Source organism: Rhamphochromis sp. 'chilingali' (assembly GCF_963969265.1).
Source record: "Rhamphochromis sp. 'chilingali' genome assembly, chromosome: 9".
Taxonomy (NCBI): Eukaryota; Metazoa; Chordata; class Actinopteri; order Cichliformes; family Cichlidae; genus Rhamphochromis; species Rhamphochromis sp. 'chilingali'.
In genome coordinates this window covers 27,217,355-27,361,533 of record NC_137936.1, presented here as the reverse complement: position 1 = coordinate 27,361,533, position 144,179 = coordinate 27,217,355, and the positions used below count along the sequence as shown (strand labels likewise).

The 144,179-nt window shown below is 39.4% G+C and overlaps 4 protein-coding genes and 2 long non-coding RNA genes across 6 annotated transcripts; 3 read left to right on the top strand and 3 right to left on the bottom strand.

Moving 5' to 3' along the window:
• Positions 1 to 6,767: 6,767 nt before the first annotated feature.
• On the bottom strand, positions 6,768 to 10,909 carry lsm3 (LSM3 homolog, U6 small nuclear RNA and mRNA degradation associated). Its single transcript, XM_080891841.1, has 4 exons — positions 10,794 to 10,909; positions 8,185 to 8,295; positions 7,917 to 8,012; positions 6,768 to 7,522 (listed from the first exon to the last, which is right to left on the bottom strand). Exons 1-4 carry the CDS (start codon positions 10,812 to 10,814, stop codon positions 7,442 to 7,444), a joined length of 309 nt encoding a protein of 102 aa, XP_080747967.1. The 5' UTR covers positions 10,815 to 10,909; the 3' UTR covers positions 6,768 to 7,441.
• Positions 10,910 to 11,964: 1,055 nt separating this feature from the next.
• LOC308403100 lies at positions 11,965 to 13,884 on the top strand. The gene is made up of 3 exons (XR_013972858.1): positions 11,965 to 12,015; positions 12,142 to 12,169; positions 13,390 to 13,884. It is a non-coding gene; the product is annotated as an uncharacterized lncRNA (long non-coding RNA).
• Positions 13,885 to 49,116: 35,232 nt separating this feature from the next.
• Positions 49,117 to 54,302, top strand: abraa (actin binding Rho activating protein a). The gene is made up of 2 exons (XM_080890446.1): positions 49,117 to 50,156; positions 52,619 to 54,302. Exons 1-2 carry the CDS (start codon positions 49,524 to 49,526, stop codon positions 53,054 to 53,056), a joined length of 1,071 nt encoding a protein of 356 aa, XP_080746572.1. The 5' UTR covers positions 49,117 to 49,523; the 3' UTR covers positions 53,057 to 54,302.
• Positions 54,303 to 63,859: 9,557 nt separating this feature from the next.
• On the bottom strand, positions 63,860 to 135,191 carry rims4 (regulating synaptic membrane exocytosis 4). The gene is made up of 10 exons (XM_080890366.1): positions 133,015 to 135,191; positions 125,173 to 125,237; positions 124,949 to 125,101; positions 121,759 to 121,956; positions 115,854 to 117,028; positions 86,541 to 86,685; positions 79,395 to 79,507; positions 77,625 to 77,726; positions 75,166 to 75,305; positions 63,860 to 71,187 (listed from the first exon to the last, which is right to left on the bottom strand). The coding sequence occupies exons 5-10, from the start codon at positions 115,948 to 115,950 to the stop codon at positions 70,969 to 70,971; spliced, it is 816 nt and encodes a 271-aa protein (XP_080746492.1). The 5' UTR covers positions 115,951 to 117,028; positions 121,759 to 121,956; positions 124,949 to 125,101; positions 125,173 to 125,237; positions 133,015 to 135,191; the 3' UTR covers positions 63,860 to 70,968.
• Positions 135,192 to 135,933: 742 nt separating this feature from the next.
• LOC308402754 lies at positions 135,934 to 137,674 on the top strand. Its single transcript, XR_013972804.1, has 3 exons — positions 135,934 to 136,028; positions 136,392 to 136,499; positions 137,065 to 137,674. It is a non-coding gene; the product is annotated as an uncharacterized lncRNA (long non-coding RNA).
• A 1-nt stretch (position 137,675) lies between these two features.
• On the bottom strand, positions 137,676 to 142,310 carry LOC308402753 (uncharacterized protein). The gene is made up of 13 exons (XM_080891844.1): positions 142,114 to 142,310; positions 141,721 to 141,758; positions 141,330 to 141,414; positions 141,140 to 141,230; positions 140,913 to 141,001; positions 140,705 to 140,832; positions 140,559 to 140,610; positions 139,664 to 139,761; positions 139,426 to 139,562; positions 139,277 to 139,342; positions 139,043 to 139,089; positions 138,729 to 138,877; positions 137,676 to 138,010 (listed from the first exon to the last, which is right to left on the bottom strand). The coding sequence occupies exons 2-13, from the start codon at positions 141,743 to 141,745 to the stop codon at positions 137,688 to 137,690; spliced, it is 1,290 nt and encodes a 429-aa protein (XP_080747970.1). The 5' UTR covers positions 141,746 to 141,758; positions 142,114 to 142,310; the 3' UTR covers positions 137,676 to 137,687.
• Between the last annotated feature and the right edge of the window lie 1,869 nt (positions 142,311 to 144,179).

Sequence of the window (144,179 nt, the reverse complement as noted above, 5' to 3'; positions counted from 1 at the left end):
GTAATTAATTAGTAGTGGAAATAATTTCTGGTAGCATCACAGAAATGTAGCAGTGACAATAATATTGTATGCTGTAATCGTACTGGGCAATTAGTGATACAAAAAACCTGTTTTATCCTGTGAATAAAAGTATATGTTTTTGTCAATGTACCATAATAACAGAAGCGAAACGCAATATTGTGTCAGGATAATTTACTATTTATGCACAATAAATAAAGGAGCATAGCGCGACAATTTCTGTTCAGCGCCAGACTTGCTTGTAACCTATATCACCAATTATGTTAAGAAAAATGACGCATTAACTACAACAGCAGACTGACCTTCGTGTAAATGCTTGGAGCAGACTAACCTGTGAGCTGGAGTGTTCTAGGACGTTATATTTGATCTTTGAATGGCTGCAATCCAGTCGCCTCTTTGTTACTTCGGAAACATGGCTCGAACAATTTCTCTTCCACGACGTAATCCGATAACAACCGATCTCTTTACCCGTCGGCTTCCCGTGGCTGTCATGCGACCGGCTATTGCAGTTAATAATACAACAGCTTCTTGACATTTTTGTGTTTCTTTTTATCGCTGTATAACTGATTTTAATTGAAAGCCTGCGTGCGCTAGTACCGCTTGCCACGAGTTCCCAGAATCCTTTGCGGTTCTACCCGTGAATGACGTCACATTTTCAATCTCTATATAATATGCATGTTAAGTTTTATATTTGGGGTGAAATATCAAGTCTTTTCAAGTAAACCGGTTCAAGTCCAATTCAAGTCCCAAGTCATTGGTGTAAAAGTCCAAGTCAAGTCACAAGTCTTAGAACATTTTTTCAAGTCAAGTCTAAAGTCATAAAATTAATGACTCGAGTCTGACTCGAGTCCAAGTCATGTGACTCGAGTCCACACCTCTGTTTTATACTTTATATTGATCGTAATGAAAGGAACACATTTTTTCCCTGGAATTAGATCAGAAGATTGCACCAGGTTGTGACTCCATAATTAACACTCTGAACTTTGAATCCAGCAATCTTTGGCACATTCAAAGCCAAAATAGTTCGTTAGTTGTGCCTTTATTACATGTGATAACTGTACAATTACATCATATTGCAGGCCAAGACAAATTATCACACATTTAATATGTCCTGAACAGTTTAGCAAGTTTCTGTATTTGTTTATAGACGTATTTATAGACTTGGCTTTGCTCATTAGATCCCAGTTAGGACATCTAAAAGGTGATAAAAGCACGGATAGTTCACAGGCATGTACTGTAATAATGTGCAGAGCAAGCAATAACCACCTTTCAGTTTACAGTGGAGCATAGAAAATGGTTTTATGGTCACCATTATTGTTTCTGGTTTGAGCTGGAACCTTTTAAATATGCTCTATTTCAATTCCAAATGTGTGAGGCATGGTGGAGCACAGGGAGTGACACTTTAAACCTGATTAAAGCAGTACTGGTAAGTTACCTATTGGGCAAAGTGCACCTCAGCTCACATGAAGCTGAAACAGTAGATTATTTGGAGGGGAGGGGAGTGAACACACTATGATCTTAAAAATGCTATGAATGTAATATTTGTCTTTTAAAACATAATAATATTTGTGCAAAAATGAATGCTAATTTGTCTGATAGTTGCTGAAATATTTTATTATGGAAGAAAGTGGCTGTTCAAGCATTAGACCTGTTAGTGATATGCATACAGGTCTAAACTTAAGCATCTCTAAAGCCAAAGTGTTGTGCATAAATGCCAAGCCAGAGGCACCCATGACAGTGTACGGTGATCCCCTTGACAGCCTTGTCAAAAAGACATCACTGCAAGTCTTGGGAAGGAAAGGGGACAGGGAACATTTGCAACACTCCAGTCCATCTGAAAGTCAGAGCAATACTGTCTGAAAACAAATGCCAGACTCCATAAGAGTAGAGTCAAAACTTTTCTCCTTTACGGATTGGAATGCTGGCAGGGAGTAACAAACAAGATCAGAGTTTTTATAATCAGTGAAAATGATGCAACATCTTTTTGCTAGAAAAAAAAAATTCTCAAATAAAAAACTCTAGAAAAACATCACTACAATAACATCAAAAAGCCAGAATGGACAGGTACCACATAACAAAGATCACTCACAAACAAAGTGGCATTAAACTGTGATGACCAAGGTGAAGGACGAGAGTCCAGGAAAGCCCCAGACAGGCTGCCAGTGCCTCTCAACAGATGATGAGGACTAACTAGCATGTACCGTAAGGTGCTCCAGGTCGACAGTTTGACCTGAACAGCAGGCCAGACATCTCTAAATTGTTCAAAATTGTCGAAATTCAAAATTATCATTGCTTGGACATAGTTTCTCTCAGGTCCTGAAGTGCTGTTCAGCAATTGATCCCGACCTCAAAGTAGTCAAGAAAATGCATGGACAAATACTGTTTTCAACATTTTCTATCTCATAACTTCTGAGGAAATATGAAAGTTCTGGACTTTCCTTTAGTATAAAAACTTTCACTATTGTATTTAATTTATAATTAATAAATTATTATCATTATAGAAATGTGGGAGAATGGGAAGCTCTTGGGGAAGCATTTTAAAAAAGGCTATTTTTGGTATTGCACTTATTGTTTCATAGTTCCAAGATGCTGAAATCCCCATTAAACTGCCTGTATCCACTGGAAATTAAATTGTCGAATTATTTATTTGGAGCTAGTTTTTATAAAGGGCAGTGTTTATGATGCAGCCAGGCCAGCAAGACAGCTACTTATTCCCACTTAATCCACTGTGGATTTTTTTTTTATGTTTTTGGCAGTCTGGCTGAAGTGACCATGAATATTTCACAGCTGTATTACTGATACGTGGATGAAGAGAAGATTTCATTTCAATTCAGCATCCTGTGCATTGAGTAATAGTTGGAAATATTTTTATGTTTCCATGTCAGTGATAGCCATGGTCAGAGGCATTATGGTTTGTTTGTCTTGTTTTTCCTTCAGATCTGGCAAAAACATTCATTTGGGTTCAACATGATTAGATTTTAGTGGTCAGGGTTGCTGTGACCCACACAACACATTTTGGGCCGTAACTACATAATGTATGTTATTTTCAGCAAAAGATTTACGTTATATGGGTAACTTATATCAACAATGTCAGCTTCAATTTGTTAAAGCTGTTATACAATATTTTTTCATCCAGCCATCTGCCTGACCACCTCTATTGAGTTCTAAAGTTTGTGATCTGAAAGTCTGAGTCCACAGTTCAGTAATATAAAGTGGTAAAGTATTCACTATATCTATAGGTTTAGGAAGAAAGGGAGCTAAAATATAACTTTAGTTGTTTTTACTTGTCAGTAGTGTTAAAACCTCCCAACAACTGGTTCTCACTATATATGGTATTAGTACTGCTGCAACCCAGTAAACGTGTGCAGGGATATTGGATTGGATTGTTTTGGATATGCCTGCTTCTTGCAACAAAGTGTTGCAAGAGGCAGGAATTGTGCTCAGTCATAAAGAATTCTGCACTGTTCTTCCGTGTGTACTTTCATTAGTATGTCCTGTACTGAGGCCATCTGAACAAACCACACATTCCTTGAACAGTACAGAATGATAAAAGCTGATTATTGTAAGAGTGATGATGAAAGTTCAGTCTTGGCTTTGGAGAACATTGGTTGGGAAAGGGAATTAAATACAAACGCAGCACTTGAGGCTGCTCTTTTAAAGTCAAATGGAAAAAATCAGCATTCCAACTTTCCCCCACAAACACACATGCTGATGTTTAGCAACTATAATGTTTACCACCTTATTGTGCTAGCTTGTTTACGCTGTATAAAGTGCACTAAGCAGAGGACTCCAGCTAAGGGGGATGGACAATGGGATTTTTTAAGCTGATGGTGGCAATAAATAAATCATCACGAGATGGATTTATCCTCTGTGGGCCATCAGTGCCTATATAAAAATAATGGAAATGCATCCAACAATAATTCTGTAATTCTCAGTAGGCAACAATTAACCTGAACCAAGGTGGTAAACCCACTGACTAACCAACAGTGCCTCATGGAGAGACTCACCAATAACATCCTTCCTATTTTTCTGCTGTTTTCAAAAACAAGATATGACTTTTTTTTAAACAAGTTATATGATACCAACAGTTTTCTCTGTTTGCATACTTCCCATACAGATTACTGCTTACCTGGGACCTCTTTCACAAAGCAGGTTCAACAGATTCTGATTTGATTGACCCCCCCGAGATGAACAAGAATGGGTTTTTAGCTCAAGGATTCATCATGGCAACAAGTAAATAAAGAGTCAGAATAAGAATACTTTATTAATCACTAAGGAAATTATGTGGTCAGTTTCTCCAAGAGAGTAAGCACAGTAACTGACTAAATTAAATAATATAAAATGTGAAAATATTGCAAAGTTGCAAAATATAACAAAAAAGTTAATATTTACAAATAGCTCAATTATAAATATCCCAGTATAAAACCCAAATTAAATATATATGGTTGAAATTGATGTGCCCCCTTTTTTTAAACCTTTATTTCTCTGTAGACAATGTGCAAATATTAACGGTGTGCAACTGCTGCACTGTGTACTGTGCATTAGTTGTACAGAGAGTAGATTTTCTGTGTCATCTCTCAGAAAATCATTTGGGTAATCTCAGTCTCTCACTGAACGTGCTCCTGTGACTGGCCAGCACATGATGGGAGTATATGGGAGGTCTACTCCACCTTAAGAGAGTCCAGCTCCATCCTCACGTCATTACTGGCCTTGCAGATCAGTTTATTGAGTTTGTTGGCATCTGTGACCCTCAGCCTGCTGCCCCAGCATGCAACAGCACAGAGGATGGCGCTGGCCACAGAATCATAAAAAATCCTGAACATTTACCAACAGATGTTAAAAGATGTCAGCCACCTCAGAAAATAGAGACGACTCTGGCCCTTCCCGACTCCGGTGTTTTTCACACAGTCCAGTTTGTTGTCAGTGTGTACTTTAGGGTATTTATAGTCCTCCACAATGTCCACATCAACCCCCTGGATTGATACAAGGGTCAGCGGTTTCCTAGTCCTCCGAAAGTCATTTCCTTGGTCTTTGTCACATTGAGCTGCAGATGATTCTGCTCACACCATGTGACAAAGGAGTCAACCACAGCCTGGTACTCATTACCCTCACTGATGCATCCAACCACCGCAGAGTCATCAGAAAACTTCTGAAGATGGCAGGTCTCTGTGAAGTGGCTGAAGTCTGTGGTATAGAGGGTGAAGAGGAAAGGGGAGAGGACAGTCCCTTGTGGTGCCCCTGTGTTTCTGATCACCTTGTCAGACACAATGTTAAAGACACACGTATTGTGGTCTTCCTGTCAGGTAATCAACAATCCAAGACACGAGAGAGGCATCAACCTGCATCGCTGTCAGCTTATCACCCAGGAGGGTCGGCCTGATGGTACTGAATGAAAAGTCAAACAACATGACCCTCATTGTGCTCACCAGTTTATCCAGATGGGCGTAACTATGGTGATTTGAAGATTCAAACTTGACAATTTTAGATTTCAACATGTGGATCAGCAGAGTTACACCATAAAATGTTGTTAAGAGTACATTCAGACTTTTTGAACTGAAGTGAAAATTATTCTAGTGGTTGTCATCTCTGATAGATGACAGACTTCACTGTGTACTGTAGCACTGCACATGGTTGATATGACAATAAAGCCGCTAGACTTGACTGAATCTAAATATCTGATTATATTTAAAAAGGATTTTATATGTGCAAAGCCATTATGTTCTTTGCACATATAGTGTGTTCTTTGACGTCGACTGCATGAACGGGGAAATTCAGTCAGTCAGCTGGATCAGGTGCAGCAGGAGGGGAGAAACAGTTTTTGTGGATGTTAGGTTCTCAGTCTGTTACCCTGGTAACTGTTTTATGTTAGCTCTTTTAATGGAACATAAATTCCAGATTTTTCTCAGTCTTAATAAGCTCCTGCTTTTGAGAACACAGCCCTGGACTTATTCTGCATCCAGACATTTGTAGAAAAAATGATTAGACAAATTATTTCCATTGTATCACAAGTGAAATGTTCTAAACTTGCTAATGTTGTTAATGTAATCCTAAGCACTACAGTAATCTAGTTGTGAGTGTGATCAAATGTAAGGATTTCAGTTACACTTTTTTAAACCAACTAAAATGTCAGTCTGTGGTAAAAAAAAACAACAGCCCATTTAGTTTTCATGCAGAGATCACCTTCATCCTTGCTAGCCTGTTAAACTGAAGGTTCTTTTTTTTTTTTTTTTAGATGTACACTGACATCTAGTGGTTACAATGCAACAATACAACAATCCTGACAGCATGCAATAGACCCTGAAAGTTCTGCTCCGATGTTACATTAGAATGTTGCTAATGCAGTGGTGCATTTGCAATTTAAAATGTTATATAACTGCATAATGACACAAATAACACCTACAGTAACAAACTGGACTGTATCAACAACATATTGTAGTATAAAAATTGTATACAGTCTGCTAAATTGAGTTTTACTTGCAAACAGCTTTTCTACTCTGTACTTAAAAGCATTTCAAACTACAAGCCATATTCACTCATTCACACACGTTCCCTTAGCACTTAGTTACATACCTTCAGTCACTTTTTACCACCCACTCTAACCAACGAACCTGGGCCAATTTGGGGTTTAGTATCTTGCCCAAGAATAGTTTGATGTGCTGGCTGATTCAAACCACCAACCAGTTAACAACCCACTCTACCTCCTGAGTCACAGCTGCCAACAAATTTCAGCTTATTTACACGACAATCAATAAATTTTCCAATTACTTTTATTTTTTTATTTAACTTTACAAGACCAAACTGAAAAATCTTTGCACACATTGACACATCTGTGTGTGATTTACTCCCACATCCTCCACAGTACTACAAAAATATAAAATATTCAACTAAAATGTTATGATAGAAACCAAAAAACACCCCAACATATTCACAGATCTTCTGTTTGGAGTAAACTGACAGACTTTTGCTCGGAACAAACCAAAGTTACAGTTGACAAAATTTAAAACTTAAGAATCATACATATCGCTCAGCGGTACGTTTGGTGAGCCTTTTTAAACAAAGAGCACATACAGTCACAGATAACTAAAATGATGCGATTATGTTTAAACATAATGAGTATTCTTAGCTTTGGAACTTAAAATGGACTTTTTACCTGATCTAATGTTCTGAAATAGCCTAAATATCCTGTTAAATGAAAATGTGGCTTGAAAAATGGCAACTTGCCAAAATAACACCTATTAAACACTGACTTACAAAAGTTCTCTCTTCTTTCCATCGACATGTTTTACATCTGACAACAAAACAAAAATTAATCATTTGTCTCATGTGAGTGGATGATGTTGACAAAAAAAAAGAGATTTTATCTCTTCTGTGGGCTGAAATTGTACTTGAGCAAACCCTGCTTCACACCGGGATGTAATCGAAGTTAGCCCACCCTGAGAGGTGGAGCTACAAGGACAACGCCGTCACCTCTCACAAACAGCATGGGGATGTTTCTCTTGGTAGACTGAAACGAAACAAAGATTCACACTTAAAATATTTCACTACTTAAAATATTGTATACACATAGCTTCCAATAAATGTGTTTAACAACAAAGACTAAATATATTTTACTTAAAAATTAAAACATGCATTTGCTTTAATTACATTTTTGTTGTTAAGATGATCCCTGTGATTTTCTCAGTAATGTTAACCCTTGTTAAAACAGAGCAGCGTTTTTTTGAGGCCATGATATAACAAATAGTCAGTGAAATATTATCCATTAAGTACTGTCTGTTATCTGAATGACACATTAACAGTTTTAAAAGATGAAACAGGTTCAACTCAGATCAATGCCACAATAGACCACCAGCACCTTAAACCAAAAGGGCAACGGGACTGGAGAGAAAATGATGTGGCACCTTGTAGAGTTCTTCATAAGTCTCCTCATCGATCTCCACTGTCGTCACAGTCTCCTCCACATCACCAAGGATCATGTTCAAGTGCTGATCGTAAGCCTGGGACAAACAAGAACAAATAAGAGTGCAAAGTAAAAGAGGACAAAAACACTCCAAAAGAAATTGAAGTGCTTGTTTTTAAAAAGTCTTCCGAGCAGCCAGGGTCACACCTGCAGCACTCAAACAACAAAAAAACAGCAACAACAACAACAAAACCCAGCACAAGACTCACATGAAGTCGGCCTCTGAGCTCGCGGTCATTCCTCATCTTGACGTAGATTCGCTCATCTAGACTGAGCCTGATCAGATCAAGTGGCTCCTCAACTGTGTTTGTAGTTGGTTGCTGCAGCACACAGAAAAAAATGACACATGTATTAGGACTGGGCGATATATCGATATATTTTTATACAAGATAAGAGATGTGACAATATCCTTTATATCGATATAGTCTATGTTACGTTATAATTATACTTGTGGAACCGCAAGTTTGCCTCTCTTTCGTCCACTTTTGTCTCTATGCTGTGTTACTCTGCCTCGCCTCTCTCCTTCACTGAACACAACTCCCCCTCCCCCATCGCTTCACCTGCAGGTAACGACAAGATAGACACGGCAGCTATCAAAGAGGAGCTGGTCGGTAAAAAGAAAACATTTGGAGATTACTATTTTAGTGCGGCAGTGTTACTCTCGTTAAAATGACATTAACGCCATAACTGTATTAACGCGGCAAATCTCCATTAACGAGTTACCGCAGGTCGCCCCGTGCGTGGGGCGTGTTGAGGCCGTGCAGCTAGCACTACTAGTATTTTCACCATTTACAACAGCACCATAAAGTGCAAAATGAAGAGTGTGTGAGAAACTGTGTGCTGTATCCCAGACCGCGAAGTCTCCCAGCCTCCTGCCCCGAAACAAACTACCTTACAAAACTCGTATACCGTATTTTTCGGACTATAACCTATAAAGAAATCGACAGCGCGCCTTATGTATGAATTCTGGTTGTGCTTATTGACCGCAAACTGCTTTTATGTGGTACACGGCGCTCAGCAATCTGCCAAAAATGTTTTAGTACGACTTTGGTAAGCTACGAAGCCGCACTGCTTGATGGATTGTTGGAACATTACGGCTACCGTAGTCTGGAGCCTCGCGGAGTAACGCATACTGTGCTTCAACGTAAAATTACCGTATTGTGTGCATATAAGGACCACAAATGGCACCTGTAAGAGACATGGTTACGAAGCGGATTTCAAACTGAAGGTTGTCAGTCACGTAGTAGAAGTTGGGAACAGAGCAGCTGCGAAATCTGTCTGTCTTTGTTATTATGCTAAGCGTCTTTTAATTTACATTTTGACTGCACAATTGTGAGCGTTTTGTTATCCACAAAAACAACATTGTTTTATTTTATTTATGGAGAATTATAATTTAATAAATGCTGATAATTTATTTCTGAGTAATTTTTTCATGTACATCTACGCTGTATGTTAATAAAGATGTGAGATCTGGGACACAGCGTGACTAAGAACTCTTTTTGTTCTTTCTTTATGGCTTTAAAAAAAATATCGAGATATATATCGTATATCGCCATCCAGCTAAAGAATATCGAGATATGAGTTTTAGGCCATATCGCCCAACCCTAACATGTATGCTTGACATATCAACAGGATATTAACATTCAACTGCCTTAGAACATTTTCTGTGGGATCATCCCTGATTTGCTTAAAAATGTTACGGTCTAAAGTTTGGACATTTAATGATTGCTGTGTAATTTTAGCTACATGTATTTAAAACTTTAACTACATGTAAGTTACTTTTTTTTTTTAATGTTCTGTCCATCCACTTTTTTTTCTTCCGGACTTCAAAATCGGAGGCAATACTTGTACATGAATATCCAAAAATAAAACAATGTATAAAAATAAAAGCTGGAAACTTTCACTAGTCTTCCCTACCATATCTGTAATTTGGCCCAGGTCATCAAACATCAAAAAATGCCTGAGCACTGGCTAAATAGATATGAAAAAATGTAAGCAGTCCTATATTGGAGCACACACTAATAAAAAACAAACCAAAAAAATAAACTATATAACATTCGGAAACTGTCGCACTTCATAATAATGTAAAATGAAACGTGAAATATTTTCTAATATGGTCGAGCAGCAGGCACAGCTGAGATGCAATGACCTATTGCTTGTTCTGCCCACTCGCTTTCTTTGCAAACTCCTTATGCCCGAACCAAAAATAATGAATTTACTTTAATACAGATTAAAAACACAACAAATACCCCCATGTACAAGTCTCTTCTCAAGTTAGCATTTTCTGTGACAAGAATAATCGAGTGATTATCATTTCTAAATGACATAGACCAGAATTAAATGCAGACCTTTCGAGCAGTTTTGGTGTAAACACCCAAAATATTTAAGGCAAAGTGAAGAAACGTCGTGTTCCATGAGTTAACTGAGTTTTCAGTGAGTTGTTTAATGTTTAGCCCAAATAGCTGTGAACTGCAACCCAGACGCTACAGACCTAACTAACCCAACTTTAGACTAAAAACAGATAAAGAAAATTAAACGTGGACATACATTAGCGGTAATCCTGCGCTAACACGCTCTGCTCTGCCTAAAGAACAGTGGTGCAAATCCTACTGGCGGTAGCATTTACACGCTAGACATGCTAAATCAGCTAGCTTTTGACAGGCCCTTCCGCGCTTTTACCACATCAGTTATGAACAAAGTTACACAATAAGCTCGTTACATCAAGTACACGGGTAAACCTGTCTCCTCTTCACCCATGGGATAATTACATGCACGCTGTTAAAAGAACAACAGCAGAATTGAAGGCAGTTACACCAACCTGCTCAACTTCGTCCGCCATGATGTTTGAGTCTGCGTCGAATGACCGAACCAGTGCGGAGGTTGCCAGGTCTGCAAAAAACCGCGTTTTCACATAACACAAAGCACGCCTCCTGGATGAGACTATAAACATAACGATGGAAGAGGGATAGGGTTACATTACTTAATTGCATTTTAATTATTTATGTTGTTACAGCTATAGGCAAGGTGGGGGTGAGATTACATCAGGGATCTGCTTGTTTTCAGTGGCGATGGACAGGTTTACAGTGGAGGTCAGGCAGGAAACCCTATTAACTACGATCTTTGCAGATAACTGTGATCTGTAGTGAGAGTAGGAAGCAGGAAGAGAGCCTGGAGAGGTGGAAGTATGCTCTTGAGATAAGTGGAAGGAAAGTTAGAATATGTAAATATGTAAATGAGAGGGCAAAGCTGCAAGGAGTTGCAAGGAGCAGAGATAAAGGTAGATGAGTTTGCATACCTGGGGTTGACCAAGGAAAACATTGGATCAAGAGGTGAAGAATATAGTGCAAGCCAGGTTGAGCAGCATTTGTGACAGAAAGATATCAAGCAAGAGTGAAAGGGAAGTCTACAAGATGGTCGTGAGATTTGTTGCGATCGATGGTTTGGAGCTGGTGACAGAGCTGAAGATGGGAATGGATGGACAGGATTAGAAATGAGTATGTCAGAGGCTGAGGTGATGCAGTTTGGAAAGTTGGAGAGGTAAGACTGAGACGGTCTGGACATGTGATGAAGAGGGATAGTGGAAATGAAGTCAGTATGGAGCTGCCAGGAAGGAGATAAAGAGGGAGAACGCAGAGAAGCTTCATGGATGCAGTGGAGGAGGATATGCAGAGGGTTGATGCGAAAGGGTAGGATGGTAGAGATAGGGAGAGATGAAGGCAGATGATCTGCTGTAGCAACCTCTAAAGTGAGTAAATAAAAGAAGGAGAAGAAGCAATATTTATTGTCTAACTTATTTTAAAATCCATGGTACACATTCAAAAATTAAATATTTTTTATTGTCATTGTCCTTGTAATTATAACTGTAAATTTGATTTATCCAAATAAATACAAATAAGCACTCATACGTGCAGAAGAGTGAAGTGCAAACCTGGCAACCCGAATGAGGACGCTAGCAGTTCCTCTGTCCTTTATATTGCCCGTCTGCTTTTCCAGACTTTTCCATCCCCCGCATCTCCGTACAGTGCAACGGCAGATCAGAGGTAGGTTATTAAACATAAACTATATATATATATTTGCATCATTTTTTTCCGTTTCTAATGGCTCATGTCTTTACGAAATTTCAACCTTACTGATGCGGCGTATTCTGTCTTGTTTTTCTGTTTTAGTAAATGCAACGCAACAAAAGTTTAAATGGTAAATGGACTGGTTCTTATATAGCGCTTTTCCACTCTTCTGAGCACTCAAAGCGCTTTACACAACTTGTGCATTTACCCATTCACACAACTGACATTCACACACATTCATACTCCGATGAATGCATCGAAGAGCAATTTCGGGTTAGTATCTTGCCCAAGGATATTTGGCATGCAGACTAGGGGAAGCCGGGAATCGAACCACCAACCTTCCGATCAGTAGATGACCTGCTCTACCACCTGAGCTACAGCCACAGCCACCCGACCTTATTGTTACTGTTGTTGTCATCGTCGTCATTGTTATTCTCTGTCCCACATGTTGAGATAATCTCCCAAATTTTGCTGTAGTTTGCAAAGGTCAGAAGTGCAGAACAGACACTTTTCTAATGCAAATGAAGAAAGTAAGGCTGAGATCATGACTGAAGTTTAGGCGAACAATGCTGCCTATGCTATACCCAACAAGGAAAGCTGTATATAGATATTGTTATATTCCCTCTGTGTGGCTCCAAAAGAAGTGTTCTATGTATATCTCTGACTGTAACCCCAGTAAAATACAGTAAAATCAAATGTATTTATATTTGCAACATATCCTTCACAAATTCCAGTGTCTTTGTTCCACATTAAGTTTGTTTGGATTTGGTCACACTTGCCACATGTGATTACAATTAACAGCATTTTTCTTATACAGAAAATCTTTTTGTTTTACAAATAGTTAACTTTATTCACTCTTTCTCTTGTCTTGTTTTTCTTCTCTGGCTTTCCTCTTTTTTTTTCCTTTCTGTAAATCTGTGTGTGTGATTGACTGCGTGTGCACCTCCTCTCCCAGTTCAGTCCAGTGTTCCATACTGGGTTTGTGTGCAGGCTGAGGAGGCAGATCAAAGCAGTGCTGTTACCCATTCCACCCTCAGCTTCAGCGCGGCTGTGTGGTGGAAGAAGTCCCTGCTACAGATAAGCCAAACAACCTGTGTGGCCCAGTGCTAGGACCACTGACTGCACACAGTTTCATATTTGTAAATTTGTTAAAGTTTTGTGAGAAAGCAGGCAATATGTCTGCGCTTGTGTGGGTGAGGGTTTTTTTGCATGCTTGTTTTTTTGATCTGTCATGTCAAAACCAGATAAGGGTGTGTTTGCCATTAAACAGTTGGCAGCTGGTGGCCTAGAAACTGAAACTGGTGCCTAAACTCACAGTTGTTTTGTTTTGCTCACTTTCTGCTCGTCAAGGTCCTCTGTGTGTGTTACCTGCCAAAAGATGGCGCTAAACGATAGGAAGACAGAAGCTGACGTCATCAGTCGTTGAAGGTCAACAGATAAGCTGTGGGAAACTGTCACTGCAAATCAGTCCTGTTAACAGCTATAATAAACACGACAGTCAAAAAGGGTGATTTTAAGACATTTTCTCAGGTGAAACACTACAATAAGCTGCACCTGCTTTTACTGCATTGAAGTTTTTACTGATTTCAGTGGAGCACAGCTGAAATTAGCATAAAAAGTCAAAAGATTATGCAAGTGTCCTAAACTGTGTAATGATTTATCAGGTGTTTTAACTTTGTACAGATTTTTTGTTTGTAAATAGAAAGAAAATTATTTTTGTATTACATTTCAAATAATAAGAAGCACAGATCAAATGTTTTATACACTTTGAACAATGTTTACTGTTCGGCTTTAAGCAAGGAAAATACAGAGTTGTTGTCTGAATGTGATACACACTGAATTAAAGTTATCATTTTTTCCACTTTAACATATTGTCATAAGTGTTTGTACTGTGAAGATTAACAGTGTTACAAGGTCATCTGCTGCAGACCTACTTTACTATATGTAGTCCAAAGAGTCTGCGTCTCAAGAGTGTTCCAGCAGACACAGAACCAGGGTCCAGTTTCGCAAAGCTATTTTTACCCAGTCTTAATTTTGTTATTGCACAAGTGTAGCTTACTCAAAGGTACATGATTTTAAGGCTAAACGAAATTAGTCATCTTCACGCCAGTTGAACTGAGCTGTATTTCCATGTAAACAACCAGTGTCACCTAGCCACCAGCTTTTCATGTTCCCATCAGTGACCGCTTCATCAAATGACTAAACATGCAACATATGATTGAGCCTCATTCTATACAGATCAGTTAAGCCCTGTCTACACTTAAGTCCATAAAACGGTGCTGAGTCTACAGTAGTAAGTGCTCTAATTGGTAGTTGCTTCAATCAAAGTTAAGACGTTTCATGGGAGTCCTGTCTGTCATCGCTTGCAGTTACCGGATCTTACTGACTTTCTATTAGCTATCAAAAAAATCACATTTTACATTTAAGCCAGAAGATTTGTATTGTAGGCTGATTATTTCATATTCATGCTTTTCCTGTTGTGTAACAATGGCATTGTGTGCGTGTGTGTGTGTGTGTGTGTGTGTGTGTGTGTGTGTGTGTGTGTGTGTGTGTGTGTGTGTGTGTGTGTGTGTGTGTGTATGTGGACAGTGAGAGTTCCTCTACTGGCCTGAAATGAGGTCAGTGATATCATATGTATTGTAGATTGATACAAAGGATGATATAATACAAAAATCGAAAGCAACAACCTGCAGCTGATATAAAAAGGTCTGCATAGATCACACAGCATAAACACAAATACAACAAAAGGCTAAAAGCTCATAGTTGAAATAATTGTTTATAAAACACCTGTAATTTATTTTATGGTGGAGCTTAATTATAACTGAAATCAGTGAAAAACGAATCCTTTCATTTATAAGATGCCTCTCAAATCTGATTTGGATCGTCCATCTCCATCTTACCCTGTTCTTAGCATCCTCCTCTTACCGACCCTCTGTATGTCACTACATCTGTGGAATAAGCTCCAGCGCCCACCCCACCTCCACCCCAATAAGAAAAAAAAAACTGAATTGGATAAGCGGTTAAGAAAATAGATGAATGGATAAAAGGTTGGCTGTATGAATAAGGCCTATTTTCTTCTCAAAATAAAGTGAATGCAGTGTCATTCGTAGCCACAGCAGGCCAGTGTTGGATCACAAAAATACTCTTTCTATTCAGTCTGAGCTTCCAATATAATATGTGAAAATAAAGTTGAGGAGAATAAAATCAGGAAAGACAGTGTCATATATGACATTGACCATTTTTTTTATATTGCATATGTGCATAACAAAGGGATTTTGTTTTTTTTTAAATTGGCCTAAGGAAGTAAAATCAGCCTTAAGTCACTTATATGTTATAAATGCGTACTAATGGGCCAGTGAAAATTTTAAAAGTAATGATAAAGAGTGAAATGCAACTCATTTGAGTGTTTAAACACTTAGAGTACGTGAGCCAGGGGAAAGCAGCACTATAGTTTAATTATCCTGGTTTATTCTTGATAAAACTCCAAGCTCTGGGCAGGCTAGTCAGTTGTCCATACCAGTTAGTTATTATGCATTTTTGGCTATAATATCTTTGTATTTTTCATTATTACATTTGTAAGTTCTGATTTCAATTCAGGTTAGTTTCATCTGATTTGTAGTGGTTTTTTTTCTCCTGTCAGTTTTGTAATGTTTGGCTTTTGTTTGTATTTGTTTTCAGTAATTTTATGATGCTCAAATGGTCATACAAGCGTTACAATAAACATATTCACCAAAGCTTGTCTGTAGTGACAAATTTGACCTATTTTTCATGTCTCCTTGTTTTTGAAAGGGCGCCAAATAATTTTCGGGTTTTTTTTTCTTTATAACAAACTCCACAAGAACTATGAAAACACACATCTAAATATCTGTCTAATTTTGTACATGGGAGCATTGTTGCTGCAGAGTGTTTGTTTTCTGATCGTGTAACATGTTTTGCACTGATTGTTTGAATAGAAAAGGAGACAAAGGCAGGGAGCTGGTATGAACCAAATGCAGCTGTCCAGTTTCATCATCCTGCAGTCATGTGCACACACACACACACACACACACACACACACACACACACACACACACACACACACACACACACACACACACACACACACACACACACACACACAGACAAAAAGCCTTAAACACTCACAGCAGATTCACACCTTGTCACCACCACTGCTCACTTCATTGTTTCATGAAGATTACTCACATTGACGCATTTACATGAACAACACCTCCATCTGGATGAGGACGTGCAGCTAAAGAAATATGACACCGGCTCTACTGCTTGCTGAGACTCGTATCTGTGTGTGTGGCTATATTCATATAGACTGTGATATTCTGACACTGACCCAATTAAGACAAATGTCAGCCGTGAAAACAACATTTTATGATTACTAAAGGATGGAGTAAGGCCTTTCTCCAATTATTTGGAGTAATTCTGATTAAAGTGCTGCCTGAATTTGTATCACGCAGTCAAATTTGCATCAGATTTAACATTTGATGTTTTTTAACATTGCGGGTTAATGAATCAAACATATGAATATGACAGGAGGTTAAAGGAATTTTTTTTTTTTACATTAGACCTTATCTGACAAAAATGACTGATAGGAAATTATTACACATTCTGTGTCCTTTATTAAAGGACATCCAGTAACTTTGCAGCTGCACTAAACAACTTCTCATTCTTGCAACTCTAAGGTGGAAAAATGTTAATATGTCAATGAAAGGCACACGTTGCACTGATGTCAAGCCTTCCAAAAAAGAAAGACGAAATAAGAAAACATGCCATTGTTTACTTTTTTATTTGCAAAGAGCTCATTACATGTGATTCTGTATGTTCTGTGTGTGTGACCACCACCATCACTTCATTTTGCTCAGGCTCGCTAAATCTAAAGCATTACAGTACACTTTGTTTTTGTGTATTTGGAGTGTAGTTGAATTTAGCTCAGATAATGCCACAACAACTGTGTTTAGCGGTTAGAAAAGTGTGCTTGTGTCTGAAAGAACTCCAATTTAAGACTAAAGATGTGCTCACAATCACCCATAACGTTTCCAAGCTTGTTTGAGCTCCAAGTCCAGTTTGTTGTCTGGTGTGATCCCTGTGTTCTTTGCCCAGTTCCAGTTAAGAGAACCACACTACTTAAAGAGGTGGCCCTGTGTACTGTATGCTTGTAGTGATACCAAATGACTCATCAGTTGTGCAATTAACATTTATAAAAGGACAACATGTCAGTGTTTCCCTATTTAAGCCACCAAAAACCATCAAATCATGAACTCTGTTGTGCTCTGCTGAAAGAGTGTAATAGCAAGCACAAGAGAGAGAAGTTGAGATCCTGAGCCAAACGGAAGCTCTTAGCTTTCTCAAGGTGCAGGGCATGCGCAGCCAGTGGGGAGTAGGGAAGGTGTACAGTCTTGCTTGTACAAGGTAGCCAATACCCTTGAAGTCCTGCTTCAAAGCTTTGACATCAACATTTTGGCAGTTGGTGTAAAGGCAAAGTGTCTGAGAATCTCAGGGCACTTGCATGATTTTTTGGTAGCATGATGTCAATCACAAAGTAGTCCCAGCCTTTACATAATTTACATAACTAACTTCAATATGTGTTCCGGGATGGGCGTGAGGTTTTGGGGGCGCTCCGTCTCTGGGCTGGGGCCCGGGCCGGGCCTCGGGGGCTCGGGTCCTGGTTGGTGTGTTGCCGGGGTTGTGGGCGGGTGGGTGCATGGGGGCCCGGCCCTGGAGCAGGGTGCCGCCGGTGCATCGAGCCGCCTGGGGGGCTCTTCAACTGGTGGGGGGGATGGTCACATCTTGCAGGAGCTTTCTTCTCTCAGGAACTCTCTGCAGGAGGGGGAGATACAGGAGAGGTGGAGGAAGATCTCAGCCTGGGCGTTTACCGTCTTATGTAGTCTGGAAGATGTGTGGTTGGTGGGGTGGGTGCAGTTTTCTCTGTGGTGGGGTTGGGTGGACTGTCCAGGGCTCTGTGGAGCCGGGGGGCGCTACTGCACTGGGCCCCGGTCTGATGGGCCTGGGCCCCCCTTCCCTGGCGGGTCGCGGAGGGTGGGAGTGCCTACTGGGGTCAGCGGGGGAGCTGGCCCCAGGGAGGGGTTACCTGCCCCTCCCTTCCTTCCCTCCCCATCTCCAGCTGCCTCCCTCTTCCCGCTCCTCCACAACCACCCACACATGCAGGGCCTTGGAGTGGGGGTATGTCACCAGGGTGCAGAGGAGGCTACCCCCCCCCCCCCCCCCCCCCCCCCCATCCCCTTCTGGCTGCCTCTGCCTCAATTTTATCCCACAACTTAGACATTCACATTATTCACACTCTCATTACACATACATATAGGATCTTGGGGGTGGGCACAATCACGGAGTCCAAATCACCATCAGGGTGTATACCTCACCCCTGACGTCGTTGCCCACCTCTCAATTTTAAATACACTTAGTCATTGAGGGTTAGCAGGAGGGACTATGCGCTTACCTGCTGCTCCTTGGCAGGTAGCGCCATGCCCTCCTGGGTTTTAATTGCACCTTAGAACACATATGCATCAACACTACAATGAGCGGGTGGAGGGAGGTTTGGAGTCTTCTCCCACCCCCATTCTCTGCGGCCTGCTGGAGCGGGAGGGCTAGTAGGAGGAGTTGGCCGTCCGACTGCGGTCTGGGGTGTGGGGCCTCCCTGCTGCTGCGGAGTCGGGGTGGTCTGCCTCTCCCCACCGCAGGGAAAAGGGTAACACCACCTGGGTCTGGGTGCAACTCCCCCCTCCAGGGGCAAGGGTACCTAGACCCGGTTTGTAGAGTACGCTTGGGGAGTGTGATTGTGTGTACAGTGTCTCTTTATGTCTGTCTCCACGTTGGTTGAGTGTGGAGTGAGTGCATATGAGAGCATGAGGGTGGGAATGGATGTTTGTGTCTGTGTGTGCCTGTATGTCTGTGTCTATATGTCAGGTTGGGTATCAGACGCCACCTCTCTGGGGACACCTCAGGCCCTCCAAGGTTTGGAGGCCTATCTCCACCCACCACCACTTCCCCTGCCGGTGGCGGACTCCCTCAGGTGTCGGTGTGTTGGTGGTTCTTTGTGTCTGGGGGTGGGCGTCCGGGTGCACACTGGCTCACTCCTTGGCGGCCGCTTGTCGGGGCCTGGGGCCTGGGGCTCGCTCGGGCCCCTTTGGAGGTGGGGTGCCCCCGGCCTCTCGGCCTAGGGCTCGGTCACTCAGGCGCAGCTGGGGGCCGGCGGAGCTCACGGGCGCGTCACTGCAACTCCCCCTGACTTCTGCTCCGCGGCTGCTGGGCGAGCCCTCATCTGGGACTCTCCTCAGCTCTTACTGGGACAGTGGCGCGGCTGCCCCTCTGTTGGTCTTCCATGGTCTCTTGTGTTCTGGGGGCCTCTGGATGTCTGGAGTTTTGATCTCCTCCATACCCGCTTCACACCCTGGAGGACGGGGCTGTGGCCCCCCCACACTCCCTAGCAGATCATTACATGGAGAAACCTTTGGAATGCAAGCATGCTGATCCACACAGGTATGCACACATGGGTATTCACAGACGCGGACTAAAGCTTTCTTGGCTGCTGCCTCAAAGCACACTGTGCGCTGTCTATCTTGCGTGCTGCACAATATCGTTTATTACTTAGTAAATACTGATATCTATGACTAGCTAGTTTATTGTGATGGTGCTTTGTTTTCTCTATTATTATGTTGCTCTTTGTTGTTTGCTGTCTCCTCTGTTTGTTTTTGTTTGTTTGTTTTTTTTTTTTTTTCTCCATACAGGTGACCCAGGAGTTTTTTTTTTTTTCTCTCTCTTCCCCCCCCTTCTCACCGTCTCTTCTCCCCTTTGGTTTTCTTTCTTTCTCTCCCCCTCTCTCTCTCATTCATTCCCCCTGTCCTATTTATTAAAAAAAAAAAAAAAAAAATGACAAAGGATGAACTGAAGCTCTGCCATCACGTAATGTCGCATACTGCTGTTTCTGATGTCATTTAGAAAAAAAAAAAAAAAAAAAAAAAAAAAAAATATGTGTTCAATAACACCTGAAACCAACAACTGGGACTTTAAACACATCAGGAAAATTTAAGTGACTTGCAGGCACATTTTTCTATAGACTTCTTTATAACTGTATTTCTTTTTGCAACAAAAAGCCATACTGGCTGTTAGAAAGATTGCAGCTTGAAGGCACTTCCATGTTGGCATCACATTTCAGGCCCAACGACTAAAGTTTATGTAAGTCTGGACTCCACCAGTGGAGTTGCCCAGTGATGAACAGCTGATTTTTATTTTAGAACTTCCTGCGACCTCCGACCTCCGTGTTTGTTGATTACTGCCAAATTTACTTCACATCCTGATATCCTGGATGACGTTACATACCAGCTCATCTTTGCTCTAATTTAGAGCCAAGCCTTATGGTGGAAGGTTTGAGTCCAGACAAATGACATAATAAACATGGTGCTTAAAACATGGTGGTTTCAAACTACAGCATCCTATCAACAGGCTGCTCTCAATCTAAAAATAAGCACCAGCCAGGGCGATGTACACCAACATTTGTCCCTTGACTGGTGTTATTGTTTTGGTCATTCTGTCACAGTCTGTCGTCGTGCGTCATCTTCTTTTGGAAACCTCCAAATGTGACTGTGGCCTGGCCAAACATGAAGTCACTGTTTCACCATCTAAACATAAATGATTTCAGTTATATTTCTGCTGTATTTCAAGGTTCAAGTGATTATATAATCCTAAACAAATGAATCTCCCTGGAATATTGGGCATATGGCTTGGTAAAATCTCTTTAGGTGTTTTTCAGAGTGATCAAAGCAGTTTAGAAGTTATTTTTGTAAGTGGTTTTACAACAATTAGAATAAAAGGAGTGATGTTATTCACTGCTGTTGGCATCTTTTGCGATATTTTTCTGACTTTGAGGAAAATTAATTAAAAGGACTTTTGTTTTCCATCTTGGGGAACAGCTCAGTCAGCACGGCACCGACTTTTAAACAAAAATATTAATACTTTGCCAACTGGGAGAAGATTCCCTATATAATGTTTAGTTCATCTATTAATTGATTCCTCCCTTTATGAGTTCTTCTGTACTAACCTTGAGCCAAATGCTGAGTGGCCTAAAAGAGTAATTAGTTATTTATTACTGATTACTATAGCAATAGTTACTCTTTTGAACAGGAGCCATTGTATTATTCAGCAGCCATTTCATTATTTGAAGCTTCTGGCCTGTACGTGTCAAAGTGATTTGTCATTTAAAAAACTCTGTATTATTATTTGCATCTTTATTCTTTTAGCCACTACAGAAGAAATCTGCCCATTTTATGTTTATTTGATCTTTGATACTTTCAGAGGACTTGTAGAGCAAAACTGAACGAGTGCACCAGCTATTGGCTGGTCACTATGTTCCGGTGCTTTATTAAATAATGTCTGTCCTTTAAAAAAAATACATTTATATTCCATGCAAGTATCTAAAAATACACTGTGTCAAGAAAAGGAAAGACCAAGAGATGAAAGTCGAAAAATGGAAGGAAGGAAGGGTATAGTAGAAGAATAATGAAATACTAAATATGAGTGATGAAAGTGCCTACCTGTTAGGTCAGCCTGACCCTAGAATAGCCCTGCAGTCATTAAAATGTCATTCAGAGCTTCACATTACAGCTGTGACTGACAGGCTGATTTATATAAACTTAATTATGGATGAAGACAAAGCCAATGGGGGAGACTGAAACACATGAATTTACTCGTGCACATGTATGCACTGGTGAAAAGAAATGCAAACACAGGCACACACACATGCACACACATTCAGCTTTGTCAGAGCAGTTTATCTTTTCTGTAGCTATTTCTAAGGGATCTATTTTAAACACAGGCTGAGAAGGAGCTGAGGACGGCAGGGCCTGCTGAGGACATTAACATCTAGTCTTCATTATTCATTCCATAATAGAAAAAAACCAGCAATGAATAACACTGCCTCTTGATGAGGGGCATCCTATCAGCAGCAGCAAATCATGCAGAAACAGTGTGAAAAGTAATTCAGGATGCTGTACATTTCCATGAATTTTTATTTAAACTAAATGTACTGCATATATTAACACATAAAGGAGGTTACTGCTTCCACGCTTTTGTGAAATGAGCCACATTAGAACATGGCTTACGGTAAATCCTGTGAACACTGTTGATATGTTCTTTATAAAAATGGCCAAAATACAATAAAATCAAGGTAAAGGTACAGCTGTGGTTCAGTTTAAGTTTCTTGGATTCTGGATTGATTGTTTTAGTCAACAAATTTTGATGTTAAATGTAGATAATTTTAGATTTATTATAAAATGGACTTCTGCGTATGAATGCTGCAATCATTCTCATTTAGCATTTACATATAGACAAGATAGGCAAAGGCTATAAATGTATCCAAAAGCATTAGAAATTTTGCAGAAACACTCTTAATTACTTGATCAGAAAAACAAACCAACTAGCTTGTGTTGCTTTCAAAGAAGAAGTGTCAGGACTTCTGGCATTTGTTTATTCCAAGAAGTTAAATTTAAATCTCAATTAGACTTTTCACCTGGATAAAAAAAAAGGATAATAAATAAATAATAAATGTGTGGCAAAGCAGAAGACACTGAAGACAGTGCCCTTTCAGCACATCAGACACTTTACAAGTGCTAAAAGGAAATCTGAAAAACCGGAAATTTGATATTTTATTATATCTAAAAATTTGATCCAACCTAAAATGTGAAACTGAAACAGCTTGTTTCATATTTATCCTTTAGAAAAATTAATCATATCTTTAAAAAATACCCCCAACCCCACAGTCTTTAGTAGTCTTTATGACGGCATTCATCAAGTTTCAACAAAATTTGCATAACTGGTGACATTGTGGTGACTTTTAATAATTTTGGGGAGTAACATTGGCAGCAGAGATGCTGACAGGTTAACCAGCACAGCACAAGCTGTTCCTTACTTGTGCATAGCCAGTGGATAAAGGCCGGGCTAGGGCTGGGCTATATCATACCGTTCACGGTAACGGGCAACGATAGGAAAATGAAATATCGCGATAGAATATGGGTAAAACGCGCATGCGCAGTGCCTATGTTTACATACGCACATGGCGGCGACGCAGAATGAGAAGGGCGAAAGTGGATCGTTGAATGAAACAGATGAACCAGAATTGGTTTGTAAAAATGCTGCAACTTGAGTGGTGTGGAACTGGTTTAGCTTTCGTCCATCAGATACACAACAAAGCACTATTTTTGGTAGAGCATGCTAGCGGGCCGTCGTTATTACCGTGTTGTTTGGAAAATACGGCACACTTAAAATCAATCCTTTGATTTTTCTGAAAATCGACAGTGCCCCTTATAATCCCGTGTGCTTTATGTATAAATTCTGGTTGTGTTTACTGACCTCGAAATGATTTTATGTCGTACACGGTGCTCGGAAATCTTTCAAAATGTTTTAGTACGACTTTGCTAAGCTATGAACCCGCACAGCTTGATGGATTGTCGGAGCATTACGGCTATCGTAGGCAGGAGCCTCGCGGAGTGATACGTACTGTGCTTCAACATAATATTACCGTATTGTGTGTGTATAACCTCTTTTTAAGTTTTGTGGATATTATACATGGTTATGCTGAGGACATGTTGGTCAATTAGCACTGGAAATGCCTTTTGGTTAAACTGTCAGCAAGGAATTTGCACTGTTACATTTTTATATAACTTTAATGCACATAAAAAACAGCTGCTTGTTTAAGTGAAAATACATTGATGGGGTTTTTTGCACTAATAAAGTTGTGGAGTTGTAAAGAATTTTGTCTAGTGTCAATTATATTGTCAGTTATATCATTATCGCAAATTTTCAAATGTATATCGTGATAAATATTTTTGGTCATATCGCCCTGCTCTAGGCCAGGCTACAGAAAAATGTCTGTCATGCAGAATGAAACAAGAAAAACACTGAATGAAAATGTGAGACATTGTATTAATATGTGGGATAGGAAATTAAAATGCAGTCCAGTCACATATTAACCTGGAAAGCACGATTAAAAAAACCCTCTATATTGACTTTGCATCTTCTTCTCAGACCAACTTTTTAGCAGAGGACACTGAGACCTCTCCGGAGTACTTCTTACATTGCACAGTGCTAACACAGAGTTCTTATCTTTATTACTTATTTAAGTCCTTGACATGACACAGTGATTTAACTAACACAGATTGTGTGCTTCTTCCACACAGGGGAGAGCTGTTTCACAGGCTCCAAATATAAAAGAAAAAAGAAATCCACCTGTGCATTTTTTAAATGTTTGTGCTACCTGTTGTTGTACCAACATTATTTGCTGATTTACAGTCAATCGTATTTTCTGCGCATGCAAATGTTAAACTTCACAACATGTATAAAGATATAATTATTACTTCTGCCACAGATACTGGGATGGATCCTGCGATCAGATCTTGAACCTGACTATAATCCAGCTACTTTCCAGGTACCTCTCCAGGCAAGATGCATAAAAGTAACATCTGTCTAAGTAAAATATAGTAAGTAAGTAAGATGTATATGTAAATATAGCCCAGATGTAGTCATGTTTGTTGTGAATGCTTTCCTTTTTTTCTTGTTGGTTTCAGGTTTTCTTGTACAGTTTCCTGCACTAGAATACATTCTAGTTTCTTTGGTGAAACTCTACATGTCCAGTTGCTTTCCATGACACTAACTCATTATGGAGAAGGGAATTACAGCAATCTGGGCTGCGACCCACTGCCGGCTATTTGGAGCAGCGTGAATTAGAACAGGCAGAAACGATAGCTATCTAGCATGAGGGAAGGCTGCTCTCATCTCCTATATGCTACTAAGGACGAATAAAAGGAAATCAAAGTAAAGCTGAGAAGATGGGAAAGGAAAATGGTGCATGTGTCAGAGAAAGGCTATGTCAGGCAGCTTATATTAAAGGCCTTTCGCCAGAGGGATATTATTTACATTTGAGAGAAAAACGAAAAATTGCTCTATGAACAATACCTTGAAATCACCTTTTGTAAGTATTTCTGCATGTACTGATGTGATAAAATATTAGCATAAAAACAAATAAAGGAACCTTTCTTTCTGTTTAAGGTTAGAGGTTTTCATTATTTTTTATTTATTTATTTATTTATTGTGTCCCGTTTGGATCTTTAGCCATCAGAATTGTTGTCTTAAGGCCAAGAAAGGTTTTCATTATTAACATGTAAGTTTTTTTAAGTGGTAGAAGACTGGACACACACACATGTGTATCCAGTGGACTACTGTGAGAGAGAAAGTGATCTGGATCTACAGCAAGGTTTAATGGTTTCTTTCTTCGCCCATCCTTTACTCCTTCTGGGAATGAAAACAAATCATTAGTTTTCACTTCTACAAATGTTGAGGAGTTACTTATATATATATATATATATATATATATATATATATATATATATATATATATATATATATATATACACACACACATACAATGAAAAAAAGGGATTGGCCAGCTCTTGGATTTATGTAAGCATCTTGTGTGTATTTAACACAATTGCCTCTTGGTTTAAAGTTAAGTGTAACTATATAGTGTAGAAACTGCATAATTTGCAGAGTGGGTAGATTAAATTGTTCATATAATGTTCGAGTGAAGTAAGTCAATAATATAGCAATGTTAAAGCTTGCGACACTGCAAGGGATTTCCGTCTTGCACGCTTTGGATCGTGGTTTGAGGAAGGCATCCATCTCAGTCAAGTCGAACAGCCACCTCTGCTTTTTTTGGTAAACCGAAAGAAGTAAATTGGGTGGTTGTTACATTAAAAAAGTCTACCTTGTAATTTGAACACAAAATTTTCATGTTTCTATCTTGAACGTAATTAAATCATGTAGGATCTGTACAAAATTCAACAACTTAATTTGTTCTTGTTGAGATGACCTGCTACAATCTAGTAAGAGTGGTTAGTTGCTGGACTCATGAAATTAACAAGATCACATGAGATTTCAAATTCAAATTTTATTTGTCACGTACACAGTCATACACAGTACGATATGTAGTGAAATGCTTGGACAACTGCTCGTGACCTAAAGAGAACAAAAAAGGAAAAGGCTATGAATAAGATAGGAAATAAATATGAAAAATTAAAAAGGGTAAATTTAACTAGGAAGGAATAAAATATAAATTAAGGTTAAAAATGAAATAACTGTACAACACAAATTAGAATGAAGGGTAAATTTAACTGGGAAGAATAAGATAAAGATAAATATATAAATTAAAGTTGAAAATAAAATAACTGTACAACAAAATACACAATACACAATATAGAACTATATAAGAATGTATGAAGAAATCTAAATATAAATAAATATATACACAATAACAGCAGCTGTACAAGTATTAACCGGAAATGAAGAATATAGTGACCAGTGTTGTGCAAAACCAAAGTCCAGAAAGTCCAGTGTGTGTGTAAGAACTGTATGTGTGGGTCAGTACTGTGTGGTGGTGTGATTGAGAGACCGTATCGCCTGCGGGAAGAAGCTCCTCCTCAGTCTCTCTGTGTTGGTCTTCAGGGAGCGGAATCGCTTTCCTGACCTCAGCAGAGAGAACAGTCTGTTGTTGGGATGGCTGAGGTCTTTCACGATCTTCCTGGCCTTGGTCCAGCACCGCCTGCTGTAGATTGAGTGCAGGTCAGGGAGCTCGGAGCGGATGGTGCGCTCAGCTGACCGCACAACCCTCTGTAGAGCTCGTCTGTCCTGCATGGTGCTGTTCCCGAACCAGGTTAAGATGTTTCCCGCCAGGATGCTCTCTATGGTGCACGAGTAAAAGTTCCTGAGCACCTTGGAGGGCAGTTGGAAGTCTCTCAAGCGTCTGAGGTGGTAGAGACGCTGTCGGGCCTTTTTCACCACGGTGTTGATGTGACAGGACCATGACAGGTCCTGCGTGATGTGAACTCCGAGGTATTTGAAGCTGTCCACTCTCTCCACTGGGCACTCGTTGATGACGGGGGTCTGGTAGTTCCTCTCCTGCTTAGTGCTGAAGTCCACTATCAGCTCCTTTGTCTTACTGACGTTTAGAAGGAGGTTGTTCCTCTGGCACCAGTTCTCCAGATTCCTAATCTCCTTCAGGTAGGCCGTCTCGTTGTTATCAGAGATCAGGCCCACCACGACGGTGTCGTCAGCAAACTTGATGATGGTGGTGGAGCTGGTAGTGGCCACACAGTCATATGTGTACAAAGAGTACAGCAGGGGGCTCAGAACACACCCCTGGGGGGCTCCAGTGCTGAGAGTGGTGGAGGCTGAGACATGTCCGCCCATCCTTACTGCCTGTGGTCTGCCAGTTAGGAAGTTGGAGATCCACTGACACATAGATGAGCTGAGTCCCAGATGCTCCAGCTTGGTGGTGAGTGTGGAGGGAATTATGGTGTTAAATGCAGAGCTGTAGTCTATGAAGAGCATTTTAACATAATTCCCCCTTCTAGTGTCCAAGTGAGTGAGTGATGTGTGGAGGAGATGAGAGATGGCATCGTCTGTGGAACGATTTGGACGGTAAGCGAACTGTAGTGGGTCCAGTGTGTCTGGTAGTGAAGAAATGATGAAGTCTCTGACCAGGCGTTCAAAGCACTTCATCACTACTGAGGTGAGGGCTACAGGGCGATAGTCATTGAGAGAAGCAGGGTGGGGTTTCTTCGGGACAGGAACAATGATGGACTCTTTGAAGCATGTGGGGATCACCGACTGAGATAAAGAGATGTTGAATATCTCAGTGAACACAGGAGCTAGCTGGTATGCGCAGTCTCTTAGGATATGACCTGGGATGCCGTCTGGTCCTGCTGCTTTCCTGGTGTTCACTCTCTTGAAGGCTCTCCTTACTTCATGCTCGGAGATGACGAGCACGTTTCCGGTGCTGGCAGTATCTTCCTGTCTGCAGCCGTTAGCGCCGCTAACACTAACATTGTTGGAGACCTTAGCTGCAGCCTCGAAGCGAGCATAGAAAGTGTTCAGCTCGTCTGCCAGAGTCACGGCCGCGTTCGTCATACCGGTTGTTGGTGCTTTATAGTCCGTTATTGTCCTTAGTCCCCGCCACAGGCTCCTAGAGTCACTCTGTTGGAGTTGTGACTCTAGTTTCCTCCCGTAGCGCTGCTTCGCCTCTTTCACCGCCCTCCGCACGTTATATGACGCGGCTTTGTACGGGTCCATGTCCCCCGTCATGAGTCCCGTGTTGTAGGCAGCGGTGCGGGATCTCAGAGCGTCGCGGATGGTTTTATTCACCCACGGCTTCTGGTTGGGAAACGTTGTGATAGTCTTTGTCTCCACGGTATCATCCGCTAGTTTCCCGATGAATCCCACAACCGCTTCCGTAAACACGTTGACGTCATCGTCGGAGCTGTTTCTGAACATGCCCCAGTCTGCGTCATCGAGTGCGTCCTGTAACGCGGCCACCGATTGATCCGTCCAGCGCGCGACCTTCCTCTGAACCGGAACTTCCTGTTTCAGCCTTTGTTTGTATTTTGGCATGAGGAAGATGGCGGCGTGATCAGATTTGCCAAACGGGGGGCGGGATTGTGCCTTGTAGCCGTCCTTGACCGTAGTGTAGCAGTGGTCCAGTGTCCTTTCACCCCTGGTGGGGCAGGTGATGTGTTGATAAAAGTTCGGCGCTGCGCGTTTGAGGTTGGCGCTATTAAAGTCCCCCGCAGTCCCGAATGTCTCTCTGGAACTTTATCCTGGCCCTGAGGTCGTCAAGCTTGTTCTCCAGTGACTGGACGTTGGCGAGCAGGATGCTAGGCAGAGGTGTGCGGTGTGCACGAGCTCTCAGCCTGTTCCTGACGCCGGCTCGCTTCCCTCTAGGCCGCCGCCGATTTCAAACTGCAGGAAAATCACTAGAACGTCTTGATGCATTCTCAGTCATCCAGGAAAGTAAATCTCCAAAAGTTGATTCTGTTCATCTGGGCGTAGAATTTTGTGGGATGAGTGACGAAACGTTTCTCCCACAAAACGCTACGTCCGGATGAACAGAATCAACTTTTGGAGAAAATCACTAGAGTTATAAGAGGCAGACAACTACACACACACAACGTGTATGCTATTGCTTTTTATTGTGGTTTAACCTGTCAAGGACAAAAACGTACAGAAAATTCTGCATCAAGACTTGAAATCATAGCTTTCGTACTTTTGTCATCCCTGGATTGGTGACATAGTGGTTAGTGCTGTTGCCTCACAGTAGGACGGTCCTGGGTTCAAATCCACAATGATTTCTCTCTGGGTATTCTGGTGTCCTCCCACAGTTAAAAGTCATGCAGTTACTAGAGTTAGCTTAGGTTGATTGGTGATTCTAAATTCACCATAAATGTTAATGCAAATGGTTGTTTGTCTCTATGTGATTAACTGGTGAGCTGTCCAGTGTGTACCATGCCTCGTAACCTAGCCCCCTGCAACCAGGATAAAGATAGGAGGATGTTAGTTGTTGTAGACCCATTCAACTTTCATGTTAACCAGACTCTAGACTTTGTTGAACATTATGTAATATGAAGTCAACATGTAGTATTTAAGTGATCAAGTAGTACTGTGGTAAAGGTTATTGAATAGTGTTGAAATAAAATGACAAAATTGTGAAGGATTAAAGTATTCCAAGAGCTCAACTTAGCTATATATCTACACATATATACATACAGTATATACATACATATACACACACACACACACACACACATATATATATATTAGGGGTGCAACGATACACAAAATTCACGGTTCGGTTCGGTTCGATACTTTGGTGTCACGGTTCGATATTTTTTCGATACAAAAAAATGTTCATGCATTTTTAATTTGTCATTTATTAAAATTATAAATATATATTTTAACTCAAAAGTACAGTTTTTAAATTTAACCCTAACCCTTGTGCGTGTTTTTTATTTTGACAGCGAATGCGCACCTGCGGACCACTTATGTGCAGCCCTGGTTATTTAGCTCATCATATTGCAGCCACAGAAATTCTTTTGTCCATGAAACCATAAAGCTGCACTTTCTTTTTGCCTTATAGTCTGATTTGTCATAACTTCTCCGTTTTGTGGTAAGCTTTTCTTTGGCTGTCACTTCTTCACCCTGACCTGTCTTATTTGGCTCAGCAGAACTGAAATGCTTTTACACACGCACTCACATAAGCTCAGCGATTCTCTGCGCGACCAACCTCTCACATGTTTAAGCTTGCTGCGGGAGATTTCACTTGTCATGTTTGCATAGTAAGCTAACGATTGATAAGACGATGTCAGAGGAATTGGTGCACAAATTATCATCACTCACAGATCAGTGCTGTCGCTCTCCATACACAGTTCGCACGATTGCAAAGTGAAAGCAAAAAAACAAGCGCAAATTCAAACGCGACTTCAATATGTCACATATTGACAGTGGCTCACCGATGCCAATGACATAATTACCCAGCTACATTTCTGAAAGAATGCAAAAGCATTGACATATATTTTTCGTACAATAGCCCGACGGGCAGGGAAGAGATAGATTTTGGTAGCCCGACTGAAAAAATCGCTAGCTCCGGGACGTCGGGCTAGCGATATTGCAAGCCCTGTATCTGATTGAGGAATCACTCATCTTTGGAAAAGAGAGTTTATTACAGAGAAATGTCTCTTTCCAAAATAAAAGCTATACTATCCGCTTCTTCTGGGCTATATTCTCAGCAGCATAAGGAGAATCATGTGCTAACAGCTGTCTAAATGACTCGGCTAAAGTTAGTAGCATGCTTGTTGTTTTTGTCTTTGCACTAGGATGATGTCGGCGTAAACGTGCAGTCATATTCGTTGTGTTCCCACTAGTGCTTTCAGGTTAATCTCGTTGAAATGACCTTAACGCCACAACACGGCAAATCTCCGTTAACGAGCTACCGCCGATCGCTCCGTGCATGGGGCTAGACGGCCAACACGTTAACGAGCTAACTGCGCTAACACACTAGTTCACACCAATGTAATTGAGCATTGCATGGCACATCCAACATACTGTTTTACTTTAGTCCATGACTCGCTTACCTTCAGGGTCATACGTCACATGAAAACCAAAATAATTCCAAACGCCAGATCTGAATGAGGTTCAATTTGCCTGTTGCAAGTAGAGCTTAACTTCTGTCTCGCTAGCTTGCCCTGCGCTCTTCCTTCTGACTATGCTGTCTGTGTTGAGCGCTCAGTGGATCTGCGCTGGACAGTGCAGCCTAGGCGGAGTAGTCGAACACAGATTCACTGAGCGCTCAACACAGACAGCATCGTCGGAAGGAAAATTGATAAAATAAATTACAAATGTTGTATTGTTCGATACATATGTGTACCGAACCGAAAGCACTGTATCGAACGGTTCAATATCGATACGAATATCGTTGCACCCCTAATATATATATATATATATCTACACATATATACATACATATATACACACACACACACACACACACACACACACACACACACACACACACACACACACATACATATATATATATATATATGTATGTGTGTGTGTGTGTGTGTATATATATATATTTAAATTTGGGTCTACACAAGTCACTTTCCATCACGTTATAGCAGTAAGTTAATTATGTTTGTTAGTAAGTCACTAGCTCCTCCTCCTCCAACAATGTCAACACCAAGCACTAAGAGGAGTGCACCAAAACACCACAAATAAGTAAGTCAGAGGGTGAAAATTATTTTATTCCACCGGACACACACACACACACACACACACACACACACACACACACACACACACACACACACACACACACACACACACACACACACATATAGAAAGCTCCAGGAGGGTCAGAAACAATGAGGAGATTGTCCGTAATAACAAATGGTTCATTAATTCATAAATCAGAGTGTCAGCCTTGGTGGACCAACTCCTCACAGCAGAGAGCAGGAGCTGTGTGTTATTAGCCAGGAGGATGGCACAATGAAAACTAATGGGCACAAGCGCTATGTCTCCTTGGAGCACTGACTCTGCTAACACATTCATTCATCACCGAGCTTCAACCAGACAAACAATGGAGAAATAATAGAGAAAAACCTTATTTATAAATCACTTACATCTTTAGATACATAGATATTTATCTTTGTATATTTCCTGAACAGCATATGTTAATTTCTCTGTAGCTTATTGAATCAAATAATTTGGACGAGCTGCCCATTAATACCAAGTATTTAATAGTAAAAAACACATATTTCTTTTAATAATAGGAACCTTACTGATACAAAAAATAAAGTAGAGCTCTGACCTCAAGTAATTTTCAGCAATGCTGCTCCAGCTTTAACCTCAGCAGTGGTGTATTTAGACAAAATAACTAAAAACCTTTTATTCCTCAAGAAAAGTAACAAATAAAAACAAATTACAAATCACTGGTACACTGAGATGTAGGGACAATCTCTACTTCTACTATAGTGAAGTTATTGTGTTTGGCCAAGGGTTTTTGTGTGGGATGATTTACACATAAAGTCAAGACACACATAGAGTCAACTTCTCAAAATCCATCGGATGATCATGATTCCCATGATGCCTAGAAGATAAACTTTTTCAACCTTCTCTTTAGAGGAGAGGGCTTGAAAAAAGCGAGTGAGATGGAAGGACTTAACTGTTAGTTCTGAAGTTATGTAACTGTAATTAGATTTCAGCAGTTGCATTGTTTCATTAGTTACTAAGGGTAAATAACAATATTAATGCATGAAAACAGTTTCCAGTGCAACTGTGCTCACGTGCATAACACAAAGTGAGAAAGTAGGGCTGGATCATTTCACCTTGAACCATCCCTTAGTCATGTTGCTATAGTCTCCAACTGCTGTGGACCTTCCCATGATGCACTGAGTAATTTTCCTCCACTCTTTCCTCCTTTCACTAAACTTTGCAGAAGTGCTTGCTCACTGAAAATCATCTGATAGTTTTCCTACTCTCGCTGTCTTTGTGAGGTCTTTACCTTACAATATACAGCACCTTGAGACGACTGTTGTTGTGAACTGGTGATATATAAGCAATATGGAATTGCACAGTGTTTGTTTGTATTTGATTTTCATCTGACAGCATCGATATATCAAATTACTCATGACAGCAGCAATATCTATGAAGTCATCTGTGTATAAACTGACACATCATTTATCTCACAGCCTGTTAGCTAGTGCACACTTTTTTTGCAAACAAACAACGCAGACAAACACTGATCCAGAGTACGCATTCATCAATTTCTTTCACAGGTCCCTAATTACAACTGAGACGGTGACTGCTAAGCACCAAAGAAGCTGCACATGACTGTGCTAGATGCACGTGATGAATATATTAAAAACACGTTTGACAGCAGCAGCAATAGTTTTTTGTGCACTGGAGTCTGGTGAGAGACAGTGAGAGGATCATTTATAATGCAGCTTGTTATTTGGCATGCATGTAATCTTCATATATCATGTATAATGGAAGTTAGTGTAGACATCCTCCTTTATGTATTTGCCCTTTGCCTGTCCTGCCAAAAAAAATTCTCATTACATTTTAAGCAGAACAGACCTGTGTAAAGAAGAAGAGCTGGCACTCTTTTATGCTTTTTACTCATTTCTGTCTATTGAAAATTTGCTAAGAATGTGCAACGATAGGGGCTATTAAATAGGTGTAGCAACACTGAAATATTATTCAAGCTTTTTGGACAATTACAACTGAGTGCTGTTATCCAAAAACCTTTCATTTTTATGCCTTGAGTAAAGAAAATTGAGCTGAGGATGGCATTATCTGCTCCATCACAATATTAGCTCAATCATCTAATGGGTTTGGATACAAATGCACTGCTGCACTTTGAGGAAGTCTGCTAAATTGTAATGAATAGAGCAGTGAATTTACACCATGCAGCAATACATGTTATTGAATATTTTCCACATTTAAAGACTCCCTTAATTGATTGATTATTGCAAAGGAGGGATTAAACAAGAAAGAGGAGCTCAAATAATATTTTTTTCTTTATTAATCTTCATAATACAAATGCATACTCACTGTATTGTTATCACAGAGGTGACAGAAAGAGCGTTTGAGTGATGACAAAAGAGGAAATCGAAGAGAAAATGGATGACTCTACTGTTGTAAACTTGCAAAAGCAGCACAATTTTCATTAAGTGTGTTCATAGATTCACAGTTTCCACAGTGTGAATAATAATGAGTTCACGTCCAACACCACTAAAAGGTTTCCTCTCATCTAAAATATCTGAAGTTTCACCAGAGAAATTAACACAAATGACTATGGTGACTTTTTGACCTTCCCTCCTCTTTAGCCTCCTGACCCAGAAGTCATTTTGAAGTTTCTTTTCCAAGGCTTCAATGGCTTTTGGAGATTTCAAAAGTATCTTTCCTTATGTGGATTTGTAGACAATGCGTTTCTACCTTCTCTGTAATTTTGCAGAATAAATAATTATAATAATAACCAGACTTCCCTTTTTTGCCTCCAGAACTCATTCTTCAAGGTGTAGATTTAAAAACTCAGATTTTTATTTTCATTCATACTGAGATGATAGCATGTTGCTGCAGATTTGCTGACTCCACATCCATAATGCAAACCTCCCATTCCACCACATCCCAAAGATGTTCTATTGGATTGAGATCTGATGACTGTGAGGGTCATTTAAGTACAGTGAATTAATTGTCATGTTCAAGAAACGAGTCTGAGATGATTTTGAGCTTTGTGACAGGGTGCATTATACTGCTGGAAGAAGCAATAAGCAAATGGGCACACTCTGACCAAAGTGGATGGGCATGGTCAGGAACAATACTCAGATGTCTTTAAATGATGCTCAGCTGGCACTAGAGGACCCAAAGTGTGCCAGGAAAATGTTCCCTTCACCATTTCACCACCAGCAGCTTGAACTGTTGATACAAGACAGGATGGTTTCATGCTTTCATTCTGATTCTACCGTCCAAATGTTGCAGCAGAAATGGAGACGCATCAGACCATGTAACATCCTTCCCAGTCTTCTCTTATCCAGTTTCGGTGACCCTCTGTGAATTACAGACTCAGTTTCCTGTTCTTAGCTGAAAGGAGTAGCAGCCAGCGTGGTCTTCTGTTGCTGTACTCATGTGCAAGGTTTAGTGTGTTTAACAGGTCAAAGATGTTCTTCTCTACTTTGTTGTATAGTGTTACTTGAGTTTGGCTCCTAATTAGCTCAACGAGTCTGGCTGTTCTCTGACCTCTGGCATCAACATATACTTTTTCTTTTTTTCAGCCAACTCTATGCAAACCCTAGAAATTGTTGTGCAGCGAAATCTTAGAAAATTAACAATTTCTGAAATACTCAGCCCATCCATCCACCCTGTTTAAAGTGGTTAAAGAGTTCTCAATTTGTCCTCATACAGTGGTTATGAAGAGGAGCATGGGATATACATTAGATTTGTTCCAGGCTGTACTGTTAGGGCATTTTAAAATCGGAAGTGGCCAACAAAGGAACTGAAGATATTACTCTTAATGTGTTGGTTTCTTTTTCAAAAGTTCTCAGTGAAAACTGACACATTTGACTTCAATTTTTAACCTTTTGCCTCCTCAGAGAGTTGCTTTGCCTCCCTCTTGACTCAAATAAATGTGAAGTAGCAGATAATTAAGTACATATTGGACTATTTACAAATGTTGTCTCTCAATAAATACACACCTTATAATCAGGCTTTCACTGATTCTGTTCTGAGATTTTTTTTTCTTAAAATTCTTTGTAAATATATCTGTGACATTTAACACTCCACAAATATGCATCCTACTTTTAAAAAATATTTATTGCCCGACTGATATCGGATCTTTGAGGCTGACGCTGATATTTACAATTGACAGTTTAAAATGTCAGGTAATGATAAATTGCCACTTACTGATACGTTTTGCTGTGCTTCATGCACAGGAATGAGAAGAGAAATGGACAGAGGAGGAAAGAGGACAGAAATAAGTGGAATGAGTGCTAGAAATGTAGCGCTGTGCTACAACAGGGAAGTTTTATAGCTGCATCACAAATCAGCTACATCGCTGAAGTCCACTGGAGAGCAAGCTATGCAAAAATAATGGCCAGTGTATAAAGAGAAGAAAAAGCACTGATTGCTTAGTGTGGCACAAAAAATGAGTTATGCAGCAGTTTATTGTTGCATGTTGATAAGAAAAATGTTTAATAAGACTTTAATAAGTCTAAAAGAAGAAAATGATGGGGAGAGGAAAAATGGAAGGAAGAGAAAGAGAGGGTTGGGAACCTAAAACAAAATTGTTAACACACTATTCGAGTAGTTTAAATGTGACTGAAGAATTTAATGACAGTTGTATGAGTGGGTCACGCAAATCGCTGGTTATATTGTCTCTTCAATCATCAGTGGTGTGATTATATTAGAGATGACAATGGCGAGATGATAAACCACTTTAATCTGTTTTACTTAGCCTTTAGCAGGGAATAAGAACAAGCTGCAGGGTTTTAGATTTACATGCACACAGACACACACACACACGCACTTCAAAGAGGAGCTGTGCATAGGTGCGTTGGTGTATTGTCAAGGCAGAAGATTGAAGTTGACTGATCCTATTAGGTTTTACTGTTGATGCACACACGCTTCAACAGACATCTGAAAAAGCTGCATACACATGCACACAGAGACGCGCACATACAACTGAGCAGCACATTAACAAATTGTCTTGCACACACTCAGACACACACACACCATTCGCAATGTGACTCAGCTGTGTCATATTCACAGTTGAGAGGGAACAGAGCGAGGAGTGCAGAACTAAAGAACGCCTGTCAGGTTTATTTCTGTCTCCGGCTGGCTCTTGCCTGTGTTACCAACGGAGCTTCATGCTCTGATCTGCTGCTGCCCCACTTCCTGGTCCCCTTGTCTACTCTTGAGTACAATGGCAAAAATAAAAACATAAACAACCTTCAAGTGTTGCAGCATGCATATCGTCCTTCACAGGAACTGTGCACAAATTCAAAACCTGCAACAACAGTGAACACCAACTATTTGTCCTGCTTCGACTGAGAACTGGCGCTGCATATCATTATGGCTAATGATTATTTTAGGACTCCTTTCAAGATGGGAGAAGCACTTTGAACAAATAAACCAACTATCTGTGCTGCTTAGAATACTTTTATTACTTTTATGGATCAAGTCAGAAAGCTGGTTCGAACAAGTAAATTAAAACTTACGCACAAAAATATTAGGTTTACTAACGCACTGTTAGAAAATAATATAAAAACTGATTAACATGTTGATTTATTTTGCCTTAACCCTTTCAAGACCAGCGTATTTTATTTGATACAGGTGTTTTGTGAGTTTTTGAGACTTCTACATCATCAGCGTGACGTTTTTTAACCTCAAAAAATGATATAAATTGCATGACACATGACTAAATAATAAAAAAGGCTTATGTAGCAAATGTGATACAAATTAAAACTCATATATATATGCAGATTAAAATGTGATGTGATTAATATATTTATTTAAAGATTTCTGGCAGTTATTTCATGCTTGAGGTTTTAAAGGGTTAAAGAGACCTGGTTACATGTAAAAGTAGAATAGGAGGCAGTTCCCAGCTTGGATTTTGGAGGCTTAAAACATTCCTTATTGATAAACCATATAGTAAGTTTTAGAAAGTATTTAGTGCTCAGTGTTAGAAGTACTTGGTTGTTCGAGGCAAAATAAAAATGAGTGGCTTCAGGGATTTTTTTGTTTGTTTTCTTGTTCGTTTGTTTTTTGTTGAGCTTCCAGTGAGCACTGTTGGGGCCATAACTCCATTTCACCAGATTACTTCACAGATTTCCGATGGAGAAATGAGAAGTATGATCAGAAGAGTTGTCCAAGAGCTAAGACCCACTTGTGGAGAGCTACAAAAAGACCTGGTAACAATTGACAATTGAACTACTATGACCTGTATGCACACTCACCATTAAAGACTCCATTGCTGAAGAGTTAAGTTATAGATCACCACCCCATTCATTTAAATAAGGGGCTTCAAAATAACTTCACAGTTAACCTCGTGGAGGCATTTCCAGGACGGCAGGTTATACAAGGTTATTATAACATCAAAACGAAACAGAACTAAAACTGTGTGTTTAAAACACATAGTTAAAATTAAAGTAGAATTTGACTCAAAAAAACAAAATAAAAATGTAATATTTTTTGTTTGTACAAATCGATGTTTGTTGCAAAGTCAATAACGAACTAAAGACCAAATAAGACACAAATCCTCTAAATTATTATTATTTCTTTTTATTTTTTTGCCATCTACTTCTGAAAATATTAAAGAGTCCAAAGGATAAATTGGAGAAACAAGTGACAGAAATCCTTGCCCTGTATGGAAATGAGCCTCCACAAACTAAAATTAACATCTTCATCCTCTAATCTGTTATCAAACTGTTCTCCCACTAGGAGCTCAGTCTGAGTGGAGTTTTTTTTCTCCTCCTCTTACCTCATGTTATGTATTTTCGTTGTTTTTTTTCCTATCAGCCTACCTTTCTGACATGTCTCCCCAATGTGATGTTTGTGTAAAGTTGGTCAGAAGATTCCTTTGTAAGTGCGCATGCGCCATTAGCGTGCTGCCTGCTGTAACCCGAATTTCCTTCGGGATTAATAAAGTATTCTGATTCTGATTCTGAATTATCACCGTCTTCCCTACCTTAAGTGAGCCAATCAGCCACCAACCAATGTGCTTTTAATTTCAGTGCTCTTTTGTCAGTCTGTCTCTCATTCTTCCATCCTGCCTCCTCCCCCATTTCCACCTCACTCTGGTCACTCAGAGCCCATCCAATTCTCCATCTCCATCTTCATCACCACCGGGGATTCTTTTCTGCAACGATGAGTCATTGGAGACTAATTGCCAAATAGATCAATGAATTTTTGTATCACAATAAAGCGTGTTCAGTTCTTCCAAATAATCTCTCCTTTTTGAAATGCTTGGGCACCATCATTATTTAATAAAATAATAATAATAAAAAAAAAACAGAAGACATGCATGAATTTAACTCTGAAAGCAAGGGTTTGCTGGAATGTGGCAGTACAGTGATTTTCCAATCACTCATTACAAAAGGCAAATGGTGTGTGTGAGTTGTTTGCTGTTACACAGAAAAACCGTTAGAGTGTGACAGTTGCCAGTCTGAAAGGGAAACAGAGCCAGGGACAGTTGCACTTTTCACCAGAGTTGGCTCAGAACACATTGTTCATCACCAAGTCTGTGCAATGATGTCATCCCCACAATGGGCAGCCAGAAAAACGTTCTTTACACTCTTCTCACACTGACTCCAATCTGTCTTTCTGCTGTGAGACTTGGACAGGATATCCGTTTGTGTGTGTGTGTGTGTGTGTGTGTGTGTGTGTGTGTGTGTGTGTGTGTGTGTGTGTGTGTGTGTGTGTGTGTGTGTGTGTGTGTCTGTGTGTTGACCTGTAAAATCTGTATGTATTTAAGGGTTTTTCTACTTTCTCTACTGCTTTTGAATCTTGGACAATGTGGATCGCGTCAGAAAGTCTGGTCATTTTGTCCTCAAGGTTTTCAAATGAGCTTTGTTATTAGGATCATGGTTAAAGTTAAAAATGTGACTGTGGTGGATTACGTGTTAGGGACTGTATTATATCACAGAGGGACCCTACAAGTATAGAAGTGTGTGTGTGTCACAGTCTGTGCAGTCATTGTGTGTGTGTGTGTGTGTGTGTGTGTGTGTGTGTGTGTGTGTGTGTGTGTGTGTGTGTGTGTGTGTGTGTGTGTGTGTGTGTGTCACTTTGCCAGGATTGGCACTCAAATTGGCCAGAGGAACCAACTAGTAATGAGATCTCACTTTTGGCATTCCTTTCTGCTGCAATGTCGTCAGCAGACACAAAAAAGACACCCAGTTAGAAAAAATATGACCATTGCACCAAAAGCAAAGTTCGTGTGGGCCAAAAAAAATATTGTGTGTATCTGTGTGTGTCTCTGTTTGTGTATAATAATGGTCTTTTCTTGATATTAAAGATAAAGCATCAAGTGAGTTAAACTTCGGGAACACTGGAACATATTGTTAATAATCTGTTTCAGCTGCTTGGTATTACTGAAATTAACTAGAGGTGCACTAGAGGGAACATCTCTTTCACAGAAGGCATATTTTTTCCACCACATCTTTTATGTATTTATTTATTTACTTAAAAAATTGGTGGCATGAGAGGACACCAGGAAGCTACATTGTCAACTCACTCAGGATGGCACATCAGTATGTACCATTTCCACATGGTTTCTTGTGTCTCAAGAGCAGGGAGGACATTCCAGTTACTCTGGGAGAGCTGGACAGGGTGGTAGAGGGTCCTTAACCCATTAACAGGACTCTTATCTGCTCCTTTGTGCAAGGATGAGTGGGATGAGCACTCCCAGAGCACCACAAAATGACCTCCAGCAAGCTACTTGTGTGAATGTCTCTGATCAAACAATCAGAAAGTGACCAGCAGTGATTTGCATTTACTATAGAATACCAGAATTGGCAGGTCCATCACTGGTGCCCTCTGCTTTACACAGATCAGAGCAGGTTTGCTCTAAGCACATGTGAAAGATGTGAAAGTGTCTGGAGAAGTTGTAGAGATATCGAGATTTTGCTGCTCTTCTGTTCAGCTTCACCAGTTTAAACGGTGGGTCTGGGGAGGCATATTGATAGAGGGATCCACAGATCTCTACAGACTTGGCAATGACACCCTGACTCATATTAGTGATTGGTATAAATCCTTGGACCTAATGTCAGGCTCTACAGGGTAGTGCAGTGGGTCCTAGGTTCCTCCTGGACCACCACAATGCCCAGTCTCATGTGACCAGAGTATGCAGGCAGTTCCTAGAGGATGAAGGAATAAATACCATTGACTGGCCCTCACTTGACGTATCCACTAGAACACCTCTAGAAAATTATTTTGCGATCCATCCAGTGCTGTTGTGCAGGAGTTCAGGGTTGCCCTGGTCTGGATCTGGGAATCCCCAAGAAAACCATCCATTGTCTTATTAGGAGCATGCCCCAATGTTGTCAGACATGCATACAAGCATGTGGGTGTCATCCAAACTACTGAGTACCATTGTGAGTCGCTATAATAACATTTTGCCAAATTGGACTAGCCTGCCACATCATTAAACATATTAAATGTAAATCAAATATTATAAAAATGTTATTCTAAATTAAATACAATGTAAAACATCAGAAAATAGTTCACACAACAAAACTGAGAGATGGTATTTCTTCATAAAATAATGAGGGGAATGGCTACAAAAGATGACCTCAGTTTATTGAGGTTATCTTATTGTTTTTGTAATAAAACAATTGACATGTGTCCTGCAGTTATAGTTGAAGCTGAAGAATTTCACAATTGAGTTAAGAAGTCTAGAATACATCTGGCAGATGTTGAATGAAACAAAACACAGTACTCTGAAACAGCAGCTGCTTAGTATGTGCTTTATTATCTGAGACGAGACGGTGCTGAGAGTAAGTTTCAACAAAACTAGTTGAAAGTCATTAAGTTGGCATTAGTAATAATTTGGATCTCATTTCCAACAGTGAAAGCAATGAAATGACATCCTGAAATGCAGTGTGACTGCAGGTTGTTGAGCGCTTTTATGTTACTGCTGCTGACTGTAACCAGTGAACCAGCTGAAGGGTCTCCAGGGCTTTTTATTTTTTTATTTTTTTTCAGACTGTTAATGACTTAAAAAGCAGAATTACTATTTATGCTTTGGTTTGGTTTGGCCAGCCATTTGGCTGGTTAGATGAAGAAAAAAAGCACAACATCACACTTAAAGCACTCCAGTTATCACTGATAAACTGCTTATATGAATTAATATGATGAAATGATATCACAAGGAAAGGCTGTGCACTGAGAGATTGCTGAGAGATCACAAACGTATGTGCCTTTCAACATGGAGACTTTGAATGTGCCTCTTAAAACCTCTCTCTTTGTAACTCTTTTAACCTTTTCAGAACATTTTGCCAAATAATTCAGTTCACTTAGTATCTAAAGACTTTAATTTATGCAAATTCCAAAGAGTTACACCTTTAATGTTTGTGTTGCTTTTTTCCATGCATTCCACAGCTTGTTATTCACTCCTGTAAAATGATAGCTTATCACAATGTGTATGAACAGGGAGGCCTGACAATGTGAGATAAGGGGAGATATGGGTCAAAATACAAAACTTTTAGGACCAAAACCTTTGCTATGTTTTATAATCAAAAACAGCTCAGTCAAAATGTTTAAATCAAATGTGAACCTCTTCAGTAAAGAAGTTCCAGACAAATCTCTCTCTCTCTCTCTCTCTCTCTCTCTCTCTCTCTCTCTCTCTCTATATATATATATATATATATATATATATATATATATATATATATATATATATATATATATATATATATTAGGGGTGCAACGATACACAAAATTCACGGTTCGGTTCGGTTCGATACTTTGGTGTCACGGTTCGATATTTTTTCGATACAAAAAAAATGTTCATGCCTTTTTAATTTGTCATTTATTAAAATTATAAATATATATTTTAACTCAAAAGTACAGTTTTTAAATTTAACCCTAACCCTTGTGCGTGTTTTTTATTTTGACAGCGAATGCGCACCTGCGGACCACTTATGTGCACCCCTGGTTATTTAGCTCGTCATATTGCAGCCACAGAAATTATTTTGTCCATGAAACCATAAAGCTGCACTTTCTTTTTGCCTTATAGTCTGATTTGTCATAACTTCTCCGTTTTGTGGTAAGGGTTAGGGTCACCCTGACCTGTCTTATTTGGCTCAGCAGAACTAAAATATATATCTGTCTGTGAAGGTCATCGTAGTCAAATATAAATCCTGCTACTTTTACACACGCACTCACATAAGCTCAGCGATTCTCTGCGCAATCAACCTCTCACATGTTTAAGCTTGCTGCGCGAGATTTCACTTGTCATGTTTGCATAGTAAGCTAACGATTAATAAGACGATGTCAGAGGAATTGGTGCACAAATTATCATCACTCACAGATCAGTGCTGTCGCTCTCTATACACAGTTCGCACGATTGCAAAGTGAAAGCAAAAAAACAAGCGCAAATTCAAACGCGATTTCAATATGTCACATATTGACAGTGGCTCACAGATGCCAATGACATAATTACCCAGCTACATTTCTGAAAGAATGCAAAAGCATTGACATATATTTTTCCTTCCTACAATAGCCCGACGGGCAGGGCAGAGATAGATTTTGGTAGCCCGACTGAAAAAAATCGCTAGCTCCAGGACGTCGGGCTAGCGATATTGCAAGCCCTGTATCTGATTGAGGAATCACTCATCTTTGGAAAAGAGAGTTTATTACAGAGAAATGTCTCTTTCCAAAATAAAAGCTATACTATCCGCTTCTTCTGGGCTATATTCTCAGCAGCATAAGGAGAATCATGTGCTAACAGCTGTCTAAATGACTCGGCTAAAGTTAGTAGCATGCTTGTTGTTTTGGTCTTTGCACTAGGATGATGTCGGCGTAAATGTGCAGTCATATTCGTTGTGTTCCCACTAGTGCTTTCAGGTTAATCTCGTTGAAATGACCTTAAAGCCACAACACGGCAAATCTCCGTTAACGAGCTACCGCCGATCGCCCCGTGTGTGGGGCTAGACGGCCAACACGTTAACGAGCTAACTGCGCTAACACACTAGCTCCCACCCATGTAATTGAGCATTGCATGGCACATCCAACATACTGTTTTACTTTAGTCCATGACTCGCTTACCTTCAGGGTCATACGTCACATGAAAACCAAAATAATTCCAAACGCCAGATCTGAATGAGGGTGGGGGAGGTCCATGTGTCTTGCTAGCTTGCCCTGCGGTCTTCCTTCTGACTATGCTGTCTGTGTTGAGCGCTCAGTGGATCTGCGCTCGACAGTGCAGCCTAGGCGGAGTAGTCGAACGCAGATTCACTGGGCGCTCAACACAGACAGCATCGTCGGAAGGAAAGTTGATAAAATAAATTACAAATGTTGTATTGTTCGATACATATGCGTACCGAACCGAAAGCACTGTATCGAACGGTTCAATATCGATACGAATATCGTTGCACCCCTAATATATATATATATATATATATATATATATATATATATATATATATATATATATATATATATATATATGGAGACGGAGCAATACTGGAAGAGCATATGGGAGAAGGACGCAACCCATAACGGCAATGCTCAGTGGCTAGTGGATCTGAGGGCAGACCACAGCGACCTCCCTGAACAGGGTCCAGTAACCATCACAGTGGCAGATATCCAAGAAAGGGTCTCCAGTATGAAGAGTTGGACAGCACCATGGTTCACGCCTACTGGCTGAAGACGCCTACTGGCTGCCAGACGCTCCACGAGCGTCTGGCAGCACAAATGAACCAGCTGCTAGTTAACGAGAGACACCCGGAATGGCTAACTGAAGGCCGGACGGTCCTGATCCCCAAGGACCCCAAGAAGGGACCGGTCCCCTCCAACTACCGACCAATAACCTGCCTCAGTACTACATGGAAGCTCCTGTCAGGCATCATATCGGCTAAGATGAACAGGCACATGGGTCAATACATGAGCGGGACACAGAAAGGAATTGGCAAGAATACCAGAGGCGCAAAACACCAGCTACTGGTAGACAGAACAGTCAGCCGAGACTGCAAGACCAGACTGACCAACCTGTGCACTGCCTGGATTGATTACAAGAAGGCCTATGACTCAATGCCCCACAGCTGGATACTGGAATGCCTAGAATTGTACAAGATCAATGGGACCCTAAGAGCCTTCATCAGGAACTCAATGGGGATGTGGCGTACAACACTAGAGGCCAACTCCAAGCCCATAGCACAAGTCACCATCAAGTGCGGGATCTACCAAGGAGATGCTCTGTCCCCACTGCTGTTCTGCATAGGCCTGAACCCCCTCAGTGAGATCATTAACAAGACTGGCTACGGATACCGACTACGAACGGAGCAGTTGTCAGCCACCTCCTGTACATGGATGACATCAAGCTGTATGCCAAGAGTGAACGAGACATCGATTCACTGATCCACACTACCAGGCTATACGGCAATGACATTGGAATGTCGTTCGGACTGGAGAAGTGTAGTCGGATGGTAACAAAGAGAGGGAAGGTAGTCAGAACTGAGGGGATTGAACTACCAGAAGGCAACATTGCAGACATAGAGGACAGTTACAAGTACCTGGGGATCCCGCAGGCGAATGGGAACCATGAAGAGGCCGCTAGAAAAGCTGCAACCACCAAGTACCTGCAGAGGGTCAGGCAAGTCCTGAGGAGTCAGCTGAATGGTAAGAACAAGATCCGGGCCATCAACACGTACGCCCTGCCCGTGATCAGGTACCCTGCTGGGGTAATAGGCTGGCCAAAGGAGGAGATAGAAGCCACTGACATAAAGACAAGAAAGCTCCTTACCATGCATGGAGGGTTTCACCCCAAGTCCAGCACCCTGAGGCTATACGCTAAGCGGAAGGAAGGGGGCCGGGGACTGGTGAGTGTCAGCACCACAGTCCAGGATGAGACAACGAACATCCAAGAATACATTGGGAAGATGGCCCCAACTGACCGAGTGCTCAGTGAATACCTCAGGCAGCAGAAACCCAAGAAAGAGGAGGTAGACGAGGAACCATCATGGAAGGACAGGGCCCTGCACGGTATGTACCACCGGCAGATAGAGGAGGTGGCTGATATCCAGAAATCCTACCAGTGGCTGGACAAAGCTGGACTGAGAGACAGCACAGAGGCACTAATCATGGCAGCACAAGAACAAGCTCTGAGTACAAGATCCATAGAGGCTGGGGTCTATCACACCAGGCAAGACCCCAGGTGCAGGCTGTGTAAAGATGCCCCAGAGACAATCCAGCACATAACAGCAGGGTGCAAGATGCTAGCAGGCAAGGCATACATGGAACGCCATAACCAAGTGGCCGGCATAGTGTACAGGAACATCTGTGCCGAGTATAACCTGGAAGTCCCGAGGTCAAAATGGGAGATGCCCCCAAGGGTGGTGGAGAATGACCGAGCTAAGATCCTGTGGGACTTCCAGATACAGACGGACAAAATGGTGGTGGCTAACCAACCGGACATAGTGGTGGTAGACAAACAGAAGAAGACGGCCGTAGTGATCGATGTAGCGGTTCCGAATGACAGCAATATCAGGAAGAAGGAACACGAGAAGCTGGAGAAATACCAAGGGCTCAGAGAAGAGCTCGAGAGGATGTGGAGGGTGAAGGTAACGGTGGTCCCCGTGGTAATCGGAGCACTAGGTGCGGTGACTCCCAAGCTAGGCGAGTGGCTCCCGGGAATAACATCGGAGATCTCTGTCCAGAAGAGCGCAGTCCTGGGAACAGCTAAGATACTGCGCAGGACCCTCAAGCTCCCAGGCCTCTGGTAGAGGACCCGAGCTTGAAGGATAAACCGCCCGCAGGGGCGTGCTGGGTGTTTATTATATATATATATATATATATATATATTTACACACACATATATATATATATATATATAAAGTGTGCTCATCCACTGAACCTGTTCTGAGTCTCACATTCAGAAACACAAAAAGTTTTTCCCACAGTGATCAACAAAGTACATCACATTATAATTCTGTGACTCATGGTTCACAAACAGCATAAAAATCTTTTCCTCTGATACAGTCATGTATAAATATGTGACTCATTACACCCAGCTCTCAAACCTTTTTCATTGCTTTCTAGTGCCAGGCACGTCTATTTCTGTGCAAGCCTGCCGTATACAACATACGGTGGGAGTGTGCACAGGAAGCAGCTGTTAGAATGAGGATGAGAACCTTAAATGCCTGCACGCACGCACGCACGCACGCACGCACGCACGCACACACACACACACACACACACACACACACACAGAAACAAACATGCACACCAGTAACCGGAGCTGGTGACAGCTTGGCCCCTCATTTGGCTATTTTAGTCGACAGACACTCAGAAGCTTTGTTTGGCTGTGTATCAGATACAGAAATATTTTTGCAGGACTGAATTAATTTTGATTTTCATAAACGCATTATGAACATCATATGCAAAATTTTTATTCTTTATTTGGTTTATCAATTAAATTGAAGAGTCAATTTACTTGTTCATTTTTTTTAAAGAAAATTTATTTTGAAGTCATGTAAATTTTAAAGCAAGGTAACAGAAGTTCATGCATAAATATTTCTTTTAGGGCCCTCAGTAGATTACAGGCACATATATCAAAGCAGAAAGAATTACTGTTAGATAGATAGAAAAGAAATATTTTCTACTACAACTTTTAATTTCTATTTTGCACATAATTCTCAGTTTTACATTTTCCTTTACAATGCACTTCAATAGTTACTGTTTATTTGCGGCATGTGCACGATAGTTAAGGATCTGCATTTCTATTACTACTGTTTTGAATGTACCAAATATTTAAAAATGATATACTTAGTTTTATTTATTGTAGATTCTGCAATTTCTCTACTTATTATGACTGTGTGACACCTGTTTCCTTAACTAGGACCGACAAAATCATTCTTATTACATGTATACATATAAAAATACAAATACATAAATAATAAATTAATTAATAAAAAAAATGTTGCTGGACGCTTAAAGTCATTCTGGTGCATCATATGGAATTTAACACATACTCAACAACAGGCATTAGATAAATAAATTGAAAAAGTGAAAGACTGCAAGCTTGCACTTGTGCAAATCATTTCAATGATTTTTTTAATCATAAAAGGTATCTGATATTGTACAACAGATCAATGGGACAGCAGTGCAGAGGCTTCAGAACTTGTCTTTGAATGCTCTAATTTTAAAGATTTCTTCAACTTCTACATAGCAAACAATGATGGTGGATAGACTTTTTTTTTCAAAATGATAAACAAATATGATTTAAAACAGCATTTACACTGCTTCTTGGGTGTAACTGTCCATTTAAAGTGACAAATCACATTAGAACCCCTCTTCCTGTTGAATTTATGTGCAAGGAATTTAATTCCACAAGTGGCAATGCATTCCTGCACCTGTAAAATGAAATTATTTGCTCAGATTTTTCTTTTTTCTTGTGACACTCTTGACATAAGTGTATTTCCATATGTCTACATTAATTCTATGCTGTGTAAATACAATATAGGTATTGCGTTGCTAATAAACGTAAAAACTCAACTTTTGGTGAATTTACATTTTCTTGGGAAACACTAACTTTGCCAGGTACAATCAGACACAGATTTTGGACAATTCCCTCACTTACTGAAATTGTTTACAGTAGTATGCGCATTTAAGGCACTTCAAATTTCTATCATGTAACATTTAAATCTGAACTCAGGACACCCAGCAAGATTACTCCAATAAACTATCCTGAGCAACAGGGACAGTTGTGAGAACAAGGAGTCCTGTTGATGATGTGGCTTTGGAAGAGTCTTGGTCTGAACATCACGGTGCCACTCTGGGATTACATGAACAGACAGAAAACACTGAATCAGATTTAACAGCCACAGACCTTAATTAAAATGTAAGCAAGTATACAGAAGATAAAATGGACTGAAGTGTCTTCTCTTTTTAATTTACAAATAGATATGTTTAAAATTTTCACAGAATCCTCACTTCAGTGTCCAAAGTGCTTGTGCCTTATTAGAATCATAACACATCCACTCACATATTCACAGACTCAGAGACTGAAATAGTTACCCACACATGCACAGACACGCAGGCGATCACGCCTATTGCTTCGTATGTACGTGAGCCACCACAAGTGATCTAAGCACATGTTGTCATCTAATAAATTTAGGTAGCATTTGAATGAAAACATGCCTATATATAAACAATAAACTCAGGCACATATATGTGGGGTCACCTATGTATTACTGGCTGACTCAGACCAAAGGCCTGTTTGTGTTGTGCAAGTATGTGTGTGTGATGACAGAAACCACAGAGACACTAAAAAAGAAGTGGACACCTGTTCTCTGGATAGCACTGGGAGAAATTCCACTCCACAGTCACAGCGCATGTTTGTGTGTGTGTGTGTGTGTGTTAGAAACAAGTATGGTGACACCGTACTTTTCCTGTCTCACGTGGACTAGATGCCCATCACTTCGTTTATGACCCTTCCCTTTTTAAAGGCCAGTATGGAGCCAGAGGGGCTTCAGCAGGGGATTAAAGTCAAAGTCCTTGCACTCTTCACACCAGCAGCTCACCCACTGACCAACTTATCTGGAAGGGTGTGGATATTTCCGTAAAGATCCATCGTGGCTATAAAGGCTGAGGAACACTGATGATCATTTGGAAAGATTCACTTTACAAGTTTGAAGTCTTTAAGATTTGAGCTGAAACCTTAGGAAGCTGAATCCATTAAGATTCACTTCAGCCTTTTTTAAGCGTTAAGTTAACTCGCTAGAATTTTCACGTGACGAAATTTTTTTTCAAGACTTTTTGGCATCTTAAGCCAATTGACCAAAACTGAAGCTAGAAATAACGACATCACCTGCAAGAGTAGATTATTATACGGGCAATAAAAGTGAATACGTTGGAAATTCACCATGAGTAGCAGTGGGATCGCTACAGTTTCATCCCGGGATCCACAGGCTTTCAAACGGACTGTAAAGAAGATAAAATGTGCTGCTATGGTGGCCAATTTGGCTAAAAGTTGGCAGGGATGGGCTAAAGAACATGCTGGCAAGCAAGAAGCCATGCCAAGTGGCTGGATGCCTTCATCTGTGGAGGAGGAAGATAAAAAAGAACGCAACCATGTTGTTAAACTTACAGTTACCCCACGTGTAATCTTAGCAGATCCCAGTGACAATAGTGAGAATAAGATCAGAACCTGTTCTGTAAACAAGACCGTTCAGCCAAAACGCAGCGAGTGCAGCAGCAGCGATGTAGTTAATGCCATTCGTGGCAAGATGGAGTCAGGTCCTGAGGAGACCAAGCCATTCATGGGCAACGAATCACCAACACGGCGGCGGCAGATGAGGGCACTACAAAGTGGAGAAGGAGGCGGGAGGATACAGAACAGGAAACTAAAGCTCCAGGAGAAGAAGTTGGGGTCAAGAAGCAGCAGCGTGGACACAGATGACAGCGGGTTGGGAGAGGAAAATGGGCTCAGCGACAACAATGAATCTAAAACCGAAAATGGCGAGCTCCAGTCTAAAAAGCAGACCAACAGGCCAAAGGTAGAGTGGCTAATAACAAAGATCTTTAACGATACGTCTAAACAATATCAATATAGTTTTAAAAAAACTGTTAGAAATGTATTCAGGTTTAAAGGTAGATCAATCAACATTTTGATCACATTGACAAATCCATAGAGATTTATCCAAAATTTTAGGTTTTTCTTTAACCCTTAAAACATTCTTCTTCTTACTATTTTGGTTTTATAAAGTGTTGTTTCATCTTTCAATCATTTTAAAAAATATATTTATAGCATGGTTTACGGGAGGAGGAATAAGTGCAAAATAAGTGCAAAATACTAAAATAAAAGAAAAGTAATTGTTGGACTAGCATGACGTGAAACACATTAACATGAATGATAACATAAGTCAGAGACAATTGGATATTTACATAATATCTAACCACAACATCTTTATAAGAGGTTTCTTCAAAATATCTTTAGATACACTTGCATTAGATTTAACTGTCACGTTTCCCTGTACCCAACATTGATATTGTTATTTAAAAAATTTCAAATAATAAGTCAAATAAAAGAGAAGAAAAGCTATTCAGGGATACTTTTTCTTAGTTATTATTATAAAGTGTAGAAAGACACGTGAAAGCACACTGATAGCAGAAAAGCTCCACAACTCTTTATTTTAGAGGTTATTTGTAACTGTCACTGAATGTTTTGGTAATGACAGCCTTACAAAAGAGGCGGAGTATTTTGCAGAGTTTTTGACAAGTCGGCTTTTTACAACTATATTAAATGTCCCCCAGTCAAAGACACAAAGGAGAATAAATTCCCCTAAAATAGAACAAGTCACACAGTGTGAATAAACAAGATTAAGCAGAAGTGCCTTTGATGTCACCTGAAGAAATCCAACTCCCTCATGGACACCAAACATCATAACAGTTACATAACTGCAATACTGAAATCTCTCCCATAAAAGGCAAAGGCTTTTTTAGTGGCCCTCTAGACATGTTAAAGGGGTTGCCAGAGAGCAAGTCCAGATCATAAAACACATGCTGGAATGCAGTGCAGTGGAATATATGTAAATAAATATAGTTACACCCTGACCTTCAGGTGGAACAGTCAGCGAGAGGAAAACAGGGTGAAGGGAGAGAGGTCAATGAAGGACATGAATTCGAGGTAATATGAGACACTGAGAGAGACAGTGCAATTATAATCAAAATATGAAGAAAAATGGTTTCTGAAATTATTTTTGTTTTATTGCTGTGTATTTTTGCTTTGTGTTGTTCAAAAATCCTGTTAAAGCATCAAAGGTGTGCATTATCAAGTTAAACGAGACTTAAGGAATACAGAGAAAAAAGTGATGGGCATACCAAAAAGGTAACACTGCTATTCATAAATCTTTTATCTGCTAGTAAAAAGGCAAAAGAGAAGCTAAAAGAATGTAGAACTGTTGAAAATGGCTGTGTGTGCCGACAGCAAACAACACCTATCAAATTAAACCAGTTTACATGACCCATGATTTATCTGCAAACATATATTAGCATAAAAAGTAACAATAGTAGTAGCACTTTAGTAATAAATGCTAACTAACTTCAGCATATCAGGCGTTAAATGAAAATGAAGTAACCTATCAAAGAAACTAAATTCAGAAAATATTATATGCATGCGTTATTGAATTTCACCGACGCTGCAATTTAAAAGCTCATGGTTAAATATTTCCCTCTAAAATAAACGCGAGTTAAAGTATGCCATTTGCAGTTAATGAAAAAAAAATTGTAAATAAGTGTTTACCACTGCTCAAATCCATGCCAACACTGTTTTATTAGCATAGAGTAAAAACAAATGTTACAAATTCAGATCAGTTCAATTCACAACACGTTAAAGTCTAAGGTGAGACATTAATAGAAAGAAAAATAAGGAATAGCAGCATTATCATCTTGAAAGTTCACAGAGTTTTGTGGAAGGTCCCTCCGTGACACATCTCAAGATTTCATAGATCAAATACCAAAGAGATCTGATGACACTCTTCCGAAGCTCTGGAAAGCTAAGACACATACCAGGGGAATCGGGGTGGAGTGGGGAACTGTGGGGGTGGAAAAAGTTTTTCTGAAAAAAATATACTAAAGAAAGATTAGGACACCCTCTCCTTTGGTTTATATAAGGTTCTCATTTCCAAGTACTCATTTATTTACATCCATGCTTCTTTATTTGCACATGTGCAGTCTCACTGTATTTATCGACAGACTAGGGATCAATTTCACCAACTAAAACATAGTTTTTAAAAGGACTAAGGGTTAATAACTCTACAGATTCCTATAGTGATGAAATACACTGCAGGTTTTTCTTTTGCTTTAAGCTCACCCAGTGCTAAATGAACAATACACAAATGTTTTGACGACCTATGTACTCCTCTTTAATAAATTTCAAAAGACATGTGTTGCTTTGCGCTTTTGTTTCCTTGAAAAGGTTTCAATGGATTTTTCAGTTTTGATTTTAACCTTTCTACAGATTAAAATTGCCACCACGGGTGACATCAGAAGTCGCTGGCAACAGTGGTCCGAACAGCACATTGAAGGCCAGAAGCTCAATCCCTTCAGTGAGGAATTTGACTATGAGTATGCTATGGCCCAGCGCCTCCACAAGGGTGACTCTGGCTATGGACGACCCAAAGAAGGCTCCAAGACAGCAGAGAGGGGAGACAGGGCCCAGAAACACATCTACAGGGAGATGGAGGAGATGGTCTGGATTATAAGAGACATGGGCTTCAAGGATAAAGAGGGTAAAACAATCATAACTTTTGGCCGTCTCTTTGACCGCTACGTGAAAATCTCGGACAAAGTGGTGGGCATTCTGCTTCGCTGCCGCAAACACAAGATGCTGGACTTTGAGGGGGAGATGGTGTGGAAGGGGCAGGATGATGATGTCATTATTACGCTAAAGGATTGAAAAAATATTATGCGTATGCAAACGTACCTATAAATCTCATACATCAGAGCTCCAGTAGAAACAACTACTCATTCTGAGCATGCAATGTCATGTACGTAAGGAAAATGTAGTATCTTTATAATGTTTAAAAATTAAACATGCATACATATCTAATGTTTCATACACACACACACAGACACACACGCTAGAGTCATTAGTTCTTCTCATATACCTGACAGATTATGGGGTGAAGGGAAGCTATCTTTAGCTTGCAAACCATGCTCAACTTGCTAACTATGCTACATGCTAGAAGCCTTAAGAATCCATCGCAATGTCAGTCATGGTAGAAGGCTTTACTGAGTCTCCAACTAAACAAACAAGGACTTTGAGTTAATTTCATCTAATAATTCATGACAGAATTGACAAGGGAAGTTTATGTTCGTTTAGCTAATTTTGCTAAAAACATGCAAGCAGTGGTAGCAACTTACTAGTCTTGTTTATTGTTTGTTTGTTTTCTTAAATAGTTAAAAAGTACTTTAATGAGACCAATGTCTGCGTTTCCTTAGTTTGTTTTTATTTGTTTTGTTTTTCGTCTTCTTTGGAATGACAGTTTAAGACTAAATAGTTAAATTAAGCTAAGCTAACATTTATTTTTATGTAGGAATATGTGACATCTTTAGAAATAGAAATAATGGATATAAATGTACCTTAAACCTCAGTTTTCAACTAAAGTACTTAAAAGCACACTACACCAGTCTTTCTTACAGGACTACAACCATGTTTACTCTGGACCATGCTCACTTTCAAAGATTTAATCTCCAGTAAAATGTTTGGTCAAAATGGCTTTCTTATTTGGTTGACATACACAACAAAAATTAATTGCAAAATAATGTAATTATATTTAAACAAGGGAAAATGACAATAAAAAGAAGCTTACATGCAGTAATGTGAATAATGTGAATGAGTTTGAAAAACTTCTGCATGTTAAGTTTGTGTAAGGCGAGATTTTTTTGAAATAAATCATTTTAGGGCAAACATTTAAATGTTAAAATGGGATCATCTCATATTAAAATTAAATGAAAGAGGTGCTTTAAATGTCAAATGTTTGCTTCTTTCAAAGTGAAAGCGTGGATGTTCTTTATATATGTATTACAAAAACTGTAAGCATTTGTATAATGTGTACAGTTTTTTAGTTAGTTTTTAGTTAATTAGTTTATTTTCAGTATTGTTGTGGTCAGAGTGGTGACACATGCTATGTGGAAGCAAACAAAGAATAAAAATTAAATGCTGCTTTTGTTTTTCTATATATATACTCAAACTGTGTTGCATACTAAGCTTATTTCAGTTTGTTTACTGACTGTGGTGTTGCATTAGGTCACTCTAGCTGACAAGGCTAGTATGTCATTGTTGAGTTGTGTGTTGTATGTTTCTGACAAAAACCTTTTTGCTTGCGTGAAAACAACAGTCTGCAGAGCATAAGCTTTAAGATAAAAGATATATGTTTTACATCAAACTAAAATAATATTTAAAAAATAAATAAACCCAGGCAAACTGGTTAACTGCACTTGAACATCAAATATCCTACATGATCACCTTAACCCAAGGAGAGAAATTAAATGTTGCATTTAAAGTGGTTATGTTGCGCACAACGGCGCTTTTACAGGGAGTGCAGAATTATTAGGCAAGTTGTATTTTTGAGGAATAATTTTATTATTGAACAACAACCATGTTCTCAATGAACCCAAAAAACTCATTAATATCAAAGCTGAATGTTTTTGGAAGTAGTTTTTAGTTTGTTTTTAGTTTTAGCTATTTTAGGGGGATATCTGTGTGTGCAGGTGACTATTGCTGTGCATAATTATTAGGCAACTTAACAAAAAACAAATATATACCCATTTCAATTATTTATTTTTACCAGTGAAACCAATATAACATCTCCACATTCACAAATATACATTTCTGACATTCAAAAACAAAACAAGAACAAATCAGCGACCAATATAGCCACCTTTCTTTGCAAGGACACTCAAAAGCCTGCCATCCATGGATTCTGTCAGTGTTTTGATCTGTTCACCATCAACATTGCGTGCAGCAGCAACCACAGCCTCCCAGACACTGTTCAGAGAGGTGTACTGTTTTCCCTCCTTGTAAATCTCACATTTGATGATGGACCACAGGTTCTCAATGGGGTTCAGATCAGGTCAACAAGGTGGCCATGTCATTAGTTTTTCTTCTTTTATACCCTTTCTTGCCAGCCACGCTGTGGAGTACTTGGACGCGTGTGATGGAGCATTGTCCTGCATGAAAATCATGTTTTTCTTGAAGGATGCAGACTTCTTCCTGTACCACTGCTTGAATGGTAAATGGCCTGTATTTATATAGAACTTTACTACTCCCTAAGGACCCCAAAGCGCTTTACATATCCAGTCATCCACCCATTCACACACACATTCACACAGTGGTGATGGCAAGTTACATTGTAGCCACAGCCACCCTGGGGCGCACTGACAGAGGCGAGGCTGCCGGACACTGGCGCCACCGGGCCCTCTGACCACCACCAGTAGGCTACGGGTGAAGTGTCTTGCCCAAGGACACAACGACCGAGACTGTCCGAGCCGGGGCTCGAACCAGCAACCTTTCGATTACAAGGCGAACTCCTAACTCTTGAGCCACAATCGCCCTAGAAGAAGGTGTCTTCCAGAAACTGGCAGTAGGACTGGGAGTTGAGCTTGACTCCATCCTCAACCCGAAAAGGCCCCACAAGCTCATCTTTGATGATACCAGCCCAAACCAGTACTCCACCTCCACCTTGCTGGCGTCTGAGTCGGACTGGAGCTCTCTGCCCTTTACCAATCCAGCCACGGGCCCATCCATCTGGCCCATCAAGACTCACTCTCATTTCATCAGTCCATAAAACCTTAGAAAAACCAGTCTTGAGATATTTCTTGGCCCAGTCTTGACGTTTCAGCTTGTGTGTCTTGTTCAGTGGTGGTCGTCTTTCAGCCTTTCTTACCTTGGCCATGTCTCTGAGTATTGCACACCTTGTGCTTTTGGGCACTCCAGTGATGTTGCAGCTCTGAAATATGGCCAAACTGGTGGCAAGTGGCATCTTGGCAGCTGCACGCTTGACTTTTCTCAGTTCATGGGCAGTTATTTGGTGCCTTGGTTTTTCCACACACTTCTTGCGACCCTGTTGACTATTTTGAATGAAACGCTTGATTGTTCGATGATCACGCTTCAGAAGCTTTGCAATTTTGAGACTGCTGCATCCCTCTGCAAGACATCTCACTATTTTTGACTTTTCTGAGCCTGTCAAGTCCTTCTTTTGACCCATTTTGCCAAAGGAAAGGACGTTGCCTAATAATTATGCACACCTGATATAGGGTGTTGATGTCATTAGACCACACCCCTTCTCATTACAGCGATGCACATCACCTAATATGCTTAATTGGTAGTAGGCTTTCGAGCCTATACAGCTTGGAGTAAGACAACATGCATGGAGAGAAGGAAGTGGACAAAATACTCATTTGCCTAATAATTCTGCACTCCCTGTATATGTGCATTTACCTTCTATAATTTCATCAGGAACTGAACAATTATTTAACATTTAGAAGTTATTTATACAAAATTTTGTTCTTGTAAGTAAGAACTTGAATGTCTACGTGTTGAAGAGTTATCTAAGGTATCTAAATGAACTTTTATTACCACTTAGTCAGACATACACATTGCATGCACAATCACCTGTCAAAACTGATAATAACTTATCAAAAAGGTTCCTTACTTTCTCTGCAATACAAAACAGACACATTCTCTTGCATCGGACTTTCAGAGTGAAATAAAATGACACACGCTTTTTGGTACCGAACCAAACAGGCTAGTCACCACAGCAGCCTTAATACTGAATACAAGCTGGAGGCCAGATGATATTTTCTTTTTAGGATGTTTTTGATATATAGAAAGTTGTATGGCATCAAATGCTACAGATATAGTTATACTATAGACTACCACTGTTACACAGGAAAATAAATTAATAAAACATGACAATACTTGGCAGGCTTATAAGCTTGTGTCAGTATTGACATTTATAACATGTGTGAGTTTATAACTGCTACAAAAGTTACAAAAGTTCCTTTTGTAGAAGTTCATGGCAAAGCCCACACTTGCTGATTTTGTAGTGAGACAATTTTAAGCCCCTCTGGACTTTGGTTTTGAAGTGCTCACTTTATAATTGTTTTTTCATAGCCTTGTCTTGATTGAAAAATACTTATCCAGTCTTTAAGTCTAACATCATTAGCTGTGTCTGGGCCCAAACTCCGCTGCAGGTCCATAAGCCAAACGATCACAGCGGCATCACTGAGAGTTAAGTGTCTAAATTCTTTCATCTGTAATAAAATGATCAGTGTGGCTGCTCTACCAGGTGTAACAATTAAGTTAAACATCCAGGCATCCATGAAAACGGAATTTATTAAACTGAACGCAGTTAGAAGTTAGCAAGGAGTTAGCTCGCTAGTTTCCATCTAAATATAATATAGCCTGTCCTGACAGAGAGGTTTCTGAAACAAATTAAGACGTACAGCTCTGCTATCACTTCCGACATAAATGAAGACAGGAAAGTAAATAGCAGTGGCGTTTGTAGGGTTACTTTAGTTTGGCTAGCTGATATATAATGATGTGCTACGTGATCGCTAGTGACACAGCTATGTTAGCATAATATAAACAGTGAAGGTGGAGGATGAACGCTAATTTCTTTCCACTCAATAAAAGTTGCTGTGAGGAATCTCGATGGTCAGGGACAAATGTAATCGCATGGCACGATGCTGTAAACGGACCGAACTTAAGTCAGGAGAACAACTGAGATAATTCATCCACAATCCGAGGTTATTCATTAATATACTGCTGCATGAGCTGGGCTGTAGTTGCGTCGTAAGGTTTTAAAAACCGAGCTTTAAAATAAATAGCGGTAATAAAAACCGAGAGAGGGCGACAGTGATCACTGACTGTTTTTAGGGGCTTTTTGAGAATAAACAGAACCAGATACATTCAGAACCAGAGAGACATTCGGGACTGCAATCTCCTCTGCTTCACCGAGACATGGCTGAACCCAGCGGTGCCGGACCACGCCATTCAGCCGGCCGAGTTCTTCTCGGTTCACCGCATGGACAGGACACGGGACTCGGGGAAGTCAAGGGGAGGCGGCGTGTGTTTAATGGTGAACAACAACTGGTGCAACAGTGCGAACGTTGTTCCTCTCACACGCTCCTGCACACCAAATCTGGAACTACTGTCCATCATGTGTCGTCCTTTTTATCTACCTCGGGAATTTACATCGGTCATTGTAAGTGCCGTTTATATTCCACCACAAGCGGACACGGTCACCGCCTTATGCGAGCTGCATGAGGCACTCACACAGCACCAGACACAACACCGGGACGCTGCGCTTATTGTGACGGGGGACTTTAATAGCGCCAACCTCAAACGCGCAGCGCCGAACTTTTATCAACACATCACCTGCCACACCAGGGGTGAAAGGACACTGGACCACTGCTACACTACGGTCAAGGACGGCTACAAGGCACAATCCCGCCCCCCGTTTGGCAAATCTGATCACGCCGCCATCTTCCTCATGCCAAAATACAAACAAAGGCTGAAACAGGAAGTTCCGGTTCAGAGGAAGGTCGCGCGCTGGACGGATCAATCGGTGGCCGCGTTACAGGACGCACTCGATGACGCAGACTGGGGCATGTTCAGAAACAGCTCCGACGATGACGTCAACGTGTTTACGGAAGCGGTTGTGGGATTCATCGGGAAACTAGCGGATGATACCGTGGAGACAAAGACTATCACAACGTTTCCCAACCAGAAGCCGTGGGTGGATAAAACCATCTGCGACGCTCTGAGATCCCGCACCGCTGCCTACAACACGGGACTCATGACGGGGGACATGGACCCGTACAAAGCCGCGTCATATAATGTGCGGAGGGCGGTGAAAGAGGCGAAGCAGCGCTACGGGAGGAAACTAGAGTCACAACTCCAACAGAGTGACTCTAGGAGCCTGTGGCGGGGACTAAGGACAATAACGGACTATAAAGCACCAACAACCGGTATGACGAACGCGGCCGTGACTCTGGCAGACGAGCTGAACACTTTCTATGCTCGCTTCGAGGCTGCAGCTAAGGTCTCCAACAATGCTAGTGCTAGCGGCGCTAACGGCTGCAGACAGGAAGATACTGCCAGCACCGGAAACGTGCTCGTCATCTCCGAGCATGAAGTAAGGAGAGCCTTCAAAAGAGTGAACACCAGGAAAGCAGCAGGACCAGACGGCATCCCAGGTCGTATCCTAAGAGACTGCGCATACCAGCTAGCTCCTGTGTTCACTGAGATATTCAACATCTCTTTATCTCAGTCGGTGATCCCCACATGCTTCAAAGAGTCCATCATTGTTCCTGTCCCGAAGAAACCCCACCCTGCTTCTCTCAATGACTATCGCCCTGTAGCCCTCACCTCAGTAGTGATGAAGTGCTTTGAACGCCTGGTCAGAGACTTCATCATTTCTTCACTACCAGACACACTGGACCCACTACAGTTCGCTTACCGTCCAAATCGTTCCACAGACGATGCCATCTCTCATCTCCTCCACACATCACTCACTCACTTGGACACTAGAAGGGGGAATTATGTTAAAATGCTCTTCATAGACTACAGCTCTGCATTTAACACCATAATTCCCTCCACACTCACCACCAAGCTGGAGCATCTGGGACTCAGCTCATCTATGTGTCAGTGGATCTCCAACTTCCTAACTGGCAGACCACAGGCAGTAAGGATGGGCGGACATGTCTCAGCCTCCACCACTCTCAGCACTGGAGCCCCCCAGGGGTGTGTTCTGAGCCCCCTGCTGTACTCTTTGTACACATATGACTGCGTGGCCACTACCAGCTCCACCACCATCATCAAGTTTGCTGACGACACCGTCGTGGTGGGCCTGATCTCTGATAACAACGAGACGGCCTACCTGAAGGAGATTAGGAATCTGGAGAACTGGTGCCAGAGGAACAACCTCCTTCTAAACGTCAGTAAGACAAAGGAGCTGATAGTGGACTTCAGCACTAAGCAGGAGAGGAACTACCAGACCCCCGTCATCAACGAGTGCCCAGTGGAGAGAGTGGACAGCTTCAAATACCTCGGAGTTCACATCACGCAGGACCTGTCATGGTCCTGTCACATCAACACCGTGGTGAAAAAGGCCCGACAGCGTCTCTACCACCTCAGACGCTTGAGAGACTTCCAACTGCCCTCCAAGGTGCTCAGGAACTTTTACTCGTGCACCATAGAGAGCATCCTGGCGGGAAACATCTTAACCTGGTTCGGGAACAGCACCATGCAGGACAGACGAGCTCTACAGAGGGTTGTGCGGTCAGCTGAGCGCACCATCCGCTCCGAGCTCCCTGACCTGCACTCAATCTACAGCAGGCGGTGCTGGACTAAGGCCAGGAAGATCGTGAAGGACCTCAGCCATCCCAACAACAGACTGTTCTCTCTGTTGAGGTCAGGAAAGCGATTCCTCTCCCTGAAGACCAACACAGAGAGACTGAGGAGGAGCTTCTTCCCGCAGGCGATACGGTCTCTCAATCACACCACCACACAGTACTGACCCACACATACAGTTCTTACACACACACTGGACTTTCTGGACTTTGGTTTTGCACAACACTGGTCACTATATTCTTCATTTCCGGTTAATGCTTGTACAGCTGCTGTTATTGTGTATATATTTATTTATATTTAGATTTCTTCATACATTCTTATATAGTTCTATATTGTGTATTGTGTATTTTGTTGTACAGTTATTTAATTTTCAACTTTAATTTATATATTTATCTTTATCTTATTCTTCCCAGTTAAATTTACCCTTCATTCTAATTTGTGTTGTACAGTTATTTCATTTTTAACCTTAATTTATATTTTATTCCTTCCTAGTTAAATTTACCCTTTTTAATTTTTCATATTTATTTCCTATCTTATTCATAGCCTTTTCCTTTTTTGTTTTCTTTAGGTCACGAGCAGTTGTCCAAGCATTTCACTACATATCGTACTGTGTATGACTGTGTACGTGACAAATAAAATTTGAATTTATTTATTTATTTATTTATTTATTCATACAAAGCATTAAAACATGTTAAAAACACAAAGATTGGGCCCAGAAGCAGGATTCATCACGTCATCACTTAAAGACCAGATAGTCTGTGATGTTACATGACTGTTTGGTCATCCTACTTAGGCTTTCTAACAAGTTTGTGTTTTTTGATATTATTTTGTTATTAATTGAAACAAAATGAAACAAAATTCACTTTTAGTAAGAGTACGAAATGGTCAGTTCCCCATGAGGAAGTTACCAATCTTACCAGTGAATACACTCATTTAACTTATATCCATTAAATAGGTTTTATAAGTCTGTGCACATAGACTGAACTTTATATTACTTCCAAATCACAACTATTTAATAACAAAGGTTGATAAAAAAAACAACAACACAGATATTTACTGTAAAAATATAGTCTATATTATTTGCTCTGAAAGAGAGAGCCTTAGATTACCATTTGCAAAGCAATCTCTATTTGCTTACTTTATTTATAGTTCACAGTCTTTTCCTAACATAACTTTGTCAATATGAGGCAGGAAAGGATATCCCATGGAAGACAGAAAAGCAGAAATGAGGTAGTAAAAAAGAGAATTGGGGGCATTTAAACCAAAATTACTTACAAAAACCAAAAAGTTAATGGAAGCAAAAAGTAACACAAGGAGACAAGTCGAAATTAATTTTTTTGTAATTTTGATCAAGAAGCAGTCCCTGAATCTGTTACATTACACAACAGTGATGTGAGAGGAGGTGCCAGAGTAAGTCGAAGGAGCGTCTTGTTCAACGGCCAGTTCCTTCCTGTACAGAATCAATGTTTTACTCATATGAAACATGTTGTTTTTGTTTGGATCTGTAATTTCCCGCATGGACAGAATGATTTATGTCTCAATTTACATTTGCACCATCAGAGGCCCCCTGCTGGTTCATCCCATTTTAGTGTGTGAGTTTAATTTCCTGTCTTTGCAATGCAAGTCACACTTACTGTACACTTGCATGCACAAACGTGTGTCTGTGTCTTTTTCTTTCTGTCACTCTGCGCATGTGCATGCAAGTCATGCCTTTGCGTGTGTGTGCGAGGGTGCCTGCCTAGAATGACCTGCCTTCCTGTCACGCAACTGCTTTGTGTGTGCATTACAGAGAGAAAGAGACTGCAAGAGAGAGAAAAAAGGAAAGAGAGACATTAATATAAGCTGATCAGTTTGTTCACCAGGGAGTCTGGACATCTGCCAGGGACAGGGAACGACAGGGAAAATAGTGATAGAGGAAATACGAGATTAAAAGACACAATGAAAGAGTAAAAAAGGAAACAAGTTAGAAAATATAGTAGATGTAAGTAAAAGATGAGAACTAGAGAAAAAGAGAATATATATATATGGAGAGACAGACAGACTAAAGCTTCAGACTTGGTCATCCTTAGCGACTCTATCTAGCAAAATGAATCCTTCCTCCCTTCTGTTTTATCTCCAACTCATTCTCATCTCATTCTCTTCGTCTACATTTTACTTATTTTTTTCTTCTCTTGTGTCTTTCTCTGTATTTCTGTTTTCCCTTCTCAAGTCTTCACAGAAAATCTTCCCAGGAGCTTTAGTTGATGATCAGTCTACAGTGATGATAACAGAGCACCAATAATTCCTAACTGCACACACACACCCACACACACATTGCATTTACAGGTAGAGATCTACATAGTCACCACCACCCCCAAAAAATACATAAAATAAATAAATAAATAAATAGATAAATACATTGCATTCCTGATGTAGCACATATGATACAAATTTAAAGTCAAATATGCAAATTCATTTTTTTTTCATCAGATGGGTGACTAAACACTTAATTTTTTAAAGAAATCTGAATTTTCTGGCAATTATTTTATGGTTCAGGCTTTAAGGGAAGTAAAAGCATGGAAACCTACATGAGGCCCTAACCTTCAAAATAAAGTGTTTTCGAAGAGGGACAGGAGCAAAATCACACAGGCAGAGAGGCAGAAAGGAACCAAGAACTTGCAGTTACTAAAAACCTAAGCATTAATGTCACTCAGCACAGAGAAAGATAACTAATAACTAATAATAAAATCATATACATTGACAAGAACCAACACCACCAAGTTCAAGGTCACTGTGGATTTATGTTTTATAAAATAGTTATCAATAAAGTCACGATGAATGGCTAAAAGGGCTCCATAAAGGCACAGAATGTCAAATAGAGTGACATAAACCAACAACAGGTGAAATAATGATTACTGATGTTGAATGATGCAGATTACTTATCAAATGACATATAGGTTACAATTAAGTGCTTAGTCTGTGACCTCGAAGTGTCTTTTGTTGTAAAGCTGTAGTCCTCTGTCCATCCAAACCAGACTCTCACCCTTATGTAGCTTGTCAGTGTTATGTTGCTTATGGGCTAACTGTGCCCCCTTCTGAAAAATAAAAATTCAAGTATAATTCAAAAGTACTTCTTAGCTGGTATGACAAGTATGTGTCTGATTGTCTCCCTTTGAGTGGATGTGACATTCCTTTTCCAGGATTTTGATGTATTTGTTTTTTTCTTTCTAACAGGGATGATGTGCATTAATAAACATTGCAGTAAATGTCCCAGAGTTAACCATAGGCTTGTTTTCTTCTGTAGCGCTTGGCCAGATCTTAAAAAGGCTGTTTAAAAATAAAGCAATATAATATCGACATTGTACAAATAATCAATAAGCAATGTTTTGTAAGCATAGAACGTCTTTCTGCTGCTTTTTATATGACCACCTTAAATTAAACAAATAGATAAAAAAAACAGATAAAGCATTTAATGATGGAGTTAAACTATTTTATTGACAGCTGGAATAGAATAACAATACACCAAATTGTGCATTTACTCAACAATATAACGGTTTCCCAAAGAATCTGCAAATATATGTGTTTTAAATGACAGCGCAGTGACTAAAACTAAAGTTACAACATTTTGTCACTCTTCTGATAACATTCAGGACTTCAAGTCAGTAAAACATGAGCAACAAATGGAAAGCAATGCATATGGACTTTTGCAGCTTTTTTGTACTTTAATGCTAACGATTGTTAATGCTATTCTACTGGAATAAAGTAAATAAAAAAAATGCAATATACTTACAAATCAGTATTTCAAATATTTAAACAGATTGGCAATTCTTAAAATATGGCGTTTAAACAGATACCTGGCAAAATACCTTACTGTTACTGCTGTTAATGTTCTAGTAGCAAAAATTGCAAGTGCAACAATAAAGACAATGAAGAAAGAAAATGGATAGGTTTATTTATCTAATGAAAGTGTAGCTGACAAAAACAATTTTTCCCTGGATAAATGCTCATCACTAAGGAAAACTTTTCCAGTAACATTGCTTCCAGACGTTGCCCATATTACATGTCCTTGAAAACATAAGAAGGCCTGTAAAACTATTTTATACTACGCATCTTAAAACCAAAACATCGCCTTCCCTTATTATGTTAGGGGTCTTGGGAATATGTATGGTTTAGACAATTCTCATATGCCTTTAGAAGACATCACCACATGATTTAAAGAATAGAATTTAAGGCTGTGAATTTTTTAATATGATGGCTTTGTATCACTGAGGAAATAAAACAACCATGTTTGCAAAACAGTGAGTTAAGACTTGTGTAGAACTGAATGACTGAGATATAATCTAGAAAGATGAGAGCTAAATCTACACCAAACAGTCATAAAATAAAAACAGTAACAACAAAATAGAACAAAAAAAAAAGCAAAACAAAACCAAAAGAAAAGAAAAAAACAAAGTTATGATTTCTCATGGCACTTTGATTCTCACTTGGTTCACCGAACTGTGTAATGTATTAAGTCATGGTAATATGAAATGCTTTGAACGCGATAATCTACCAGATGGTGTGTGAGGGAAAACATTTATGAGGGTTAGTTTTGGGCTGTGAGGCAGTTGGGGGCTCTAAGAAGGAAAGAAATAAAGCTTGTGGATCGCTGTCTCTGCAGCACAGCGGACTGGAGGAGATGTGCTGCTTTTGGGATCCACCAGCCACTGTTTCATAATAGCCACAGAGGAGCAGCATCTTCCCTTTCATCCACCCACTCATCCACCTCTTCCCTGTGAGAGAACATAATTTGATATGTCGAGAAACATACACACTGTCACTCTAAAGAAAACGATTCAAGGAGTGCTTGCTTTCTTTCTAATGAGTAAAATCTCATGTACTTCAGAGGGGAAAGATATGGCTGATTTTAGCAGATAACAGAAATTTTTTTCTTTTCTTCTTCAAAGGTAAATCTTTCCAGTGTCACTTTTAGGTTGATCTGCAAAAACAGACACAGACTTAACCCATTGTACACCAAGGTTAGCTCGGTGTTTTATTGACTACTACATGAAAAAGTACTTCTCCAGTTTACACATATTGAAGCTATTTGCTGACATTTAAACACAAACTACATAATCTCTGTCAAAATGGGGCAAAACATTAACTATCTTTTGGCCTATTTTAATTTACAATTTAAGTAAGAGATATTTGTCATTATTAAGGATGTTTTGTTTACCTCAAAATTTTGGAGGATTCCCCTGAGGTCATAAACCCTAGGCATATACGTTTTATCACTACAACTTGGTGTTGGGCCTAAAAGACTTTTGGCATAGTGGTCATTTATCGCTGACACAGCACACTTAACCACACCAGACTAGCATTCTGTGCTGAGTCTTTAGAAAGTATGCATTTTTCTGACAGTCCAAAATATCCCCAAATGAATTGTATTATTGAATGTACTTAATATTCAGTGCCACAAGCTGTGCTTGTACATTATATCATCACTAATCTTATCAGCTGCTTAGCAGCAGAAAGTCTGGCCTGCCAGGAAGCATAATATTCATATTTGACTATTTTATTTTAAAGAATGTGATTTTTTTTAAGAATTTGATTTTCAACTGTCTCGACATATCTGCTCTTCATTGATTTATTTTTAAAGTTAATATAAATAAAGACCGAAGGAGCACATGACTCATCTTAATATACTACTGTTTGCTATAACCAGGTGAATGGCAGTTTATAATGTGTAAAAGCCAGCAGCAGCCAAAGGAGCAGGTATGTAAAAATTACACCCTAAAAAATATGAGCAAAAACACACAAGAAGCTTAATACATGTAACAAAATCGTTCCCCTACAGTTTTCTTCATTTCTTGGGCATTGGTCCCAAATGGCACCATGTATACAATCAAGTACCACTAATATATAAAAAGTAAGGTCTGGTTTTGCAGAATTACAACCTTAACAGTGTAAAAGGACCTCGGCAAGATAGGATTAGTGGGGGCTTTTTGTTTTGTTTAAACACCTCATTTGAAACATAAAAGTAAAACGAGGTGCATCCAAACATCAACAGATAAACAACAGCACAGTTTAGAAAATATGTTTTGATAAGAAATGGGTCAAAATGGTTGAATCTATCCTGTAAAATATGTTTTTATTGTTTTATTATTAGTAGTTTTTTTGCTCAATTTGTTCATTTGTTCAGTATATCAGAAATTCATTAAGAACATATGCACAGATTTCTATTTCCATAGATGACACTAAAGTTGTTTTAAATAATGGATTGAAATGTCTTTTTCTCTCTTTTCTTGCCCTGCGTTGATCACTTAGTGTGCCAATTCTCATTCCTTAGCCCTGGCAAAAATGTGTATTGTGTGTTTAAGGCCTCTACTTACATTACATTTGATAGAAGTACACAATTAACATCCAAGTGGCAGACACAATCAAAACATGGAGGAATGCAAAAACATACATTTTTGGTCCTGAACATGTCAACAATAACATTAACAGACTTCATCAGGTCAATCATTTGCCTTCAAAATTACACAGTGTCACTGACTAACTCAAAGTGATGAAGGCGAATCATTGCATGAGAAAATTTACACAATGATTATTAACAGTTACTCTTAATCCTGGTAAGAAGGCTGGCATATAAACTGTCTCTCAGACACTTACAGAATTATTATTATTATTATTAACAATATTATTATTAATATTAATATTATTCGAATAATAAATCATACCCCAAATTCACACAAATGACTGCATCTGTAGACGTCATAAAAACCCCATTATTTCCTGCATGCATCGCACACTACTGCTGTCATGTTTCTCCACTGGAGAGGGGAAATTTTGGGAAACTTGTTTAAAGTTTAATATGGTACAGTTAACAATTGTCTCTTTGATAAATGCTTTATAAACATCTGTTCCTTTATGTTGCACAGGGAGCGGCTGCAGGTTAGAGATAGAGAGGTGGGAAACTTCAGTGATGTTTTTTTACATCACTCCTGGCTGCCATTAGATAAATCTAAATCATTTGGATGCATGTATCCTGCTTATGGCTTGGTGAACGACTGAATCCCAGTTTTGTGAAACTGGCTTTCATTGAATCAAAACTGGGAAAACAACCCATTACCCATCAAATATCTAATCTAATCTCTGTTTTGGCACAAAAAGCACTAATACAAACACATTCCTTGAGTGAAAGTAAGGGGAGTTCATTATTTTATATCTAATTATATATTAATTTTATATATTTGTATATATGTATGTATGGTACATACAGAGTTCTAACACTTTTTTACAGATATAAGACACTACATGACAGTTTTGTTGAAAAAACATTGAAAAAAATAAAATGACATTTTTATGGAAGTGATTTTCAGTTTCTGCATTCAATGTCATTTGTCTGCACATGCAACAAATGGACACGTTAAGACATTTTTTTTCAAAGTAAAAGTTTGGAATTGCACATTTAAAAAAAAAAAAAGTCCCTTTATGCCTCATGATGAATTCAATTGTTTTGTTTTCAATGATGAATCTTACCACAGCGAAAATCACTACTTACTCATGTCATTTTTCTGTCAAGTAACAGACAAATACAGTGAGTGGATGCTTTCTGATTATTGCTTTACAGAATTTTGTTAAACAGTTTGGAACTAAATGCAGCATTAATATCCCTGCAACACTGCTACTGGCAAAAGAGAGGCAATTTTAGAGGCCCCTTTTTAGAGTAAAATTGCTCCAAATTGGGTGATTTGATTAAATTAAAAGCAGATTTAATAAAAATTTGGTTCTGAAATTTTCATTCAAAGTAAAAAACCCCCAAAAACAATCAATTAATTAATGAAATAAACTGGCTTAAAATCTTCATATTAGAATGTTTTATTAATTTAGAAAAAAAACAATTAGTCACCTTTATCATTATCTAAATACATTTGCTACATATTTTGACCCCCACTATCATTGGGTCTTAACCCAATGTACTGTATTTCACTAGTCTTCCTGCTGTGTAGCATGTAGTTCATGCTTAGTCTTATCAAGTTGTTTGTTAATTAGAAGTTTAAATTAGTCATGCGAATGCTACCAGCTAATGCTACAATCTTACAGTAACTAACAAGAATATCACTTCCCTCTTTCAGAGCTTTGACATTAACCACCTCAGCCATGATAAGTTAACTTTGGCTCACTCCAGAAGACACTAACAATATTTACACATAAAAAGACATTAAGAATCATAAAGTGCCCAAATGAAATACATATGCTTTTGCGTTTCAATAAACTATGAATTTCTCTACAGTGTGCACATTGTGTTTCCTTTAATTCCACCTATTTTTGTGTCCTTTTCTGAAGTCCACAAAACCTGACGCCAGTCCACTCAGATCCTTTGTTTGGATGATGCAAAGTACATTTCATGCTTCCTTCCTCTCTTTCCTTTTTTCCTCTGTACTGAGTGGTAGCATGGCTAATCACCAGGTGCCTTGATGTTCTGTGGATTAGGACTGTAATTTAGAATAAAGGGGGTGATTCTCTGCACAGCCTGAATGTTGCTGTCAGATGTTATAAGTGGTTGTTTTTGTGCCTCCCTCATAATGGCACATGCCGCAAGGTAATTGAAGAAAAGGAAGAAGAAGACACTTGCTGGTAAAAATTGGCACAGTATAAACTGTTATTAGAGAACTGTTAGCCAACGCTTTAAAAATAGCGGGGAGGAATCTATTTCTACAGTATTAGCTAAAAAGAAACTACACTTAAACTGGGATGTACAGCAATGTGTTAAGTCAGTGACGTCAGATTGCTATTGCATTTGCTTGTTGTTTGTCAGTGCTACAGCTCAGATACAAAACTACCTCCTGTATTCCATGTGAATGTGGAATGTGAAAACTATATTAAACTAAATAAGAGTAAAACACCTTCAACATGAGCCCATTAAACCCTGGTTGTTTCTTGCCAGGCGGATGTAGACGGTGTCCTCATAAAGGTTAACATAATTTAATCATGCTAAGATCATGCATTTATGGTTATTTGGTTTGAATTCTAATTCTAATCTAATACGATATAATGCATGCATAAAATCCAATTTAGTGTGGTTGTGAAACTATCAAACTAGCATTTTCATAACGATATTCAAGAGGAAGGAGTCAAATGTTTTCACATATCACACCGCCTGAAGTGATTCAGGTTGGTGGACTTTGATTACATCTGGTGCCATACTCTGGAAATCTCTAATTGAACATAATCGGTGTGCTGTTGATTCAAGAAACACCCAGCTATTTTTTTTAAACCCAAAGGATACATGTTTTTATGTGCTTGATTCCAAACACAACAGTAACTGATGTGATTGAAAAGCACCTTCCAAAAATGGTGACAAAACAATCTGCAAAATCAGCTAATACCAAGATTCATTGCAATTTAAAAAGTACATGCTTTGGGGTTATAATGAGACACGTTTTTTTTTTAAACTCATAATGTGGTAGTTCTTCTTCTAAGCCATATAAATTCACTCTTTGACCACTTTATACCTTGTATTCCAGGTAAATGTAGTTAACAGGAGAGAAAGCCAGGACTAGCCCTGACCCACAAAATCAGTTCCAAATCTTCATCCTTCCAGTAGATGATGGGGGTTTCATTCATATTTCTACCTCTCAGATTCTCTACATTTTACCAAATAAAGTGAACAATGATGGGCCAAACGTGTGACACAAGAAATGTAATACAGGTCAAGTGCTAAAAACCAGGTAATGTCTTGGTCAGTTACAACACTTAACTTTATATATTCTTTGAAAGCCTCTCAAGTTGCTATGCACACATTCATTCGCCATCAATGCTCCCTCAAAATGAGATGGTGGTTTGTCAAACAATTTGAGGACAGTCTCACTTTCTCCTAGGACTCGTGGGTAGACAATAACACTCAGAAGCTGCCCAGCCCCTTAATGAAGACACAGAAAGACAACAAGCAGTCCTGGGATGGGGAATTGAATGTAGGCTGTAAAGAAGGGCTGTAGCTGAAGCGAGCTGAGCCTGGAGTCTATCGTGGTCCCAATAGGATGTAATCAATGTCGGCAACCAAACCCTTCTTTGAAGTATCCTCATTAAGAAGGTTTTTGTTTTTTCTTTATAGAGCTCTGAAGAGAAAAAAAAATTCCTTCAAGTCTGAGGGGCGGTCGGTTGCAACAACAAAAGAAATGTACTTCCCATGAGTCTCGGGAAATAGTCTGATACAATATCAAAGAATTATAACACATTTCCAATGAGAACCAGCATGACCAACTGGTTTGTAAATTGATTTCCAAATTAGGGAAGTGATTCATTCCCCAGTGTAGCTGGGCCTGTCGAAGTAGCCTTGAGTGAGATACTTTACATCTACCTGCTCCAGGGACAGCACTGCCTGGCTGACCCAGGTGCAGCAATGCAGGGTTTACAAAAACTCTGTACTTGGTTGAAGCAATGGAAACTTAGCCGCAACATCAAAACTATACATTTCTGCGTGAGTCTTATGATCGCTCACAACAGGGCCCAATGGTGCTCTCCAATGACATCTGGGATGAATGGCGGATGAGCGGTGCCATTGTTGGATCCACCATGGAGGAGGTAGGGAAAAGCTTGTACCAGCCGATAACCATTGTGCTGAGGTCCAGCTCTTCCAGTAGGATTCGAGCTACACCCATGAAGCATTTGCGGTCCATCCGTCCATAGTTGCCCCAAACAATAACCTGTGGAAGAGAGTCGTAATATAGAGTTAGAAGGTAAGACTCTAAAATATACTAAAATATATTCCTATAATAAAAACCAGAATGTTTATTTCGTGCATTTGTAATTACATATAGACTCAGGAAGGGATAGAATGCATGTTTACAGAGCCTACTTCAAGACTGAAAACAAAATAAAGGAATAAGGTTAATAAGTTGCCTTGCTCATCTGTACTAAACCCATCAGTCTTGATAGTTATTCTCTCTGGTACAGCAGCAGAGAGAAGAGTTAGGTGTCAATAAAACTAAATAAAGAGGTGCTGTGCACGAGAGAGAGGGATGATGGTAGTGTTTGGAATCCTGTGTGTGTTTGTACTTTTGTTGTCCTCTGCCTCCTGACATCCTGATAACATCAGGACTCATCTCAGACCACCCAGCAGCTTGTCAAGGAGTGGACAAAATAATCAATATCCTTCAGCAAATGTGTCCACTCATGTTTTGGTCTTGTGTGTCTGTACATCCCAGCACACTGATTTCCTTGATATATGTTAGTGTGTGTCTGCAAGTGATTTCCACAGAGACTCAATGGTCAAATCTATTTCAACCTAGTCTTCTGCTTTTCAAAGAAGGATAATCTATTTCTTTTTCTGATTTTTCTTCAAAAAAGATCTTAACCTTAACCTCTACAAATTAGGAAAGAGACATTGGTAATGGGAGAAGTGAGAGTTAAAACAGCAGAAACCAGTTGTTTGTTAGCTATGGAGGATGACATCTGCAGTGTCCAAGATCCAAAGTTTGCACTCTCTAGGAATAAGAGAAATGCTCGGAGAACAAGGCAGAATCAGTGCTAGATCTCACTAATGTTTCTGGGCCCGAATGGGAGCAAATCCCTCCAGTGGGAAGCTTTCTTAGGCAGCGTAAACAGAAAGATTAATACCCATTATTTTGGAATAACCACTAAGTTTAATAACTGTTTGAGGGTCGTGTCAGAAGAGATTAGGTTAAGACAGGCTGAATTTGAACACTGATGCCAGGTTGACGTTGATCTATAAGCAATGGCACTGGACAGAATTACCTCACCTTGTTAAGTAAGGGTATGTTACAATAAATATTTACATGTCTGTGGTCTAGCATATAAAAGTCACATATAACCTAGTGAGATTATTCCAAATAGCCAGCATGTCATTTTCTAATCCGCTGACAGTTTGACAGCAGAACCTCCCCCTAGTTTGAAGAGACAGCTTAATAATAAATGATTGAAAAGAGTCAGATAAAAGACACATACTGGAAACATACACAAAGTAAACCCTGGATCTGTTTTTAATAATAATCAAAGAAAGAAGAAAATAACTGTAGTATAAATTTAGGAATTCAGTAACAGCTGCCACTCATTTTTGTTGTTTTGTTGTTTATTGACACCGAGTAAAACATCATCTGCCTTTAACGACTTCATTTCAGATTCCAAAATGCTTGTTGTGTTGCATCCTCTGCTTCCGGTTGTATTCTGTGTTATTTTACTTTGTGCCTTGTTGTGAACATTAGTTCATCGTGGCTTTCTGTGCTGTGCATCACCTCATTGTTTCCCTTTTACATTACTGTCTTGAGTCTATTCCCCCTCAGCCTTCTTCCTTGTAATACCCTCATGTTTCTGAGTCTCCCTGGTTGTTTTCTCCTCCTGACTATATCTTTTCTTGAGCTCATTGCTTTCAATTTTTTTCACCATGTTGGACTCATCTACCTCACTGTGCAGTGTTTTATATTAGTATCACTGTAAATAAATAAAGCACAATTTCATTCTGTCACCCACGCAGGCCCTTGGTGTTCACTTCAAGTTATTTTTGGCAGTGTGACAAATGAAGTCTCATTTTAGTTAATTAACAAATCATTATAAAGTGATCATGCAGGGTGGTACTCTATTTAACAACTTTTATGCCCACCCCCTAACCATGAATTTGGTGAATCATTACACACTTTGTCGTCATGCGCCATATAAAATCTTAATTTACCCCTTATAGCCATGCCTCATTTATAAAATGTTCAGAATGGGGACATGGGAGAATGTTTTTTTATGATGTCAAAATAAAAGTTGACAAACAGCTGTTAGTTAGATTTCGCACTTGATATGTTTTGGAAAGGCTGGAAAAATAGCTGAAAAAGCTGAGAGTTGGTTTTGGGCACAAGTAGTAAGTTTCTCAGTGACTTTTCAGTGTAGACTTAAGCAGCTTTTTGCTTTGCTAGATCAGTAAGTGACAAATTGAAAAGTGCTGCTGATTTCAGCGATTTTCATTATCCAGTGTGAATGAGTTTGATGAAACTCGAAGGACAGCGACATGACAGCAGCTAATTAAGAGGGAGGCGTTTAGTGGCTAATTACACAGTGACGGGAGCAGCAGAGCAGCCAGAGCAAGAGCTGCAAGTCTCTCCACTGAACACTATACTATTTTTACCTGCTGATTACTGATGGGAAAAAAATACATAAAAGGGTAATATTCTGGCAGTTGAGACGCCAGAAAAAATGCTCTAAAATAACAGAAATGTATCATTGCATTAACTCACATCAACTTTCTGTAATTAAAATGTAGTTTTTAGCTTTAAGTTACATGAGCTCTTGTGTATTTTTTGTCTGTTTTATGTTAAATAGCGGTATTTACTTGTTAAAACAGTTACCTAATAATATAGCCAAACACTGCTATAATATAAATACCCAGGCCAAAAATGACAGAATATTATTGTTATTAGTTGGAATTTTTTTCAAAATCGTGTACATTTAATCCCTATTAAATGTTAGGAAAAAGATATACTATGCATAAATAGAATTGAAAACACTTTTGTAAAAACTATTAAGTGGATTTATCATAACAGCAATGGCCTGGTCTTTACATGTAATTTTACATACATGTATAACTCTTGAATATTTAGTAAATCTGTGCTCCCACAAATACTTATAATAGATTTGACTTTTTAAAAAGGTATTGACATTTTTTTTATGCTAGATGCATTTTCTGATGAAATCCCAAAAGGATTTGTGTCTTACCTTTTTTTTAAATTTCAGAAAGTGTTATTACATGTAAATTATACTGTTAATTTCCATTTAATTAACAATCCTATCATGTAAGAAGAGTGTACTGGATATTAATGGATATTATATTACAGAATGATGAAAATGTGAACTCTGAAACACCAATGACATATTTAATTCCTGTTTAATATTCAATTCTGTTTACAAATAGACCTTTACAAAAAAAACCAATTGCTCTTCTTTCAACATTTTTGATGACAAAACTTGAAATTATGTGTTACATTTTAGACAAATGAAAGTGCTCTGTGCCAAATAGCTTTTAGGGAGCCACGCAACCAAAACAAAACAAAAAACAAAAATATCTATCAATTAAACTTAGGGCACCTGAAACTTAGAATCACACATAACAAAACCCTTGTAAAAATAGTGTGAAAAATAAAGTCACAATTTTATGTAAAAAACAAAACAAAACGCATTTTCTTTAAAAAAAAAATCCAAATTTTGGATCTATTCACAGTTACAGGTTTTTCACAATATTGTAGATTAGACACGTAAATTCACAGCTTATTTTTTGTATTCGTCAGGAATCCTTTTGCTGCGCATTAAGCTTTGTTGTTAACTTGTTGACAAATCAAAGTGATCTGTACCAATGATTGTTCCACAGTTGACAGTCATTGGAAGCCATGAGGGTGTTTTAGGTGTAAGGACACTGCAAGCTGATGCTCTCATACAGAATTCATGTTTCTTTAATAGATATATTTTCTTCACAAAGATGACACAAAATGTCTATGGATGCTAACTTTCGAAGCACCTCCAACTTTGGCCCACTGTACTTCTTATTTAGCACTTTCATAAAATATTGAATGGTTCCATGATATGATTAGCCTGCAATAGAATCAGCATTCTCTGTATTTTCTGCTGATGCCCAAATTGAATGTTCTGTGTAACGAACTGCATGGCACGTCAAGTTAGGTGTATCTTACCTGGACCACTTTCCCCTGTGGACTCTCAGAGAAGACCAGGACCTGGTTGTAGAGAGGATCCAGAGATTTTCTCACTGATTTCGTCTTCTTCTTGGCCACACAGATTCCATTCTCCAGAAGATAAACTTTAATGTAGGCTGCTAGAATGACAGCAAACACATAGATTTGACTGATTAATTTCTAGTTTTTCAGTATATGATAAAAAAATATGCTCATCTTGTTGAGACTAAAAGATCTTCCAACACACTGTCTGGGCATTTGTCACATACAGTGTGTTTTGAACAGATGCTATAAAATAATGACTAACAAATAATGGTGTGCAATATGACATAAAGTACAATGCTGTTAAAAGTGCTGTTTTGATATGTAGAACTAAGCAGGATAAACAGCTAAATTTCCCTTTGTTTAAAGTGGCCCAAAAAAAGGTGAACTACCTTGGTCACTTTATTACTGAGCAAATGAATGATGATGATGACATATAGAGACAACGGTGTAAGCTCTATGTGCAGGCAAATACTATTGCACGCAAATTCAGCTTTTGTTCACTTCCAGTTAAAGTGGCTTTGTTAAAGCATATTGTACACTGCTATATACTGCCCCCCTTGTGGTCATCCTACAAACAATGTAGCATGCAGAAGCTGCATGTTGCATATAATGATGCGATGAGAATCCTTTGCAGGATACCTAGAAGGGGTAGTGCCAGCCAGATGTTTGCAGCTGTGGGTGTTTGGACTTTTAAAGCACTTTTAAGAAAGTTAATGTTCAATTTTAGAGAATGACTGGATGGTTCGAGTAACAGTATAATTTTAGCACTCGCAGATCCGACAGTGAGTGGTTCCCGTTACTCATCCAGTCTCAGAAAGCACTGGTTGAAGTGTTTGTGTATTTATTGATTTCTTTTAAGTAATTGTGTTTTAGGTATATTACGGTTTTATATTTTTACAAATGTTTTATATGTTATATATTTATATATATATATATATATATATATATATATATATATATATATATATATATATATATATATATATATATATATATATATATATATATACACATACATATATATATATAAATATATATATATATATATATTTTTTTTAAAGTTTATACCTTGTGTTTTGGGGAGGGGGAGGGCTTGTGTGTGTGTGTCTCTGTCTTGTTTCTATGGACATGAAGTCTGCCAATAAAGATTGAATTGAATTGAATTGAATACTCCTTATAATGTACAAATGGAATTTGGAGGCTGAACTGAGATGAACCAAACAGTTAATCGTGTCAGTACTGAATTGTGAATGAAGCTGTAATGTTGTATAATCACATCAACAAGCCTAAGATGAAAGCACAACACATGAATGTGTAACCCTCGAATGTTCTAAGATACCTGTGGTGATGCTCCCATCTAACCTTGCAAAATACAGGCTAGGGAACAAGCTTATTGTTCAAAATTTTGCTGTTCACAGTGACCAGAAAGTAAGGAGAAAGTTCCAATCATCTGTATATTTTGAAAAGAAAAATGATAAAAACTGAAAACTATGATTTATGATCATTCATGATCACTTGACCAGCTGTCAGAATAAAAGCATCTACTACTGTTTGTACAGGTTTAAAGAAGAAATATTGGCTAATAATAACATATGGTTTCGCTAACAGCATTCTAATGTAAGTTTACAGTACTGGAGCTTACACACAGGTCACAGCTTTCTGTCTAGTGTGCTGATAACAGGATAGAAATAATTCAGACACTGGCTCACTAAAATCTGCAGGCAAAACCTCACTTGTCTTTACACTGTACACGGAGTTCCTTTTATCTCTATACCTCCCTTGTCATGACCATGTTTTTCTTTCAGTTACAATATAGTGGTCTATGCTGATTTGTTTGCTTTCCTCTGTTTATTTTCCTATTCTCTTTTATCTCTCCTTCATAGTTTTTTTCCCAGATACTTTTTGTTCCATTTCGGTGAAGGTGTTTAGCTCTTATCCAGTTGGGATTGATGCCTGCTTTAGTATTGTGCAGCGGCGAGGCGCTACAATCAAAGTCAACAATATGATCATTCTGACCAGAGGAGGCATTTAATACTGGACTGTATCTATGGATTAAAATCTGAAGTCAGAGCATCAAGATGCACATTTCACTACTGCATGAGCAAAGACAAATGCAGTTTTTACTTATTTAGTGCATCGCCTGCTTCTGCTCCATTCCCCCCTTCACTCGTCCATTTTTTATATTGTCAAGCACAAAAAGTATGTTTTTGGAAGCTATATCCCATTAGTATTAAATATGCCCTACAGGCTGTTGTGTATGTGAAACTATTTGCTGGCTTGTAAAGCATTCATGTGGAGTACAAACAGAAGTAAAGCAGCTTTATAAATGTTAAATTTCGACTCAAAACACCTCACGTTATGGTATAAATGGTATTCTCTGAAAAACAGAGCTCAAAGACTGATCACAGACAAACCTGGAGGTCCCTTTGAACCTGGTTTCATGGTGAGGCCTCTGGCCTGGACGACCTCCACCTCCAGTCTCCCATTCCGCTCCATCAGTCCAATCTCTACATCACCTGATTGGGTGAAAAAATGAGATTAAAGGAGGTGAATATTAGCCCAACAATTAGTAAATAGTTTTAGAAGAAGATACTAAAATGGATGTGAGACATAATCGTGTAAGATCACTTGGTAACTTCAAGTCAGTTGCTAGACATGTCCAAACTATCCATCATGTATAAAAATGTACATCCTGCACTGGTTTGTCAAATGCCTTTTACACATTGTGACCATGGCCGTGTCATATTATGAAGGTGATTCTGAATGAGAAGCCAGTCACACTGTATGAGCAATCACAGAAGGATCCTTTGACTTATGTCCTATTTTACTTTGCATGGGACCATATCCTACTAAATTAATATCTGACTGCATCAAATAAGTGAAACTAGAGTACAAGACCGTAGTTTCACTTATTGTTTTCTCAAACACTCTCTAGACCTCAGTTCAGTTTGACTTCTTTGCACAACCAGAGAACCAGAGAAATGGCTCTGGTTGACCATTAGAAAGAATAAAAGTACTTGACACATTAGCATTCCTTTTCAGACCCAGAACCCAAATCCATTTTTTATATACGATCCAACTTCCAAACCAAATCTTGGAGCCAAGGAAAAGACGGTCCCAAAGCAAGTTCAGTTTACTGTAAGAGCAAAATACTGCATCACATAGAGCACACTTCTCTGTCCAAACGTTCTGCATATTATGTTTTCTGTAGCAATAAACCCAACCAACAATAAAAATCATGGTAAGTTACTTATTAATAGAGTAATAATATAAAGGCTTAATATAAAAACTATTTAGAGATTCTGAAATATCTTGTTGGTCTCCCAACATCAAGCTCCTTGAATTATGTTAAGCAAAATGGTGTGAACTTCAATACAAGCATCTCTGAAGCTTTCTTTTTAATAAGTCATGGTTTTGGTTCAGTCTTAACACTATAATTTATCCCAGTCAGCTGGCTCCTCACAGAAAAAAGCCATAAAGACAGTAAAACATGTAAGAGACAAAGCTTTTACTGCTAAATAAGTAAATATATCATTCATATGTACTCTCTAATCATAGCTCTGTCTGCGTTTTCTTCCAATAATGATCTGCATTTTTTATATTAAAATTGCGTGCACATTGCAATAATTTCTCTCATTAGAAGTAACTTTGGAATAAAAGTTTTAACTAAATGTCCCCAAAATGACAAATGTATTCCTTTGAAAGTGACACAGCTCAGATGAAAGCCAAGTTATTCTGGGTTCTCTGACATTATATAATGTTGGACCAGGCAGCAGGTTTGGAGTGGAGCTGGTCCAGTCAGTGTCACTGTTGTTGGGCCAAGGACACTGTCTGGCTGCCAGTGAGGAAACTGACCCACTTACAGTAAATCACTGCTGTAGAGGACAGACTTCATGCAATATATCCAGTATATACAGCCTGGAAATGAATAAGTGAAGTGCTGGAGATGATGAGAAAAACAGTAAGACTGCTGATTTGTGAGGCACTTTCTTTGCCAATGTAAAATGATTTTAAGGAACCATTTGGTTCAGTTTTATGAGTATAAAGCTTTTTTTTTTTCTTTTTAATTTTCTGACCCAGCCTGTATATCAAAAATGGAAAACACATTTTTATTCTACAGAAACAGAAATGTAAGAAATTGAATTGGCTGTAGCAAAATAATTAAAACTCCAGTCTTCTCTTACCCATGGATGTTGTCGCCAGTGTCTGTCGCCCAACAAACTGGGCTGGTCCCATCCCATCCAGGAAGTCACTGAACTGAGCATCGGATGCCAGACACATGCCACTGTAGTTAAGACTGCAGAGGGAACAAAAAAGCAGGCAGACAAAGACACGGATGGTTAAACATGACCAGACAGTGCTTAATGCAGTTCAATTAGCAGAAGAAAGTGAGTGACTGAAAGATAATGAGACAATGGAAGAGAGGAGTAACAGAATAGGGACAAAAGCAATCCAGAGGAATAACGAGATAGGGACTGAAAAAAAGAAAGAAAGAAAGAAAGAAAAGGCTGATAACCGAATACCATTTATCACTCCCCTTTCAGGTTAGTTAAACTCACAAAATTTTAATTGGCTTCCTGAAACTAGGCTCAGATGTTGGCTCTAGAGTTTGACCCCATGTGTCCTTATTTTGTGTGGTTTTTATGTGTATACAAATCAGCTCAAAGTGCTTTGGTGGCAAACAGCCAGGTAGTAAATATGTGTGTGAGTGTGTGGGTTTATTTGTTCTATGAGCAATAGACGACAGCACTTTTCTTCCATTGCTCTACGAGTCTAACATGATGTGTAAATAAAAACATACCAATGCACTCTCAAAAGTAGGAGCATAGTAAAAGTCAATTTTCGTCCCTATAGTTTAAGTCTACACAGATATACCCCTCAAGACTAAAAGCTGGACCTCCACTGTGTACCAAAAACATCCCAGGCAGCAGTGATGTGTCATGATTTATACATTTTAATGGCCTAATCACTGTGACTTTCACCTTGTAGTTAGTTAACACAATAAAAAGGACACCTTTCAGCTATCTTGTATTTTTTAAAAAAACATTAATATAGTTCACTAACAGAATAACTTCTTTAGCTAAATTCAGTGTTGTGGATATATTATTTGAATATCTGAATATATTTGATAAGTAATCAGTCTACTAAAGAAACAACATTATGTAATGCTGAAGAACCAACATGAGTCATGAGTAAATTATTACTTTCAACCCTGTCTGAGCTACCAGCTTATTTTCATAGAGGTTATCCTTGCTTCTATGAAAGGACTGAGACAGTGACCTCTGTCTCTGTGCTGGGGGTCAGGGTCAGGGATTTACTTCCTCCTCTCTTCATTTCTTTTGCTGCTTGTTCCAGGACAAAGCTCTCTTTTCATGGACTTTCGTGTCTTTGTACAAGTTGATGGTTTTGCCACAGTAGAGAATAGCCTGCATGCATCACTGTTTGCAGTGTTTTCATTTACAGCTGTAATGTACTTCTCACTCACTGCAGCATGTCGCTGCTCAGTGGTGAGCCACGTGATCACAGGAAAACTAAACACAGCAGAGAAGGGAGGAGGAGGTGGAGCACAGTGTGCCTGCATGACAGGAGAAGTGTTTATGCTGGTATCGATCCAATACCAATACCAGCGATGGTATCGGTACTATCGATATTTAGATCGCTCTACCCACCTCTACCATGATGACAAACTGCTGTACCTCTAAAGGGCCATTTATGCAGAAAGTGAATAGCAGTAATGTGGCGTCTATACAGGGTACAGTAATTTTAACAAATGACAAGGAGAAAAACACAATGGTGACATTGGAGTAGACAGGTCCCTGGTTAAACTTTTCCAACTTAGAGTTAAGCGACTGAAGAAATTTCCAATGAAAGCAAAGTGACTGGACCACACTGGACCACCTAGAAATGGCATTACACCCTCAGGAACTGGAAGCGCCTTGTGCAGATTTCTGTGTTGATTTTAATTCCAGAGGAAGTTTGGAGCTCTCCAGTTACTGAGTCAGTTGAGTGTTGGTGACTTTTACGCACTATGCCCCTCAACACTTGACAATCCAACTCTGTCGCTTGTAAAACACTGGCCAAAAGTTGGGACACACTGCAAACTTTTGCCTGGCACTATATTTGTAGTAAAATGCATGCATGCATTTTTGAAGAATTCATTTAAATCTGTAGGAACTTGGTATGTTTAAAAAGAGGCCTATGAGGCAGGCAGTGTTTGTATGCCTTTGAATGACACTGTACATGATGTAAAAGGTCACACAGACATACTGTATATATATTGTATCTGTATCTGAGGTGTGAGTGACAATTGTGAGGGTAACACAACCTTGAAGCATGCATAAAATTGAACAATGAACTTTTCGTAACTTGGACGGTGGCAATAATTTAATTTAACGACAAATGTGCAATGTGACTACTGGTTCTGTAGAGAATTTATTCATTACTCAAAAAACATTTAAGAGAGTGGGGAAAGTAGTATATGTCACATAATTCACCATTCTCTAACAGCCACTTGGAGCCAGTGGCAGTCAACCCATTCTGTCGTTTAGTTACGAGGACATGTTGGTTCTAAATAAAGTCATTAGCCATGTTCCCAACCAGAGACTGAGCAAAGAAAGACAGGAAAGATTAACTACACACATCCCTCTCTCACTGTCATTTCTTTTCCTTTCACCTCTCCTCCTTCTCTCCAGAGCTCTCATTAGTCTCTTTCTTTCCTCCTTTTTCTCAGATTATGCAGTTTGCAGCTGTTTCGAGCCCCACGAGATAACATTCTCTCCTTGTCTCTACTTTTATCTCTTTTCCATACCCCTCTCTTCTTCTTCTTCCCCTCTTTAACCTACATGTTTTTCCACCTTGCCTTCACTTTGATATTTTATCATACTTTATGGTTGCTCAATTTTAAATTATCCCCACTCTCACAAGAGTGCTTGGGTGCACATATAAGGAACAAATCATTATATTTTTTTTTAAACTAGACACTCAATGCTGACTTTGTCTTCAGTTATTAGATTGTTCGAGCAAAGTCATACAAAAGCACAAAGTCTAACCTTTAATACTAACTGCAAACCAAGTATGCAAATGCTTCATTACAAAATAATTTAGAAGTCGTTCAGTGTAATAAAGGAAAGCAATTATTTAAATTAGTAATTTACATTCAGGTGGCAGCATATAATAAGTAATGACATGTCAATTTTAGGGGATGAAAGATAATCCCAAACTCTCATTTGCATCTCGTTACTTTATCTTTTCCCCTGTGTTGTTTGTATACATCCCATGGACGCTTGGGATCTGGGAAGTTTGGACACCAGATCAGGATCTTGAGCTTTTTGTTGTGTAACTTCAAGTCATTCTTGGACAGCTTATGTGGTGCATTGTCCTTCTTGGAGAAATTGCATCTGAAAAAAAATATTTAAGTGGGTTTTAAGTAACATGCACAAATACCAGGAGGTTTCCAAACAGAACCTTGCATTATCATGTAATGATCAACATTATTCACTTCGAGTGTCAGTGGTTTTATGTGGTAGCATGCTGGTCTATGTATATCACAGCATGTTTTTTTTTCTTCTTTTGTTTTGTTTCTGTGACCATAATGCATGAATGTAATATGCAAAGTATTAAAGTGCTGCATATATGCAATTAACATAATACATCAATTAATATGTTTGTATACTGAAGAAATTACATTCCTAATGAGGTAAAAACCTTTGTATATGTGTATCATGAGTACGCATGCAAAGATATTAGTCAAACAACATTAGCTGAGTGGGTATTACTGGGTGATAAATTCCTGAGCTTTAGATTATGTTAGTGTGTGGGGCACATCTGGGGATTACACTGCTGTTTCGCAGAAATATGACGTTCAATGCAAACCGCAAGTGGGAAACCGATGGGAACTTTGCATAAATATAAGATCTCATACTACTCAGTTTTTTGTAATGCACTGGAATTTAGAACAACAACAACCTTTCATTAAAGTTAAATAAATATGGAAATATATTTGCAGATTTTACAAATATATTGGTAAAAAAAAATCTGTCTTTCTGTTGTTAAAATATCATTTGAACAGAACTACATTTATGTTTTCTGTCATCATTGTCATAAGCTCCACACATACTGCACTAAAATTTAAAGCGTCACAGTGCAGCTGAAGCACTGCTTTGCACCGCTGACAAAGGATTGGTTGTCAGGAGTACATTATAATTTTACAACATGAACCCAGTAAAATGTCAACATGTTTTTTCCTGGATATTTTTTAAAATGATGTCTCCTTTTAGAAAGAGTCACAGTTGTGTGTCTCTCTTACACAAAGACACGCATTTCCATTTACCTCAGTTTCCACAGTGAATGTGTGCGTGCATTGGATCCTGAATGGCTCCCACCATAAATCAATAAGCTCATAAGTGTGACTGGATGGTGTTAGCTAACAAAGTGCTTATTCATGACTGTGCATAGAGAATGATGGAGCTTTTCAATCAGCAGACTGAGCCAGACAGCTGACGTAAAGACTGAAATACAGACAGGAAGATGAGCAGTGGTTTGCTGCGGATGATTTAAATGATGCAGTGAGTCAACTGTTGCCAGCTTAATGAGTCAACTGTTGTTCCCTTTAATGTTTTGTTGCTTGCAGCATGGTGCATGCACAGATTTTAAAGGCCCCTTCTGTTTCTGGTTTTATATAATTTTTAATGTGCTTTTAATATATAAAAAAAAAAGAACTGAAAGAAAAAACTAAATGAGACAATCATGGAGAATAGAGCTGAACATACTGGAACACCAGTTAGTTACACAATCTATGTGATCTGGTATCTTTTGAACATTGATAGCATTGATTTCCCCAATGTATTTTCCATGTGGGTTATGTTTACAAGAATTATTTTTCATTAACACAAATTTGTACAAATTATGTTCATTTCAGTTTGAAAAAGACAATGATCAGTCACAGGATTTAAGATAGAAATATATCTTCCTTGTTCTTGTGTAGAATTAGGGATGTCAAGCATATTGACATTGTTTTGGAAATCTTAAAATGGGAGATAATATAAAGTAAAAACGTATTACTATGGAGCTTGTCTGTTTATCTATATTAAACCAAATAACAAAATACAGAGAAGGTAAAATTCTTTAGATTTCTGTCACAACATACACCTTTTTATCTTGCACAAAATAATCAATATTGAACATTAAAAAAAACACTTGAACTTACCTCAATATGACGACACTTACACTAAATGGAAAAAAGTCCTGGGCGACCTGAGTTGTTCTGAGCTATTGTGTAAGTTATCTTTTGTTTACATTTGTCATATCAACCATGTATAGTATGAACAAAGATGGTAATGGAGCCTGGTGAGTCTGCAAGGCACAGCACTTTGGGACCATGAAGAACATTCTGGGTGTTTTCATAGGATAACAAATTTTATCTAATATTAACCATGTTTCATGTCACATTTGTCAGGGAACTGGGTCTGTGACCCACTATTTTTGAGGGGTTTTTTTTAATTGTTTTTGCAAAACAATTCAAATACATTTTGGTGGTGCATGTCGACATTTTTATGTCGGACAATCACTTCAATAGAAATACATATCAGCAATGTCTGTGACCCAGGTGGCATTGCTTTTTAAACTATTTTTAAATTAATAGTGTGTGGTATAAGTGGTAAAAGGCAGAGCTCCATTTAGGTAAGCTAGACAACATATGACGTGATGCGATGTGTGCTGTGTTTTCAGCTAAAGTGACTTGGATGTGGAAGAGCAGTAAAGACTGCAGAGTTTGAATAAGCTAAATCAAAGAGCCTCGTGTGAACACAGATTTTCTTGCACTCTTTCTCCTTCTAAAACTCTCTTTGTCATTTTTTTTTTTTATCTGTGCCTGTAATGCCTTCATTAATTTTTTTTTTACCTCACAGTTATTAAGGCTTCACTGTGGACTTCTAGGAAACAATCAATTAGGTTGTCTTCTTCTTCTTTTCATATAGTTGTGTATGTTGGCTCTGACTGACATCTTCTGTTTGATTTATTCATCATTAAAAAAGGATTTGCTTCTGCTACTAAAGAATAAATAAGCTAGCATCATTAAAATCTAGCTAATGAATTCGTTTTTTTTCCCATACTATGCAAAGTAATCCATGTTTTTAAGCAGAAGCTCATAAACAACGTATTTGCATATTCCAAATATAAATGGAATATTAATATGCACACAAACACACTCAATGATGCAATCATCCTCTCGTTATTTTCGTTCCTCCTCTGTTCCTCTGTAAACCCTCCCAGCCTACATCAGTCTGTCTGACTTGTCTTGTTATGTAACAGTAGGAATTCAAGCTGGTAGCCAGGTTGGCAGTTATCTGCATGTGTCCGTGTGTGTGTGTATGAGCGTGTTCAGTAGTACTACACTATTACTGCTGATGTCATAGGTGCTCTGTATGCTCTCTCTCTCTCTCTCTCTCTCTCTCTCTCTCTCTCTCCCTGTGCATCAAAGACATTGCTGATGTTTTTCCTGTATGACAGGTAATAGAAACACAGCAACACGAGGAAGAAAATAACCTGAAAACACAAAGGCGTGACAGCATCTTCTGATTGCAAAACCTCAACCAAAGGAATCAAATCTCTGAAATTCCAATACACTAAAATATATTCCTTTTTTCATTTTAAGTTTGAATGAACTGAATTTGAATCCTTGCAAAAATGTGCTATTTTCAAAATAGTCTCAGTAGTTTTACTGATATAGTTTAAAGTGCAAATAGATTGTCCAACATCCAAAATGAATTCAGAAGAAAGAAGAAGAGAAATAACGAGTTAACATAAACCAGTGACACACTCCAGGGCCTGATCAACCCTGGTAGGGCCTCCTTGGATGCGGGTGTCTAGTGATAATGGCCGAAACACCCGATGAATCCAAGGTCCACTACTGACTATGTGTCCCAAACTGGTAAAGTGTCTGGGCTGCCTTTCCTCATAACAGCCATCCCTCAAGATTTTCTCCATTTAAAGCAATGCATTATCAGGGACTGTAACACCTAGTCCTTTTTACTGAAACAAAAATCCAATCTACAGCCTAAAGTTTACGGGAAATTGTTCCTAAACAACTAAAATAAAGAAAGCCAAGTAACAGCAACAAAAACTACCATCGAAGGAGGGTAAAACAAAAAGAAAAACAGCTGTAAAAACATATTGCAGAGGACCTAATGTAATAAGTTTGTAGCAGGCTTTTTGTAATTTTACCAAAATGTGGATTTTTTGTGTTGGCTTTTGTTTAGTTTAGTTTTTTCAGACTCAGAATGCTGTATTTGTGGTTAAAATGGTATTTAATTAAAGCAGTATTTGTTACTTACTTCCCTTCGGAGCCATAGCTGTTCATGCTGTCTTCTATGGACTCGTGGCTAGCCTGGCGAACAGTTCGACTGGGCATCTCCACAGCCAGCCCCGTCTCTGTGCTCCTCTGGATAGCTCCCTTCAACTTCCTGCCATCTGTATCCACTGCAAGTAAGCAAACACACAAAAATAAAACCTGAATTCAGCTACATGTGAATAGAGTACAGTGTTGTGTATGTCTGCTAGCTTTAAAATTCTTACAGTTGTTTTAGTTTATACAATCCCTTGTTTCGAAATGTCTACAGTGTTGCTAATGCCGTTACTACGTAAGGATGTTCAGTTTTAGTACAGATTGATATTTACCCTTTTCTTGCAGTAAATCAGCTTCTAATTAAAAATTGACAAAAAGTCACTAAAATAAATAACCTTCAACTATTATACATCTCATCACATAAGCTGAGTACAATAAAACACTCAAATCAACTTTAAAGTAAGCGAGTGACTGCATGCGACTGGCATTTGTTGTGGCAGGATTTTCCTCTAGTTTCCGTTTTTAATATTTCATTTGTAGTTTGGAAAATATAAACAGGAGAGGATGTCAGGTTTGTTTGTGTCCCGCTGTGACCTCATCAGTATCACACGAAAGACGACCAGAGAGATGAGAAATTTAACAAGGCCAAGGACAAAAGCACTCGATTACTCCTTAAAGCAGGGACATACATCTTGTTGCAAAGTAGCCCACAAAATCGATGTGTGGAGCACTTTATGGGACCACTCTCTGGCTTCAAGGTGTCCTGTGTGTGTGTTTGTGTGTTGATGGTGTTCATGTTGGTTTAGTTCATAATGAAGTGTTTTAGCAGGAGGTCTTTCGACCTTGTTTTTAGAACAGGACAGGAAAGATGTTTTCCTTTTAATGGTCAGGACACCCGCAAGGAAAACACACTAAGACAACACACATTCACCACAGTCGCTCGAATACATCAGCCTAAAACACATTCTAGACCATGCCACATTAATTTTGTGAAGCTGAGTGTTTTTCAAATAAATGCCAAACGTGATTAAATAACTGAATAAAGGGTAAAATCCCCCAAATGAAATACATGTCAACAAAAAGGCACCCACAGTCACACACTCTCACACACAACTACATGGGCACAGTACTGTGAAAGTTAGTTCTGCAATTATTAAAGAGCGACCTAGAATGGTGCTATTTCTATCGTGTTCAAGTGGGACGGGACGCTGGCAGATTTGGGTTACTTGCTTCTTCTTGCTGTCTGGTTTCGTATGATCAGTTATCTCCTGTGTTGGTCCACAGATGCACTGTCATCCATTAATACCAAAGTCAGTATAGCGTGCAGTCCAGAAAACCAGTGAAGGTAAAAATTCAAGGCAGTGAAAGAAATTTTTAAGAAAAATAAAACATAGTACTGGTAGACAGAAGAAAGCTTTAATACTGTTCCACTTACTTAGCATAATTCATGTTGCTTTTAAGTTTTTGATGTGTAAGATCCCTTTTTTTCCTGCATTCACACAGCACTTCCTAGAATTTTGCTGTTTCCATATAACCATTTTGGATTTGATACTGACATCCAACAACTGTTTAGAGAAAAAGAAACGTAATATGTTCTTTGCATGACTAAACATGGGACATTGATTTTTCCTACTATCTAATTAAGATGTATCTACATGTTAAACAAGCATATTTTCAGAAACTAGACGATGTTACTTGGGAACTTAAACTCTACTCCAGACGACAAACAGGTCACAGACAGTCTTTAAAAGGTTTGACTGAATCAGTCATTGTCACACATCCCTTTCAGAATAATTTCTATCTTAAGTCTATGGCTGATTCCTGGGTTCGTTCCTTGTATAAAAGTTGAAAAAGTCTTGAGTGTGGTATGGTGGCTAAAGGAAAAAGTGTAACTACAGAGAACTGGGTAACACTTTGAAAATGCTGCTCCAAAACCTCACACCTGACATACAGTAAGCCAGGAATTTGATACCAATACCATGCTTTACACAGCACAAACTTCTATTAACCGATGAACCAAATTTCTAGTGCCACCAATTGCCTAAAAGCTACACAAATTGAACACAATTCTCAGTAACTAAAGTTACAGCAACTGAACCTGATTCTTAGCCAAACTGATCAAACTATACCCGAACCAAAGCAAACAAACAGGACAGCCGAGTGTGGACCAAGGCCAGTTCACATATAGCCCTGTGGACTGAGTGCAACAATGTGTAGCAGCAATAATCCTTCAATATCATAAACATATACAGGCACAAGTCAGTAATATGCATCTGCTGCAATTCATATCTCAAGCATTTATGTAATGTTTCCATTCAGAGAGATTTATATTATAATACAAGCTTAAAGCTCCAAGGTTATAAAGATAATGAGCGACAGAAAATTGGGTCAGAATGCAGATGTAATGCGTGTGACATGGTGAGCAACCTGAATATCCACATAAAAACCTTTAGAGTTGTAAAATAAGTTTCCTAATCCTAATCTTACCCGGCATCTGGATTTACGAGCAAACAAATCTGCTTTACTCCCAATCCTCCTGCCAAACTATTGTGGTAACAAGAGTCACAAGTCTTGCCAGTCTTTACTAGTATCTCCTTAACATTAAAAGGCCTTTATGAAGTTTCAGACTTCTAGCAAAATATTGCTGAATAGTTTATGGTTGCAATGCCTTTCAAATGCTGTGTAACACAAACAATTTGTATTATTTGCTGTTCGCACAACTTTGCTAACTGCTAATGTTCAACACAGGTCCTCATTGTGTTTTATAGTAGATAGAGCAATAAGAGTATTTGAATGTTAGTCTGCTAATATTTGCTGGCTGAGCAGTGTTACATTTGCTGACTTTACTTGTATTTGTCACGGTCCTGGGTCTCCTGACCCAGCGTTTTTAGTTCTTTGTGATTTTTGTATTATTGTACTTGTGTGTGATTTATTCTATGGCTTCTAGTTTTGATCCCTTGCCCTTCATGTCTCTCTGTGTCCCCTCTGTTCTGTGTAATTGTGTGTCTTTGCATGTTTGAGTTTCTTGTTTTCTGTCACTCTGCATTGTGCATTATGTTCTCATGGTTGGTTTTTTGTTACTCTCTCTAGTCTAGTCTCTTGTGTTCCCAGCTGAGTATTTCCCTGTGTATTTTGGTTCTTAGACCTCTGCCTTATGGTTTATGTCTCTGTATTTCTTAGTTGCTGTCTCCACTGTGTCAAGTTCGCGTCTCTGTGTGATACTTCCTGTTTTACTTTGATGGTCCGTGTCTCATGTGAATGCGTCCTGCTTTGCTTGTCTCGTCAGTCCTGATTTCTCCCAGCTGTGCCCTCCTTCTGTGTCTCATTCCCCTCGTTACTTCCCAGTGTATTTAAACCCTGTGTTTCTCTGAGTCAGTGTCGCGTCGTCCCTCATGCTGTGTGTGGATCTCCCTGTGTGTCTCTCTGTGAGTTTTCCAAGTTCCCAGTTTAGATTAGTTTGTATGTTTTTTCCCTGCCAGCAAATAAAGCTGAGTTTTGAGTTCACCTCCCTGAGTCTGTGAGTCCTGCACTTTGGGTCCAACTCCTGCCTGCCGCACAGCGATTCATGACAGTATTGCTATGTTTTAGCTAGGCAGCTTTACTCACAACAAGTGCTTTTAACCAAATCTACCTGTCGTTTCTGGAAAATAAGTCCTTTCCATTAGTTCACTTCTGGCTAAATCCTCTTATTGGACAGTGGCACTCTTTGTAAGATATTGACGGCTAAGCAAAGACATTCACTTTGCTTGTGTTTGAATTTGTGTTCTAAAAAGATTCTAACAAAAAAATAGGGCAAGAAGCAACTCCTGCCACTTAGCAGCCATCTTGTAAAATGAAAATGAAAAAAGTAACTCAAAAGTTCTCTTAGTTTGTCGTAGAAAAGGTTTAGGAAGGTTTTTTTGTCTCTTTTTCTGTACAAGTTTGAATTCTGTTTTACATGAGCATATTTATAGAGCTTTATTCATGACAAGTCTCGTGTTAATTCATGTTATAGATCATTAAGCCAAGAAAAACAGTTACAATGAACAAGTTTTCTTTGTCTTTCTCATCTCTTAATTTACTGCTTTACTGCTTATTATTTACATGAACAGTGATGCACAAGTCAATGAGGAAGTGATTTGGGCACAGCTTGTGTCACCAGCAGTGACACGGATATGGTTGCCATGGACACAGATGCCATTACTATGGAGACTGCAGTCAAACCAGAGACAGCGGTGAGGATGTTCTGTGAGCATTTTAACACAGGGGCATATTATTAGCTTGCTTCAGTGTTTGTGTGCATGTTTCCATTATGTTGTTATGTTATGTAGACACAAAACTTGTGGAAAAAACTTCTACTTGAGAACAAAATTCTGTTGGTAGAAATTCTTTGTTTTTAGGATAAAAACTTGGTTAAAGAAAATATTAGCTTTGGTTTGAGGTTAACATTATGGGCTAAATATGGTTATGCTTAAAGTGAGTCTACCGAAAATGCATTTAAGTTCATGTTAGGTCCTCTGAAGTAATGGAAACTAGAGTGTGTGTGTGTGTGTGTGTGTGTGTGTAGCCTCCTGTCACCTCTTGTCACGGGTGGTGTATTGAGGTAGAGTAGAGTTACATAACTAATACAACAGGTGGGTAATGGCCGGAGACACATCTACCACTCTGGTTTGCTGCAACCCTTTTCATGCCACTGATGGGATATTATCTCTGTTCACTTCAATCCAATTGAACATGCTTTATCTGCAGCAGAGTGAAAGGCAATCTTGCCAGGCAATCAAGATAAAAGATTAAAATTTAGAGGACTGACAGTTTTTTTTATTTGCAGCATTTCTCCACTGATTTGTCCCCAACACTTTGCACAAAACATTAGGCCTGCGATGTTTTCTCCTTTCTCCTGCCTGCCCGCATCTTTGCATCTCTTTCAGTGCTTTCAGTGAAGTCACATCAGTTACTGCATGCTAACAAGTCATAAAAATGACAGAAAACCTTGCTACATATATACAGGCAACACCACCAGTCAAGACTAAACATGGCCTGTAACTGAACGACAGGAAACTTTTAGCTGTATGCAGTTTTTCCTATTTTTTGACAATCAGTCCGGCGACCAAAACTCACTCACAGGTCTGCCTTATATGGCCCAGCTGTGCCACAACCATGTGGTCACATTTGACATTTAATAGTTCTGGTACAGAGCCAATAGGATCTGTGTGTGTGTGTGTGTGTGTATGTATGTGTATGTATGTGTATGTATGTATGTATGTACGTATGTACGTACGTACACGGGGTGCAACGGTTCGATATTTTTTCGATACAAAAAAAATGTTCATGCATTTTTAATTTGTCATTTATTAAAATTATAAATATATATTTTAACTCAAAAGTACAGTTTTTAAATTTAACCCTAACCCTTGTGCATGTTTTTTATTTTGACAGCGAATGCGCACCTGCGGACCACTTATGTGCAGCCCTGGTTATTTAGCTCATCATATTGCAGCCACAGAAATTCTTTTGTCCATGAAACCATAAAGCTGCACTTTCTTTTTGCCTTATAGTCTGATTTGTCATAACTTCTCCGTTTTGTGGTAAGCTTTTCTTTGGCTGTCACTTCTTCACCCTGACCTGTCTTATTTGGCTCAGCAGAACTGAAATGCTTTTACACACGCACTCACATAAGCTCAGCGATTCTCTGCGCGATCAACCTCTCACATGTGTAAGCTGCGGGAGATTTCACTTGTCATGTTTGCATAGTAAACTAACGATTAATAAGACGATGTCAGAGGAATTGGTGCACAAATTATCATCACTCACAGATCAGTGCTGTCGCTCTCTATACACAGTTCACACGATTGCAAAGTGAAAGCAAAAAAACAAGCGCAAATTCAAACGCGACTTCAATATGTCACATATTGACAGTGGCTCACCGATGCCAATGACATAATTACCCAGCTACATTTCTGAAAGAATGCAAAAGCATTGACATATATTTTTCCTACAATAGCCCGACGGGCAGGGAAAAGATAGATTTTGGTAGCCCGACTGAAAAAAATCGCTAGCTCCAGGACGTCGGGCTAGCGATATTGCAAGCCCTGTATCTGATTGAGGAATCACTCATCTTTGGAAAAGAGAGTTTATTACAGAGAAATGGCTCTTTCCAAAATAAAAGCTATACGATCCGCTTCTTCTGGGCTATATTCTCAGCAGCATAAGGAGAATCATGTGCTAACAGCTGTCTAAATGACTCGGCTAAAGTTAGTAGCATGCTTGTTGTTTTGGTCTTTGCACTAGGATGATGTCGGCGTAAATGTGCAGTCATATTCGTTGTGTTCCCACTAGTGCTTTCAGGTTAATCTCGTTGAAATGACCTTAACGCCACAACACGGCAAATCTCCTTAACGAGCTACCGCCGATCGCTCCGTGCATGGGGCTAGACGGCCAACACGTTAACGAGCTAACTGCGCTAACACACTAGTTCACACCAATGTAATTGAGCATTGCATGGCACATCCAACATACTGTTTTACTTTAGTCCATGACTCACTTACCTTCAGGGTCATACGTCACATGAAAACCAAAATAATTCCAAACGCCAGATCTGAATGAGGTTCAATTTGCCTGTTGCAAGGAGAGCTTAGCTTCTGTCTTGCTAGCTTGCCCTGCGCTCTTCCTTCTGACTATGCTGTCTGTGTTGAGCGCTCAGTGGATCTGCGACAGTGCAGCCTAGGCGGAGTAGTCGAACACAGATTCACTGAGCGCTCAACACAGACAGCATCGTCAGAAGGAAAATTGATAAAATAAATTACAAATGTTGTATTGTTCGATACATATGCGTACCGAACCGAAAGCACTGTATCGAACGGTTCAATATCGATACGAATATCGTTGCACCCCTAATATACACATATACATATTGTCTAAAAATGTGTTTGTTTTGATTCAATTCAGATATAATCACCCTAAAATACAAATGTTTACTGATATGACGATGACAGATGTTGGTCAGCCAGCATCTGCTTAGAAAGCCAAGCCCGGCCACTTTTCCTTCTGAGACCAGCTGCTGTTGTTTATTTGTTTCCAGATGCCTCGGGTCTTAAGTCTGGTGCAGTCATTTGAAATCTGGAAGCTCACTGCAAAGGTTCCTTCTGTCAACTTGAATTCTCTCCTTTCTTTCACTGCATCCCCAACCCTGGTCCAAGTGCAAGTGACCTGTCCTTCCTTTCACCTTAAAAAGTTTTTAAAGTAATCAAATGTCTGAAAAAAGTAAATCTTTGTAAAAGTGAAGAATTAATATCAGAATTGGGTATTATTCCCCTCAGACATGATAAGGTTTACCTAATGCTCTTGAAAGGTGAATACCATTTCCCCACTATCCTAAATGTCATCTCTATATAAATATCAGCAAGGGCATTTCTCCCAGTCTTTTCTCCTCTCTGTTCTCCACCTCTGAAAGAGGGGGAAAAAAGAATAAAAATAAAATCTCACTCCAATCTAAAATAGCCTCCTGCATTTCTGGTGAATGTAGTTCACAGCGTGTGATGAAGTGTGCCTGCTGTGATGTAGCACAAAAAGTGTCTGAGGTGACGCACAAAAGTTGTGATGTAGCAATCAGTGAGCCAGGACTCATTAGTTTGTCTCCCAGCAGAGAGATATTAATGAAAGCAGAGCAGATACAAAAATAGTCGCTCTCCATTCAGACAACTTATCTGACCAACATACAGACAGGGAGACTTGTAGACAAGGTAGGTCATACCTTGTGGCCTAACTCACTCAATAGGCAGATATTTCTGCAGTGAATTGGGATCTGCCTTAACATAAATCTCCCAAAATTGATTTCAGACTTTTACTGGTAAAATGTCTAAAAATGACAAAATAAGTATTTGCTTGTGTTGTGCAAATATGTGTGAATGTTTATGATAGAGTGTAAGTTAGTTTAAGGCACTTTGACAGCAGTAGCGAGAATCCCATATACAAATAATATTCATGAATATATGTCAAATATGTCCTTAATTAAGACAAATATGACATGAAAGGAGCAGCTGTGTTAGAGGTGGGTTGCAATGTGGCTTGCAGATACTGTAGACAGCAGTCTCAGGCAGCTTAAAGCAGCTTAAATAGCATGCTCTATAGAAGTTTTGCACTTGCAAAGTCACCAGCATTATGAATCATTAATGTATCTAAAGTACTTAAGAAAACTGTTTTTTAAAAATCACTTCATGATTCACAACTTAGGAGACACTGCCAAATATAATCTTGGCAGTGTGGTCAAATTTTCTATGTACAGCTACAGACAACATCTCTCCAACTTTCCAAACAGCATCACAAATACATCCCCTTCTTGCACAGTGGGGTGTTATCATGTCAAAGCCCTGTCAGTGTTACTGCCATAGAGTGAACTGTAGCATCATATAACTTCCCTCTTTTCTCAGGAAGGACCTTTTTTTCTGAGAAACCCTTTATAAAGTTTAAAAACTCAACTTCACACACTTCTGAGGTCCTCCTCCTAAATTGTACTGTACATATTATAGCCAATTTAAAAGCAGACTCCCTGCTTATTTTAGTTCTGCAGATAAATTTTTTTTAGCAATTATCTATATGTAATTTGTCAATCAGGTTATTGTTTCCATTCTTCATAACATGACATATGCAAAAATGTGTTAATGCATACTTTGTTGGAAAAGGGACAGTCATCGCTGCATGTCTGAACCTCTGTGGATGAATCAGTGGTTAAATGAAACTAAATGGATGTACAGCAATATCCAGTGAGTGAAATTACTTTGTCACCAGTAGACTATTCATTACAGAAAGAGATGATTTGGCATAAGGTGCCTGTCAGATTGAAAGGATTCTGGGAGGCGCTGAGAGAGTTGCATTTATTTAAAAAATGACTTTCCTGGTAGCGGTACTACAGACGATGACGAGCGATGACTAAGGCTGGAGATGAAAAAGAAGCTGCCTTTTCAAAGCTTTGGCACCACATATGATGGGCAAAGCAGAACACTGAACGCCGGAAGAAGGAGTCAGCGCTAATTACTTTATTGGTAGATAAGCATTTTTTTAACCTTCCTAGAAATTGAGGGTTTTGCTGAGTGTGCTATACTATTTTTGAACACTGGGGAGTACTGTCACAGTCTTATGTGTTTGGCCAGGAGATACCCCAGTTTGAATGCCTTGCTCAAAGATATTAGGATAGATTAACTGACAAACAATGTTTCAGACTGATTATAGTATCAGGATAGTTTTGCTCAGCTGCAGGAGTTTATTGGCACAGCTGCTGCCCGTGAATTAATCAGTTTCTTCTCATTTAAGCAGCAGTGTGATGGCACCTGGGTCCCTTGTACACATGCCTCTACCACAGTGATTGGTGCTCCCTGTTTACAGGCTATCTAACCTAACACCAAGATACATGACTGTTTGGTAAGATGGTCTTTGTACAGTTAGTGTATGTGCATAAAAAAGTAAAGCTGCCTCACTAACACAAGATCGTGTTTGTAGTTAGAGGACACTCGCAGTAACAGTCTTGTTACACTAGTTTGCACATGAAACGGAACAAGATGGGGTGATAAAGTGGTAGCCACCCCTCATCTCACTTTAAACGAGGATGTGACTGAGGCCAAAGATTATCTGACATCAAACTAGACATCCATCAGATCATGCATGTAGTCACAGCTGAGAGGTATTTAATTAGTATGAGCAGGCACTACTAATTAAGTGTACCATACGTACTTATTTCTGCATTTCCCATATAAAGTTGTATTATTAGCTACAGCATGTAAGTACAGATTCTCACAGTATGTACAGTAGTATGTGCTTGTAAAGTGTGTCTCAGTTTTTCAAAATAAAAATAAAACTTGTACACTCAACAAAGTAGGGAATTTTTTTATATTCATATTAGCAATTTAAGCAGAAGATAGATGTAATGTGGAGGTGCAAGGTGAATTTAAGGGAGTGACTGAGTGAGTATATTCGCAGGCTTTTATGGTGTTCGTTGGGCCTCATTAGCTGACCATCCTCCCAGGTCAGCCCAGTCTATTGATGTTGGCCAGGGGAGCATGTTGATCATGCATCATGCAATCTCTGTTTTAGCATATATACTGTATATTTAAATCAATACTGTATACAACAACAGCTCTCAGAGAGCACTAATTGGTAATATGGAAATCCATATTGACAGAGATTTTAAGATCTAGAGTGGTTTTGTGAAACTTTATGATGTCATTGTGACTTTGTAGGGCATCATATTGGAAACATAAAAAGTGCATTTTGCTGTTCTCACCAAGCCCTCTAATATGACATATTACTTGATACCTTGATTACTTGATTCTTAAAAAAAAATTTCAATGTCATCATTGACCTTGAGTGCTAACAATGTTAGTCAAGGTCAAATGCTTAGCCAAACTAGGTACTCATGTTCCCCGAGGCCTAGTATATTGCTGTGAAGTTTGAAGACGCTCCATGAAAAACTGTGGGTAATATAACATTTTTACAGATTTTCAGATTTGATGTGATCTTTACCCGATTTTCAAGAAGATTAAATCAGCTCACATTTATATTGGTGCCATCACACAAAACCTGAAAATTATATATTGAAAACTGTGCACACTAGACTGCTAACAAACTCCTTTCAGAGGGAGAAATATAGGTGCAGTTAAGGAGAATGAAATCAAAGCTTTCTCTTCTATGTACATGCCTTATCTGTTATCTCCTCTCAGGTGAAATGAAATGTCCCTGTGACCTGTGAAAAAGTTATTGATGAGCTGCCAATATTCTGATTAACCCTTTATATTGATTGAAAATCTCAGTTACAAAGATCTTCATTTGTCATTGGTTCATTAGTGAACTTGCTGCACTCTGGTTGACCTCCTCCTCCTCCAACATGATGAAAAGCCATATCGTTTTTGCAAGACTTGCCGAATACCTGTTTGGTCATTTATGAGCTGCCAAATATGCTAATCTATGGATTCTACAAGATTTACAGTGGTACACTTTGGCACCAAAAAATCAGCAATAAATTGTTTTGTGTTAACTTTTACTTAACCAGGTGATTTTTTTTAATTTTATTTTTCCAATAATGTCCTGTGCCTCTAGGTTATGTAAGCTACATGGTGTAATCATCTGTATCAGACTTGGTCTAGCACATCTCCCAGCATCCAGTTACTGTATCTTTTTTTCTTGTTTCCTTAAATCACTTTTAATAAGTGCCCAACACTTATGGCTACGAGCAAACCTCAAGCCGTGCTTTTTAGAAATAAGTTGGCATTTGTCATCAGCCGTTAAATGTGACAATATTGTGAAACAGGTCAGGCCATCTTGGTAAGTTATTCTGTCTCATGTACAGTACACACTTCTCAAGTGGTTTTGCTACTGTTAACAGAGTTAAACCAAAGGAGCTGCCTGGGTAAGGCAATCAGAAGCAGGAAGTATTCTCACATCGGCAGCTTCAGAAGTCACATGGGCATTGTACTAGTTAGCATTTTCACTAGTGAATAATTCTTTTAAGCTTTAAACTCAGTCATGATTCACTACTCATTCACTCGCTCATGTATATTTATGCAGCTTTTTGTTCCATGAACTGTGCATGCATTTCAAAGGAAGCTGAAAATTTGAAGTTCTATACTATTGTGCATAAGAAAACAGCAGGGACAGTATCAAATACCATTTAATGTCTACACTAAATTTTTATATTGGCATGCACAAAGTAGTACCAAACACAGTGTATGTTGTATTTAATAAAGGAAAGTATTGACTTTTAATTAAGGGGATTATTACGAAGTTATAAGGTCACGTAATCAACAAAGTAATACAATTCATGCTGTCATGAGCAATTTGATTATATTTGTTGTTAAGATCTTCTAATGTGGGCGAACATCATATACTACAAACACTTAATAATAGTGGATTGCATTTATATAGCGCTTTCGGAGCCCTCAAAGCACTGTACAATTCCACCATTCATTCACTCACTACAGTTGTAGCCACAGCTGCCCTGGGGCAGACTGACAGAGGCGATGCTGCCATATCGCGCCATTGGCCCCTCTGGCCAACACCAGTAGGCGGTAGGTGAAGTGTCTTGCCCAAGGACACAACGACCGAGACTGTCCGAGCCAGGGCTTGAACCGGGAACCTTCCGGTTACAAGACGAACTGCCAACTCTTTGAGCCACGATCGTGCACTCAAAACGCTTTATATAACATGCCTCATTGAATCATTCATACCAGAACTTTTTTCTATGCTTTTTCTACCCAAGTGCTTCCTGTCTAACATTCACACACATTCCAGAAAGAAACTTGGCGTTCAGTATGTTGCCCAAGGATACTTTAGCATGCAAACTGGAGCAACCAGGGATCGAACCATCTACCAGTGTATAACCTGCTCTACCTCCTGAGCTACAGCCAGCCCAAATCCCTCTGTAAGACCAGCTAAACACTCACTGGATAAAAATACTAACAGAACCTCATTGAATCATTTCTTTCCATCCCTGTGGCTTCTGAGAAAAAGTGCTCAGTCTAGTGACATCAAGGAAGATATGAGGACACTGACGTCAGCATACGTATGCATTATTTACTTGAATACCACTTCCACACAAATCTAAGATTCTCATTGCTCTGATTTGAACATACTGGATGACTGTTTCTCATCTATAAAACATTTATTGTGTTAGAAGAACAAGCGATGTTATATTCAGCAAAAGGCTAGTTATTTTCCGATAGAAAGACAAAGAGAGACAGGAAGAAAAAATAATGTAAAGAGGCAGGGCCTCTTGGAAGAAGAAAAATATCTGTCAAGATGGCGAGTTACAAAAGAGAAGAAGCCCAAATTAAAAAGAACAAGACAGAGTTTGAGTGGCAGGATCGAGAGCTACAGAAAAGATAGAGATAAAATGAAGGGTTGGCAGCATCGATGAAATGTGATAATGAAAGGGAGAAAAAAAGAAAGATGATTTATTTCTGCTCCTCCATACTGTAAGTACTCTGCCACTGAAGCAATTTAACAAAGTGATAAACAGCTTTCCAGAGAATTACACAACTCATATTTATCCTCGTTGTCTGACAGACCCCATACACTTAACTCTTTTTTTTACTCTTTGATACAAGCCAAAGCAGCTAAAGGAAGTTTATAAGACACTCACATGATAGAAAGAAATGTAAAATACTCAGTTTTTAATTATTTTTTACAATTTTATGTAATGCAAAGCATGTTTGATCACCATTAAAACTTTTTTTCAATATTTACATAATTTTGTGTAAAATGCAAAGAACAGCAGAGTTTGTTATTTTATGAAATCCCTATGGTGGTAAAAACTGATATGGAAAAGATATATATAAATCTTATAAAGTTTGTATCTGTCTTGTGTGAAACTTGTATGAAAAGCATACAAGAGTGAAAACAGATATAAGATCCCTTGAAAAATCATATAATGAAACTTGTATGTTTTGGATACTTACTAAAACAATATATGAAAGTAATGAGAAAGTGGCCACTTTCATGAGTAAATCATGTAAGCCTTATATGATTTACTCATGAAAGTTTTTACTATTTCTTTTCCATATGGGAAGATTCATCCATTCGTTTTTGTCTGCTCTTACAGTTCCGGGTCATTGGGGGCGGAGCCTATGCCAGCTATGATAGGGTGAGAGTTTATCATAAAATATGTTTTTTTAATTACAGTTCTGTTGTTTTTACAAAACAAGCCCTATGAATGAAAACAAGTCCCATCCATTGGCCCCTTAATGCAGTGAGGTCAACCTGTACCCTTACCGGGAAAACAGCCTCAAAGTATAATATTTCCACCTCCACGTGTGACTGTGGAGGTAGATAGTATTCACTTAATCCAAACACTGCTGGTTGAGTTAATGCCAAAGAATTTGATTTTGATTTCATGTGACCACAGAACTTTATCCCAAACCATCTCTGTATCATTTGCCTGTACATGTTCCCTATGCTTGCAAGCATAGGGAACCTTGGGCGCCATTACCGGTGTAGTGTGTTACCAATGGTGACACACTACACACGAACAAGGCTCCTCCTGTGTAGTTTTGGGCTGATCCACAACCCCTTCTCATGATCATCCTCACCCCATGAGGCAAGATCTTGCATAGAGCTCCAGACTTAGAGCATTTGATGGCCATTTTATAGTTCTTCCATTTCCAAATATTCGCACCAACAGTTGTCACGTTCTCACTAAGCTCCTTGCTGATGGCCTCGTAGCCTATTTAACCCTTGTATAGGTCTATAATTTTGTTTCTGACATCATTTGACTTTGGTTGTGCCCATGGTGATGGAGAGGTTGGACTGGAAGAAACTGATTCTGTGGACAGGTGTGCTTCATACACATGGTAAATGGACTGGTTCACACGCATTCATGCATTGGAGAGCAACTTGGAGTTAGTTTCTTGCCAAGGATATTTGGCATGTAGACTGGAGCAGACAGGTATCGAACCACCAACCTTCTGATTAGTAGGTGACCTGCTCCACCACCCAAGACTTCAGGAGGATCAGGAGGATCTGTAATTTAATGACTGATTAATTGCAATCTGTGTGCCATGTGGGCACAGACTGGATTCTTGCCCACTGGAGCCAGAATTCAAATACTTATTTCACTCAATTGCAGGCAAACAAATTCATAACTATTTACTTTTTGGGTTTTTTATTGTTTTTTTTTTATGAAAATACTTTGTCCTATCAGCGTTTTTTCATCTAGTACATCTGTTTTGACTCTAACCTGATAGTTTTTTTTTATTTTTTTAACGGATCAAAAAGGAAAAAAATCTCGCAGTTTACTACATGCAAAACTTTGCAGTCTTGTAGCCACTGTACTAGTGTTAACATCAGCATCCCAACATGTTCTGACTGTTACTCTAATGATTAGCAGTTTAAAGATTTTTGACTTGCAAAGTTACCATAAGGCAAAACATGCAGTAAGTACCATTGGAGTTTAGTGTATTAGCATCCCAGCATTTGCTAATTGGTAGAAAAGTGGATGTTCAGTGCTAAAGACTGTACTGGACCTGAGGTACAGTACAATGCAGAACAATACATGTTCAGAAACCAAAAAATATTGTCCTCATTAAGATAAAAAGTTAAAAAGACAACTTTTTAAGTTTAAAAAACTGATTAGTTTCAGGTAATCAAACAGGTCCCTGTACAATCTGAAAAGGAAGCATAATAAAGTCAGATATGGTGTAGGATTATCTTATCAGACTAGTGTCTGAACCAGTATAACATTTCTATCCAGCACATTATCAGTGATAATATCTTGATCAAATCAATGGCAGTGCAAGAACCCTTTTTCTACTTACAAGCGATGACTGGACAGTTTTCTTGTGTTGCTGCAGGGAGAATAAATCACTTTAAGGAGCACCAATTTTGTTGGTCCTTTCAATGAAATAAATTTAACATGATTTTGGCTAGTTCTTTGATAAAGGACTCACACGTGCACACAAAAAGCCCTTGTGTAAGCACTCACTCTCACATCCACACAAGAGAGTCCTCTAACCTCTATTACAGCTGGCACTATGGTGATTTGTTCCCGCCAAGGTCTATATTAGAACCGCAGGGCAGTGAAGAGGAATAACTGGTCCAGAATGGAAGCAGAGGCTCCAACAAGCACTTTTTTTAAAAGCAAGAAAATGCCTGAGCAAGGACTTTTGAAAATAGACTCTGAAGAATCAAGTATAACAATGAAATTAGAAAGAAATGGTCCAAAGTTGAGTTAGATCTATATTAGAATTATTTTATACGGACACTAGAGGTCATTTTTAAGGAAACCTTCTCCAAAATATTATAAAGTATTTTACACATCATAACTTAGAGTTGACCTGAAAAAGCACATTTCCTTTTTTACAAGTAGTAACAATCCCAAAACTTATTTTCAAAGTATATTTTCTTGTACCAGCTAATCCAAGCTCACTCTGATATTCTAACAGCTGTTACAGTTTTAAAATTTCATAACGCCAGATGACAAATTGTCTTGTTTTTAATGGATTATTGATAATCTACTGTGTGCACCCCTGGTTTGTCTAAAAATAAAAAAGGACCCAGTAAATAAGGATGTATAGAAAAAGACAGGTTGCATATGTTATCATTAAACAAAAAGCCTAACATCTGTGTTACTTTCTTTTCTTTAGTTAGTCCTCTATCACAGTAAAATGAATTATCTTTCAACATTTTGACAGAAATGTGGATAAAAAAGAATTATGGATACTTTTTGTTCTGATAAACTAGCGAAATATCACTACAAAAGTCTTCGTGTCCTTAAGGTGCTGTTGGAGAGAAAATTCTTGGTGGTAAACTGATTCTTGGGGGATTGTAAATGGCGATTAATAGATGTTAAAATATAATTAATTAATTTTGAAATGAATGCTTTCAATTATATGAAAAGAGACCACAAATCCCCAGAGCTGCAAACAGAATTTGGAACACTACTGAGAAAATATCCATGAGCATATCTTTGTACAGTGATGGACTATTTTCTACTCACAAAATCTCTCCCAATGAGAGGACATCATATTAGATTCAGTGCATGTTACATACATCTTTACAGCAACTCCTAATATTCATTACAGAAACATGTTCCATAGAAAATTCAGTTAGAGCCAGTGAACATCTTTACACTCAGTTACTTAGTGTAGATGCAACACTTCTGCAAGAACAGAGACAAAAAGCGTTGGATAATCTGAGCTTAGTTGATCCAATAATAGCATCAGATAATTTTCTAAGCTTTTCGCTATGTAGCTTGATTTTATTAGCATTATGATACCAAACAAACGGATTGTAAATGTTACTGCTAAAATTCTGAGACATCAGTAGGTGGAGCACGTGTTTATCTTCATGCGGTTTCATGAAAAGGGCTCTTTCGCGAGCATTTCAAATTTAAGAAATTCGAGTAAAACTAAATGAAAGCGGTGGCTGTGATATATTTTCTCTTAAGTGTTCACAAATTAAAGCATCAGAAGGGGGAGGTCATGAGGAGGGGAGGTGGGGTGGTTGTGCTGCTAGCTGTAGCCTTAATTTAAATTTATCAGATACGAGAGTGGCAATAAATCTCATCTAGCACTCAAATAAGAACATTTGCCAAATGTTATGGCCTTGACCACTGTCACCCACCCATCTGCTTAACCTCTTCTGTGTTTTCATGATATGTAGATCCTGCTGTGCAGTCCTTGAACCATGATTGGACCCAAGTGCCAATTAGTCTGCTTCCAGGATTCATTCGACCCTGATTGGAAAGGCAACCCATCCAGCTCACCAATCAGCAAACTCACCTTGTTGCTGACATCTAATTTAAGGGAAGCACTGATGTCATTCGGGCAGTGCTGTGATATAATGTGAGCAGCCTGCCTCTGAGTCTCCTGTAGTTCACTGTGTATTCGTCTTTACTGTGCAGATTCTGTTTGGTAGTAATTTGAAGTGAGTTAACACTATGCAGATGTAGTTCAAAGCTGTTTAACTGGTTGTTTTTCTAAAGAGTTTGTTTCATTGAATCATATTACTGCCAATTTATTCAGATTTCAGGACCCTTGTTTTTACTTTTGCAGTTTTGTCTCTTCTTTTTAGTAGCCATTACCATTTTATTGTTCTTCGCTTTACAGTGTTATGTTTCCTTTAGCCGAGCTAAGAAAGGACAAGGACTGAAACTTTTTCTATGAGGACAGAAAAAGTGCATGTTTTCTCAAAAATTATGAATTTTCAGATATCAATTGTTGTCCTCCCTTAAAAAGCTGCTTAAGTGTATACACAAGAGCTGTTTTATTTGCCAGAAAAAGGACATAGTGTAAAATATATTTTGCTGACACATTTAATGTATTTGTCTTCCAAAAATCTCTTTGGAAATATGATAATAACACAGAAAACACAACAAAATACAGCTGTAGTGAAAAAAAATATACAGATGTTGGACTAATTTAGTTTCTAATTCAAATTCAGTTTTATTTATATATATATCGCCAAATCATAACAACAGTCATGTCATTGTGCTTCATTGTGAGGTAGACACCCTACAATAATAAAGGGAAAACACCAAGCATCAGTAAGCAAGCACTTGGCAAAGGTGGAAAGGAAAAACCCCTTTTTAACAGGAAGAAACCTCTGACAAACCCGGCTCATTTGCTGTAACCAGTAACCAGGGGTAAGGAAGGGAAACAAGGGTATGGGAAATCAAGATTTCCACTCACTAAGATGCTTTAAAATAATAAATCTGTCATTAATTCCTTTTCTTTTTCTACAATATATTGAATTATTTGAGTGAGAGGTTTTATTTAGACCCAGAATGGGTCTAAGCACTGACTGTGGTGTCTGCAACATCTCGCAAAAATGATGTTCAAGCAACAAAAATAAAATCCAAGTTGCTATAACTCATAGCTAGTTTTTGACAGCACGGAAGATGGGCATAATGTCAGAAAACAGAGAGGTGAAGAGTCAGGTCACTGCACAGGAAGAAAGGACTGCCAAAAGAGGAAAAGGAGCGGGAAAAAATTATGACAGGTGAGAGCAGGAGGTGAAGGAGACAGCAGAAAATTAGAGGCAATGATGGCTGAAAAGAGGTGAGGGAAGACAATGAAACATGATGATAAAAGAGAAGAACGAAAGGAAGAAGAGTCCAAAAACAAATTGGACAAAGGGGGAAACTATGAAGTAGGAAAAGTTTTTTTTTTACTTAATATTTCTATTTAACTCATTAAAGGTTCTAGTAATCACAGCAGTTTACCAGGAGCCTGAGCAGGAAGTGGTGATTTTAACCTGTCATGAGAGACAATGGGAGGTGGCTGTCAAAGCTCGTCGGATCAACACATTCAAATTGCCTCTCAGTGGCTTCCTGTCATTACCACACAAAGCACGGCTGTTAACAGGCTGTGGCATTAAGAATGAAATCTCACTCTCATTCATTATGTAACGGTATGTTTGGAGAGGAATCGCAGAGGCTGTCTCGTCTGGCTTTGTCTCCACTTGAAACCCACGTCAACTTGACTTCCTGCTCTCAGGCTGTCACAATGCAGCCTGTCAAGACAGTCAGGCATCATTCAGACCTTCATTTCATTTCTGTACTCATCTTACGTATTTTTGTTTTTCTACCTTTCCCTAATTCTTTGGCTTTCTTGTTATTTTTAGTCCTTGCTTGGATCCCTGCATCTCGTCCTAGTGTCTGAGTCCAGCCCCTATTTGGAACTATGTCAGTCTGAAATCTGAAGGGGTATTTAAAAGGAGATCAGTTATTTTAAGCACCCCCAGTGAGTTAGTTGCCAGTGTAAATGGTGTCTGGAAAGCACAAATTCTACAATAGGGTCCAGCATAGAAATCGATTTATTTCATCAATTATCTAGTATCACTGAAAGCAAGAACGCTTCAGAGTGCCAGATGGTTCTAGCTCGCTGTCAGCAAGTAATCCATTCATTTGCAGGCCTGCTACACCAAGAGAATGCTTTTTGCAATAGATATAAGCCGCAATATCTGATAGCTAGTCGCTCATGTTTTATTAGAACCTCATGAGTTGCTGCCTGCTTTAAAGGTCAGCTGCATTCACATCACATTTGCCTAACATACTGCTGAATGAGGAATCGGGCAGCTGTTTAAACTACATTTTATGCTACAATTCGCAGAATGCATGCAAATACAGAGCTGCTCTTGGCCAGATGCACTGATATGACAAAATCTTTTACATTTCTACACAACTAAGTTTCCATTTACACTTGGGATAATTTTAATCACTGGGTGAATTAAATGAAAAGATTTTTTATTTTGGGTGTGATTTTTACAAAGGTTGAACTGTGCAGGTGGATAACTTAGTAGTAGCAGGACACATTTTCAGTGAACCCATTGCTAGCAAATTCAGTATCAACACTATGCATCTGCACACGTAACAAATGCTTGACTTGATCTGAGCTTGTGCTTATGTCACACAGATTGAATATGAGTGCTGTTAGGTCTTTTGGAGTCCATTAAAACACAAAATAACAAACAAAAAATGTTTTTGTTTTTGAATGGATGTTGGTTTCTGTTTGGATCTACACAACCAGACAATACTGCCAGTAACACAACATAAGGAAGCAAGAAGGACACACAAAGGATGCGGAGTAAGAGCTGGTAAATGGCTGAAACAGGAAACCTTTGCCAATAATGCAACACATGCGCACAGTAGGGGGCTCTGTTCTGTGGTGGTTGGCATAGCTATTCGTTATTATAGTAAAGATGGTGGTGTGTGCTTTTTATTTTATTTTCAATTAGAATTGCATTTGTTTTGTGCTTTGGATGCTGATCGTGATGTGAAAATAAAGAAACCATAATGCTGTGCAGCTGAGTAGTACTAGCGTGAGCTGTAGGAAAAAACTTACCATCCTTTTTAAGCTTTTTTCCCCCTTTTTTATTTAATATTTAAAAAATTTTTTCACTCAGACTGAACTGGTGATCCGAGGTCCCCTTTACTGCCCAAATAATTACTCTTAGGCATTTCATTAATGTCTTTCAAGCAGTAACAATCGTCTCTAAAAGGACCTTGCCATTTCCTTGATTTCCATTTTGCTTTGTGTTCAATCTGAATAAGGCTTCAAAGAAATTCAAACTGTCTTCTACAAAGCAGTGAGCGACATTCGGCACAGAGAATTTGCCAACATTAGATCTTCGTCTCCTCGCAGCTCTTTCATTCCCACTGGTGTGAAAAGAGACGAGCTGCTGGTTTGTTAAAGAGGATGTCATATTGCATTATAATCTCCGGGTAAGAAATTCATCAAACCTTCCCCTGCCATGTGGCGCTGCTGACGTGCTTTTGTACCCCGTGGAGAAAAACACTGTGTTAAAGCAACAACTCGATCTCTGTTCCCGCATCAGACTAAAACACACCTAAGAACACACTCCCTGCTGCCATATTGCTCAGTATAACAAATGAACACCTGCAGCCTTTACCTCCCTCCCTCCAGCCCCTCCTCCTTGCCCTCCCTATAGAATAGACCTCCTTTCCTGGCAGTCCATTTTTTTTACTCTTGACTTTTCTGGGTCGTCTCTCTAGCTTAGAAGCACACCAGAGACCTCTCTGCTTTTTCTGTTCTTCTCCTCAGTTCTTCCGCTACTAATTCATATCTTTGCCATCTTTCTTTCAGTTATTTTCATAAAGAACACTACTGCACAGACTTTGCCTTATTTTGACTTGGAAATATTTTGCTCTTTTCCTTAATCTCTCCACTGCCTTCTCTTCATACACTTGGCCTCTGTGTGACTTCACAGCAGAACAGAAGAGGAAAACGAGTTGTTATTCAATGAAGGGGAGCAGGGGAAGGAGGAAAAGAAAAAAACAAGAGATGCAAGAAGGAAGAGAGCATGAAAGATTTAACTTCTTTTTAAAGCAGGAAGGGAAAAGGAGACCTATTGTGCTATTGTACTTTTTTTCAGTCTTACCTTCTTCGTCCCTCCTCATGCTCTTCTTTTCACCTTTACCACTTTTGTCCTATTCCTCCGTATCTATCGCCAGCTGATGTTTGACTGATATCCTCTTTCTTCATGTCATTTTTCCATCCTGCTTCTTTTCTTTACTCGCTCCACTTATGCTCATCATACATAAGTCCCAACTCCCTTCCTCTCAATTTCCCTTCATGTCATTCTGCTCACTCTCTCTCTCCTGATTTGCAGAAGGCTAATGTCCCAGATCCTCCTTTTAGAAGTGACATCTCGTCTAGCTGCTTTATGAAGCCATAATACCTGATGCACATTCGTACTTCACACACACACACATTTAACACTTTCATTTCTAACTAAAAGGTAGTTCTTTTAATGTTTCTATAGGAAATCTGGATTCTGCAGTTTAAATAAATAGACACTAACACGTGTCCTCGCAGAGGAGCAGTCCAAGTGTAAACCTGTACATAATCCTGCTGTTGATCTTCAGATTTCATCCTAAATTAGCTAAGTAAGGGATAAAATCACCACTTTGGAAGATTTTCCTAATTTCCTTCTCCTTATGAGAACATTTTGTTCCCACAAGCAAAGAATTACTGCAGCACACACACTCACACAATGAAATATAAAGTCAATTAATCTCCCAGTACAGCAGCACCAGGAGCGCCTGTTCTGTTTCTATTAGAGTTTTTTTTTCTCTATCTGATTAATGGCAGGATTAGAGTGAACGAGAACAAGTCTGAGAGGAAAAAAAGTGTTCTCCCTAAAACACTTAAACATTATTGTTTTCATTTTCATTTTACATTCAAAGAAAAAGAGAACTTGTCTCTGCTGGTTGTATTTTTTGTACACAGCATTTTTTTTTAAATCAGATAGACAAAAAAAATCTAGTTTTGGACTCTGGAAAATAAAACTGGACCGCATTCATATAGTATTGTCCTAGCCTTATTTACTACTTAAAGTACTTGCAGCTGTTAATTGGACAAGCAGGGCTAGTACAATGAAATTTGCAGGATCAATCAGGGGCTGAACAACACAACAGTGTAGAGAACACAATAACATGCAATTTCAAATAAGATAAAATGGCTCAACTTGGGGAATGGCAAAATACAATACAGTATCACACAATGTATTATAGAATAAGAAAAACATGCAATAGCACCAGACTAGTGACCTCATAGGTCGTCTATATAAAGTAGATCACTCAGAAACACCAGCCACAGCTATGGATATTTAGATGATGTTTACTTTATACAGATGATTTCTAAAAATCCACAAATGTAATTTAAATAATTTACTGACAATAAGACTAATATTTTTTACTTACAATTTAAGGACCTTACATTGATTTTTTTTACTGATTGTGTTTCTCTGTATCTTTCACACATTACCAGTGTGCGTCTCTGGGTTTTGGACCCTGTCCCGTGCTGATGGATAGGATGTTGTGTTATATGAGATCATATTTGCAACTGACACAAATTAAAGCTTGTTGGAAAATAAATAAATAAATAAGCTCAGACACATCACTCATCCAATAAAGTAAAGATATGAGGCTTTCCATTTCAATTCAACCATCTCACAAGTTCTTTAGGCTCAATTGTTCAGCTTTTTGCATGAAGCATTTTTCATGGAATAATATCGAGTGCTGCTATGAATGCCTTTACTTTTACTTTCCAGTGATGATACTTATCCCACTTATGGTAGACACTCAGGTGCAGTTTTGTAGGAAGATTTGACAAAAACATATCATAGAAGAGGCACAACAATTAGTTTCTGCATCCACTGAAGGGGGAATCAGCTCAGAATAAAATGCAGCAACGCATACTGAGAAGCTTTCATTAATTACATCGCTAAATTGGAGCATTTCTCACTATGTTATCACTCTCGTCACTTTCCTTTAAAAAGCACAGCTGAGTGCAACAAGAGGACATTCGGCAGCAAAGTGTGTAAAGTCAGAACCAGAAGGAGAAAATAAGAAAGTGGCATTTGCGCTTTACGGCATAAAGTTACTTCTGGAATAAACTCCATTACTGTGAGATTCACTGTTCCCTGGGACGTTGGTTCAAACAGATGATAGGGGAAAAAATGCATGCACTGATGACTGGCTTTCATATTTTACATTAACGTAATCCTGGAGAATCAACTCAGCTGTCAGTCTGTCACCTAAATGGTGAAACCTGACACCTGAATTGCTAATAACACATGCATGGCCTACATAAGGCTGTGTGTCATCAGCTGGGGCATGTACTGTAAGCATGAATTCATTTATTGTTGTTTATTTTTTAACTATCAGGGAGTACATAAACTCTATTTACATGAATCACAGCTCATTTCCCACTTATTTGGTCAATTAAAAGGCTTACAATTAAGGATCAGTCGTCCTTTTTTTTTACCAACCTACAACTGTTCTGCTTTTCCCAATTATGTGGTGGCTGTTTCATTTTAACGGGGACCTATTATTATGGAGTTGAAAATAATCCTTATTTATCTTATACTGGGTTGTAGTGTGGCCCCTGAGTTGGTTTGCCAGTCTGGAGGTGCTTTAGCTCATTTCCTGTTAAGACCACTTTCTTTTAAAGCTGTTTTTTCTCCTGAGTGAGCAGAAAAAACTGTCTCAAACAGAACATTTAGAAAAGTGTGAATCCAGGGATTACTTGTACATACCCTGAGCTCAGTACTTAAACCTTCCCCATGTTTACACCACCATTTTATCAGTATATTGTATATGTCCGTCTTCTATTTGTTCAGCTACTCCTTTTAGGGGTTTGCACACCTTCCATTTCTCTCAGAATCCTCCTCTGTCACACCAACCCTCCAAATGTCCTTCTCAGTGGTTGTCCTATTCTCCTGCCTGGCAGCTCCATATTCAACATCCTTTGTGCAACATATCCACTATTTCTCCTCTGCACAGGTCCAAGTCAACGTGCCCTAGACTCGCCCCTCTAAAATATGCTCATTTCTAATCCTGTCCATTCTTATCAGTCACAAGAAAAATCTCCAGCTGTGCCTCCTGTCTTCCTGTTAGTGCCACCGTCTCCAAACTGTAAGTCATAGCAGGTCTCACTACCATCTTGTAAATTTCCCGGTTATTCCTGCTGCGATCCTTCTGGAACAAATCACTCCTGATACTCATCTCTACCCTCGTCACCCTGTCTACACTCTCTTTTTCACCTCTCTTGTGCACTGTCTACTGCTTTAGGTGGTGAACTCCAGGTATTTAAACGCAGTCACCCTTACTACCTGTTTTCCTTTCAGTTTCACTGCTACATCTGTCTCCCTCTCACTCATACACATATTCTGTCTTGCATTAGTCACCTTTACTCCTCTTCTCTTGAGTGCATACCTCCACTTTTCCAGGCTCTCTTTCACCTTCTCCCTACTCTCACTGCAGATCACACTGTGATCCTAGTCCACAGAAACTCCTGCTTGACCTCATTTATCAACCTGTCCATCAACACTGCAAACACGAAGATGCTCAGAGCCAGTCCCAAATGTAATCCCACCCCTCCCTCCTCTGACCCATCTGTCACTCCTACTACACACACCTCACCACTGTCGCACTGTCCTCATGACCTGCTACAGCCTCACATACTTATCTGTAATTCCTGACTTCCTCATAAAATGCCACTCTTCCTCTCTCTTATGCTTTTTGTAGATCCACAAAGACACAGTGTAGCTCCATCTGACCTTCTGCATATTTCCCTATCAGCATTCTCAAAGCAAACATCATCATCGCTGCTCCTTCCTGGCATGAAGCCATGCTGCTGCCCACTGATTGTCACCTTAATCATGTGATGTAATTTTGAGGTTTCCATATTGTGTCACCTCTATTTGACAGTAAAAGGTAAATATTATATCTGTCATATGTAATACTTATTCAGAGCTCAATCTAATCCCAATATAATAAATTACATTTTTAATATTACACACAGGATAAACATTACTGACCAAATACAGAGTGCAAATATACTCCAAAACAAGGCAGCGGTGTGCTGTCAGTGACCAAGCTAAGCAAACAAACAAGCAGGACACAGGTCAATTTGCAGAAGTGTTAAGAAATACTTCCATGAATAAAATGGATGTGTTTTAGCTATAAAACACACTCAAGCCAAGCAATTTCTTCTCCTCATCTGACCGTCAAAACAAGTAGTTGTGATGGCTTCTAAAATCCTACAATTGCTTTTAGCAGTTCTTTTAAAGTAAATTTAAATCCAGCACATCAGTGAGATGTACCCTTGCAGATAGGGCTACTGTCTTGCCTTGCTTCTACTTTTTCACCTGTTCTTTCTTATTGTTGTTAGAACAGTACTCTCCTTCCTGTGCTGTCAGAGAAGCATATTTGAATTGAGCTGAAATGAAGCGAGAGAGAGAGGACAAATGAAACAAAGAGAGCAAGGGAAGGGGAAAAAGGAAGGGGAAGGGAAACAAGAAGTCAAGCGATTAAAAGGCAATTTAAGGTGGAAAGACAGAGCTAACCTGCAAACAGGATTTCAAAACTGCAGAGTGAAAATGGCTCAGGGAGGGAGTGAAGGCTTGAGAGAGCATGTGAGAGAGACAATGAGACAGAAAACGGGAGAGAGAGAATTAACCTGCAATCAGGCCTCTATTTAGCTGCAGTCAGCCACAATCAGCAGCCATATTAGCATTTAATTAGATGGAGAGCCACAAACCACGGCCTGTCGCTTCGCTCTGATTACCTCACACACTGCTTTCATGTTCCTGTGTGTGCGCGCTTGTGTCTTGAGGCTTACCTGCGTATTTGCTCATACAGCATACCTACGATCACAAATGCCTGTACATATAAATTTGTTTGTCTAGACATGGGAATACGTCTATTTGTCAATGCATGAGTGCTCATAGAAGAGCGTGCTTGTGCTGGTAAGAGACTGAGCTTTCCCGTGCAGTGCTTACACCATGAAATGACTGCTTGAGTATTAGTTTTGATTCATCCTGAATACCATTCTACATGTACAATGAGATTGTGGGTGCTCCACACCAACTGTGCCTGAATAAAATATAAAAAGTAGACAGCAGGAATAAATAACAAACAGGAGAAAGATAAACAATCAAGAGGAATATATACAAAAAAATAGGAGAAAGACAGACATTAGAGAACAAAAAATAGTTGCAAAGTTCTTAAAAGTAGTGCAAAGAAAAGGCTGAATAGAGTCCCTATGTCAGAGGCCTGAGTCATGGGGTTACTCATACCATGGCTCAGATTGGTGAGGTGGGTGGGATGTGGGGGGATAGTGTTTGTTAACAGTCTGAATGCCCCAGGGGAAGAACCTGTTTGTGATCCTGGAGGTGTGGGATCTGATTGACCAGAGGGCAGCTGGTCAAACGGGTGGTGGGCGGGGTGTAAGGGTTCACCTGTGATTTTGGCACTGGTTTTCCTGACACACGAGGATTTGGCTATGGCCTCATGAGGTAGCAGAGGGCAGCCAATTTTTTTTTTTTGGGTGGTGTTAGTTACCCTCTGCGTAGCCTTCCTGTTCTCAGTTGTGGCCCCTGTATACCAAACACCCAGGCAGCAGGAGAGCACGCTCTCCACTGAGGAGGGGAAGAAGGCCAGCAGCAGCTTCCGGTCCAGGTTATTCTTCCTCAGCCCACGGAGGAAGTACAGCCACTGCTGGTCCTTCTCCAGGGTGTTGGTGTTGTGGGTCCAGGTGAAGTCAACAGAGATAACCACACTAATGTGTGTGTGTCTGTGTGCTCTTGAGCAGGCGCAGGTGTACACAATATTTCTAAAAACAGTCCTCTAAGCGCTGGTTTGGTTAGACACAGTTGCTGCATGTGTTGGTTTGAAAACTGCTATGATTTACTATGTAAATAATTATAACAGGTGGTCTCAGCCAATAATGGCTCATGTTCCAACTATTCCAATACTTCTAACTGTCTTTAAAATAAGAAAAATGCAGACTGCTGCCGTTTGGGCCTTTTATCTCTCCTGTATGATTTAGAAATGTCTGTGACACAAGAGCAGCATTTACACTTTTAAATTCACAGTTAAAATGTCCTTAAGGATGAACATTTTATACACATCTCTGTATATGGGCCAGCCTGTTATTTGATCTCACAGCTTTTAGATCTATGGCTATCTCTGCAATGTGTAGGTTTCCGCAAAAACAATAAAAAGCACTTCTGCATGTGTGTGGACAACATTAATAAGAGTTTGTCATAAAATGTAACTCTAAAAGTTATTGGTTTTAGAGTTACATTTTAACAAATAGACCAAGTCTTCAAAACAGAGTAACACATAAATAATTTAAGACTTGTTTTAATTTTGATCTTCTGTGTTTTAAGAATGATATGCACCAAACTTGTGTAGATTTTCAAAATCATTTGGCAATATATACTGTATGAACATATGGGATACATTTTAACATGACTTTTCTTAATAGTGTGGTAAAAACATGCATTATAACCAAACAAAGGTAATTTCATAAAGGTAATCAAGTCAATCAAACAGCCACAACAAGTGGATTGTAAGGAAGGTGTTTGTGTGTTTTTCACTGTTGTTTTCATGTTAACTGTGTGGAATTTGTTTTTTTTCAATTACAATGAAAAGTTTCTTATAAATTTTTTTATACATGAACATTGTGTTCCCCATTTACATTCTTTATACCAAAAATAAAAACCCTGGTGAAGCCAATTTACCAGGATTTTTTATATATATATATATCTCTTTAGATGGATTAAAAGCACTTTTGCCCTTTATGTCAATTCGTTTCCACATATGTTGTTAACCTTGATACGATGCGTGGTTTCCTTTGGAAAGACAGTCATAACACAGTTTATCCACCACAGCTCATTGTCCTCCAATGTTACTTAACAAACAAACAACAGGAAACAGAAAAAAATGCATACTCTGCCAAATAATCCAGTATGAATTGGGCTCTAGAAAAGATACTAGTAATGCAGTTTTCTAGGCAGGATTAATACGACAGTGAATCAGAGGTTACGTAGTTTGCAATAATACCAGTTCAGGAGCAAAATACATTACATCATCTAATGCATCCAGTTTGAGGAATTACTTTATCCTACCAGCAATCTCATCAATGAAAGTGGATATAAGTGTGCATAGGCTTTGCTGTCTTTCTCCCTCTGCATAGTTGCAATGACAATCTGAACAATGAGAACCTGACAATGAAACCACAGAGGCATGAACGTACAGTATATGTGGTATACAGCGCAGAGACAAACATATGCAACACATGATATACCACAGCGCCACGCTCAGTCATAGACACACATACAGAGATGTAATGTCGATATCACTGGTAAAGATTTTCACTTCTTTTTATGCACTTAACATATCTGCTCTTCAAAGTGTTAGAATAGTAGAAAATGCACATTATCTACCCACAGTTCTGCTAAAAGTCCAACACAGTAATACCAGCTTACTCTCATACCTGACAGAATGCTTAAACTGACAATGACAACCAAAGCCACAAGAGTCTCTGCAGACATGACATATCCATATTTATAACTTTAGCGCCTCTAGTGGGGCAGATATAGACAGACAGTCTCAGAGCATGATTGCTTTTATTTTTAGTTGTTGTTCACTTTGTTTCAGTAAAATATTGATAGATAATAGTTCCTATTAAAGTAATATATTACTGTCTTTGTGGTTGTAGTGCTAGGCACTGCTCTCTTATGTGGTATTTTTAAATGACCTCCATCCACTATAAAAAAATGACTGATAAAATATTGAATATTAAAAATTGAAAAAAAAAAAGGAAAAAACTACCTATTAGGTTTTAGATCAATGAACCCATGCTGAAAGGAGATTGTCCTTCAAGTTCTGGCAGGTTTTACATAACTCACTGCCTAACAGACACAAATAATGTATCTTGGAGGCCTGTGTTTTATGAATTAATCCATCAGTCATGTTGATGTCCTTTGCAGGTTTGCGCATATGTGTGTGTGTTTCATTACCACTTACCTCCATCATCCTCATCAAAGGAGTTCATGCAGGGGAAGTAGATAGCGAGGGCCTCAAAGGACGCTGACAGGCTGATGCGGCTCTGCGACCTCTCCATGTAGAGGCCCGTCGTCGGGCCCGGGTCGGCCGGCTTGGCCAAGCGCGGCTGGGCATTTTTCACGCGGAGTACGGCTCGCGGCGTCTTGGATGGTTGTCAGCTGCCCCCCACGGCAGATCCACTTCACTCCAAAAAGAACAGTCAAATGAGAGCCCCAAGGCACTCACACCGACTTGAATCGGTGCAGAAAGTTACTTGCACTGACTGGTGGCACAAGTTGACATGAAATAAAGTTTTTGCTGTTCGTCTTTCTCTGTATGTGAAATTAATGTCCTCTGGTGCAAAAACATGATAGAAATCTGAAATGTGGAAAGATATACGTCAAGGTTGCTCACTTTTGATCAGGTAAATAGTTTCAAAGAATAATTATGGATCTATCTGTGACCGTGTGCTCCAGGGTTAGGTCTCTCTTTTCCTGTCATCTCTCCTCTAGTTATTGGCTTCTGGTTTGTTGATCCTCATGTGCATTGTCCTTTTCATGTCTCTCATGTCATCAGAAGTCAAAATGAGAGTCAGGTGGAACTACTGACGGCACCCGATCTCACCTGTACCGTTAAAACGAGATCTTGCTCTTTGATTCACAGCAAAACTCCCTAAACTCTGCACTCTGCATGCCAGTCTAACATCCTCCTGTTTGTGCATTCAAAGCTCGAATTTCTTCCTTAGATCCCAGTGTAGAAAGGAAGATGTGGATGTGAGGAGACACTGATGGTGGAGGTGGTGCTGACGCCCAGCAACGTGTTGCTTTACGACTGAATCAAAGCTTTTGGTTCCTGTCGCTCAGCACTGTTAATTCCTTCCTCTTTGTACAGAGCAAAAGCATTTCTTTCAGACAGAGAAACTGACCACGAGATGCCAGGAGCTGTTCCCAGTCTGCTTCATTTCCAAGCCCAGAACATCAGTTGTAGCAGCAATTGCAAGTGAGGGCAATCTGTTGCTTCTGCTCTGCTTTCAACTGTATTACAATTGATGTTCTGCCGTAAATGTTCTTAATTGTTTTCTGTCAGCAGTTGTCGACTTCGTCCTCCTCCGTCAGTCCTGTGCCGCTCTGATGCCGTGCCGATGCTCCACTGACTGTCTGCTCCAGAGACGGGAGAGGACAGAGAGAGAGAGTAAAAGAGATGTGTGAGCGAAAGAGAGAGAGAGACTGCACTGTTAAACAGCTTGTGTCTGACTGGACTCATTCACTGGCAAGCTGCATGGAGAGGGAGATGGAGCGGGGGGAATTGGAGGGGGAGGGAGGATGGATGAGAGGGGAAAGCAGAAACGGGGGGGAGAGACAGAGAGCAAGAAGGCAGGAAAAAGGCGGTGGGAGAGGGGACAGAGTGCAGACTGTTGCCTGCAGCCCAACCAATCAAAATGTGGATGAGGGAATATGGGTGTGGCTTGGGGATTGTCGAGGAGATGTAGGGCAGTACAAGTGCACATCGTCTCTCACTCGTTCTCCTTATGTTTCAGTAACCATTAACCTTTTTTTTTGAGAAAATATCACAAATGCATAAAAGAAGCCAGCAGTCACTTTTACAATGGTAAAAAAAATACATCTTTCTTTAATTTCCATACTGAAAGATGAAGCTGAGGTATGATATTATTTAGGATCTCAACCCTCCTAAAGTAATCCACAAAAACACAACTTCAAAATGGGTCAGTGGTTGTACTTTTATTTTCCCTTAGTGTTTTCATATCCGGAGAAACCCTTAGGCATTTCTATCTAACCAGCTGGACACACTAATAAGATTTAATTAAGCTTAATATGGATGTTGCTTTCAATCTATTGATCAAAAACATAATTTAGAAAAAAAATTATAAATATAATGTTTAATGTGCACTGTGGTCAAAAAAAATAAGATGCAACTATGAAAACTGCTGTTTATGGTATTTCTTGGAAATTAATTTGATGTTAAAGAAGTTGTAAACTGTTGCACATAAAATAGTCACAAAAACGCAAATGACTGCCCTGCTTTTTATTTACACTCAGCACAACTGAGTAAGAGTAAGAGTTTTTTTGATATTGTGTAACCAAGTAGGCTATATTATCTAAACCTAGCCATGCAGTTTTCATTAGTTACTGTGACTAACTTGTCATGAAGAAGTTGACTATGCAACACTTTAAACCTCTGGGGATCACTTTCAATCACACGACAATTGCATAGGTCAACTATTGGGAGGCAACCTGTCTCCAAAAAAAAATCGCGATTCAGGACTCACAGCAATCACTCTCACCCAAGGTTTGGCTATAATTGCTAATGCTAATAATTGCTGATTTATAAACACAGACAGATTCCCAGATTTGCATCAGAAGGCAACAGCTTGCAGTCTTCACTGATTTATCAGTTATTAGCTTATTATCACAAATGGATTGCAGGATTGAATTGATGAGCAACTTGACTCCATTCGATCACAAACAGGCCACACTGAGAGGAAACTGATTCCATCTTATAGCCGTTTTACTGCATCTCGAGACACCAAAGTTGTTTTGAACACAACAACTTACTATGTCTTATTTCAAAGACAATGCCAATGAGCTGCACTGCAATAGTCACAAAAATGTGGTCATAGTGCAGTCTCAGTCTCTAACCACTGTTTTGCCCGAGTGTGACTGTACCATATATGCCGGACCCTAAACATATAATTTTTTATAACCTCAACTGAACCACATAGTTTTATTACCGAAACCTAATCAAACAGGTTGGGTTTTGTTTTGGGTTTTTTTGATACAGGTGCCCAAACCTAAACGTGTAGCAGTGGCGTTTTCATAAAGTAAGCCAGACAGATCATAGAACAGATGGGTATTCTGTATTTTGACAGTTTCCTGGATGTTGATGAACTCTGTCTGGATATCTTCACCATTCTGCAATGCTTCCTGGCTCGAGAATTGTTGAAAATGACTATAGTGATAATAAAAACAATATATTTACCGTTTCATGACAAGGACTCAAAAGAAAGGAACTGTTTAAGAGCTGTAAAAGAAGCAAAACCACACTAAACACCTCAGTACTGTGTATTAATAGCCTCCTTTGGGCGACTGTTATTATTTTGCAGAAAAATGTTTCCTGTCACTATTATGTGGATCAGTATGACTGCTGCAGATTGTAAAAGCTAAGCTAACTTTAAAAACATTAGAATCATATTCTGTAATATTTGTTTGTATGACAGGTTTGTAGTTTTTCCCAGAAGGACTTCGTACAGCTAAAAAAAACAAAAAAGAAAATAATAACAACAACAAAAAAAACCTATTCCAAAATACATGAAGGTCCACACACAGCACAGCATGTTCTATGTGCTTTGGACAAATTTAAAAGGGAACTTTGCACAAACTAAATGTATGGAGAAACTACAAGAATGTATCATGCAATGGCAAAAGTATGCAACTATGTACTTTCTGGGCATATACATACTTTTTTTAAATTTCAGAATGGGTTATTGTTTCTATGCTTCTAATAGGCTAATGTTAATATAAGATTGGAGTAATATCTCTGCAAGTTGGTCTTGACAGTGCTTAATTAAATTCTATTTCCCTTCTTGCATTTTCATGTGTATACGACTGGAAAATCCCAGTTCCAAAAAACACATACACACCTGTGTATGTGTGATGTGCTATTTTTTATTTTGAAATTACAACTGTTAACAGTTAACTGAGTTATCTATAGGGACTGAAAATAATTATCAAAATTTAATGCTGTTTTTTACATTTTTTCTGTAGAGATCTCTAGACAGTGCTTTCACAAGCTTCCTTATTGTGGCTATCCTGTTAGCATAGATTTCATTGCTGTTGTCCTCCACATTTTATTTATTACATTAGTTTGCCAATATGTCAATAAGACATGCAATCTGTCCAGCTGAAGTCACCTGAAGAATCAATTGCACTGACAATAAATGTTTAATGTGAACAATTTAAATATTGTTTTTTTTCTCCACATGTAAATTAAAATTGGACAGGCTACAATTGACAGACATGTCTAAAACACTAATGAAATGAGCCCTTTCGGAGCTTGTAGAGTTTTTAAACGAATCCATTCAAAGGAGACAGGGACAAAAACCAATCTAAAGATATTGGATACTAAAGTGCAACCTATGGGAGGGAAAAATACATTGCACTTAATGATGCTACAAATAAAGAGTTTATTGTGGAAAAACAGCAACAAGAATGTTTTTCACGTAGCATGAAGTAAAAAGACAGCATGAAGCTCCAATATAAAGGTGAGCATTCACATCTGCCAGGCGAAAATTGAAATGGACAGGTCAGTCGATATCAACCAGATCCAAACCCCTTGTATGGGCTTTCTTTTTTTAAATCTTTTTTTTAATTTTTGTTCCTCTCGCTGTGTTTTCTTCCTGCTTTTGTCCTTGTTTTATTCCTCCTTCTTTTTCATCTGTCCCTTCACTCTGCCCGTCTTTGTCTCCATACTGTGCACCTTTTCCCTCTTCCTGTGCAGCAGAAAGACAAAGGAAGGAGGCAATAGGATGTGAAATCCATGTTGCTTCACAGAGCTCCATTCATCTCTGTGCTCCTATAGTTAAAAGCCATAGGGGACACACACCCATAATGAAAACAAACAACACACTGCAGTGACTGAGTCACACAAGTACACAACTCCACAAAGGCAAAATGTGGTGAGTCATCTTTTTTATGTGTAGAAACATAAAAAACTGAAACGATACACAGATGTGCACACAAACACGAATACAGTACATACACACATGCAGCCAGTGGCTGGCAGAAATGATCAAGTTGTTTATGCAAAAGACACCAGAGTTCATTCCACAATGTCAGTCAGACAACTGACTGGTCAGAGAACAAGGGTCACTAATTTATTACACCACATTCATGAAAATGTCAGAAGTGGCAACTCTGATCTGAACAGCTCCTGTAAACACACTGATTAAAGGAAAAACACCTACTTTCTGGAGAGTAAACTATTTGCTAAAAGTGAATTTCATGCAGTCGGTAAATCTTGGCCGAGTAGATAAACAAACATTACAGTGTCCCGAGTCAACTTATATGTTTTTAGTAAATGTTTGTAGGTCTTTCCAAATAAGGATGATGATTCTTCGCTCATTTTTTTGTACTTTAATCAAATTCTATTCTTTGATATATACTTTGATATACTCTTCTTATTCTTCATTGACCTTATTCTTTTGCCAGTGTTTTCTCTAAACATCTATTTCTCAATTTATGATTTCAATAGCAAATAGGCATGCTTCATTTTTCGTATTTATGATCCATCTTTATATCTTTTCAATTCATTCATTCTGTATGGCAAACCTTGGTAAATTACATTTCTGTGATTCATTTAAATACCATCCTCCCTTTTTTTTTTTCAGGGAAATTCCTGCAAATACAAATGTAACAAGGCCAGCTCCAAAAAAATAAAACATCTGCCCACACTTTTTAGCCTTTTCACAGAGCTGAAAGTGTGCCTCTTTATTAAATCCTGACCATTGTTTTTATAAGTCAACAAACAAACAAACGGTTTTGCACTGGTGCAGGCTGTGGAGGCTGGCCTGGAGTAGGGAAAGAATAGATTTGACTGAAGTCCTGAAACTGTCATGTGGCTATCTGAAGATAGTATGTTGTATTACTTAATTGGATATCATAAAGCATAAACAATCTGTCATGGTCCAGGTGAGTTGGCTGTAGTTCACGCCTTTGGGCGGAGCATTGTCATTGCATCTGCTTGCTCACTTGGCAGTGATCAAGAGCTGTCAACAGACAGTATTTAGGACCAGCGTCCTCATCCAATACCTAATCTCTGTTAGTAACAGGTCTCTCTTTGCGCCTTACTTTTCATCCCTACAATTACTTACCTCTTCTTCCTTGTGCCCTCAGTAGTTCCTGGATTCCATCATGCCCACCACCAACAGCTTGCACCTCTAACTGGACGCTGGCCACCTCTGCTTCCGGTTCTCTGGATCTCACGTCACCTGCCTGCCTTCACTGCTCTGGATCACTGGACACTCACCCGGCCAACAGTATTTTTCCCCCGAAGCTCCCCTCCACTCCGCCTGCCAAGTAAGAGATCAGTTTGAGAATTGCCACTACCTCGTTAGCCTTCTCCCTGCCATGCCTTTAATAATATCTCCTCTCCCTCTGTTCACAGTGCCGCCCGTTCGAGACCTCCATTCTTAAGTAGATTCCCCTTGAGCCTTAGTTGAGCCCTCCATGTCGAGGCACCTTTCCTTGTATCATTGTTTCCTTGTATCATTGAGAACTGTACCCGGCCACCTGTGACTGAATCTGCTCATGAGTCTGCGTCCACACTCTGGTCTCCGGGCCCCAGTGTGACACAATCTACTGATTCTGAGGGGATCCAGTGGGAGGCACTCTTTGATTTTTAGCTGCTGATGTCATAATACTGTTGGTCAGTTTGTGTGAACTTATTTTCACATTAGGAAAAGCTGGCATGTGCAGTTTTGCATTGTAACTCTCTCCAAATTCAACTTGTTTATTTTAACTTAAATTTAACTTTGTTTATTTAGCCAAGACATGCCAGAAAAATAGAGAGTCAAATTACTGTGGTAAGTGATCATAAACAACCTCACCAACCCTGTATTAAACTTTTTTTTTCACTGCATTTTTTCAGGTCTTCATTCATGTTTTCATTCTCATCAGTCACTTCTCACTTTATAAAGGCCTCTTTACTGTAAGATGTCTCTGTCCTTGTGTGCTCTGCTGAGTGTATTGTGTCCAGTGAAGTGCACTGGTATCATGTTGACAAGCACTCGGCAGCTCGCTGTGAGCATGCTGTCCAAGCACGCCTTATCACAGGAGCATTGACCTTTTACTACGAGTACCTGCCTCAGCGTCTGTGCCCGCCTTTTTCATGTCAGTGCCTGTCTCTCTGCCTCCCTGCCTTTTCCCTCCATCTGCTCCTCTGTCAGACCCTCTGCCTTCCTTTCTGCATTTCTATTTGTTTGCAGCTATCATCAGCTGTGTTTACTTGTATCACTTTGAGTTAAGATGTATATACATGCAAATAGCTTTACTATTCTTAGTATTATTATGTTTTTTTTAAATATCACTATCTTGTCTAAAACAGTTTATCAAATTATCTGAGAAGACCAAGTTAAAGAAACATTTATAAAAAGAATGACTCAATTTGATTTCAGCTGGACTTTGCTATAATGAAATAATCAAAGATCAGGCTACATCCAGACATATTTTATTCTGGGGGATTTTTGGCTTTTCTATGAGTTTTTGCCTTCCGTCCACACACAAACAGCATTTTGGATCACTGAAAACTGAGTTTTAAAATTTAACTTCTGCCAGGGTGAAGATTTAACTGCATTTAGTCTCACAACATCAAAGGTATGGGCAGTTATGGTACATGAACTGATTCATATACAGAGCATTTCTAGCCTGTTTCAGTACTCAGGGTGGTTTAAGGCGTCATCTCTATCTGTTGCTTTGGCATGCTCTTGTGAACGAGATCATCCATCCATCCATCCATTTTCCTCCGCTTTGTCCGGGGCGGGGGCAGCAGCCTAAGCAAAGAGGCCCAGACCTCCCTCTCCCCAGCCACCTCCTCCAGCTTATCCGGGGGAATACCAAGGCGTTCCCAGGCCAGCCGAGAGATATAATCTCTCCAGCGTGTCCTGGGTCTGCCCCGGGGCCTCCTCCCGGTGGGACATGCCTGGAACACCTCACCCAGGAGGCGCCCAGGGGGCATCCTTGTCAGATGCCCGAACCACCTCAGCTGGCTCCTTTCGATGTGGAGCAGCAGCTGCTCTACTCTGAGCCCCTCCCGGATGGCCGAACTTCTCACCCTATCTCTAAGGGAGAGGCCAGCCACCCTTCGGAGGAAGCTCATTTCTGCCGCTTGTATCCGCGATCTCGTTCTTTCGGTCACTACCCACAGCTCGTGGCCATAGGTGAGGGTAGGGACGTAGATCGACCGGTAAATTGAGAGCTTCGCTTTTACACTCAGCTCCCTCTTCACCACGACGGACCGGTGCAGCGTCCGCATTACTGCAGCTGCAGCCCCAATCCGTCTGTCGATCTCCGGCTCCCTTCTCCCATCACTCGCAAACAAGACCCCGAGATACTTGAACTCCTCCACTTGGGGCAGGAACTCATCCCCGACCCGGAGTGGGCACTCCACCCTTTTTTCCGGCTGAGAACCATGGCCTCAGATTTGGAGGTGCTGATCCTCATTCCCGCTGCTTCACACTCGGCTGCGAACCGTTCCAGTGCGAGCTGGAGGCCCTCACCCGATGAAGCCAACAGAACCACATCATCTGCAAAAATCAGAGATGAGATTCTGAGGCCACCAAAGCGAAAGCCCTCTGCCACTTGGCTGCGCCTAGAAATTCTGTCCATAAAAATTATGAACAGAACCGGAGACAAAGGGCAGCCCTGGCGGAGCCCATCACCCACCAGGAACGAGTCCGACTTATTGGCAGCAATGCGAACCAAGCTCTTGCAACGGTTGTATAGGGATCGAATGCAATGGGCCAGACACCCCATATTCCCGCAACACCTCCCACAGGACACCCCGAGGGACACGGTCGAATGCCTTCTCTAAGTCCCAAATGTCCAAATGAACGAGATCATTGTTTGCATTTTCATATAGATTCAGATCATTTTCAAAAACTAACTTGGAAAATCCCAGTTTTAAAAATTACCATTGTATGTGTGGATGTAACCATTTTTTGTTAAATAATAAAATTGTAAAATGTATTATTTTAAAAAAAAACGTGTTAATATCTTGGAACTAGAGAAGCGCACAGTCAAAGACCATGTCCTGAGCAAAAAATCCAAAACCTGGTTTGTTGTTAATAAATTTATCCACACTTCCCTTCTGTCAGAAATATTCTCTGTCCACCTTTGATACATATATACAACATAAACATTAGAATTTTTCATTTCTTTTCCATAGGCACCAGTACTGGTCAGATTTCTCAATTTCTACTCTGGTTAAGAAAGAACATACAAAAGTACTAAAGATACCACGGGCCAATGAAAAGACTTCATAATCCACCCTGACTGAACCTTGACCTGGACAATGTGATCTTATTAGGGCATGAAGGTCACATCCATCCCCACTGCTTGGCTGCATGCCCGACCCAACCAGGACGTTGCCAAGGCAACTGCGAGTTGCAGCAACCACGTCAGGATCAGCTGACAGTGATGTGAGATGACAAGACCACCCTGAGAGGAAGAGAGACTGAATGAAAAAGGGAAAATCTTTAAACAAAAAATTGAGCAGATGATGACAATACCTATCGGCGTATATTCATAATGTCATGCTGCAAGATGAGAGAAAAGCTGATGGGAAAAGATGGAACTGGAGGGAGAGAGAGACAGGAGACGAGAGATGAAAAATCACAGGAAGGGTCTTGTTATTGTTCTAATTGGTTATTTTAAAAGTGCTCCATAATAATACTTTCTCAGTGGATATTAACACTGAAATGTTTAAAAGTTATGCAAACCAGGATTAAAACCCTTCTATTCTTTTTATGATTTTGTTCGTTTCTCTGTCACACATTCACATTTAGGTATCTTGCTCCACATGTAAACGCAAGATTATACCAAGTTTCCCTCATTTTACTGACTAACTTTTACTGATTAAGCTTGGGAATATCATCATCAGGAATGCTTCTTTACATTACGGGAATTAACAGTTAAACAGGACAGGACGTTTGCGGGTGGTACTTTGGAGAATTGTACCATGAGACATGCAACAAACATATGAAAACAGGAACTTCCAAAACTTGGACTTGCTGCAGAGTTGAACCCAATAATTTCAGTGGTTAAACGAGCAGCTGCTGCAAGAAATTCACAGATGAGTCACAGATGCGAACGCTGATGTTTTTTTCTTTTTTTGTCCCCATGGAAATTCTCCAGTTTTACTTTAATTTAAAGCTTTGTAAATTTGGTTCTCAAACCTGCCTTTTGAGAACCTGTGAAATGGTTCTCAAAAGGCATCTGGTCAGTGGGAACGAGAATGCCTCGTGGCAGTTCAGAAAACATTCTTGAAATTTAATCTATTGATCCATGTTCAAGGACACAAATACAACTACTTCTAGTTTTAAAGGGCACAAATGCCCATCTTAAGAGAATCGCAGCTTTTTCCCGTGTTCATGGGTGGCATACAAGTGAAGTCAACGATTGGTTTGTCTAGTCCTAAGTTATGAAGTCTAATACTGATTGCTTTTGTCTTTGCCTTTGTACTGTTTTGAAACTGGATTTGAAGCACAAAGGGCTTATCTGACTGGGAAATTGAGATTAGTCCACCCTAGGATCATAGCACTAAAAGCAATGGTGGAGGTCTTAAACAGTAGGAAAAACTGTAAAACGTATGAAAATACAATTAAAAGTCAAAAATCTACATCCTCCTTCCCATTTTTTAAAGCTGTCCAGTGGGCCAGATTGGGGTTTTTTCTCGGTCCACCCTGATTTAAGGCATCAGTCACGCAGGCCTGTCAGCAGTCATCTGGCAACCAATAAACGCAAAAGAAAAATATGTAATCCCTGGCTGGTTGCTAATGGGTTTTGGCTGTTGCTGTTGAATCGATTGCTAAAGACCCATTAATTCCTAGAGACCAGCCAATAACCCCCTGGTAACCAACTACTATAGTCCATGTTCAGTTGGCGAATGGTTGTTGCTCGTCACTAGCAAGAAATTGGTCACAAAGAGGTACAGTGCTGCACTGAAAACCTCTTTACAATTGCACTGGTCACCAGTAGTTTGTATGTAAGAATTCATGACCAACTCACAGAGCAATAGTAAAAGTCAAGCCTTTTGAAAATGTGTTGATTGCACTGGTATGGGAATGCTTAGAATTTAAAGGGAAACAGGCTCCATTTCCACTTTGAGTGAGATTTTTCCAAATTTAAAAAAAGCTTGGAGAGTAAATGGCAAGTATTTGTAGACGGGTTGCACCTTCCGAATCAGAATCAGAATCAGAATCAGAAAGGGGTTTATTGCCAAATGTTGAGCAGGTTTACAACATTAGGAAATTGCTGCGGTGCTTCAGTGCAAACATAGTGTCATAAATAGCACTTAAATAGACATGAAAAAATAAAAGTAGGGATAAGAATTAAAAGTGCTACGTAGAAAGATATGTGCATGAGATATACATGAGATATATACATGAGAATAAGAATTAAGAGTGCTACGTTGAAAGATATATACATGAGTGCAGATGGTGATCAGTGCCAATCATGGAATGATGCAGTGAACACAGCGTAGGGTCATGTGTTAGTGGCGGGAACAGTCATAAGGTTGTTGTTCATGTGTCCAACAGCAGAGGGGAAGAAACTGTTCTTATGGCGAGAGGTTCTGGTGCGAATGGACCGGAGCCTCCTGCCTGAGGGGAGCAGGTCAAACAGACTGTGTCCAGGGTGAGAAGGGTCAGCTGAGATCCGAGCTGCACGCCGCAATGTCCTGGAGGTGTACAGGTCCTGCAAAGATGGGAGTCTGCAGCCAATCACCTTCTCAGCAGAGCGCACAACACGCTGCAGTCTCTGTTTGTCCCTGATAGTGGCTCCAGCGTACCACACGGTGATGGAGGAGGTGAGGATGGACTCGATGATTGCAGTGTAGAACTGCATCATCGTCTGTGTTGGCAGGTTGAATTTCTTCAGCTGCCTCAGGAAGTACATCCTCTGCTGGGCTTTCTTAATGACGGAGGTGATGGTGGGCTCCCACTTCAGGTCCTGGGTGATGGTGGTACCCAGGAAGCGGAATGAGTCCACAGAGGTGATGGGGGTGTCAGTCAGGATGATGGGGGGGAGTGGGGCTGTGTGCTTCCTGAAGTCCACAATAATCTCCACTGTCTTCTGGGCATTCAGCACCAGGTTGTTGTGGCTGCACCAGGACACCAGACGTTCAACCTCCCTCCTGTAGGCAGACTCATCCCCGTCCGAGATGAGTCCAATAACGGTGGTGTCATCTGCAAACTTGATTAGCTTGACAGACTGGTGGGTGGAGGTGCAGCAGTTGGTGTACAGGGAGAAGAGCAGAGGAGAAAGAACACAGCCCTGAGGGGAGCCGGTGCTGATGGTCCGGGAGTCCGAGACATTCTTTCCCAGCCTCACATGCTGCTTCCTGTCCGTCAGGAAGTCAGTGATCCACCGGCAGATGGGGTCAGGCACATTCATCTGGGAAAGCTTGCCTCGGAGATGGTCTGGAAGGATGGTGTTGAAGGCAGAGCTGAAGTCCACAAACAGGATCCTGGCGTAGGTTCCTGGGGAGTCCAGATGCTGCAGGATGAAGTGTAGGGCCATGTTGATGGCGTCGTCTACAGACCTGTTGGCTCTATATGCAAACTGCAGGGGGTCCAGGAGGGGGGCCGTGAGGGTCCTGAGATGGGAGAGAACTAGGCGCTCAAATGACTTCATGACCACAGATGTCAGAGCCACGGGTCTGTAGTCATTTAGTCCAGTGATTCTAGGTTTCTTTCCATGCACACTTTGGACAGCAGCAGAAATTTGCTAGCAACCAAAGCAATCACAAGGAGGTTTTTGGACCATCAACCTCTTTGTCATCAATTACACCTAATGACAGCCAGCAACCTGTAGCAACCACTTGCCAACCGGCTGGAAAATATACGTCTTTTCTGCAACCAGCCAGTCACCGGGTAAATTCTGGTTCCTAGGCCTGTGCGACTGAGACCGTCTCTGCCTCCTCAAATGTGTTCCCAACTCTGCCAAAACTCACTAAATATCTTCGAAATTGGTCGCAAGACAACTTCAACTCTTTTGTCTTATTCAAAAACATCATCAACAGCAATCATCACTACATTCTTCCGCAGTGCATTTTTTGAGGACAATTTTTTGTTTGTTTTTTTTTGCAAAAACACATTTAGTGTGTTTATACATTAACAAACAATTTTGCATCTGAAAAATTGAGAATTTTGTGTAAAAGCATTATAAATATAAATTGTTTTTTAACTATTTTATTTTTGCTTTTGTGAAAACACATAATGTTTGACCTGTTAACACATCTTACAATCTAGAAGAAAGTGCAAATACTGCAAATGGGTATTACTGCTTTGCAACATACATATCTTGTTGGCCTACAAAAAGACACACAGTCACCTTCAGGTCCAGTAGTTAGACCTAGGGCATACCGTAGTGGAGACTTTACCTGTATGGACAGGAATGGACTTTGACTGTGCCCCTTCTTTTAAAGTTTATGGATTAAAAGAACAACATGTGAGCTATGAGAATCTGGGTGACACACACACACACACACACACACATGCACTGACGTCAGTCTGTCGGTCTTGCTGTGTCCCTGGGGTTCATCCACGAAGAGACAGAAGGCCTCGCAGTGAGCGGTAAAGACCTCCACTGAGCTGCTGCCGTGAGCGTGTGTGTCTTTGTGTGTGTCTGTGATAATGAGAATTCACGAGTGTGAGACAAAGATCCGCAGAAGGCTGTGTTTATCCTTCTCTTCCTGTCACACCATGCTTGTCTGTGTGTGTGTGTGTGTGTGTGTGTGTGTGTGTGTGTGTGTGTGTGTGTGTGTGTGTGTGTGTGTGTGTGTGTGTGTGTGTGTGTGTGTTCATGCGCAGGCAAAGGGAAGAGAGATAAAGATGTTACATAACCGTGTCATGATGGATCACCAGGTAGTACTCTGTTCATGTGTGCGTACCTTTGTTATTGTAAGCTCAAAGGGGGGCAAATACATCTACATGCTCAGAAAGTAAAACCACACTACTGTCCTCCATTACATCAGAAAGCCCAGGCTTCAGTTTTACAGGCATTTATTTTAATCTCAGGATTTTTCAGTATTTCCTCATGACGTTAAAAACAATAGGCTGAAACACTTATTCTGGTGTATTTATTTTGTTAGCATGAAAGGTTTTGGATAATCATCAACATAATCAGTATTATGTTGATCAGTAATCTGTATGTTGATTATGATCCTCTTCACCTTTTACTAAATGTCCACTTTTAATAAATAAGCAAGAGCATAAATGCAAATAAATAATTTTAAACCAAATTACTCCTTTGAAAACACACTCTTTGTGAGATGAGAATTGAGAACTTAACTCTAACAGTCCTCTCTCTGTCCACCGTATTCTCCATCTATTCCATGCACGTTTTTTCTTTTTCCTTGAAGCTGTTTCCAAAAGAAAGTCAGTCCCCATCGACTCATCTGTTAAAATAACTAACATTATAATTTAAAATAGCATCTTTACAAACTGGTGCAAAACTCTTTATAGAGTTTCCCCCTTTAGTAGGTCAAAAGAGTGTAATTTAGGGTATGGACACTTTGATAGACAGGCTGCTGGAGCCAATCAGCATCTGCAAGCCTTCACCTCTGCTTATTGGAGTCAACTCTTTAAATTGATTTTCTTTGTGAAGTAAAGTTCTGCTATTTTGTAAGCATTGCACCCATTCAGTTTATGGGTGCAGATCGCTAACCATGCTAGTGTTATCTGATCATTTAGCACTCCATCCTCCAAATATGGTAAATTTGTCTTTGCCAACTCTAATAATGAAATTCATCTCTTGTATTGTTTGGAGTAGAACTTATTCCTGCTGATGTTAATCCAGTACCGTTGTGTAAGAGCAGCTAGAATCTCATTCTTTTATATGATGAATAAAAAAATAACCTGCGTGTACAAGATAATAAACTGCTCCTACAATTTTTATTTAATAAACTAATTGTTCCCACAACATCGCTCAATAGATTTAAAATAACTTTTGTGTCCACAACTGCAAATTCATCAAGTCGATAATTAAATACAGTATTGCCAGTATTGTCGATACTGATACTTTTATCCTTTAAAGGCAGCTTATGTAGTGGAAAGCAGTGTGTCATGATTTATGAGATTAACAATCATCAATTTGTAAATTCTGAACATATTTTAATGACCACTAAACTGTGACTTTTTAAGTTTTTACTGTATTTCGAAACAGTGTGTTTTGGGGACCTAGAATGTAAATGTGCCTGTCTCTAAATCACTTTGGGTCAGCTTCTGCTGTTTAAATGTTTTGTAGGCTATTGTTAGAGATTTACAGTTAACAAACAAATAAAATCGATGCGACTGTCATCACAGACAGTTTTCATAGTGCATGTTTGAGGGTTTTTTTTCCATTAAAACAATAAATAAATAAAATTAACACAATTCAGTGGGCTACATACTGAATTTATTATTAATATCAATGCTGGCACTGGTATCAATACTATTGATATTTGGATCAATCTGACCCCCTCTATTCTACACACACACACAGAGACAATGATAAACCAGAGAGAAAATGAGAGAATATGACTGAGTTATGGAGAATCTGTAAATTGTGTTATCACTGCATCTTTGATGGAGCATTGAACCATGGGAGCTGAGCAGCTTTGTACCAGCATGTGATGTGTGCAGCTGTTTGTCGCGTGTGTGTGTGTGTCCCAGTGGGTGTGCAAAAATAGAGGTGACACTGATTTGTCTTTGAGGATAAGGCATTCCTTCCCACATGGCTGTATCTTTATTTCTCATCCCTCGTCTCTAACCTTTACATTTCCTGTTTTTAATCTCTCCTTCTTCCTCTCCTTTTTTCCTTTCCCCTTCCTCTCTCCCACCTACATATTCTTACCTTTTCTTCCACTAATATCTTTGTGACTCTTGTCTTCCTCATTCCATCTTATCCCTCATCACAATAAAAGTGATGTGTTCAATCTCACAAAAACATGAGATGGGTAATTTGGCTATGAGTCCAAACAAAATGGCCCCTCCTGGGTGTGATGTACCTCCCTGTGAAACCGGAGATTGACGCAGGAGTTAGCAACAGCAGGATGGCAAATCAATTGTTAATCAGTCCGGGCGGGGAGGCCGTTGTGGGTAATGGGAAAGGCAAAGGGTGGGGATTGTTCAGAAGCGTGTGATTACTGTATTGATTTAGTTCAAGGGAAGGAAGAGAAATTAGAGTTTTTAATGGATGATGGAGATTATGTTGTAGCTACTGGTAATTGACTGTTCACTTGGGGCAGCATCCCATCATTATCCAGGCAAATTTACCACTTTGGCTCAGCACACACAGTGCCTTGAAAAATCATCTGCCACCTTCCTGATTACTTAGTTTTTACATATTTGTCAGATTTCAACTTTTAAGGCCGTTAGCGTAATTTTAATATCAGACAAAGAAAATCAGAGTAAATAAGTAATCCTGTTTTAAATGATGATTTTATTGATTATGAACACACACACCCCCCTCCCCCAGATATATCTAAACCCTACTTGGCTGTAAAAAAGTAATTGCCCTACAAACCTAATAACTGCTTGTGGCACCCTCAGCAATAAGAACTGCAATCAAGGTGTTTGTGATAACTGGCAATGGGTATTTCAGATTGATGTGGAGGAATTTTGGCCCACTCTTTGCAGATTGTTATTAATTCAGCCATATTTGAGGGTTTTCAAGCATGGATGAACTTTATTTTAAAGCAATTCTAAACCATCACAATCTAATTTGAGTCTGAACTTTGACCTAACCACTGGAAGTTTTGATTTTTTTGTGTTTTGGGTAATTTCCTGCTGCATGATCAAAGTGCACTTGAGCTTCAGGACACAAACTGATGGCCGGACATTCTCCTTCGGGATTTTCTGGTAGAGGGCAGAATTCCTGGTTCCACCAATTACAGCAAGTCATTCAGTGTGCTGAAACCGTAAAGCAGCCCCAGACCATCCCACTACCACCACCATGTTTGACTGCTGGTATGATGTTCTTTTTATGAAATGCTGGTGTTAGTTTTAACAGGACCTGAACTTTCTTGAAAGTTTAGGCAGTAGCCGCATTGATACCAATATGTAAAGCACCAAAAGTTTTTGAAGCCGTATGTCTTAATCCAGATGTTCTCTGAGCAGCCCTTGTTAGCCTCCATGAGGCTTAAAATGGCTGCCAAAGTAATCTGCATTTAATAAGACTGTTGTGTTTTTAACATGTTTCAATGCTTTGTATCTTGTTCGATTTAATGTCAACAATCCCCTAAAAACAGTCAGTGATCACTGTCAGCTTCTCACGGTTTTTATTACCGCTAATCAGTTTAAAGCTCAGTTTTTAAACCCTTACGATGTAACTAGCCCAGCCCATGCAGCAGCAGTATATTAATGACTAACCTTGTATTGTGGATGGATTATCTCGGTGGTTCTCCTGACTGACGCTTGGTCCGTTTACAGCATTGGGCCCCAGCCCCCGGGCCTCGGACTGGTACCGGTCCGTGAGTCGTTTGGTACCGGGCCGCGAGAGTTGAGGCTCAGGTGTGAAATGTATAGTTTTCAGGGGTTTTATCGGTTTTCAGCGTTATTTTGTTATCGTTTTTATCGTTTACTCGGTTTTCCTGGGTCTTTTCACGTGTGTTATGAATAAATTTTCTTTTTTTCGGTACCGGTACTAGTTTTATTTTGTTGTATTTATCCGCGACACCTTAAAGGCCGGTCCATGAAAATATTGTCGGGCATAAACCGGTCCGTGGCGCAAAAAAGGTTGGAGACCGCTGGTTTACAGGATCCTACCATGCGATTGCATTTGCCCCTAACCATTGGAAACCCTCATATTAACTTTTATCAAGTGGAAAAAAGTCCTCCCTACGTTAGCATTCGTCCTCCAGCTTTACTGTTTATGTTATGCTAACATGGCTTGTCACACTAGCGATCACGTAGCACTTCATTACATACCAGCTAGCCCAACTTCAGTAACCCTACAAACGTCACTGCTGTTTACATTCCTGTCGTCATTTATGTTGGAAGTGATAGCAGAGCTGTACATTTTCATTTGATAAATTGATAGATTGAAGCTAGCGAGGTAAATCCCTGCTAACTTCTAACTCAGTTAAATGTCATAAATTCCATTTTCATGGATGCCTGGATGTTAAACTTAATTGTTACACCTGGCAGAGCAGCCACACTGATCATTTTATTACAGATGAACAAATTTAGTCAGTTTTTAAACTCTGAGTAATGCTGCAGTGATCATTTGACTTTTGCAGCAGAGTTTGGGCCCAGACATGGCTAATAACATCAGACTCAAAGACGGATAGTGCTGGTCTACCAATTCGTAACCAGGTCACTAATAGGCAAGTTAATTAATACGCTTGCTACACTTTAAAAAACAACACAGGTTAGCTGAACGAAAGCACCTATACTACCGACAACCAATACACGTCATCGTCCCAGAATGCATTGTGTGCGAAAAAACATGGCTGCTCCGACGGATCCAAAATAGTTTTAAACAACAAAGATTTAATAAATAACAAAAAATTTTAGTTATTCTAAAGTATGTTTTTAGTGGAGATAATTTGTTTTTTTGTTGTTTTTTTTTGTTTTTGTTTTTTTGCCTGTCCCATTTGGTTCTTTAGCCATCAGAATTGTTGTCTGAAGACCAACAAGGATACCCAATGGATTTACTTTGCCAAATGGATCATCGTGGCATTGCCGTATTGGTCCATTTGGTCGATCTTTGTTTTTATTATTTATTATATTTTATTTTCAGATGTTACAGACATGAGTGAGGGATAGGAAAGGGAGAAAGAAAGAGGAAGGAAAGGAAAAACAGAAGGGGAGAGGGACAGTGAGAAAGGGGGGGAGAAAAAAAATAAAAATCTCCTGGATCACCTGTTGAGAGAAGAATAGAAAACAAGCAGAAAAAAAAACAAAGCAACATACTAAACACAACACCATCGCATTAATCTAGCTAAGTGTAAACAGCAGTAAATACTAAATATTCAATGTTGTTGTGCAGCACGCAGGACAGATGTGCTTCGAAGTAGCAGCCAAGAAAGGTGTAATTTGGGTCTACGAGCAGTGAACACCCGTGTGCATACCTGTGTGGATCCGCGCGCTTGCATTCCAAAGGTTTCTCCATGTAATGATCTGCTAGGGAGTGTGTGGGGGCCACAGCCCCGTCCTCCGGGGTGTGAAGCGGGTATGGAGGAGATCAAAACTCCAGACATCCAGAGGCCCCCAGAACACAAGAGACCATGGAAGACCAACAGAGGGGCAGCCGCGCCACTGTTCCAGTAAGAGCTGAGGAGAGTCCCCGATGAGGGCTCACTCAGCAGCCGCGGAGCAGAAGCCAGGGGGAGTTGCAGTGACGCGCCCATGAGCTCCGCCGGCCCCCAGCTGTGCCTGAGTGAGCGAGCCCCAGGCCGAGAGGCCGGGGGCACCCAACCTCCGAAGGGGCCCAAGCGAGCCCTAGGCTCCAGGCCCCGATAAGCAGCCGCCAAGGAGTGAGCCGGTGTGTACCTGGACGCACCCCCAGACACAAAGAACCACCAACGCACCGACACCTGAGGGAGTCCGCCACTGGCAGGGGAAGTGGTGGTGGGCGGAGATAGGCCTAGTGGAGATAATTTGTAACATATTTAGAGTAACTTGTCATAATAGTCGGGGTTCCCTTTAACATGTTTTGGGGTTTTTTTCAACATTCTTTGCATTGTATTCAACTTCAGCACTTTCTCAGTGTTTTTTCTATTTGCTGGTATTATGGTGACCACTCAGGGCCTCTATAAAGTAGGTTTGAATAGCTTGTTCCCTTAATAAATGAAATCACAGTTTTAGAACTAAATTTGTTTTTACTTGGGTTACCTTACTACTATTAAAATTTGTTTGATGATCTGAAACATTTAGATGTAATTGTAAAAGAAAAAAAAACCCTGGGAAACCAGGAAGGGGTCAAATGCTTTTATGTGTGCGATATACAGCAAAAATTGTTGCAGATGAAAATTCTTAGGAGCTGAGTTGATCCATTCGTACTACGGTGTACATTTTAGGACATCGTCAGGTATCAGACAAAAAATTGTCAGGTGTCAGTTGTCAAAAAAAAAAAATGTCAGGTATCAGAAAAAAAATTGTCAGGTGTCAGAAAAAAAGTTGTCAGGTGTCAGAAAAAAAATTGTCAGGTGTCAGAAAAAAAGTTGTCAGGTGTCAGAAAAAAAGTTGTCAGGTGTCAGAAAAAAAATTGTCAGGTGTCAGAACACAAGGTACCAGAGAGAAAATCTTCCTGCAGGTGGCGCTGTTGTCATGTCCCACCCGAATTGATTTCCAAATACGTCATCAACGTGTGACCGTGGGAGAGCGTAAGGTCATTGACCTCACCGGAGTTTTACCGTGGTTCAGGCTCCTAACGACACAAGGTAAGTTTAACTTTTTCTCCCCTTTGTTCATATTTTTGCCACAGTTGTGTTATATTAAGTTGCAGTTATGTTGTGAAAGTTACATATCAGAGACGGAAAGCCAGTTTTGTACGAAACCAAATCAGTACTATTTTTGTCTGGCTAATTCATTCTAGCTAGCGACAGTGGTGAAACGTGATTCAAATTTAAACTGTTCAGTAATTGTTTTGTATACATTTCAGCAAATGGACAAGCTGAAAGCTTACGAGCAGTTGCATTTGAATACTAATCCTATTTGAAGTAATACATTTCCAGTGGTAGACATGTTAGATTGTCACACCTGGCTATGCATTGTTTTATTAATATTATATATTGTCTTGATAGCTTGAAGGGGATGATGCCGGTTTCATATCACTGGACTTATCCATGGCAGTAGAGTACATCCATGCACAGAGAATCATTCACCAGGATATAAAGCCAGCAAATGTCATGGTAAGCCATATTGTATTTTTCTTTTTCTCCACTTTGTTTTTGAAGATCAAAATAAAAATAGTATATTATTCATTTAACTTTATTCTCTTCAGTCTATTAAACACTACATTTGAACAATGAGAAACTTTTCTGGCATATTCATATAAAGGATTTTTTTTTTTAAAGTAAGAAGCCTTACATTGTTTCTTTAATAGTCCAATTTTTCTTTAATATGTTGGTTCTTGCACACCTACAAAATTCCCAAACATGTTGTAAGTTTAGGCTTTACAAACTGAAAGTTTCTATTATTTTATTAGTCTGTACCACTTGCTTAAGTGGAATGGGGATTAAAAAATGCACAGGACTATAAAACCGGGTTGGATCATTAACCAATCTGTTAATTTTAATGTTGGGTATAATAAACAATCTCAGAATAAATCTGCAGTGATTGGGTGATCTGGGTGCTAAAAGCTTTGAGGGGTTTTTTTTTTCCCCAATTATGAGCTGTGGTCTTTGGAATGACATTTTTGATAACATTTGTGAAATTTTAGACAACCTGGTAAGTTCTCATATGTATACCTTATAGGTTCACCACCCTTCTAAGAAGGCAGTCCTGACAGACTGGGGCATGGCAAACATAAGAGACACTACTGGTCCAGCTGGTGGCACATATCTTTACAAGGCCCCTGAATGCATACTGATGTTTGAAGAGGCCTCGTTCCAGACAGACATGTGGTCCCTCGGAGCCACATATCTGGAGATCCTGACAGGTTCCGCTCCGTGGATGGTTAAAAAACAAAGAGAACTGGCTGCACTAATGGCCACCAAAACCCCACCACGTGCCCTATCACATCTCAGTGACAAAAACAGTTTTCTTGGTGGTTTGGTGAGCTATGACCCAGACTCAAGGCCTTCCGCATCTGATGTTGTTAAGTTTCTCAAGTCAGGCCTTGATCTTACGAGCCGATATGGCTACAAGTGGTAATGTTGCTACAGTCTGCAGTTCAAAAGTCTTTCAATGTGAATTATGTTCTACATTATTGTTAACAAAAGTTGTGGTAAATGAAACACTGAATCATTATGAAAGATGGCACCTTGTCAATTGTATTTCAACATTTTATTGTACATTTTGTTGGTCAGACAGTTTTCAAATTACCTGTTGATTTTAAACAAGGATAAATAAATGTTAACAAACACTGTTGTATGATTTTATTGGTCATTGGAAATGTTTACTGGTGCACCTTCCATCCTCTCTCTCTTCAGAAAGATGTATATGTCATTTGCCTCGGCAAACGTAGAAAGTGTAGGAACTGCATTTCTGTTCATGGCAGTTGTGAGCTCTTGGACTAGCATGAGGTATGCAGCAAGGCAACCATCAGGTGTGCAGGGAAACTGGCTGTTTTCTAAAATGTTCTGGCACATGTCTCTGAATTCCTGGTTTGCTACCAGTGAAGGCTCTTCCCTCTCACAGATTAATTGCTTGGCATAGTCTAAAAGGTCTGGGTCAACAATGTGCAGCACATTGCCATATCCTGCGAATGAAAGACAATATTGAAAAGATGTTCACTTTGAATGTTAAAAATAAATGAATAATGACAAAGCTGTTCTAGAACCTGTATAAGAAGCAGTCAGTGTTTACAGATGTTATTACAGAAACTTAAAGATGGAAATATCACTCAAACATTTAGATAAATTTTTAGTTAAAGGTGTCAATATGAAGCCATTTTAGTATTGACAGTAGAAATTCAGAAATCTCTTATTGTACTACAAGTAGGCTTCTTCGGAAGACACAAAAGAGAAAGCACATTATAACAGTTTTACGCTCATTACACTGGCTTCCAGTATATTTTAGAAAATTCATTTAAAAATTTTAGTAATGACTTTCAATGCTCCGAATCGTGAAGCTCCTGCCTTAATTTCTGATCTTATAGAACCCCACGCTCCCTCTCCCAGCCTGTGATCATCTAATCAATGGCTGTTAGTAGTCCCACCAGAAGACCAGAGGCAAGAGATCTTCCAAAGCGGTGGCTCCCAGGTCATGGAATGCTCTGCCTCCATCATTACGTTTCCTTGATTGCATTTATTCTGTATGTTCGATTGTGCTGTTTTATGTTTATCTGTTTTATATTATTGTGAAGCCACTTTGTGGTTTTTATCCTGTGAAGAGTGCTATATCAAAGTAAAAGTAAACTAATGAAAGTTAAAAAACAAACAAAAAAATAAAACCCCACAGGCTTTCAAATGACATACCAGGAGGTGGTGAGGTAAACAGAAGGTCGGGTTTCCCAAATGGACCAGGTGCATTGCGTTGCTTGCGGATGTCATGGGTGTTCCAAACTGTTTGCTCCGTTTTTAAGTCTCTTTGAAGCAGTGGCAAGTGTGAGTACTGCAAGCAGTTGCTATGAAAAAGGAGAATTAAAAAATTAATATGTTCATCTGCTTCTTTGAGGTAGAATAAGTAAAAGCTAAATTTTAATCAGTACTCAAAAAACAAAGGCATTCCTAGACCACATACTTTCATACTGCTGCTTGATTATTTTTCATGTCTAAAAATATTGACTTACATGTGCACAGGATTGTCCAGTTCAAGGATCCCAGACTCCATCATGGCCTACGCATGTTGTTTTGAAAAAGACATAAGTTGTGAAGGTGAGAATTTCATTAGTGAAAAGGTACAGATGTACATAAACACAGATTCTGGCCTTGTGTTTTCAGATAAACTAATCCATCGTATGTTTAACGAAATTTGGATGGCTACTCTTTGTTAATAGGTTTTACAGGTGAAAGATTTGCTTTACCTCAAATGTTGTCAGCCATTTCTTAATCCATGTCCGCTTTAAAATACTGTTGAAACATTCAGCTCTCTAAACAACAGAAACATGACATTATCAGTTTTGTTGTCAGGTTGTTACTTTAGAAATAGTCATTTACCAGCTTAAAGACATACCTGGTTGTGCACTGATGTCCCCATTCTGAAGCACCTCCATGCCTGATTCCCAAGATCTCGCATGTGAAATGCCATCTGCATTTGACCCACAACAAGGTTCTCCTTTCCTCTGTCCCCCCGAATCATTTGAGGACAGCCTAAAGACACAAACTGAAGATAATTAGTGAATGATGAAAAAATAAATTTATTAACAAAATGTAATCTTTTTTAACCCCCCATTTTTTAGTATATTGCATACCACCCTGTTCTTGAACAGCCTCAAAGAAGTATCTGGCCACAAAGTTTTGGTTGCGGTTGGATGTGCCCACCTTTAGCCATAGAACCTTCCTGGAAAATCTGAAAAGAAAGAAACAGAAAAGTGGCCACTTGTACATATGATTTAATCATGTTTTGGCACTATGTTTGGTTTTTGTTACATTCCCCAAGAGTATGCTGGTTTTCCATTGTATTATGTCTAGGCGTTGTTTCTGGTTCCTCCGGCCATTTTGACTGCCATAGTTGTGTAGGCTTACATGCCTTTGGAATTGAATGTGACTCTTGACTGTGTTCAGACTGACGCGAGGGGAGAGCTGCCTTTTGTTTTGTAATCCCTTGTATTCTCCTGTTTATGTGTTGGTTAGGTAGGTTATCGTAAATTGTACATTTTATTTTCTTTGGAGTTAAATTCTGTTTACTTTATATCAGGGATGTTTTGTTTGTTGTGTTGGTCTTGGCCCTCCCTGAAATTAACTGCCAGTCTGAAATGGAACTTTAAGACTAGCAGGAAATAAGCCTTTTAAAAACCGCCATCTTGAATCCTTGGCCAAATCCAGACCTCGAGGGCCAGTGTCCTGCATGTTTTAGATATCACCGTGGGTAAACACACTTGAATAAAATGATTAGTTCATTACCAGGCCTCTGGAGAACTACAAAACATGTTGTGAGGGTAATTTAGCCATTTGAATCAGCTGTGGATCAAGGACACATCTAAAACCTGCAGGACACCGGCCCTCGAGGCCTGGACTTGCCCATCCCTGCCCTAGACTACTCAGGAGAGATAACACCTCAGTTTACCGCACATCCTTATCTTGAAGCAACTTTGTACTATCACTGAATATAATAAATTAAGTAGCGAATGCCATATTCAAACCTACCCATCAATCCCCAAATGTATCCACATTCCAAAGAACTTCAGTTTATCATTGCCTATATGAAACAACAAATAATAATTACAATTTGTTTCAACAGAAGTACCATCAAAACATGTTTGGAAGGTTAATTGAAAAGATAAAATAAATACCATCAATGTGCCGTGTGTCATTTGGACCACGGCTGATGTAATTCCGACAGGGAATTTTCTTCTTTCCAGGAGATCTCCTCTGAAGACCACTTGCATCCATATACCTCATTATATTCGCAACATCGTCTCTACAGTAACAATAGATTTTACTCTGAGCTCAACAGTAAAACAAGAGAACACTTGATCATATACACACTATTTAACCAACCTGTAACAAGGCCGCACTCCTCTGACATCCCTTACCCGCTTTACCATTGCCCTGATTCCTTGTTCAGGAGACCACTGTTTCATCTCACTCTAAAAAACAAACAAACAGACAATTGAATGTTTTTTTTTTAAATCACTACAGAAAATAACATTTATTGTTTCTACAATAGCTCATGACACAGACTTCAGGAAAATATATATTTTTTGCACTGATGTTTTAACGCTTACCTCCACAGCTTTGTGGATTTCAGTAAAAGGTCGTTGGGGGCATCTTCGCTTCAACCCTAGAAGTTTTAAAACTCGTCTCAGATGCCTCTCACTGTTAAAAGACAACACAGACTTACATTATATTAAATGCAAACTGCATGTTTTGTCATTTTAGAGAGTTGTCACGGAAACTGTTGAAATGCAGACTTACCTTATTTTATGCCCATATGAATTCAGTGCACAGCTGATTTCCTTTTGTTTTAAGCCTTTGTTGAACAATGTTATTATCATCATATCTTGAAAGGTTAAGTGTAACAACAACAGTCTAATTGATCACCCACCTCTTACACTGAACATAAGTAATTAACCAGTAAAGTACTAAATCTTTTTATGTGGCAATTACACTAAAAGCATCGTCTATTCAGTGCCCACAAATAAAACATGTGTAGCAAAAAATACACTTCTTTGATATGAAAGAGGTGAACAGTAGTTAATAAATAAGTTGTACTTTAGTCATTTATTTTTAATGCTCTTTTTTTAATAAAAAAAAAAAAAAAAAAGTATTTTTGGTACAGTCATGGGAACCAGCCAGAGTCGGATACTCCTTTCATCATCGTCAGATGACATATTGCAGCAAAGTCTAAAAACAACAACAGAAAAAAACATATCGGGATCAAAAAATATCCCGACAGTAGCAATATAGAAAAGAGAAATAAAGAAAAAGAGCGACAGAAAGGATGCAGGCTGCTCGTGAGCTTTCAGCTTGTCCATTTGCTGAAATGTATACAAAACAATTACTGAACAGTTTAAATTTGAATCACGTTTCACCACTGTCGCTAGCTAGAATGAATTAGCCAGACAAAAATAGTACTGATTTGGTTTCGTACAAAACTGGCTTTCCGTCTCTGATATGTAACTTTCACAACATAACTGCAACTTAATATAACACAACTGTGGCAAAAATATGAACAAAAGGGAGAAAAAGTTAAACTTACCTTGTGTCGTTAGGAGCCTGAACCACGGTAAAACTCCGGTGAGGTCAATGACCTTACGCTCTCCCACGGTCACACGTTGATGACATATTTGGAAATCAATTCGGGTGGGACATGACAACAGCGCCACCTGCAGGAAGATTTTCTCTCTGGTACCTTGTGTTCTGATACCTGACAATTTTTTTTTTGACAACTGACAACTTTTTTGTCTGACACCTGACAATTTTTTTTTCTGACACCTGACAATTTTTTTTCTGACACCTGACAACTTTTTTGTCTGACACCTGACAATTTTTTTTCTGATACCTGACATTTTTTTTTCTGACACCTGACAATTTTTTTTCTGATACCTGACTTTTTTCTGATACCTGACATTTTTTTTTTCTGACACCTGACAATTTTTTTTCTGATACCTGACTTTTTTTTTTTTTTGACAACTGACACCTGACAATTTTTTTTTTCTGACACCTGACAATTTTTTTTTCTGACACCTGACAATTTTTTTTCTGATACCTGACTTTTTTTTTTTTTGACAACTGACACCTGACAATTTTTTTTCTGACACCTGACAAATTTTTTTCTGATACCTGACAATTTTTTTTTTGACAACTGACACCTGACAATTTTTTTTCTGATACCTGACTTTTTTTTTTTTTGACAACTGACACCTGACAATTTTTTGTCTGATACCTGACGATGTCCTAAAATGTACACCGTACATTGGTCCAGGCTAGCTGTTAGATTTGATGCCTGCTTAAATTTTCCCCTCAGGTTTACAATGACTTTCCTCTAGTGACAACCTGAATTGCTCATTCATTCTGTTGAATAAATTAACATCTACTAGCAACATTTGGAAAATTTAGATATTTGTAGGTTCCAAGTTGATGAGTTTTCCTCTAGCACTAGCCTGTAGTCATTCTCCAGGTGTCAATTAATGCTGTTTCATGAAAGCCACTTCTGTGCATCATTTATGCACAACATGTCCTTTGGCAGTGGAGCTTGACTTGAAGGGTTATGCCATAGTGAGGTCTGTCTCACAACTTGTCATTTTTCACCATGCAGGGTAATTGTTGTGAAGCACTATATTTTACCCTAAACCAACGTCTTTGTTATTATTAGTGCCTAAATATAACCACCAAGTAAAAGTTAAAGTAGAAAGTGAGTACAAGAATCAACAAATCAGAAAATGAACAAGAAATCCCACCCAGATGCCATCAACAGTCTTCAGGATGACAAAACTGTGGTGTATTACACAGGCTGTGGACATCTTTAAAATGAGAAAGTTAACTCTCGCTGGCAAATTCTCCCTGCGCAACACAAACTGATGCACAAGAGCAAATTGTCTGCAAAGGAAAGAGACATGTGGCATCTAAGAAAAATGGAGCTAGTTGTATTTCATCCCAGAATGAAACACAATGCTAATACTTCAATGAGCTCACCTGCTTTTAGTGAACTAGCGCAATGATCATTAGATTGCCTGTTAAACACAATCACATCCATCTCAGGATGATTCTTCTGACTCTTTTGACTTGAATTTTGAGACTTTTCTTCCACTCTCCTCATCGGGTCAGATGATGGCAAACTGTTGCCTCAGAGAAATGCAAGTATTGTTCTCTATGTACTATCTGATGCATTTTGTTTAATGTATGCACTTTAGCTATCAATTCCAAAATGCAATGTGCTGTTTACACAGTAAAAATATACACAGAGCTTACCTGGCGATATGGCTATCAGTGATTATTCAAAATCATAATCATTAATAAATGGGCCAAATTTCAATCTACTGCTACAGAGTTAACTAATGACTTAGCATCATATGGGGAACAATTAAAAAAAAATCCTTAAGCTATCATCTGCTGAAGCAGTCTCTTGGGGCAACAGCTAACATTTTCAAGGTTGAATTGATAATATATTCTGTTGTTGCATTGCGGCTATGAGTTTGTTTCCTTTCCATCGGTCAGTGTCTGATTAATGAACTTTTTCCCCAAGTGGCTCATGAGATATGAAATCTTTGTTACGGTGTCAAGATTGCATTTCAATCAAATGTGTTTCTCTTTTGCTCTCCACAT

What these genes read in the sequence shown, in the direction of transcription:
- rims4 (XM_080890366.1), bottom strand. Translation starts at nt 115,950, where the DNA reads ATGGAGAGGTCGCAGAGCCGCATCAGCCTGTCAGCGTCCTTTGAGGCC. An exon ending in ACTGGCGACAACATCCATGG is followed by an intron (nt 77,727 to 79,394) that starts GTAAGAGAAGAC and finishes TCACCCAATCAG; the next exon opens with GTGATGTAGAGATTGGACTG. An exon ending in CACAGGGGAAAGTGGTCCAG is followed by an intron (nt 71,188 to 75,165) that starts GTAAGATACACC and finishes TCTCTTCCACAG; the next exon opens with GTTATTGTTTGGGGCAACTA.
- abraa (XM_080890446.1), top strand. Translation starts at nt 49,524, where the DNA reads ATGAGTAGCAGTGGGATCGCTACAGTTTCATCCCGGGATCCACAGGCT. An exon ending in AGCAGACCAACAGGCCAAAG is followed by an intron (nt 50,157 to 52,618) that starts GTAGAGTGGCTA and finishes ACCTTTCTACAG; the next exon opens with ATTAAAATTGCCACCACGGG.
- LOC308402753 (XM_080891844.1), bottom strand. Translation starts at nt 141,745, where the DNA reads ATGTCATCTGACGATGATGAAAGGA. An exon ending in TGACACACGGCACATTGATG is followed by an intron (nt 140,611 to 140,704) that starts GTATTTATTTTA and finishes TGTTTCATATAG; the next exon opens with GCAATGATAAACTGAAGTTC. An exon ending in GGCTGTTCAAGAACAGGGTG is followed by an intron (nt 139,563 to 139,663) that starts GTATGCAATATA and finishes TTGTGTCTTTAG; the next exon opens with GCTGTCCTCAAATGATTCGG.
- lsm3 (XM_080891841.1), bottom strand. Translation starts at nt 10,814, where the DNA reads ATGGCGGACGAAGTTGAGCAG. An exon ending in TGGCGGACGAAGTTGAGCAG is followed by an intron (nt 8,296 to 10,793) that starts GTTGGTGTAACT and finishes TGTGTGCTGCAG; the next exon opens with CAACCAACTACAAACACAGT. An exon ending in CTTATGAAGAACTCTACAAG is followed by an intron (nt 7,523 to 7,916) that starts GTGCCACATCAT and finishes GTTTCGTTTCAG; the next exon opens with TCTACCAAGAGAAACATCCC.